This window comes from Primulina eburnea, chromosome 6, assembly GCF_022965805.1.
Source record: "Primulina eburnea isolate SZY01 chromosome 6, ASM2296580v1, whole genome shotgun sequence".
In the NCBI taxonomy this organism is placed as follows: domain Eukaryota; kingdom Viridiplantae; phylum Streptophyta; class Magnoliopsida; order Lamiales; family Gesneriaceae; genus Primulina; species Primulina eburnea.
In genome coordinates this window covers 11,946,858-12,091,036 of record NC_133106.1, presented here as the reverse complement: position 1 = coordinate 12,091,036, position 144,179 = coordinate 11,946,858, and positions in this window count along the sequence as shown.

Genomic DNA, 144,179 nt, shown 5'->3' with positions numbered 1-144,179 from the left:
ATTTCAGTAAAGATGTACGAGCCAAGAAAGCCAGCGATTTCCTTAATCTGAAGCAAGGAACCATCTCAATGGGGGAATACATACAACAATTCGAGGCTGGAGTCCAATATGTACCATATATTGCACAAAATGACACAAGTAAGGGCAAACACTTCATGAAGGGACTTCGCTCTGAAATTAAAAGAGTGTACGAATGTCGAAAGTTGCTACGTATGGGGAGATAGTGGAAAGAGCACTTATGGCTGAACAGGACGAAAGAGACATTGAGAGAGATAGGCAACAGCGAAGGCAGCAGTACTTTAAAAAGAGCAAAGGAACAGGACAAGGCAAAAAGACCGATAGCAAGGGTACTCGACCCGAGGAACCCTGTGGCAAGGGTACCCCTCCACGTAAAGAACAGGACAGGCCGTCTTGTCCTACTCCATGGCGGGGAGTGTATGCAGGGTTCTAATGTCTGTTATCGTTTCAAGAATCCAGGACATCTCGCCAAGAATTGTCCAGGAAGTTCTGAGAAAGTACAGGGACGCCTTTTCTCCATGACCAAAGAAGAAGTGGATGCGGATACATTGATGATCACCGGTATGTTCTTGATTTCTGGTATTACTGCTATTGTTTTACTAGATTCAGGAGCCACACATTCTTTTATTTCGGAATCGTTTGTAAGGAGTACTGGGCTTTACAACAAGTACAACAGAGACACAACTCGCTATAGCCTTACCTTCCGGGCAAGAATTACAGACAGATCAGATTGTGCGAGGATGTCAAATATATGTCCAAGGTCATCAGATGTATGTTGAATTGAATGTTTTAAAATGACCGATTTTGATGTGATATTGGGAATGGATTGGCTCTCGAAGTATAGAGTTACTATTGACTGTGGTCTAAAGATGATCAAGTTTGCACCAGTAGGAGCTGAACCATTCACAGTAGCAAGTGCAGGTATATCCTTACCTCTTCGGATAATCTCTTGTATGAAGGGTTGTAAATTATTACAGAAGGGGTGTCAAGGATATTTAGCATCTGTTTTAGTTATTGATCCACCAGTTCGTGAACTAAAAGATATAGATGTTGTGTGTGACTTTCCAGAAGTATTTCCTGATGATTTAACAGGCTTACCCCCAAATAGAGAGATCGAATTTGTAATTGATGTTGTGGCAGGAACTCATCCGATCTTAAAAGCTCCTTATCGATTAGCTTCTACAAAAATGAAAGAATTGAAAGAACAGTTACATGAGTTGCTTGATAAATGGTTTATTAGACCAAGCTTTTCACCGTGGGCTGCACCTGTTTTGTTTGTGAAAAAGAAAGACGATACTCTTCGTTTATGTATTGATTATCGGGAGTTGAACAAAGTGACAATTAAAAACAAATATCCACTCCCCAGAATTCATGATTTGTTTGATCAATTACAAGGAGCTGCTATCTTTTCGAAGATGATTACGATCAGGCTATCATCAATTAAAAGTTAAATCAGATGATATCTCAAAGACTGCCTTCTGAACCAGGTACGGGCATTATGAATTTCTTGTAATGCCATTTGGACTAACAAATGCACCAGCAGCTTTTATGGATTTAATGAATATAATTTTCAAGCCATTTCTAGAAAAGTTCGTGATTCTCTTTATAGATGATATTCTAATCTATTCACGAACTGTAGAGGAGCATCGAGAACATTTGCAATTAGTTTTGCAGACTTTGAAGGATAAACATTTATATATCCAAATGGAAGAAATGTGAATTTTGGCTTGAAAAAGTAGCATTCTTGGGTCATATCATTTCAAAAGAAGGCATATCAGTGGATCCAAGTAAGATTGAAGTTGGTAATAACTAGCTACGATCTACCACTATTACCGAGGTACGTAGTTTTCTTGGGCTAGCTGATTATTACCGTCGGTTTATAGCGGGATTTTCTAAGATAGCATTATCTTTGACTGCCTTAACACGAAAGAATGTGAAATTTTTATGGAACGAAGCATGTGATCAGTTTCCTAGAGTTAAAAACAAAATTGACATCAGCACCGGTCCTTGCGATTCCAGAAGGATCAGAAGATTTTGTGGTATACAGTGATGCTTCGAAACAAGGTTTAGGAGCAGTTTTGATGCAGCACGGGAAGTTGATTGCTTATGGCTCAAGACAGTTGAAGGAATATGAAAAGAATTATCCCACACATGATTTAGAACTGGCAGCAGTGGTATTTGCATTGAAAATATGGCGCCATTATCCGTATGGTGAACGATGTGAAATTTACACGGACCACAAGAGTCTGAAATATTTATTCACGCAAAAGGAACTGAATATGAGACAACGACGTTGGTTGGAATTGCTGAAGGATTACGATTTTGTTATTAACTATCATCCAGGTAAATCCAGTTCTATTGCTGCGATGCAAGTACAAGAACAAATCCTATGGGATTTGCAGAACTTGAAGCTTGATGTTATTCCAAAGGGAGCTGCAATTCAGTTATCATCTCTTATGGTTCGACCAACGCTTGCAGACAGAATCAAGGCTGAACAAAATACAGATACTGAATTACAACAACTGAGACAGCGAGATGAAGAAAAAGGAAATTTGAACTTTGAATTGAATGGGGAAGGAATATGGACATATCAAGGGAGATTGTGTGTGCCAATTCAAGGAACGATCAGAACCGACATTCTTATTGATGCTCATGCTACTCCTTATTCGATCCATCCAGGAGGCACAAAAATGTACAAGGATTTGAAACCATTATTTTTGTGGCCAGGTATGAAAGATGACATTGCTCAATTTGTTGCACAATGTCTAACTTGTCAACAGGTCAAGACTGAACATCAAAGACCAGCAGGGCTTCTGAAGCCATTACCCATTCCTGAGTGGAAATGGGAACATTTCACAATGGATTTCATCCTTGGTTTGCCAAGAACACAAAGAGGATTCAATGCTATATGGGTTATTGTGGATCGACTTACGAAATCAGCTCATTTTATTCTGGTGAAGACCACATACACGATGAATCAATATGCTGAAGAATACATCAAAGAGATAGTGAGGCTTCATGGCATCCCAATGTCCATTGTATTAGATAGAGATCCCAAATTTACATCTATATTTTGGAAAAGTTTTCATCATGCTATGGGAACTTGATTGTCATTCAGCACAGAATTCCACCCTCAAACTGATGGACAATCAGAACGAGTGAATCAGATCTTAGAAGATATGTTGAGGGCCTGTACTATCGACTTCCCAGGTAGTTGGGACACTAAACTACCATTGGCTGAGTTTACTGTTAGAGTAGGTGTCCGTCGAGCCAAGTGTTGGCCGAGTGTTCACAATGAAACTCTATGTATAAGCAATCTTTATTTTAGTAATGTTTGAAATTATTATTTTGGCACATCTTTATCTGTATACCCATGCTAGTTGCATAGATAAAGCCCTTGAATATAAAAATAGTAGAAAGAATATGAGATGCTCATGTGATTAGTATCATGAAACTCATATTTGTAATACTGTATATTCTAAACGGTTCCTAGTCGATTCAGCCGCCACTAAGAAAGATATAGGCTGCTCGAGTTAGAGACTAGTATCTGCGATGTGAGTACCATGTTTCATTGGTAGGGGACATTGTGATGTCCGAGCATGCAGATAGGTGCTCCTGGTAGAGTGCACTGAACAACCCTCCATTAAAGGACTTTCCAAGTGGTTCTCACTTATCGAGTGGAAACGTCCTAGTTTATGGTTGTACACCATTATTCCTTATGACCCGGGATAACATTGAGACTCAATGTGCTAGCATTTCACTTTAACTTGTTTACCGACTCTTATGGGGTCATCAGGTGGCAAGGTTGGGTGTCATGTCGAAACATGTAGGAGTCGATGCATTGTAGTCGGGGATTCACCGCTTACCTTCGGGTATGGATATCTTATGTGTTATCATGTGTATGTAGGTTGAAATCTCAGGCCAGAGTATGGTGGTAATTATGAAAGGGGTTTCATAAACTACACCATCGATGCAACTACGACATGACACATAGTATCGATTCATTGACAACTCTCGATAAACCAATGGTTGTCGAATCGGTCGGGATATATGAGTTGAAGGGACCGTACTGTACGCTAACCATAATTGAATGGTTCTTGCAGGCACTATCATTTGATACCTAGGGAATCATGTAAGCGATGTTGCTAGGCGTTTAACATGGTTGGTTGGGTACTATCAGACTTGAGTTCTGACGTTCTTGTTATCAAGGGGTTGATAAGTAAGAATGGAGCAATTGGGGTATGCTCATATAAGGACATGTTTAGTCCGAATCACATGGAGATGTGAACCCACGGCTAGTTGTATCAATGAACCATTGAGGGCCACACAAGTGCTGGCTTTCTAGATCCCGTTGAGAAGTAAAAATAGTTCAATGTGTTGAACGGCTTATAAAGGAGTTTATAAGCGTAAGGAAAATTAGAAGTATGACTTCTATAAAGGAGAAACTAGTTCAATGTGTTGAACGACTTATAAATGAGTTTATAAGTGTAAGGAAAAATAGAAGTATGACTTCTATGAGAGAAATGTAAATTTTAAATTATGGAAGTGTTCCTAAATTAAAAGTTGGCCAAGTGAATAATGTCTTTGAAAATTGTGATTTTCATAAACATTATTATAGACTAAATTAAATTAATTCAAGTGTTGAATTAATTAAACACTAGTGGACCTAGTAGAGTCCAAATAATTAAATTAATTCAAGTGTTGAATTAATTAAATCATATTGAGTCTTGTAGAGCTCAATTTAAATTAATTATTTAGTTAGTGGGACTTGGGTAAATTCAAGTAATGTTTAATTAGTCTCAAATATGTTTGAAATAATTAAATTTAGTCCATGGTTTTTAATTTGTTAAAAACCATATAATATATGCATGCATGGGAGGTGAAGGGTTGGAGACAACTTTTTCAAATATCAAGGCTTGGCATGCTACTTTTGTCTCTACTTTTTGCAAGACCAAGACAAGTCTTCCTTCCTCCCCATTCACTCCATGATGGCCGAAATATTGAGATCATTCTCTCCCAAGTTTTTCTTTCATTTTCTTCTTCAAGTGTTGAGGAAGAAATGCACTTCTCAAAGAAAAATGCTCTAATTTTTCTAGTGCAAAATTATAGTGGTTCTAGCTAGTTGGTGGTGGGCTTAATATTTGAGCAAGGTGGGCTCAAAGGAAGCTTGAAGATTGTCTTGCCATTGAAGAGCTAAGGTGTTTACACCTTAGTTGGAGCCACACATCAATCCTTGTGATTGATAGGTACATTTCTTAACACACTATGAATGTCATTATGTGTTTTTATTGTATTTGCTACACATTCTCAAGGTGGCCGAAAATTTGATGAAAACAATTTGATTTTTAAACTTCCGTTGCGCTTCCGGTCACCGTAACCGATCTCCTTTCAAGTGGTATCAGAGCTATGGTTACGATTTTGTGTAGCAACTACAAGATATTATGTTGAGATTGATTTCTAACCGCATGAGAACAAAATTTTGCAACGAATTCAAGGCCGGATTGGGGCGGGTTTTGGGCAGCAAGTTTCTGCCCATTTCGGCCAGCTGGGGCTGCCCGAGGGGCTGCCCGAAACGGGCAGCAAGGGCAGCCCGAGGGGCTGCCCAAACAGCCCCTATATTTAAATAAAAAAAATATAATTTTGTTGCCGGAATCCGACGACGGAGCTCCGGCGACGGCGATGACAACTATGGTTTTCAAAAGTGTTTTGGATAATCAAAGTGTCATGGGCCTTGAGTTGTTGGGCCATTGAATGGCCAACATATTTGTGAATTTTAAATGGGCCAAAATGTTTTTTGTGAAAAATGAATTTTTGGGCCCTTAAGTTTAAAATTACAAAAGTTGGACTTTAATTATTTATAGTAAATTGTGATTTACAAGAAATTCGATTATAAATAAATTAATTTGAAAGTAGACAAAGGTGTTTGTATACTTTGTTAATTTAATTTATAATTGTGGCGGTTAGTGATTGGATCAAGATATATAATATTGGATCAATTAATTATTGTGATAATTGATTGATGTTGTATGATATGTGATATTATGCATGAAGGATGATCAAAAGCCCAAGCCCAATTTGCTAGGTGTATGCTAGGATATTTGTGTTGTATGATTGTAATAATTATCAATTTAAAGTTGGCTTGGTTTATGGCCCGTTCCCACCCCATGAGATGTATCCCTATGTGCCATGGATATTTAATTGTAAATATTAGAATAGTGGAAGATCAAGATTGGAAGATGGTGGCCTTTCTGATTATGAAGATCGAAGACATGTAATATTGGATGCTAATGTAATAGTATAGTTGCATTGCATCCCGTGCATTTACCCTAGGATTGGACCTAGGCCCGTGTTTGGCTCACACGGGCCATTAGTTTTGGGGCAATTGATCATCCTTGTACTGTTTTCTATTTATAATATATGTATGATATGTTATAAATAATGAGTATGTGCGTTATTATTATTATAATAACAAAGTTGCATGAATCCAGCAAACATACGATCAAACATGGCGAGCTTTTAAAATAAAATTAATGATGAGACCTTTCAAAATTAAAAAACCCTCATTTTCAATAAGATTCAAAATTAATATCAAGTCCGAAAAGGGGAATTATAAATTTGTTTATAATTTCCTTGTCTTCCATCGACAATGGATGCATGATGAACGCTACCCGTACTCGGGGCTCGGCTCATATTATTGAGGGGGCCCTGGGTGCCGGAAAGCTGTGACATCCATTAACATAGTGATATGAACTACGTGGAACTCCCATGATTTCGGCTCATATTATTGAGGGAACTCATGGTGACCGTCCATTAAGGTTCAATATCGATGGGTTAGGCTTGACACGTGAAGATGAACGACGTCATATTATTGGGTCCTAATCAAACGTGAGACAAAAGTATAAGTAGAGGGTTGCATCGCGATGCAATTGGAAACTACCTTTTAGGAATTGTGATTGGCCGATATTATTCGGGATCACAATTCGCTAATTGGACCTTACGTACCTACTGAGGAAAGTGTTTCCCGTTTTCACTAGAGAGTAGTGAAAATGTCAAAACAGTGGGAGCGATAATTTATAAAGTAAAAGTCCAAACTTTATATCTTATTAAATATTTTAAAATAGTCATTAACATTTATCTGTTTTACTTTTCAGTACAAATCTTTGACAATGTCATCAATTCGCAACCCGTTTTCCGTTATTCTCGAAAAACACGTTCTAACCGGACCTAACTATATCACTTGGCTAAGAAATCTAAAGATTGTCTTAAACTCGGAGAAAATCGCATACACACTGACTGAGTCGCCCCCTGCTGAGGCTCCGACCAGCTGCACTCCTGAGGAATTGCAGACCTACAAGGATTGGTGCGACCATGACTTGAAGGCGAGGTGTTATATGCAGGCTTCGATGAACGATGAGCTGCAAAGGCGACTCGAGGATGCTAAGAATGCTGCTGACATTCATATGCACCTCAAGGAGCTCTTCGGTGAGCAAACTCGGCCTTTGAGGCATGCCACAGTAAAGGAGCTCATCACTTTACGCATGCGAGATGGGACTTCGGTCCATGAGCATGGCCTAAAGTTGATTGGGCTCGTGGACAAGCTTGTTGGCATGGATTTGATCTTGCCATCTGAGTTGACCACGGATGTGCTGCTGCTGTCGCTACCTAGCTCTTTCGATCCTTTTGTCGTGAACTTCAATATGAACAAGCTCGAGCCCAGCCTTGAAGAGTTGGTGAACATGCTTGTGACTTTTGAGTCCACCATCAAGAAGGAGAAGCCGGTTCTTTATGTGGGCTCTTCATCTGGCACGAAGACCGGTCCACCTGGGAAGGGAAATAAGCGTTCTTTCAAGCGCCCCAAGAAGAGCGAGCCCTTGAAGAGGCAGACTCCGAGTCCCGTAGTGGCAGCCGCGCCAGCCAAGGCTGAGAAGACAATTGACATCTGTCATCACTGCAAGAAGCCTGGACATTGGAGGCGTAACTGCAGGGAATATCTTGCGCAGAAGGGTTCTGGCAAGGGTATGTTCTATATTGAAGTAAATATCTCGATTAATTCTACTTCTTGGGTATTAGATACCGGCTGTGGCTCACATCTCTGTAATGATTTGCAGGTGATGGGAAGAAGTAGGAGGCTCCGAGAGGGTGAGACCTTCCTGAGGATGGGCAATGGAGCAAGGGTTGCTGCCAAAGCCGTAGGAGATGTTTATTTAATATTGAACAATGATTTTAAGCTTGTTTTGAGAGATGTTTTGTATGTACCAGACTTGGTTAAAAAAATTATTTCCATTTCTATGCTTGATATTGATGGATTTTCTTGTTTATTTGGCAAAGGTGTTTGCAATATTTACAAGAATGAATGTTTAGTTGGTACGGGTGAACTTGAAAACAATCTCTACACCTTAAAATTAAAAGATATTCCACTTAACAATGTCCAAACGATAACAACAACAAATAAGCGCAAACAAGATACTCTTAATTCGGCACAATTATGGCATGCTCGATTAGGTCATATTTCCCTAAGAAGGATGAACAAGCTAGTGGGAGTTGGCATGTTTGATATGTCCGATATTAATGCTCTGACGACTTGTGAATCCTGTCTAAAAGGAAAGATGACCAAAATTCCCTTTAAGGGCCATGCGGAGCGAGCCAAAGGGTTATTGGATTTGATCCATACCGACGTGTGCGGTCCACTTAGCATCACCACTAAGCATGGACATTCCTACTTCATCACCTTTACCGATGACTTTTCGAGGTATGGGTATGTGTATTTGATGAAATACAAGTCTGAAGCCTTTGAAAGGTTCAAAGAATTCAGAAGTGAAGTAGAGAAACAATTGGGACGAAGCATCAAGACACTTCGATCGGATCGAGGTGGTGAGTACTTGAGTGCCGAGTTCCAAGAGTATCTTAGAGAGAATGGGATTCTCTCGCAGTGGACTCCGCCCGCTACACTGCAGTTGAATGGTGTTTCGGAGCGTCGTAACCGGACTTTGATGGACATGGTTCGGTCTATGATGGGGTTCACGGAGTTGCCGCCATCCTTTTGGGGATATGCGCTTGAAACAGCGGCACTGTTGTTGAACAATGTCCATACAAAGGCAGTTGACAAGACTCCATATGAGATATGGATGGGTAAGCCTCCCAAATATTCTTATCTTAGAATATGAGGGTGTCCTGCTTATGTGAAGCAGACAGTGGGAGATAAATTGGATAGTCGATCCATTTTATGCTACTTTGTGGGATATCCAAGGAATTCCGTTGGATATTATTTCTATCATCCCCAAGAAACAAACTTGTTTGTTTCTAGGAACGCAACCTTTTTGGAAAAGGAATTTCTATTGGATAGAAAAGGCGAGATGATAGAACTCGAAGAGGTTCGAGAGACACCCACAGTTGTAGAACCCACACCCGAGAAGCCAAGTGAGGAGATACAAGCTCCTAGAAGATCCGAGAGGATCTCGAGACCACCTATGAGGTATGGTCTGCTTCTTGAAGAGGGCCATGATGAGCCTAATCTTGGATGTGATCCAAGGACCTTCAAGGAAGCATTATCGGATGCCGATTCATCCAAGTGGCTTGAAGCAATGGAATCTGAGATGAATTCCATGCATTCGAACCAAGTGTGGAATCTTGTGGATCCACCTGAGGGAACTGTTCCCATAGGGTGTAAATGGATTTACAAGAGGAAACTTGGGGCGGATGGGAAGGTATTGACCTTCAAGGCGCGATTGGTAGCAAAAGGGTATACTCAAAGGCAAGGTGTTGACTATGAGAAAACCTTTTCTCCAGTTGCGATGTTCAAGTCCATTAGGATATTGCTAGCCATAGCTGCATGGTATGACTATGAGATATGGCAGATGGATGTGAAGACAGCCTTCCTTAATGGGGATATTAAGGAAGAGATTTACATGTCTCAACCTGAAGGGTTTACATCTATCGGAAGTGAGCATATGGTATGCAAACTTCAAAGATCTATTTATGGTCTTAAGCAGGCATCGAGGAGCTGGAACCTCAGATTCGATAGTACAATCAAAGAATTTGGTTTTACTAAGAATCCTGAGGAACCCTGTGTATATAAGAAGGTCAGTGGGAGTGCTGTGACATTCCTTGTTCTTTATTTTGATGACATTCTACTCATTGGGAATGATGTAGGAATGTTGCAATCAACAAAGATATGGTTAGCAAGTAAGTTCTCAATGCAGGACTTGGGTGAAGCATCTTTTGTATTGGGAATACAGATCTATAGAGATAGATCAAGAAGATTGCTTGGTCTCACCCAGTCCATATACATTGATACCATCGTGAAGCGGTTCTCGATGGATGAATCCAAGAGAGGACATCTACCAATGTGTCATGGCGTGTCCCTATCCAAGTCTATGTCTCCCAAGACTGATGCAGAGATAGCGGCGATGACACGAATTCCGTATGCTTCGGCTATTGGTAGTATCATGTATGGGATGATATCTACACGTCCTGACGTGGCATTTGCACTAAGTGTAGTGAGTAGATATCAATCCAACCCTGGTCTTCCACACTGGAAAGCTGTGAAAGACATCCTCAAGTATTTGAGAAGGACCAATAAGTTATTTTTGGTCTATGGGGGTGGAGAACTGAAATTGGAAGGCTATACCGACTCTAGCTTCCAAAGCGATGTTGATGACGCGAAGTCAACCTCCGAATTCATATTCAAGCTCAATGGTGGTGCTGTCTCTTGGAAGAGTTCCAAGCAAGACAGTACTGTGGATTCCACCACTGAGGCAGAATACATTGCTGCATCGGCTGCAGCAAAGGAGGCTGTTTGGATTAGGAATTTCGTCCAAGAGTTGGGCGTCATTCCAAATGGAGTTGCTCCTATCCCGGTGATGTGCGACAACACGGGAGCCATAGCTCAGGCGAAGGAGCCAAGGTCTCATCAGAAGTCCAAACACGTATTGAGAAAGTACCACATCCTCAGAGAGATTGTGGAACGAGGAGAAGTGTCGATCGACAAAGTCGGCTCCGCAGATAATGTTGCTGATCCACTAACTAAGCCTTTACCAGGACCATCATTCGAGAAGCATCGCGAATCAATGGGTCTGAAGTATATGGGTAGTTGGCTCTAGTGCAAGTGGGAGATTGTTAGAGTAGGTGCACGTCGAGCCAAGTGTTGGCCGACTGTTCACGATGAAACTCTTTGTATAAACGATCTTTATTTTTAATAATATTTGAATTTATTAATTTGGCGCATCTTTATCTTTATACCCATGCGAGTTGCATAGATAAAGTCCTTGAATATACAAATAGTAGAAAGAATATGAGATGCTCATATGATGAGTATCATGAAACTCATATTTGTAATACTGTATATTCTAAACTGTTCTTAGTCGATTCAGCCGCCACTAAGCAGGATATAGGCCGCTCGAGTTAGAGACTAGTATCTGCGATGTGAGTACCATGTTTCATTGGTAGGGGACATTGTGATGTCCGAGCATGCAGATAGGTGCCCCTGGTAGAGTGCACTGAACAACCCTCTATAAAGGACTTTCCAAGTGGTTCTCACTTATCGAGTGGAAAAGTCCTAGTTTATGGTTGTACACCATTAGTCCTTATGACCCGGGACAACATTGAGACTCTATGTGCTAGCGTTTCACTTTGACTTGTTTACCGACTCTTATGTGGTCATCAGGTGGCAAGGTTGGGTGTTACGGCGAAACACATAGGAGTCGATGCATTGTAGCCGGGGATTCACAACTTACCTACGGGTATGGATATCCTATGTGTTTTTCATGTATGTGTGGGTTGAAATCTCTGATCAGAGTATGGTGGTAATTATGAAAGGGGTTTCATAGATTACACCATCGATGCAACCACAACATGACACATAGTATCGATTCATTGACAACTCTCGATAAACCAATAGTTGTCGAATCGGTCGGGATATATGAGTTGAAGGGACCGTACTGTACGCTAACCATAATTGAATGGTTCTTGCAGGCACTATCATGTGATACCTAGGGAATCACGTAAGCGATGCTGCTAGGCGTTTAACGTGATTGGATGGGTACTATCAGACTTGAGTTCTGACGTTCTTATTAACAAGGAGTTGATAAGTAAGAATGGAGCAATTGGGGTATGCTCGAATAAGGACATGTTTAGTCCGAATCACATGGAGATGTGAACCCACGGCTAGTTGTATCAATGAACCATTGAGGGCCACACAAGTACTAGCTTTGTAAATCCCGATGAGAAGTAAAATAGTTCAATGTGTTGAACGGCTTATAAATGTGTTTATAAGCGTAAAGAAAAATAGAAGTATGACTTCTATGAGAGAAATATAAATTTTAATTTATGGAAGTGTTCCTAAGATTAAAATTTAGCCAAGTAAATAATGTAGTTGAAAATTGTGATTTTCATAAACATTATTGGGGACTAAATTAAATTAATTCAAGTGTTGAATTAATTAAACACTAGTGGACCTAGTAGAGTCCAAATAATTAAAAATAATTCAAGTGTTGAATTAATAATATTGAGTCTTGTAGAGCTCAATTAAAATAATTATTTAACTAGTGGGACTTGAATAAATTCAAGTAGTATTTAATTAATCTCAAATGTGTTTGACTTAATTATAATTTAGTCTATGGTTTTTTAATGTGTTAAAAACCATATAATATATGTGAGACATGCTAGGGTTTGCATGATTGGGAGGTGAAGAGACTTTGAATACTTTTTAATAAAATAATGCATGGCATGGGGATCAACTTTTTCACTTTTCCCACACCTAAGTCTAGACTTCACTCCCTCATTCCATTCTCACCTTGGCCGAAACCTCTTTCAAAATTCTCTCCAATTTTTCTTCTCTCTTTTGTTCTTCAAGTGTTGGAGAATAAAAGTCCTCTCATTGAAAAATCTTCTTGCTTTTCTAGTGCAAAGCAAGAAGGGATTTACATAGCTTGTGGTGGGCTTGATTTTTTGAACAAGGAGTGTTCAAGGAGGTAGCTTGTAGATCAACTCATCCATACAAGAGCTAAAGTGTTTACACTTTAGTTGGTGCCATTCATCAATCTCTTGAGATTGATAGGTAAATTCTAAAACACCCTATGTATGTTTTATGGTGTTTTGAAATGTAAATATTGCACTTAAACATGGTGGCCAAAATTTCTAGTAGAAAATTAAAAATTTTTGACTTCCGTTGCGCTTCCGGCCACCGTAACCGGTCCGCTTTCACTAGAAACCTTATCTAGCTAGGACAGCACACACACAACACGTGCAGGTTTTGGGCCACGTTCAGAAGTGTTTTGGGCGGGCCAAGGTTGGTTTTTTGGGCTGGGCTTGCACAGTAAGGTCCCTAGGTGAGTTGGCTAGGTTTTGGTTCAAGGTGGCTCGGGTAAATTAGGAGATGGCTCGGTGTGTTCGGTTAAGGGGTCAAAAACGAGATTTTTAGAACTAAAAATAGATCCAAGGGTCCACGGGGGTGGCTCATGACTTGGAAGGGTAGAATAAATAATAAAAATGCTATGTTTAAAATTTGGGATCGAAATAACGAGTTTTGGATTTATTCGGGATTTAATCGCCGCACGAAACGCTAATTAACGAGTTACTTGAAAAACCTAGTTTTAAGCTTTATAAAATTATGAAAAATTATATTTAAACTTAAATAATTATTATAAGTCTAAGTTTTTAATTTGGGAATTTTATATTAAGGTTTGGTTTAATTCGGGATTAAAACGCATTAATACGTCACATTTAAAGATTAATTTAAAATTCATCGAATTAAGCTAAATAAAAATATGAGAAAATTCATGTAAGCTTAAATAATTATTGGGATATGTTAGAGTCAATGAAATTAAGAAAAAGTCAAAAACGGAAAAATTATACGTCCAGGGGTAAAACAGTCTTTTTACACCTAAAAATTATTACACGTCATGGCAGTTCCCTGAATGCTGTTTTATGTGTTAATATGATTACTTGAAATGTTTAAGAGTTTCATGATGTTGATTTTAAAAACGTTTATGTTTTTTTATGATTTTTATATGTTAAAACGTTTATGTTAAATGTTCATGGATTTGTATGGATTAATCTTTGACATTTAAAAGATATGTTGCATGCTTGATTTCAAAAATAAAACGATATGTACATACATGATTTTTATTAAGTGATGATAACATGTTGAAGGATGTGAAGAGATTGTGACTACTGAATATGTTGGAAATGTCGTGAGGGTTATGGTCCCAGTGGGAGCCCGACGATCGTGTTTCCTTGGATACGGATACGGATACGAATACGTGATACGAATACGAATATGTTAATACGTAGGCCAAGGCCCAGTTGACCGGTGAGAGTGTTGCTGGTGTCCCCGCCGCCCAGTACTGTGGTTTTCTAGATGGATCCATCGCCCAGTAAGATTAAGAATACGAGTCACAATCACGATCTGAATTCAACAAACACGAACATGAACATGAATACGAATATGGATATGCATATGGATATGAATACGAATATGAATATGAATATGTGAATTTTTTAAGAAAATGTTTTTATGCATCATGAAAATGTTTACGAAAATGTTATGTTTTAAGTTTATGCATCTTCATGAAAACGATATTTTTAAGTACAAGTATTTTTCACTGTTATATGTTAACTGTATTACGTATTACTCGTTATCAAGAATATGACGTGTTGAGTCTTTAGACTCACTAGGTGTGATTGATGCAGGTGATATTGATTATGAATATGATAATGGAGGTCTTGATGGTTGACTTGACTGGACTGAAGGTGCACATAACCCGAGGACCGACGCTAGTTTTCCGCACTAATTATTATTTATGATTTTAAGTAATGTTAAAGATATTTTTACGTCTTTTATTTATATTATGAGATATTTTTGAGAGGTTATAGTATGGACTATACTTTTCAAATAATGTTTTTAGGTTGATAAAATGTTTGACGATTTATGCTTTAAAATACTTTTCTTTAGATTTTTAAATGGCAGTTGGATGTTTATTTTTAAAATGATGTCAAAAATATTTTGTGGTTCGGCCGATGCTATGTGAGGTTTTAAAAAAAAATTTTGTAGCACTTTTAAGAAAACGAAAAAGGGCAGACGTTTCAGTTGGTATCAGAGCAATGGTTCTGTAAAGGGTTGTGCCACCATCAGCGCCGGGAAGATCAGTCGTCAAGCCTCAAACTTGTAAGTTTAAATGCTGTATATGTTTTTATGATGTTACCTGCATAATTATATGAATCATATGTTTACGTTACATGTTTAATAACCTAATGAGGATATGTGATTTATATGCTTTGGAATTTTTATACGTGTTACGATATGAAATGGAAAATTATTATTATTATTTTCTTTTAACGCATGTTGGCTTTGTGGTGGAATTGGACGATGTTGATTTTTGGGTTTTAGTATTGACGTTCTACTTTTTGGGCCATAAGTTAATCGTGAATATGATGAAATTTTTGGGAATTAGACGTAAGGAATAATGATCTGAAGACTGCAATGATATTTGGGATTTTAAGTTTTGACGAAAGGTGAGATTGGTTATAGAAATTTATTTTTGGGTAAATAAGTTTAAGTTTATTGAAAATATGTCATGGGAAAACTGTAGAAGAAAATTAAGAATACCGAGAATTTATGGGTTAACTATAGAATTTTTGAAATTTAGGACCAATTAAGATAAATTTTTGAGGAAATTAAGAATTTATTTTTCAAATATTAAAGAAATTGGGGACTAATTTAGCAATAAGCGATAATTTGATGGTTTAAATGATAAGAATTATGTGGATTTAGACTTTTAAGAATATTTGGAACCTTGAGATATCTTAAGTTATAACGTTATAAGGAAAGTTAATCAAGGGGTTTTTTTTAAGGATGAACCGATATTAGGCTTGAAAAATCTAAGCGTTAGTAGATGCGTTTGGGACTTTAAGATTGAAATTGTTAGGTTGATTAATATTTTGGGTATAATATAAGAGAAAAAATATAAGATAAGAATGGTCATCCATCTTTTTAATATTGGGAATCATAAGAAAAATTGAAATTTGGGGTTATAATAGTAACAACATTAAGTCATAATGGGTCGTTTTAAGTTGCGAAATTGCAAATAAGGATTTAGAAGGAAAATTTAATTGGGATACTAGAATTAAGTCTGAACTTTGGGTTATTAAGGATAAGCGAATTTCGAGGACGAAATTCAATTTAAAGGGGGAAGATTGTAACGCCCCGAAAATCTAAAGATCCACGCAAACCACATGCGCAAATTATTAAATTCCTTGTGCATTTCAATTAATGGTTTTAATTGCATGAATTAATTATGTTTTGCATATTTGCATGTTTAAAAATATATTTTCTACATGGTTGCATTAAAATGTAATTTTTAAAGGTTTTTCGAGTTGCGATTGAGGAACGGAGACCGAGGGCTGAAAAATAGAAAATATTTTTATTAAATAATTGTTTTTAATTATTTAAGTTAAGGGGGATGTTTTTTCCTTATTTTGAAAAATAAGAGGTTTTGAGGTGATTTTATACGCCGGGACGTAAATTTTATCGGTGTTGGTTTTTCAACAAAAATACAAACGTATTACCAACCCGGCTAATAAATTCACAAACTTTCCTAAACAAAATTATTTTTAAAATCTTAATTAAACACTAATGGGCTTAATTAGATTTATTAATGGGCCTAAGCTTTATTAGTGATTAATTAAGTATAAAATATGTTAACTCCTCCCCATTAATTGGTAAGACTCACGCCTCACACCCCTGTTAGCAAATCAAAACTCTTCCAACATCACACGGCACCCACTTCCACAATTTGAAAGGAAACTTCGAAAGTTTCAAAGAGAAATTGCAAGGGAAAAGTCTAGCCAAGGTCTTGCTCCGTTCTTCACAAATCGTCGACGTCTATTCGTGCGTAAATTACGCAAAGGACACGCCTATTCTTTCCATCAAAACATCATCACACCATAGTATTTTTTTATGCATGATTTTTTTTAGAAAAAACATAGCACCAAGTTAAATTTTCGTAACTACATGTTCATGTGTTCTAAATTGGTGTTTTTAATTTCCAAAATCATGTTTTATATGTGTTAAAGGGGCTGCCATGATCAGGACATGTTTAGACATTGTTTTACATGAGGTTAGAGTTCTAAAATAAGCCACAAACATGCACAAAATCGCAAGACACAAGCTGGTACAGCAACTTGCTGTCATGATAAACAAGGGATTCGGTTTTGGGTTCCTATGGCTTGGCTTGGTCATGGCTTCTGTCCAGGGCTAGCCAGGGTCGTAGAGGGGTCAAGGAAAGAGTCCTAGCTATGCTAGGACTCGAGCTAAGTGGGCTGGGAGGAGTCCTTGTTGACAAGGACTCCTGCCCGAGAGTGTATGTAAGAAACGCGCAGGTGCTGTCCATGTACAGCACCTTGCTGCTTGGTTCAGGGGCTCGGGCTGGGGGTGGCTCGGGTCTGGGACTGTTCTAGGGTCAGTTAGGGTCAAGGGTGGTCAAGTGGTTAGGGGCTTGATGAGTCCTAAGGCAACTAGAAACCTTATCTAGCTAGGACAGCACACACACAACACGTGCATGTTTTGGGCCACGTTCAGAAGTGTTTTGGGCGGGCCAATGCAGGGTTTTTCGGGCTGGGCTTGCACAGTAGGGTCCCTAGGTGAGTTGGCTAGGTTTTGGTTCAAGGTGGCTCGGGTAAATTAGGAGATGGCTCGGTGTGTTCAGTTAAGGGGTCAAAAACGAGATTTTTAGAACTAAAAATAGATCCAAGGGTCCACGGGGGTGGCTCATGACTTGAAAGGGTAGAATAAATAATAAAAATGCTATGTTTAAAATTTGGGATCGAAATAACGAGTTTTGGATTTATTCGGGATTTAATCGCCGCACGAAACGCTAATTAACGAGTTAATTGAAAAACCTAGTTTTATGCTTTATAAAATTATGAAAAATTATTTTTAAATTAAATAATTATTATAATTCTAAGTTTTTAATTTGGGAATTTTATATTAAGATTTGGTTTAATTCAGGGATTAAAACGCATTAATACGTCACATTTAAAGATTAATTTAAAAGTCATCGAATTAAGCTAAATAAAAATATGAGAAAATTCATGTAAGCTTAAATAATTATTTGGGACATGTTAGAGTCAATGAAATTAAGAAAAAGTCAAAAACGGAAAAATTATACGTCCAGGGGTAAAACAGTCTTTTTACACCTAAAAATTAGTTAACGTCATGGCAGTGCCCTGAATGTTGTTTTATGTGTTAATATGTTTACTTGAAATGTTAAAGAGTTTCATGATGTTGATTTTAAAAACGTTTATGTTTTTTATGATTTTTATATGTTAAAACGTTTATGTTAAATGTTCATGGATTTTTATGGATTAATCTTTGACATTTAAAAGATATGTTGCATGCTTGGTTTCAAAAATAAAACGATATGTACATACATGATTTTTATTAAGTGATGATAACATGTTGAAGGATGTGAAGAGATTGTGATTACTGAATATGTTGGAAATGTCGTGAGGGTTATTGTCCCAGTGGGAGCCCGACGATCGTGTTTCCTTGGATACGGATACGATTACGAATACGTGATACGAATACGAATATGTTAATACGTAGGCCAAGGCCCAGTTGACCGGTGAGAGTGTTGCTAGGTGTCCCCGCCGCCCAGTACTGTGGTTTTCTAGATGGATCCATCGCCCATTAAGATTAAGAATACGAGTCACAATCACGATCTGAATTCAACAAACACGAACATGAACATGGATACGAATATGGATATGCATATGAATATGAATACGAATATGAATATGAATATGTGAATGTTTTTACGAAAATGTTTTTATGCATCATGAAAATGTTTACGAAAATGTTATGTTTTAAGTTTATGCATCTTCATGAAAACGATATTTTTAAGTACTAGTATTTTTCACTGTTATATGTTAACTGTATTATGTATTACTCGTTATCAAGAATATGATGTGTTGAGTCTTTAGACTCACTAGGTGTGATTGATGCAGGTTATATTGATTATGAATATGATAATGGAGGTCTTGATGGTTGACTTGACTGGACTGAAGGTGCACATAACCCGAGGACCTTCGCTAGTTTTCCGCACTAGTTATTATTTACGATTTTAAGTAATGTTAAAGATATTTTTACGTCTTTTATTTATATTATGAGATATTTTTGAGAGGTTATAGTATGGGCTATACTTTTTAAATAATGTTTTTAGGTTGGTAAAATGTTTGACGATTTATGCTTTAAAATACTTTTATTTAGATTTTTAAATGGCAGTTGGATGTTTATTTTTAAAATGATGTCAAAAATATTTTGTGGTTCGGCCGATGCTATGTGAGGTTTAAAAAAAAAAAAAATCTAGCACGTTTTAAGAAAACGAAAAAGGGCAGACGTTTCAATTCCTTATGCATCTGCGATTGGTAGCATCATGTATGGGATGATATCTACACGTCCTGATGTGGCTTTCGCAGTAAGTGTAGTGAATAGATATCAATCGAACCCTGGTCTTCCACATTGGAAAGCTGTGAAAGACATCGTCAAGTAGTTGAGAAGGACCAATAAATTGTTCTTGGTCTACGGGGTGGAGAACTGAAATTGGAAGGCTATACCGACTCTAGCTTCCAAAACGGTATCGATGACTCGAAGTCAACCTCTGGGTTTGTATTCATGCTCAATGGTGCTGATGTCTCTTGGAAGAGTTCCAAGCAAGACAATACTGCGGATTCCAGCACAGAGGCCGAATACATTGCTGCATCGGATGCAGCAAGGGAGGCTGTTTGGATAAGAAATTTCGTCCAAGAGTTGGGTGTCATTCCTAATGGAGTTGCTCCTCTCCCGGTGTTGTGTGACAACACGGGAGCTTTAGCTCAAGCAAAGGAGCCAAGGTCTCATCAGAAGTCCAAACATGTATTGAGAAAGTACAACATCCTCGGAGAAATTGTGGAAAGAGGAAGAAGTGTCTTTTGACATAGTCGGCTCCGCATATAATGTTGTTGATCCACTAGCTAAGCCTTTACCTGGACCATTATTCGAGATGCATCGCGAATGAATGGGTTTGAGGCATGTGGGTAGTTGGCTCTAGTACAACTGGGAGATTGTTAGAGTAGATGCCCGTCGAGCCAAGTGTTAGCCGAGTGTTCACAATGAAACTCTATGTATAAGCAATCTTTATTTTAGTAATGTTTGAAATTATTATTTTGGCACATCTTTATCTGTATACCCATGCTAGTTGCGTAGATAAAGCCCTTGAATATACAAATAGTAGAAAGAATATAAGATGCACATATGATGAGTATCATGAAACTCATATTTGTAATACTGTATATTCTAAACGGTTCCTAGTCGATTCAGCCGCCACTAAGAAGGATATAGGCCGCTCGAGTTAGAGACTAGTATCTGCGCTGTGAGTACCATGTTTCATTGGTAGGGGACATTGTGATGTCCGAGCATGCAGATAGGTGCTCCTGGTAGAGTGCACTGAACAACCCTCCATTAAAGGACTTTCCAAGTGGTTCTCACTTATCGAGTGGAAACGTCCTAGTTTATGGTTGTACACCATTAGTCCTTATGCCCCGGGACAACATTGAGACTCTATGTGCTAGCATTTCACTTTAACTTGTTTACCGACTCTTATGGGGTCATCAGGTGGCAAGGTTGGGTGTCATGTCGAAACATATAGGAGTCGATGCATTGTAGTCGGGGATTCACCGCTTACCTTCGGGTATTGATATCCTATGTGTTATCATGTGTATGTAGATTGAAATCTCTGGCCAGTGTATTGTTGTAATAGCCGAGCCTGGTGAACGGTACGGTCTAAGTTTTCGTATGTTTATTGGGTTATGTGAATTAGATGTTAAGAGTTGTGTTTACGGGTTATAGTGTTGTTGGTTATTATTGTTTTGTGGCCTGGTTGATGTTTATTGATGGTGGTTGTGTTGTATCAGCGTTTCGGTTCGATTTTAGTTTCTTTAGATTTTGTTTTGGCCGAGACCAGACTGCACCCGCGGTCGTAATTTTTGGAAATTGGTGTTTTTCCCGTAGCTTCACCGCACCCGCGGTGTATTAGTACCGCACCCGCGGTGATGGCACCGCACCCGCAGTGGTGTTAGGACCGCACCCGCGGTCGTGATTTTTCAGGAACTGTTGGGAAGCCATGAGCTTAGCGGACCCGCGGTGCATGTTGGAGCGCACCCGCGGTCGCGCACAGCAGATTTGGATTTCGGATTTTAAGTGATAAATTGGATGAGTTGACTTCATTTCCCTCTCTTCTTTTCCTTCATTTTCGAAATATCTCTCCTTAGAGCCTAGGGTTTCCCTCATTTCTTTCATTTTCTACCTTTGATTCTTGCATCTTGGTGGTTATTTGTTGAGAGATCAAGGTTCTTGGTTGTTCAAAGAGCTAAGGTAAGTCTTTTGGTTTAGTTATTTCTTGGTTTTGGGGGAGAGATGTTATGAGTTTGTCGATTTGGTTGGATTTATGGGTTAATTGACATGGGTTTTTGGTTATTGAAATGTTGATGGTTCTTTATATGGATTATTGTTGTAGGATTTCAACCAAGAGATTAGTGAAGGTGTTCTAGTGGTTTGTAAGTGGAATTTCATCCCTTGTGCTCACATGATTATATATGTATTGTGTTTCAAAGGTTTTATTGTGTTATTCCCTTCATTTGATTCACTATTATGTATTGATACCTTTGTTGTATATTGTGGAGGCAATTGATGTCTCAACTATGAGAAGGGAATACAAAAGAGAAGATATATCAAAGTGTTTGATGAAATGTCCCAAAGAAAGAGTTTAAATATTTTATGGATTGATAGATACATAGTCAGAGATTGCATGCAATTAGTTGATCAACGACCATAGGCTTATATCCCTTAGAGTTGTCGATTTATATCGATGGAATAGGAGCACCACAGACAAAGTTACTATTGATATCAATCCACCATAGTAAAGAGAAATACCATCTCATTGTTATGCTATTACTATGATATTCATGTTTCTGAGTTGAAGATATTTAATGTTTTCAAAGCCATGTTTTACAGAGTATACTAAGTATCATTGCTATGTAAGAGTTCCACTTGCTGAGTTTTATACTCATTTCGGTTATTTCATGTGATGCAGATAAGAGCGACTGACCAGGACGTTGATTGTGGCCCGGAGTCATATGCATACGATGTTGGAAGGAAGATGTTATTTTGCAAGCATTTTTGGAACATGATCATAGGAATGATATTGTAATAACCGAGCCCGGTGTACGGTATGGTTTAAGATTTTGTACGATTATTGGCTATTTGGGTAAGTTTAAGTATAGTTTGGTTGTTAAGAGTTTCGAGTTATGATTTATAGTATGGTTGGTTATAGATGATGTGCAGTGTTATTGTAGCGGCGTTACGATTAAATTCATGATAAATGGTATATTGATCCAAATGAGGTGAGGCCAATTGGAGTGGTTAGATAAGAAATAAGGCTATAACTTCCTTATTTTGAGTTTTGTTCAGATCATTGTGGAAGGTAAGCCAAAAGTGTCCCGAAGAGTGTTGTGTGTTTCGACGTTCCTCCAGTGACACAGGTTGGGAGATTTAGCTTAACTTTTTACTCCGACCTCCAAATGATCTGAAATTTTGAGGGAGTCAAGATAGGACATAGAGCTACAACTTTGTAGTTTACCAATTTTTCTAATTCGGACGGGAAGAGGCGTTTCTGAGGCGATCTTTGAAGAAGCTGTGCGTAGAGTACGCTGTGGCAGGGCCGATGCAGGAGCGCACCCGCGGTCATGTAAGGACCGCACCCGCGGTCCCAGTGGTTCAGAAAATGATGTTTGGTCGAAGGCTTGGCGCACCCGCGGCGCTTGTGTGACCGCACCCGCGGTGGAGGTATGGCCGAGATATTTAGTGCTTTTTGGAGTGGTTGGCCATCACTTTACCCTTTTCTCTTCTTTTCATTTCGAAATTCTCTCCATTTCTTAGGGTTTTCATCCATTTCTTTCATTTCCTATCTTCAATCCAAGCTTCTTGTTGGCGATTCGAGTTGAGATCGACGTTCTCCTTGGTGCTAGGAAGCTTAGGTAAGTTTTTGGTGCGATTCTTTTAAGGTTTTGAGTTAAGAGTTGACTTGGGTTTGTTGTTCTTCTGGATTTATGGATTTATTGTCATGGATTCTTGATTATAGAGTTGATGTTGGTGTTATTTATGGATTATTGTTGTAGGTGGTGAACCAAGAGCTAAGTTTGAGGTGTTCTATTGGGTTGTAAGTGGAATTTCATCCCTTTTGCTCACATGATGTTATATGTATTGTATTTCAAAGGTTTCAAAGTGTTATTCCCTTCAATTGATCCATTGTTATGTATTGATTCCATTGATTATCTATTGGAGGCATTGTATGTCTCATTTATTGGAAAGGGAATACAAGAGAAAAGATATAGTTTCCAAAGTGATTGTTTAAATGCTATTGAGAATTCAAATGTTTTTATTGGATTGATTGAATCATAGTCAGAGCATTGCATGCAATTAGTTGATCAACAACCATAGGCTTTTATCCCTCACAGTTATCGATTTATATCGATGGGATATTTGCAACCACAGTCAGAGATACTATTGATATCAATCCAACCAGAGTAAAGAGAAATACCATCTCATTTCTATGCTATTGTTATGATATTCATTGATTCAGAGTTTACAGTTCAGAGTTGATGGTATTTATGATTTCAAAGTTATGTTTTACAGAGTATACTATGTATCATTGCTATGTAGAGTTCCACTTGCTGAGATTTATTCTCATTTCAGTTATTTCATGTGATGCAGATAAGAGCGATAGATCAGGACGTTGACTGTGGTCAGAGGTCATATGCATACGAAGATTGGAAGGATGATGTTTTTGTTATCATTTGGGACATGATCATAGGAATGATTGTTTTGCATTTTGTATATCATTTGAATGATCATGTATTTATTTTGTAAACATTTTATGAAATGTATTTTGAAACTCCTTCCATTTGAAAGAAAATTTTAAATTTCGCTGTATTTTTATTGTTACGGGTCAGAGGTGTCACATTTAGTGGTATCAGAGCCCCGTTCTTCGGACCAATGCATATGACTTCGTCTACTGTCAACTGTCCGTGTATGTTTGCTTGCATCTATCCATTGTTATATATTGATATGTCTTTTGTGAGCACATTGTAGAGTAGAGGATGCCACCTAAGAGGAAAGCAGTAGAGGGTGAGGATAGTTCTTCCTCGAGAGTTGTCGACGAGTTCGGCAAGTTACTGAGAGAGCAGGCCAAGGTTCATAGTGAGCAGATCCAGCAGTTGCTCCGATTGCAAGGAGCAGGTCAGTGAAAGGGGATCGGTTACGGTGGCCGGAAACGCAACGGAAGCACAAAAAATTTCGATTTTAGCATATATATTTCGGCCACCATAGATTTGTGTAGGAAATACAATAAAACACCAAACTGACATTCATAGTGTGTTTAGAAATAGTTACCTATCAACCTCTTGAGGTTGATGATGGCTCCAACTTAGTTGATATACAACTAAGCTCTTGATGGCAAGACAATCTACAAGCTTCACCTTGTTCTTGAATCTTTCCTTCAAAATTAGGCCCACCACTAGCAAACTAGAACCCCTCTTATTTTGCACTAGAAAAATAAAAGGATTTTTCAAGGAGAAGTATTTTTCTTCCTCAACACTTGAAGAGAAAAATTGAGAGAAAATTTTTGAGAGAATTATTCATCAATATTTCGGCCATTGTATGTCTTGAATGGGGGAAGGGAGACTTGTCTTGGACTTGCAAAAAGTAGAGACAAAAGTAACATGCCAAGCCTTGATAGTTGCAAAAGTTGTCTCCAACCCTTCACCTCCCATGCATGCATATTATATGATTTATTATCAAAATAAAAACCATGGACTAAATTTAATTATCTCAAACATATTTGAGACTAATTAAACATTACTTGAATTTACTCAAGTCCCACTAGTTAAATAATTAATTTAAATTGAGCTCTACAATACTCAATATAATTTAATTAATTCAACACTTGAATTAATTTAATTATTTGGACTCTACTAGGTCCACTAGTTTTAATTAATTCAACACTTGAATTAATTTAATTTAGTCCATAATAACGTTTATGAAAATCACAATTTTCAAATACATTATTCAATTGGCCAAATTTTAATTTAGGAACACTTGCATAAATTAAAAGTCACATTTCTCTCATAGAAGTCATACTTCTATTTTTCCATACACTTATAAACTCATTTATAAGTCGTTCAACACATTGAACTATTTTACTTCTCAACGGGATCTAGAAAGCTAGCACTTGTGTGGCCCTCAATGGTTCATTGATACAACTAGCCGTGGGTTCACATCTCCATGTGATTCGGACTAAACATGTCCTTATATGAGCATACCCCAATTGCTCCATTCTTACTTATCAACTCTTTGATAACAAGAACGTCAGAACTCAAGTCTGATAGCACCCAACGAATCATGTTAAACGCCTAGCAACATCGCTTACATGATTCCCTAGGTATCAAATGATAGTGCCTGCAAGAACCATTCAATTATGGTTAGCGTACAGTACGGTCCCTTCAACTCATATATCCCGACCGATTCGACAACCATTGGTTTATCGAGAGTTGTCAATGAATCGATACTATGTGTCATGTTGTAGTTGCATCGATGGTGTAATCTATGAAACCCCTTTCATAATTACCACCATACTCTGATCAGAGATTTCAATCTACATACACATGAGAACACATAGGATATCCATACCCGAAGGTAAGCGGTGAATCCCCGACTACAATGCATCGACTCCTATATGTTTCGACAGAACACCCAACCTTGCCACCTGATGACCCCATGAGAGTCGGTAAACAAGCCAAAGTGTAATTCTAGCACATAGAGTCTCAATGTTGTCCCGGGTCATAAGGACTAATGGTGTACAACCATAAATTAGGACTATTCTACTCGATAAATGAGAACCACTTGGAAAGTCCTTTTATGGAGGGTTGTTCAGTGCACTTTACAAGGAGCACCTATCTGCATGTTCGGACATCACAATGTCCCCTACCAATGAAACATTGTACTCACATCGCAGATACTAGTCTCTAACTCGAGCGGCCTATATCCTTCTTAGTGGCGGCTGAATCGACTAGGAACCGTTTAGAATATACAGTATTCCAAATATGAGTTTCATGACACTCATCATATGAGCTTCTCATATTCTTTCTACTATTTGTATATTCAAGGACTTTATCTATGCAACTAGCATGGGTATACAGATAAAGATGCGCAAATATAATAAATTCAAATATTATTAAAATAAAGATCGTTTATACATAGAGTTTCATCATGAACACTCGGCCAACACTTGGCTCGACGGGCACCTACTCTAACAATCTCCCATTTGCACTAGAGCCAACTACCCATGTACTTCAGACCCATTGATTCGCGATGCTTCTCGAATGATGGTCCTGGTAAAGGCTTAGTTAGTGGATCACCAACATTATCTGCGGAGCCGACTATGCCAAAAGACACTTCTCTACTTTCCACAATCTCTCCGAGGATGTGGTACTTTCTCAATACATGTTTGGACTTCTGATGAGACCTTGGCTCCTTTGCTTGAGCTAAAGCTCCCGTGTTGTCACACAACACCGGGACAGGAGCAACTCAATTAGGAATGACGTCCAACTCTTGGACAAAATTCCTTATCCAAACAGCCTCCCTTGCTGCATCTGATGCAGCAATGTATTCGGCCTCTGTGCTGGAATCCGTAGTATTGTCTTGCTTGGAACTCTTCCAAGAGACAGCAGCACCATTGAGCATGAATATGAATCCAGAGGTTGACTTTGAGTCATCAATATCGCTTTGGAAGCTAGAGTCGGTATAGCCTTCCAATTTTAGTTCTCCACCCCCATAGACCAAGAACAATTTATTGGTCCTCCTCAAGTACTTGAGTATGTCTTTCACAGCTTTCCAATGTGGAAGACCAGGGTTCGATTGATATCTACTCACTACACTTAGTGCGAAGGCCACGTCAGGACGTGTAGATATCATCCCATACATGATGCTACCAATTGCAGATGCATATGGAATGCGTGTCATCGCCACTATCTCTTCATCAGTCTTGGGAGACATGGACTTGGATAGGGACACGCCATGACACATTGGTAGATGTCCTCTCTTGGACTCATCCATCCAGAACCGCTTCAGGATGGTATCAATGTATGTGGACTGGGTGAGACCAAGCAATCTTTTTGATCTATCTCTATAGATCTGTATTCCCAATACAAAAGATGCTTCACCCAAGTCTTGCATTGAGAACTTGCTTGCTAACCATATCTTAGTTGATTGCAACATTCCTACATCATTCCCAATGAGTAGAATGTCATCAACATACAGCACCAGGAATGTCACAGCACTCCCACTGACCTTCTTATACACACAGGGTTCCTCAGGATTCTTAGTAAATCAAACTCTTTGATTGTACTATCGAATCTAAGGATCCAACTCCTAGATGCCTGTTTTAGACCACAAATAGATCTTTGAAGTTTGCATACCATATGCTCACTTCCGACAGATGTAAACCCTTCGGGTTGAGACATGTAAATTTCTTCCTTAATATCCCCATTAAGAAATGTTGTCTTAACATCCATCTGCCATATCTCATAGTCATACCATGCAGCTATGGCTAGCAAAATCCTTATGGACTTGAACATTGCGACTGGAGAAAAGGTTTCTTCAAAGTCAACTCCTTGTCTTTGAGTATATCCTTTTGCTACCAATCGCGCTTTGAAGGTCAATACCTTCCCATCCGCCCCAAGTTTCCTCTTGTAAATCCATTTGCACCCTATGGGAACAATTCCCTCAGGTGGATCCACGAGATTCCACACTTGGTTCGAATGCATGGAATTCATCTCAGATTCCATTGCTTCAAGCCACTTGGATGAATCGGCATCAGATAATGCTTCCTTGAAGGTCCTTGGATCACATCCTAGGTTAGACTCGTCATGGTCCTCTTCAAGAAGTAGACCATACCTCATAGGTGGTCTCGAGACTCTCTCGGATCTTCTAGGAGCTTGTATCTCCTCTCTTGGCTCTTCGGGTGTGGGTTCTATAATTGTGGGTGTCTCTCGAACTTCTTCGAGTTCTATCATCTCCCCTTTTCTATCCAATAGAAATTCCTTTTCCAAAAAGGTTGCATTCCTAGAAATAAACACTTTTGTTTCTTGGGGATTATAGAAGTATTATCCAACCGAATTCTTTGGATATCCCACAAAGTAACATAAAATGGATCGACTATCCAATTTATCTCCCACTACCTGCTTCACATAAGCAGGGCACCCCCATATTCTAAGATAAGAATATTTGGGTGGCTTTCCCATCCATATCTCATATGGAGTCTTGTCAACTGCTTTTGAATGGACATTGTTCAACAACAGTGCCGCTGTCTCAAGCGCATATCCCCAAAATGATGGCGGCAACTCCGTGAACCCCATCATAGACCGAACCATGTCCATCAAAGTCCGGTTACGACGCTCCGAAACACCATTCAACTGCGGTGTAGCGGGCGGAGTCCACTGCGAGAGAATCCCATTCTCCCTAAGATACTCTTGGAACTCGGCACTCAAGTACTCACCACCTCGATCCGATCGAAGTGTCTTGATGCTTCGTCCAATTGCTTCTCTACTTCTCTTCTGAATTCTTTGAACCTTTCAAAGGCTTCAGACTTGTATTTCATCAAATACACATACCCATACCTCGAAAAGTCATCGGTAAAGGTGATGAAGTAGGCATGTCCATGCTTAGTAGTGATGCTAAGCGGACCGCACACATCGGTATGGATCAAATCCAATAACCCTTTGGCTCGCTCCACATGGCCCTTAAAGGGAATCTTGGTCATCTTTCCTTTCAGACAGGATTCACAAGTCGTGAGAGCATTAATATCAGACATATTAAACATGCCCACTCCCACTAGCTTGTTCATCCTTCTTAGGGAAATATGTCCTAATCGAGCATGCCATAATTGTGCCGAATTTAGAGTATCTTGTTTGCGCTTGTTTGTTGTTGTTACAGCTTGGACATTGTTAAGTGGAATATCTTTCAATTTTAAGGTGTAGAGATCGTTTTCAAGTTCTCCGGTACCAATTAAACATTCGTTCTTGTAAATGTTGCAAACACCTTTGCTAAATAAACAAGAAAATCAATCTTTGTCCAACATAGAAATGGAAATAATGTTTTTCACCAAATCTGGTACAAACAAAACATCTCTCAAAACAAACTTAAAAGCATTGTTCAAATGCAAGTAAACATCTCCTACAGCCTTGGCAGCAACCCTTGCCCCATTGCCCATCCTTAAGAAGGTCTCACCTTCCCGGAGCCTCCTACTTCTTCCCATCACCTGCAAATCATTGCAGAGATGTTAGCCACAGCCGGTATCCAATACCCAAGAAGTAGAGTTAATGGAGATATTTACTTCAATATAGAACATACCTTTGCCAGAACCCTTCTGGGCAAGATATTCTTTGCAATTACGCCTCCAATGTCCAGGCTTCTTGCAGTAATGACAAATATCAACAGTCTTGTTAGCTTTATCTGGTGTAGCTACCACAACGGGACTCGGAGCTTGCCTCTTCAAGGGCACGTTCTTCTTGGGACGTTGGAAAGAACGCTTCTTCCTCTTCCCACGTGGATCGGTCTTCGTACCAGATGAAGAACCCACATAAAGAACCGACTTCTCTTTCTTGATGGTGGACTCAAAAGTTACAAGCATGTTCACCAACTCTTCAAGGGTCGGTTCTATCTTGTTCATATTGAAATTCACCACAAAAGGATCAAACGAGCTAGGCAGCGATAACAGCAACACGTCGGTGGTCAACTCCGAAGGCAACATCAAATCCATGCCAACAAGCTTGTCCACGAGTCCAATCAACTTTAGGCCATGCTCATGGACCGAGGCCCCATCTCGCATGCGCAAAGTGATTAGCTCCTTGACGGTAGCATGCCTAAGAGGCCGAGTCTGCTCACCAAAGAGCTCCTTGAGGTGCAAATGAATGTCAGCAGCACTCTTTGCACCCTCAAAACGCCTCTGCAGCTCATCATTCATAGAAGCCTGCATATAACACTTGGCCTTCAAGTCATGGTCACACCAATCCTTGTAGGTCTGCAATTCCTCATGAGTGCAGTCAGTCGGAGCCTTATCAGGGGGAGACTCAGTCAGTGTATATGCAATCTTTTCCGAGTTCAAGACGATTTTCAGATTTCTTAGCCAAGTGAGGTAGTTAGGTCCGGTTAACACATGTTTTTCGAGTATGGCAGAAAGCGGATTGCGAATTGAAGACATTGTCAAATAATACTGAAAAGTAAACAGATAAATGTTAATGACTATTTTAAAATATTTAGTAAGATATAAAGTATGGACTTTAACTTTATAAATGTTTACTCCCATTGTTTTGACATCTTTCACTACCCTCTAGTGAAAACGGGAAACTCCTTTCCTCAGTAGGTACGTAAGGTCCAATTAGCAAATCATGATCCCGAATAATATCAGCCAATCATAATTCCTAAAAGGTAGTTTCCAATTGCATCACAATGCAACCCTCTACGTAAACTTTTGTCTCACGTTTGATTAGGACCCAATAATATGACGTCGTTCATCTTTACGTGTCAAGCCTAACCCATCGATATTGAACCTTAATGGACGGTCGTCCATGAGTTCCCCCAATAATATGAGCCAAAATCATGGGAGTTCCACGTAGTTCACATCACCATGTCAATGGATGTCACAGCTTTCCGGCACCCAAAGCTCCCCCAATAATATGAGCCGAGCCCCGAGTACGGGTAGCGTTCATCATGCACCCATTGTCGATGGAAGACAAGGAAATTATAAACAAATTTATAATTCCTCTTTTCGTGCTTGATATTAATTTTGAATCTTATTCAAAATGAGGGTTTTTAATTTTGAAAGGTCTCATCATTAATTTTATTTTAAAAGCTCGCCATGTTTGATCGTATGTTTGCCGGATTCATGCAACTTTGTTATTATCATAATAATAACGCACATACTCATTATTTATAACATATCATGCATATATTATAAATAGTAAACAAAACAAGGATGATCAATCGCCCCAATACTAACGGACCGTGTGAGCTAAACACGGGCCTAGGTCCAATCCTAGGGAAATGCACGGGATGCAAATGCAACTATTACATAAGCTTCCAATATTTACATGTCTTCGATCTTCATAATCATCATGGCCACCATCTTCCAATCTTGATCATCCACTATACTAATATTTACAAATAAATATCCATGGCAAATAGGGATACATCTCATGGGGTGGGAACGGGCCATAAACCAAGCCCACTTTATAAATTTATAATTATTACAATCATTCAACACAAAATATCCTAGCATACACCTAGCAAATTAGGGCTTGGGCTTTTGATCATCCTTCATGCATAATATCACATATCATACACCATCAATTAATTATCACAATAATTAATTGATCCAATATTATATATCTTGATCCAATCACTAACCGCCACGATTATAAACTAAATTAACAAAGTATACAAACACCTTTGTCTACTTTCAAATTAATTTATTTATAACCGAATTTCTTGTAAATCACCATTTACTATAAATATTTAAAGTCCAACTTAAAATATTTATTTCATGAGAAAATATTTGCAACTTTTGTAATTTTAAACTTATGGGCCCTAAAAATTATTTTTCACCAAAAACGTTTTGGCCCATTTAAAATTCACAAATATGTTAGCCATCTAATGGTCCAACAACTCAAGGCCCATGACACTTTGATAATCCAAAACACTTTTGGAAAACCCTAGTCGTCATTGCCGTCGCCGGAGCTCCGTCGCCGGATTCCGGTAACAATCAAAATTTTTTTTTTTTTTTTAAAAGAGGGGCGTTCGGGCAGCCCCTCGGGCAGCCCGAGCTGCCCGACAAGGGCAGCAACATGCTGCCCGAAATGTCCCCAAAAAGGCCTTGGTATTTTGTTGCAAAAAATACACTCATGCGGTTAGAAATCGATCTCAACATAAAATCTTGTATTTGCTACACAAAAACGTAACCATAGCTCAGATACCACTAGAAAGGGGATTGGTTACGGTGGCCGGAAACGCAACGGAAGCACAAAAAATTTTGATTTTAGCATATATATTTCGGCCACCATAGATTTGTGTAGGAAATACAATAAAACACCAAACTGACATTCATAGTGTGTTTAGAAATAGTTACCTATCAACCTCTTGAGGTTGATGATGGCTCCAACTTAGTTGATATACAACTAAGCTCTTGATGGCAAGACAATCTACAAGCTTCACCTTGTTCTTGAATCTTTCCTTCAAAATTAGGCCCACCACTAGCAAACTAGAACCCCTCTTATTTTGCACTAGAAAAATAAAAGGATTTTTCAAGGAGAAGTATTTTTCTTCCTCAACACTTGAAGAGAAAAATTGAGAGAAAATTTTTGAGAGAATTATTCATCAATATTTCGGCCATTGTATGTCTTGAATGGGGGAAGGGAGACTTGTCTTGGACTTGCAAAAAGTAGAGACAAAAGTAGCATGCCAAGCCTTGATAGTTGCAAAAGTTGTCTCCAACCCTTCACCTCCCATGCATGCATATTATATGGTTTATTATCAAAATAAAAACCATGGACTAAATTTAATTATCTCAAACATATTTGAGACTAATTAAACATTACTTGAATTTACCCAAGTCCCACTAGTTAAATAATTAATTTAAATTGAGCTCTACAAGACTCAATATAATTTAATTAATTCAACACTTGAATTAATTTAATTATTTGGACTCTACTAGGTCCACTAGTGTTTAATTAATTCAACACTTGAATTAATTTAATTTAGTCCAAAATAACGTTTATGAAAATCACAATTTTCAAATACATTATTCAATTGGCCAAATTTTAATTTAAGAACACTTGCATAAATTAAAAGTCACATTTCTCTCATAGAAGTCATACTTCTATTTTTCCATACACTTATAAACTCATTTATAAGTCGTTCAACACATTGAACTATTTTACTTCTCAACGGGATCTAGAAAGCTAGCACTTGTGTGGCCCTCAATGGTTCATTGATACAACTAGCCGTGGGTTCACATCTCCATGTGATTCGGACTAAACATGTCCTTTTATGAGCATACCCCAATTGCTCCATTCTTACTTATCAACTCTTTGATAACAAGAACGTCAGAACTCAAGTCTGATAGCACCCAACGAATCATGTTAAACGCCTAGCAACATCGCTTACATGATTCCCTAGGTATCAAATGATAGTGCCTGCAAGAACCATTCAATTATGGTTAGCGTACAGTACGGTCCCTTCAACTCATATATCCCGACCGATTCGACAACCATTGGTTTATCGAGAGTTGTCAATGAATCGATACTATGTGTCATGTTGTAGTTGCATCGATGGTGTAATCTATGAAACCCCTTTCATAATTACCACCATACTCTGATCAGAGATTTCAATCTACATACACATGAGAACACATAGGATATCCATACCCGAAGGTAAGCGGTGAATCCCCGACTACAATGCATCGACTCCTATATGTTTCGACAGAACACCCAACCTTGCCACCTGATGACCCCATGAGAGTCGGTAAACAAGCCAAAGTGTAATTCTAGCACATAGAGTCTCAATGTTGTCCCGGGTCATAAGGACTAATGGTGTACAACCATAAACTAGGACTATTCTACTCGATAAATGAGAACCACTTGGAAAGTCCTTTTATGGAGGGTTGTTCAGTGCACTTTACAAGGAGCACCTATCTGCATGTTCGGACATCACAATGTCCCCTACCAATGAAACATGGTACTCACATCGCAGATACTAGTCTCTAACTCGAGCGGCCTATATCCTTCTTAGTGGCGGCTGAATCGACTAGGAACCGTTTAGAATATACAGTATTCCAAATATGAGTTTCATGACACTCATCATATGAGCATCTCATATTCTTTCTACTATTTGTATATTCAAGGACTTTATCTATGCAACTAGCATGGGTATACAGATAAAGATGCGCCAATATAATAAATTCAAATATTATTAAAATAAAGATCGTTTATACATAGAGTTTCATCGTGAACACTCGGCCAACACTTGGCTCGACGGGCACCTACTCTAACAGTTAGGGCAGAGATCAAGGTAGAGGGCAGGTTGCTCAGGTTGTTGGCACTGATGCCATATTTTCTGCTTTTAAGAGCATGGATCCACAGGAATTTTCAGGGAGCACCGATCCTTTAGTTGCGGTTGAGTGGGTCAAGGCTTTAGAGGCGATCTTCGATCATCTCCACTACGAGGACAGAGACCGTATCAGTTGTGCTGTTTTCATGTTGGTTAAAGCTGCTCGCATCTGGTGGAATGCGACCAGAGTTGGAGTTGATGTCTCGACACTGAAGTGGACAGAGTTTATAGAGTTGTTCTATGACAAGTATTTCCCCGACGCACTTCGAGCGAGGAAGGTGACAGAGTTCTTGGAGCTTCGACAGGGGAGCATGGATGTTGGCGAGTATATTTTGAAGTTTGAAGAGGGTTGCTTATTTGCTCCGTATATTGCTTCCAATGACAGAGATAAAGGCGCTCATTTCATTCGAGGCCTTAGAGCTGAGATTCGTCAAGATATCAATATGTCCAAGGCTGTGACTTTCAAGGAAATCGTGTCCAAGGCTTTGTTGGCCGAGCAGGACGAGAAAGACATTGCCCGGGAGAGGCAAGCGAGACGTCAGGCTATTGCTCAGAGGAGCCAGAGTTCGAGTCAGCAAGGTGGAGATCGATTCAAAGGGAAAAGCAAGATGGATTTGAGTTCTAGACCACCGACAGTCCCATCTGATCCTGAGAAGCCATTGTGTCCTAAGTGCGGCAGACATCATTGGGGAGAGTGCAGATATGGCACTCATACTTGTTATCGTTGTGGCACGGCAGGCCACGTTGCCAGAGATTGTCCTCAGGGAGCTAGTCAAGAGAGAGTGCAGAGTCGTATCATTTCGATGACCAAGGAAGATGATGGCGATAGGGGAGGTATGCTCGCCAGTGCAGGTACTTCGCTGGTCCTTCCTTTTACTTCTTGTTTTGAGGCTGAGAGATTGCTGTGTAGAGGTTGTGTTGGGTTTTTGGCTTTTATTGTTGATGTGGATAGTATGGTTAAGTTGAATATTGGTGATATTGATGTGGTGATAGAGTTTGTTGATGTGTTTGAGCTTGATGTGCCGGGTTTGCCTCCGGACAGAGATAGGGAGTTTGTGATTGCTTTGATGGTCCCTGGAATCATTGCTCGTTTATCAGCGTTGGTTATTAGGGCTACATTGACGGACAGGATCCGTACAGAGCAGACTGTCGTGGTTCAGTTGATAGAGATGAGAGCTAGAGCAGAGGAGAGAGTTAACTTAGAGTTTAGAGTGTATGGTGATGGTTTGGTGACCCTTAGAGGTTGTATTTGTGTTCCTTCAGAGTTTTGGAAGAGTTTGCATAGAGCTATGGGTTCGCGGTTAGCATTTAGTACAGCTTATCACCCTCAGAACGACGGTCAGTCAGAGAGAGTCATTCAGATTCTAGAGGATATGCTCAGAGCTTGTACTATCGATTATCCAGGTAGCTGGGATTCTATGTTGCCTTTGACAGAGTTCACAATGTGTTTCATGTTTCGATGCTCAGGAGAGTATATTGCGAATCTTTCCCATGTTCTTCGCCACGAGCCATTGGACTTGACGCCGAATTTGACATACCAAGAGATTCCTGATTCAGATTTTGGATCGCAGAGTTAGAGTTTTGAGCAACAAAGAGATCGGCATTGTTAAAGTCCTTTGGAGGAATCATTTGATAGAAGAGGCTACGTGGGAACCAGAGGTTGAGATGAGAGAGAGGTATCCTGAGTTGTTCGTGTAGTGACGTCAATTTCGCGGACGAAATTCCTCTAAGGATGGGAGATTGTAATAGCCGAGCCCGGTGTACGGTATGGTTTAAGATTTTGTATGATTATTGGCTATTTGGGTAAGTTTAAGTATAGTTTGGTTGTTAAGAGTTTCGAGTTATGATTTATAGTATGGTTGGTTATAGATGATGTGCAGTGTTATTGTAGCGGCGTTACGATTAAATTCATGATAAATGGTATATTGATCCAAATGAGGTGAGGCCAATTGGAGTGGTTAGATAAGACATAAGGCTATAACTTCCTTATTTTGAGTTTTGTTCAAATCATTGTGGAAGGTAAGCCAAAAGTGTCCCGAAGAGTGTTGTGTGTTTCGACGTTCCTCCAGTGACACAGGTTGGGAGATTTAGCATAACTTTTTACTCAGACCTCCAAATGATCTGAAATTTTGAGGGAGTCAAGATAAGACATAGAGCTACAACTTTGTAGTTTACCACTTTTTCTAATTCGGACGGGAAGAGGCGTTTCTGAGGCGATCTTTGAAGAAGCTGTGCGCAGAGTACGATGTGGCAGGGCCGATGCAGGAGCGCACCCGCGGTCATGTAAGGACCGCACCCGCGGTCCCAGTGGTTCAGAAAATGATGTTTGGTCGAAGGCTTGGCGCACCCGCGGCGCTTGTGTGACCGCACCCGCGGTGGAGGTATGGCCGAGATATTTAGTGCTTTTTGGAGTGGTTGGCCATCACTTTACCCTTTTCTCTTCTTTTCATTTCGAAATTCTCTCCATTTCTTAGGGTTTTCATCCATTTCTTTCATTTCCTATCTTCAATCCAAGCTTCTTGTTGGCGATTCGAGTTGAGATCGACGTTCTCCTTGGTGCTAGGAAGCTTAGGTAAGTTTTTGGTGCAATTCTTTTAAGGTTTTGAGTTAAGAGTTGACTTGGGTTTGTTGTTCTTCTGGATTTATGGATTTATTGTCATGGATTCTTGATTATAGAGTTGATGTTGGTGTTATTTATGGATTATTGCTGTAGGTGGTGAACCAAGAGCTAAGTTTGAGGTGTTCTATTGGGTTGTAAGTGGAATTTCATCCCTTTTGCTCACATGATGTTATATGTATTGTATTTCAAAGGTTTCAAAGTGTTATTCCCTTCAATTGATCCATTGTTATGTATTGATTCCATTGATTATCTATTGGAGGCATTGTATGTCTCATTTATTGGAAAGGGAATACAAGAGAAAAGATATAGTTTCCAAAGTGATTGTTTAAATGCTATTGAGATTTCAAATGTTTTTATTGGATTGATTGAATCATAGTTAGAGCATTGCATGCAATTAGTTGATCAACAACCATAGGCTTTTATCCCTCACAGTTATCGATTTATATCGATGGGATATTTGCAACCACAGTCAGAGATACTATTGATATCAATCCAACCAGAGTAAAGAGAAATACCATCTCATTTCTATGCTATTGTTATGATATTCATTGATTCAGAGTTTACAATTCAGAGTTGATGGTATTTATGATTTCAAAGTCATGTTTTACAGAGTATACTATGTATCATTGCTATGTAGAGTTCCACTTGCTGAGATTTATTCTCATTTCAGTTATTTCATGTGATGCAGATCAGAGTGGCGGCCCGGGACGTTGACTGTGGACTGGGGGTCATATGCATATACCGTTGGAAGGAAGATTTTTGCATGATCATAGGAATGATGTTTTGTATTTTGTTATGTCATTTTAAATGATCATGTATTACTATTTTGTAAAGATGTTTAAAGAAATGTATTTTGAAACTCCTTCCATATTTTAAAGAAAAATTTATTTCCGCTGCGTATTTTTATTGTTACGGGTCAGGGTGTCACAGATATTTTGTATTTTTGTTATATCATTGGAATGATCATGTATTTACTTTTAAACATTTTATGGTAATGTATTTTGAAACTCCTTCCATTTGAAAGAAAATTTTAAATTCCGCTGCTATTTTATTGTAAACGGGTCGAGGTGTCACAATGGTGGTAATTATGAAAGGGGTTTCATAAATTACACCATCGATGCAACTACGACATGACACATAGTATCGATTCATTGACAACTCTCGATAAACCAATGGTTGTCGAATCGGTCGGGATATATGAGTTGAAGGGACCGTACTGTACGCTAACCATAATTGAATGGTTCCTGCAGGCACTATCATTTGATACCTAGGGAATCATGTAAGCAATGTTGCTAGGCGTTTAACATGGTTGGTTGGGTACTATCAGACTTGAGTTCTGACGTTCTTGTTATCAAGGGGTTGATAAGTAAGAATGGAGCAATTGGGGTATGCTCATATAAGGACATGTTTAGTCCGAATCACATGGAGATGTGAACCCACGGCTAGTTGTATCAATGAACCATTGAAGGCCACACAAGTGCTGGCTTTCTAGATCCCGTTGAGAAGTAAAAATAGTTCAATGTGTTGAACGGCTTATAAAGGAGTTTATAAGCGTAAGGAAAATTAGAAGTATGACTTCTATAAAGGAGAAACTAGTTCAATGTGTTGAACGACTTATAAATGAGTTTATAAGTGTAAGGAAAAATAGATGTATGACTTCTATGAGAGAAATGTAAATTTTAATTTATGGAAGTGTTCCTAAATTAAAAGTTGGCCAAGTGAATAATGTCTTTGAAAATTGTGATTTTCATAAACATTATTATGGACTAAATTAAATTAATTAAAGTGTTGAATTAATTAAACACTAGTGGACCTAGTAGAGTCCAAATAATTAAATTAATTCAAGAGTTGAATTAATTAAATCATATTGAGTCTTGTAGAGCTCAATTTAAATTAATTATTTAGCTAGTGGGACTTGGGTAAATTCAAGTAATGTTTAATTAGTCTCAAATATGTTTGAGATAATTAAATTTAGTCAATGGTTTTTAATTTGTTAAAAACCATATAATATATGCATGCATGGGAGGTGAAGGGTTGGAGACAACTTTTTCAAATATCAAGGCTTGGCATGCTACTTTTGTCTCTACTTTTTGCAAGACCAAGACAAGTCTTCCTTCCTCCCCATTCACTCCATGATGGCCGAAATATTGAGATCATTCTCTCCCAAGTTTTTCTCCATTTTCTTCTTCAAGTGTTGAGGAAGAAATACACTTCTCAAAGAAAAATGCTCTAATTTTTCTAGTGCAAAATTAGAGTGGTTCTAGCTAGTTGGTGGTGGGCTTAATATTTGAGCAAGGTAGGGCTCAAAGGAAGCTTGAAGATTGTCTTGCCATTGAAGAGCTAAGGTGTTTACACCTTAGTTGGAGCCATACATCAATCCTTGTGATTGATAGGTACATTTCTTAACACACTATGAATGTCATTATGTGTTTTTATTGTATTTGCTACACATTCTCAAGGTGGCCGAAAATTTGATGAAAACAATTTGATTTTTAAACTACTGTTGCGCTTCCGGTCACCGTAACCGATCCCCTTTCATTTACATATAACAATAGCTATCAGTCAAGCATTGGAATGGCACCATATACTGCATTATATGGTAGAAAATGTCGCTCTCCAATACATTGGGATGAAGTAGGAGAACGAAAGTTATTAGGCTCTGAATTGGTACAACAGACAGCTGAATGGGTAACCAAGATCAGGGCACGAATGCACACTGCCCAGAGTCGACAGAAAAGTTATGCTGATCTGCGACGTCGTCGATTGGAATTTCTGGGTGGTGACCATGTGTTTATAAAAATATCACCATTGAAGGGCATTTTACGTTTTGTTAAGAAGGGAAAATTGAGTCCAAGATATATCGGTCCATTTGAAATCTTAGAAAGAATAGGAGACAGAGCATACCGAGTTGCTTTACCACCGAACTTGTCAAATGTTCATAATGTTTTTCACGTATCCTTGCTACGAAAGTATTTGGCCAATCCTTCTCACGTTCTTCATTATGAACCATTGGAGCTTGCATCGAATCTCTCATATGAAGAACGACCGGTCCAAATCCTTGATAGGAAATCAAAAGTGTTACGAGGCAAGGAAATACCTTTGGTGAAACTACTATGGCACAACGATGCAATTGAAGAAACAACTTGGGAGCGAGAAGACGAGATCCAACAGAGATATCCTGAACTATTTGGTACATCAAATTTCGAGGACGAAATTCTTTGAAGGAGGGGAGAATTGTAATGTCCGGTTACTCGTACAAATGATAGTAATACGTTTATGTCGTTTACTATGTAGTTATTTAGATGATTAGATTTCATGTGATGATTGAGGTATCAATATTGAGATTGAACATGACTTTTATATTGTTCATGGTGTATTGAGAATGAAAATTTGTTAAAATAGTGGTAGTAAGAGGTGTAGGTAGAAGTGGTGCAATGAAAGTTGGTAAAGGACGGCAGGAAATGAGACGAAATTGTGGTAGTTGTTACGGGTTTTAGCATAATGATTTGAATATTGATCCAATTTGTGTGAGGCCTTAACTATTTGAAAGCTAAGATATAATGCTACAACTTTTACGTTTTGGGTTTTGTCCAAATCATTGTGGAAGATGAGCCAAAAGTGCCCCGAAGTGTGTCGTGTATACCGTCATTTCCTCACTGACACATGTTAGGAGAATGGGCATAACTTTTTACTCAGACCTCCAAATGACCTGAAACCAGTGGCGGATTCAAGCCAAGACATAGGGCTACAACTTTGTATTTTACCATTTTTTCAATTTATGAACGGAAGAGACGTTTCCGGAGCAATCTTTGACGAAGTAGTGCGCAGAGGCAGAACAGGTGATGCCCGAGCGGTAAGATTTTACCGCCCGAGTGCCGGTGCTTTGCAAGTTTAGCAATTTTCCAGAGAGTTTGGCGCCCGAGCGGTAGAAAATGACCGCCCGAGCGCCGGTGCACCAAAATTTTATCTTTCAGGCAGAATGTTCTACGCCCGGGCGGTAAAATGTTACCACTCGAGCACCGCTGTGTATTTAAGGAGATAAGCTTCGACTTTTCTGCACATCTTCACAAATATATCAGTTTCTTCCACAGCAAGACTCGAGAGAAAAACCTAGAAAACACTTCCCATCAGCTTTTTCATCATTTCTTTCATCAAATTGAAGTAAGAACTTAGTTCTCCATCACAAGAACATCATATAGGTGTAAGTTTTCTTCTCTTTTAGTTGTTCTACATGTAGAGGAGTGATTTTCACCTAGTAGATACATAGTGATGGGTTTATTGATGTATTTTACAGTATAGGAACGAGAAACATTGTCTCAAACCAGTGTTCTTAAGTTTGGTGTGGGGACCCGGACGCTAATCACGATCTTAATCATCATTGGGACTAATTAATCAATTATAAAACAGGGTCTAAATTTTTTTTTAAAATACAAAGCGGAAACGTAATGTAATTAACTCAAATTACATATTAACATGAACATACACTTCTTGTGTTATCTACACAATTAAACTAGGTTCAACTATAAACCAAAGCTGAATCCTAAGTTGCTGCAAAGCCCGGATCTCCACGCTATCTATCTTCTCTCATCCTCTTCTTGACCCTGATCCAGCCCCACCTGTTGTCATGCACACATACAAAACAAGACAACAGCCGGATAACTCCGGTGAGATATAAATATCCCAGTATAAACAATGTATAAATGCAATCATATAAAAACATATACGAAAGCATATAAGAAATCTTCATAACATGTATCAAATCAGAAACATAAATCAATCTCAGGCATTCAATAATCATGAATGATATAACACTGTAACTCAACATGTCGTATCGGACTCAACTCATCCGACGCGTCGTCTCAGACTCGACTCCACTGACGCGTCGTCTCAGACTCGACTCAACTCTATCCTAGGGATCCCGATGTCTGAATAATGATAAATATATCGAATCTCCGTCGCTAGGAATGAATCAATCCCTAAACGGCATGTTATAATTCATATATCCAGTATCTGGGCGAATCAGCCGCAGATTGACGAATCAGTCAAGAATTAGGCGAATCAGCCAATTACCAGACGAATCAGTCTGTAATTAAGCGAATCAGCTTAAGTTTAGACGAATCAGTCCATAACTAGGCGAATCAGCCAGTGACTAGGCAAATCAGCCCATAACCAGACGAATCAGCCGGTGACTAGGCGAATCAGCCTATGACTCAACGACTCAGTAATCAATACATGCATTCAGTATCTAAGCAAATCAATCGATGACTAGCGAATCAGCAGTCATTACATGCAGTGGCTATAACTCAATAGACTACATATCTCAATCTTATCATATATCAGCTATAAATCAATAGACTACAATCATAAGTCTCATCAATTGCAAATATCAATGCAATAACTGAAAGTATGTGATTTAGGGAAACTCGAGTCAAACCTCACTCGAGTTGTGCAATCCCAACTCAACATTAATTTATACCTTTCTTTCTGTTATTCTGACTTTGTCGAAGTCTCGAACCCCAAGCCTGTCAATACTCAATCTGACAAGAACAATATCGAGGAGTATAATATCAATACACCACTCGAATCAAATCTGTTCTGCTCATACTTAACCTAATTCAATATCGATGGCATAACGTATAATATCAATATACCCAACAATACCATATCAATTGGATATTAATTCTAATATCTCCTACTCAATAACAACTCAATTCTGATATCAACTCGACTCCAAAAATCATAACAATTTCATATGGTATTTGTTCCTCAGTCAGGTTTCGATTATACGATGTCTAATATGCCAAGAACATCATATATGAACCATATCAGATTCTGACAATGCCATAATTTCAAATCATATCACAACGTAATAAAACTTACGTCCAGTTGTAGTCTACGTCAATAGGAACATAGTACCGTAGTCAGATTCAAAATCGGACGGACGGATTTCTCACAAAAGGCGTAAGGATTTTCAACACATATACAAGAACCTTTTCTCGATTCTTTTCTTTTCTTTTCCCTGAAGGAAGCAACGTATATATGTATATATATCCTAAGTTGCATGTTTCAGCAACGTGTCTTCTTTTCACCACTTTCAGGCGGCGCTCGGGCGGTAAGAAAGTACCGCTCGAGCGCGGCACTTTCTGCCCGGCTACTTGGCTTATCATGCATTGGCGCTCGAGTGGTAATATTCTACCGCTCGGGCGCCACATCTTCTGCCCGAGACACATTGCTGTTGAACATGGGCGCTCGGGCGGTTAGAAACTACCGCTCGGACGCCACTAGTTCTGTCCAATTTTGTATAATTCATCTACTTGGCCCCGTTCGATCTCGGCATAATGCGTCTATAATCATATCAGATTACGTTAATCATCTCAGATTACGTTAATCAAATTCTCGGGCATTACATTTCTCCCCCTCTTAGATCTGAATTCGTCCTCGAACTCGCAAGTAATCAATTCAGATATATCAGAAGAAATGTATATAGAGTTTAAATCAAAAACTCATCTCAAGAAATCTATTCTGATATTTCAATCTCATATCCAATTCTATTTCTACAAATAGCTCTAATAAAGTCAATCTCGTAATACTGGTTAAACAACATCCGTATATACCCAGCCACAGCTCATAACAACTCAACATCATCAGCTGTTATCGAATCTGTTTATCCCAATCAAGGATATATTCGATCTTCGATCTTAATTACCAACAGTCATCGTCCGATGTTGGGATATTCAGTCTGTTTAGTATGAGCTGTTTTCCTTTTCTTCTGAATTAGCTTCATCTTTTCAGTCATATCTCTGATCATGTCAGGTCCAATCTCAGGAACCTCAGAGATATCATTTCAATAAAGAGGGAATCTGTACTTCTTAACGTACAACATGTCTAATAGTGTCATTCCCATACTCATTTAATATCTGATGTGGTATAAAAACTCACAACATGGCAATAAATCCTGCCAATTAGTGTTAAATCAAACACTACAACCCTAAGCCTATGTTCTGGAATCTGGATACTCCACTCTGACTGTCCGTCAGATAGCGAATACTATTCCGTATTCAGATATAATCTAGTATCCAACTCCTCCTGTACATTCTGCCAAACGTGCAAAATCAACCAAAATTACGGTATAATATAATCAATTCTTCACACTCCGTGTAATCTAATTACTTTTCTGACCGAATCTCCGTAATATATCATATTTGTACATTTTCATATACGAGTTAGCACTTGCAGACTGCGTCAGTCTGTCATTCTTAACTCAATCAATACTCAATTCCAAGAGGAATGCAGTAATTTCATTACGATATCCTTGGAAATGTAATCTCATTTCCATTCAGGAATCGATAAATTACATAACCAATCTCTTGGTTTGTTTTCTTTCTATCTTTATATGTCTATAATTCAGACATTTCAGTCCAAATTCTGCCATATCTAATCTCATCTGTTTCTATCAAAACATTTTCTGCTATCAGGATGCCTACTGAATCAAGTATTGCACCCTTCTGACAATTCTGTCATTTCAAATTCGAAATATCAGGCACAAACAAATCAGTTATTAACATACAATACAGTATTACTTACCTGATATTCTGATCGACACTCAGTTCTGACTATCGATATTGAGTTCTAAACATTCTGTTAACATTTCAAAATCCGCTCTGGTTCGGACGGTACAATCTAATCTCCATTGTCTATAATCTGTCTCAAGCACGTATTCAGAATAACATCAATATTCAATCAGATTCCAAACATTCTAACTCATAAACCGCAACGATCTGACACTGATGCCAACCTCAGCTAACTAATCACGGTTTAATTCTGTGAAAATCATCGAATATATCATCTTCAGATATAACACCTCCTGAATGCAATCTGTCTCAATCAGGATTCACCATATCAACAGTTCCTGATCTCAACTCAAAGCTAAAATCAATCTCTCTGAATTCAGATCTAGAATCTTATCTGGGGAAGACATTAATAACTTTCTTATCATTGGTAAATCAGCCAATGATAGACTCAACTTCAGTAAATCAACTGAATACATAAGGAGTCATTCTGCTCCTTTCTGTAATAATCGAGTCATAGCTAGTACGAATGTCAAAGAAATTCTCAGTCTAGAATTCTTATCGTACTATATTCATCTCTTGATCATCTCAGGTCTGATTCTTACCATCTTCTGGAATCAATCTATGGTAGCTTCGTACTTGATCAGCATATCAATATCAGTAATGCAGTTCCAAAATCATAGAACACCAGTACCATATCATCTACCACACAATCTAACTCGATCTCATTCTCATCCTACTGTAGTATACAAGATCTAACAGAAATCACTGATACAGGATCTTTTCCCAAATGAAAGGAAACAAATACTACACTAAATAGGGACTCAACAGAAAGTGCATACATCAATGCAAATTTTTTTCAGAAATAAAATATGTGAAGCACCGGTATCCCTCAATACATATGCAGGATAATCAAACAAATCAGTTACCTGCAACATTATCATCTGGTGCTTCCTAAGCCTGCTCCTCGGTCAAAGCAAATACTCTGGCCTGCTATCTAGGAGGCTGGCCAACTGTCTGGCTTCCTCCTGGCCTCTGCTGTGATTGAGATGGTGCTGGCTGAAATGAATGAACAGCAGCTGATCGTCTACTCCACTGTGCTGCTGATCCAGATGATTCAGCTCCCTGGGATCTTTGGGAACCCCTCTGTGGACATATTCTGGCAAAATGTCCATGTTGCTTACAGAAGTGGCAACTACCGAGTACTCCTTGGCATTGCTCAGTGGAATGTCTACCTCCACAATTTCCGCAGTAAACGCCGGTATAACTCTGCTGAGAACCACTGGAGCTAGAAGAACTGCCGCCAGACTTCTTAAATTGCATTCCTCTAGCTTTCAGAAAATCTTTCGTTCCACCACTGCTACTACCACTCTCGAATCGGGGAAGTGGTTGCTGTGGTCTCGACACTGGAGGAACAAATTCAGCTCCTCTCTGCCTTATCAGGCCCGCTTCAGCGCCCTTTGCTCTATTCATGGCATCAGCAAAGTTATTGGGTCGCCCTGTGTTCACCAATGTAAAAATATCGGGATTCAAGCCATTGATGAACTGATCAGCAACGGCTTCGTCATTTTCAGACACATGAGGAGCAAACTTCAACAAGGTAGAGAACTTGGTCACATATTCTTCAATGTTCAGCTGACCCTGTCTCAAATTGGCAAACTCCGCCCCCTTGTCCTTTCTGTACGATATTGGGAAAAATCTCTGATAAAACTCAGTTTTAAATACATCCCAAGTAATAATCGTACCTCGCTGCTCCAAGGCCCTCTTCATTGTAACCCACCAGCTTTGTGCAACATCAAGCAACTGGTGCCCAATCAATTTAATCCGGCGCTCATCACTGTACTCCAGTGAATCAAACAACAACTCTATGCTACCTAACCAACTCTCACACTCGACTGATGTCTCAGTACCTTTCAGAGTGGGTGGTTTGAATGACTGAAACCTCTTCAGCAAGGTTCCCATTGGAGTCGGTGTTATATCCATTGGAAGATTCGATGTACTACCGTGTTCTGGGATTCGTCTAGGAGGAATATCTGAAACTCAAAAGGATTAATAACTCAATCCAACACATCTGTTTCAATTCAATCTCCCTCCCGATCATCTTACTGCTGATCGAGAATCAGTTCAGATTCGTTCCCAATAATACATATTACAAAATCAAATCAGATAAGCCAAGTAACATGTATTATATACAGCAGTAAAGAATGCTAGCAATCATAAGCAAGGAAAGAAACACATTCTACCCCGCTCACTAGCTTCTATCTCAATCTCAAGAATCTACAGTTCTAGTACCTACAGCTCTGATACCACCTGTTGTGGGGACCCGGACGCTAATCACGATCTTAATCATCATTGGGACTAATTAATCAATTATAAAACAGGGTCTAAATTTTTTTTTAAAATACAAAGCGGAAACGTAATGTAATTAACTCAAATTACATATTAACATGAACATACACTTCTTGTGTTATCTACACAATTAAACTAGGTTCAACTATAAATCAAAGCTGAATCCTAAGTTGCTGCAAAGCCCGGATCTCCACGCTATCTATCTTCTCTCATCCTCTTCTTGACCCTGATCCAGCCCCACCTGTTGTCATGCACACATACAAAACAAGACAACAGCCGGATAACTCCGGTGAGATATAAATATCCCAGTATAAACAATGTATAAATGCAATCATATAAAAACATATACGAAAGCATATAAGAAATCTTCATAACATGTATCAAATCAGAAACATAAATCAATCTCAGGCATTCAATAATCATGAATGATATAACACTGTAACTCAACATGTCGTATCGGACTCAACTCATCCGACGCGTCGTCTCAGACTCGACTCCACTGACGCGTCGTCTCAGACTCGACTCAACTCTATCCTAGGGATCCCGATGTCTGAATAATGATAAATATATCGAATCTCCGTCGCTAGGAATGAATCAATCCCTAAACGGCATGTTATAATTCATATATCCAGTATCTGGGCGAATCAGCCGCAGATTGACGAATCAGTCAAGAATTAGGCGAATCAGCCAATTACCAGACGAATCAGTCTGTAATTAAGCGAATCAGCTTAAGTTTAGACGAATCAGTCCATAACTAGGCGAATCAGCCAGTGACTAGGCAAATCAGCCCATAACCAGACGAATCAGCCGGTGACTAGGCGAATCAGCCTATTACTCAACGACTCAGTAATCAATACATGCATTCAGTATCTAAGCAAATCAATCGATGACTAGCGAATCAGCAGTCATTACATGCAGTGGCTATAACTCAATAGACTACATATCTCAATCTTATCATATATCAGCTATAAATCAATAGACTACAATCATAAGTCTCATCAATTGCAAATATCAATGCAATAACTGAAAGTATGTGATTTAGGGAAACTCGAGTCAAACCTCACTCGAGTTGTGCAATCCCAACTCAACATTAATTTATACCTTTCTTTCTGTTATTCTGACTTTGTCGAAGTCTCGAACCCCAAGCCTGTCAATACTCAATCTGACAAGAACAATATCGAGGAGTATAATATCAATACACCACTCGAATCAAATCTGTTCTGCTCATACTTAACCTAATTCAATATCGATGGCATAACGTATAATATCAATATACCCAACAATACCATATCAATTGGATATTAATTCTAATATCTCCTACTCAATAACAACTCAATTCTGATATCAACTCGACTCCAAAAATCATAACAATTTCATATGGTATTTGTTCCTCAGTCAGGTTTCGATTATACGATGTCTAATATGCCAAGAACATCATATATGAACCATATCAGATTCTGACAATGCCATAATTTCAAATCATATCACAACGTAATAAAACTTACGTCCAGTTGTAGTCTACGTCAATAGGAACATAGTACCGTAGTCAGATTCAAAATCGGACGGACGGATTTCTCACAAAAGGCGTAAGGATTTTCAACACATATACAAGAACCTTTTCTCGATTCTTTTCTTTTCTTTTCCCTGAAGGAAGCAACGTATATATGTATATATATCCTAAGTTGCATGTTTCAGCAACGTGTCTTCTTTTCACCACTTTCAGGCGGCGCTCGGGCGGTAAGAAAGTACCGCTCGAGCGCGGCACTTTCTGCCCGGCTACTTGGCTTATCATGCATTGGCGCTCGAGTGGTAATATTCTACCGCTCGGGCGCCACATCTTCTGCCCGAGACACATTGCTGTTGAACATGGGCGCTCGGGCGGTTAGAAACTACCGCTCGGACGCCACTAGTTCTGTCCAATTTTGTATAATTCATCTACTTGGCCCCGTTCGATCTCGGCATAATGCGTCTATAATCATATCAGATTACGTTAATCATCTCAGATTACGTTAATCAAATTCTCGGGCATTACATTTCTCCCCCTCTTAGATCTGAGTTCGTCCTCGAACTCGCAAGTAATCAATTCAGATATATCAGAAGAAATGTATATAGAGTTTAAATCAAAAACTCATCTCAAGAAATCTATTCTGATATTTCAATCTCATATCCAATTCTATTTCTACAAATAGCTCTAATAAAGTCAATCTCGTAATACTGGTTAAACAACATCCGTATATACCCAACCACAGCTCATAACAACTCAACATCATCAGCTGTTATCGAATCTGTTTATCCCAATCAAGGATATATTCGATCTTCGATCTTAATTACCAACAGTCATCGTCCGATGTTGGGATATTCAGTCTGTTTAGTATGAGCTGTTTTCCTTTTCTTCTGAATTAGCTTCATCTTTTCAGTCATATCTCTGATCATGTCAGGTCCAATCTCAGGAACCTCAGAGATATCATTTCAATAAAGAGGGAATCTGTACTTCTTAACGTACAACATGTCTAATAGTGTCATTCCCATACTCATTTAATATCTGATGTGGTATAAAAACTCACAACATGGCAATAAATCCTGCCAATTAGTGTTAAATCAAACACTACAACCCTAAGCCTATGTTCTGGAATCTGGATACTCCACTCTGACTGTCCGTCAGATAGCGAATACTATTCCGTATTCAGATATAATCTAGTATCCAACTCCTCCTGTACATTCTGCCAAACGTGCAAAATCAACCAAAATTACGGTATAATATAATCAATTCTTCACACTCCGTGTAATCTAATTACTTTTCTGACCGAATCTCCGTAATATATCATATTTGTACATTTTCATATACGAGTTAGCACTTGCAGACTGCGTCAGTCTGTCATTCTTAACTCAATCAATACTCAATTCCAAGAGGAATGCAGTAATTTCATTACGATATCCTTGGAAATGTAATCTCATTTCCATTCAGGAATCGATAAATTACATAACCAATCTCTTGGTTTGTTTTCTTTCTATCTTTATATGTCTATAATTCAGACATTTCAGTCCAAATTCTGCCATATCTAATCTCATCTGTTTCTATCAAAACATTTTCTGCTATCAGGATGCCTACTGAATCAAGTATTGCACCTTTCTGACAATTCTGTCATTTCAAATTCGAAATATCAGGCACAAACAAATCAGTTATTAACATACAATACAGTATTACTTACCTGATATTCTGATCGACACTCAGTTCTGACTATCGATATTGAGTTCTAAACATTCTGTTAACATTTCAAAATCCGCTCTGGTTCGGACGGTACAATCTAATCTCCATTGTCTATAATCTGTCTCAAGCACGTATTCAGAATAACATCAATATTCAATCAGATTCCAAACATTCTAACTCATAAACCGCAACGATCTGACACTGATGCCAACCTCAGCTAACTAATCACGGTTTAATTCTGTGAAAATCATCGAATATATCATCTTCAGATATAACACCTCCTGAATGCAATCTGTCTCAATCAGGATTCACCATATCAACAGTTCCTGATCTCAACTCAAAGCTAAAATCAATCTCTCTGAATTCAGATCTAGAATCTTATCTGGGGAAGACATTAATAACTTTCTTATCATTGGTAAATCAGCCAATGATAGACTCAACTTCAGTAAATCAACTGAATACATAAGGAGTCATTCTGCTCCTTTCTGTAATAATCGAGTCATAGCTAGTACGAATGTCAAAGAAATTCTCAGTCTAGAATTCTTATCGTACTATATTCATCTCTTGATCATCTCAGGTCTGATTCTTACCATCTTCTGGAATCAATCTATGGTAGCTTCGTACTTGATCAGCATATCAATATCAGTAATGCAGTTCCAAAATCATAGAACACCAGTACCATATCATCTACCACACAATCTAACTCGATCTCATTCTCATCCTACTGTAGTATACAAGATCTAACAGAAATCACTGATACAGGATCTTTTCCCAAATGAAAGGAAACAAATACTACACTAAATAGGGACTCAACAGAAAGTGCATACATCAATGCAAATTTTTTTCAGAAATAAAATATGTGAAGCACCGGTATCCCTCAATACATATGCAGGATAATCAAACAAATCAGTTACCTGCAACATTATCATCTGGTGCTTCCTAAGCCTGCTCCTCGGTCAAAGCAAATACTCTGGCCTGCTATCTAGGAGGCTGGCCAACTGTCTGGCTTCCTCCTGGCCTCTGCTGTGATTGAGATGGTGTTGGCTGAAATGAATGAACAGCAGCTGATCGTCTACTCCACTGTGCTGCTGATCCAGATGATTCAGCTCCCTGGGATCTTTGGGAACCCCTCTGTGGACATATTCTGGCAAAACGTCCATGTTGCTTACAGAAGTGGCAACTACCGAGTACTCCTTGGCATTGCTCAGTGGAATGTCTACCTCCACAATTTCCGCAGTAAACGCCGGTATAACTCTGCTGAGAACCACTGGAGCTAGAAGAACTGCCGCCAGACTTCTTAAATTGCATTCCTCTAGCTTTCAGAAAATCTTTCGTTCCACCACTGCTACTACCACTCTCGAATCGGGGAAGTGGTTGCTGTGGTCTCGACACTGGAGGAACAAATTCAGCTCCTCTCTGCCTTATCAGGCCCGCTTCAGCGCCCTTTGCTCTATTCATGGCATCAGCAAAGTTATTGGGTCGCCCTGTGTTCACCAATGTAAAAATATCGGGATTCAAGCCATTGATGAACTGATCAGCAACGGCTTCGTCATTTTCAGACACATGAGGAGCAAACTTCAACAAGGTAGAGAACTTGGTCACATATTCTTCAATGTTCAGCTGACCCTGTCTCAAATTGGCAAACTCCGCCACCTTGTCCTTTCTGTACGATATTGGGAAAAATCTCTGATAAAACTCAGTTTTAAATACATCCCAAGTAATAATCGTACCTCGCTGCTCCAAGGCCCTCTTCATTGTAACCCACCAGCTTTGTGCAACATCAAGCAACTGGTGCCCAATCAATTTAATCCGGCGCTCATCACTGTACTCCAGTGAATCAAACAACAACTCTATGCTACCTAACCAACTCTCACACTCGACTGATGTCTCAGTACCTTTCAGAGTGGGTGGTTTGAATGACTGAAACCTCTTCAGCAAGGTTCCCATTGGAGTCGGTGTTATATCCATTGGAAGATTCGATGTACTACCGTGTTCTGGGATTCGTCTAGGAGGAATATCTGAAACTCAAAAGGATTAATAACTCAATCCAACACATCTGTTTCAATTCAATCTCCCTCCCGATCATCTTACTGCTGATCGAGAATCAGTTCAGATTCGTTCCCAATAATACATATTACAAAATCAAATCAGATAAGCCAAGTAACATGTATTATATACAGCAGTAAAGAATGCTAGCAATCATAAGCAAGGAAAGAAACACATTCTACCCCGCTCACTAGCTTCTATCTCAATCTCAAGAATCTACAGTTCTAGTACCTACAGCTCTGATACCACCTGTTGTGGGGACCCGGACGCTAATCACGATCTTAATCATCATTGGGACTAATTAATCAATTATAAAACAGGGTCTAAATTTTTTTTTAAAATACAAAGCGGAAACGTAATGTAATTAACTCAAATTACATATTAACATGAACATACACTTCTTGTGTTATCTACACAATTAAACTAGGTTCAACTATAAATCAAAGCTGAATCCTAAGTTGCTGCAAAGCCCGGATCTCCACGCTATCTATCTTCTCTCATCCTCTTCTTGACCCTGATCCAGCCCCACCTGTTGTCATGCACACATACAAAACAAGACAACAGCCGGATAACTCCGGTGAGATATAAATATCCCAGTATAAACAATGTATAAATGCAATCATATAAAAACATATACGAAAGCATATAAGAAATCTTCATAACATGTATCAAATCAGAAACATAAATCAATCTCAGGCATTCAATAATCATGAATGATATAACACTGTAACTCAACATGTCGTATCGGACTCAACTCATCCGACGCGTCGTCTCAGACTCGACTCCACTGACGCGTCGTCTCAGACTCGACTCAACTCTATCCTAGGGATCCCGATGTCTGAATAATGATAAATATATCGAATCTCCGTCGCTAGGAATGAATCAATCCCTAAACGGCATGTTATAATTCATATATCCAGTATCTGGGCGAATCAGCCGCAGATTGACGAATCAGTCAAGAATTAGGCGAATCAGCCAATTACCAGACGAATCAGTCTGTAATTAAGCGAATCAGCTTAAGTTTAGACGAATCAGTCCATAACTAGGCGAATCAGCCAGTGACTAGGCAAATCAGCCCATAACCAGACGAATCAGCCGGTGACTAGGCGAATCAGCCTATTACTCAACGACTCAGTAATCAATACATGCATTCAGTATCTAAGCAAATCAATCGATGACTAGCGAATCATCAGTCATTACATGCAGTGGCTATAACTCAATAGACTACATATCTCAATCTTATCATATATCAGCTATAAATCAATAGACTACAATCATAAGTCTCATCAATTGCAAATATCAATGCAATAACTGAAAGTATGTGATTTAGGGAAACTCGAGTCAAACCTCACTCGAGTTGTGCAATCCCAACTCAACATTAATTTATACCTTTCTTTCTGTTATTCTGACTTTGTCGAAGTCTCGAACCCCAAGCCTGTCAATACTCAATCTGACAAGAACAATATCGAGGAGTATAATATCAATACACCACTCGAATCAAATCTGTTCTGCTCATACTTAACCTAATTCAATATCGATGGCATAACGTATAATATCAATATACCCAACAATACCATATCAATTGGATATTAATTCTAATATCTCCTACTCAATAACAACTCAATTCTGATATCAACTCGACTCCAAAAATCATAACAATTTCATATGGTATTTGTTCCTCAGTCAGGTTTCGATTATACGATGTCTAATATGCCAAGAACATCATATATGAACCATATCAGATTCTGACAATGCCATAATTTCAAATCATATCACAACGTAATAAAACTTACGTCCAGTTGTAGTCTACGTCAATAGGAACATAGTACCGTAGTCAGATTCAAAATCGGACGGACGGATTTCTCACAAAAGGCGTAAGGATTTTCAACACATATACAAGAACCTTTTCTCGATTCTTTTCTTTTCTTTTCCCTGAAGGAAGCAACGTATATATGTATATATATCCTAAGTTGCATGTTTCAGCAACGTGTCTTCTTTTCACCACTTTCAGGCGGCGCTCGGGCGGTAAGAAAGTACCGCTCGAGCGCGGCACTTTCTGCCCGGCTACTTGGCTTATCATGCATTGGCGCTCGAGCGGTAATATTCTACCGCTCGGGCGCCACATCTTCTGCCCGAGACACATTGCTGTTGAACATGGGCGCTCGGGCGGTTAGAAACTACCGCTCGGACGCCACTAGTTCTGTCCAATTTTGTATAATTCATCTACTTGGCCCCGTTCGGTCTCGGCATAATGCGTCTATAATCATATCAGATTACGTTAATCATCTCAGATTACGTTAATCAAATTCTCGGGCATTACATTTGGACTGTAAGTTGGCATGTTCTTGAAGTAATACATGAGTAATATTATGATTTCAAATACTTCACATTGATTATTGCTATATGTACATTGTTAGTATCTTATTGATGAAAACATAGCACCATATTCCATTGTTATGTATTAAATATGTAAGAAACTTATGAATATTGATGATGGGTGCTATGTTATGAACATGAACATGAACATGAAAGGAAAAGGACTGATTTTTACATGATATAGAGATTGTTGACATAATGGGTGGTTTTTAGTCCACCAAAGCTATTGGCCAATATATGTTCATGGGGCGTGGGGTTGCCAAAGGTTGCTCCCTGACGTCCAACACAGTAGTAGCTATATAATAAAGCAAGCACGGTAGTACAGGTCAACTAATGAGAATCAAGTACAAAAATGAACATGAATATATGCTATGATATGACATGGTTTAAAGTTTCATTGTTGTCACGACTTGATATGTATGTTCCTTCGACGCATATTGATACATACAAGTGCCAACTTATTGAGTTTTATAAACTCATGTAGCTCATGTATTACAGGATCAGGTAGTGAAGATGCGTAGGATGCTGGTTCACCAATGGATGCTTGTGACGTGCCTCACCTCGACAAGAACCGGGACTTATTATTGTATAGCTTCCACATATGTATTATAATGAGTGAAATGTTAGGGTTTGAAACAAGTATCATATTATGTTTATGATGATACATAATATGCATGTATATGAGAATATGGACAATATGGTGCATAGTTTTATATGAAAATATAGTTGATATTGTTGTATATATGGTATTGCTTGAGGTTTGGTTTAAACAAAATGTAGGGACATCATGCCAAAAATTTTATAAACCATCAAAGTGATGCCTCTTGTTTGATTTGCTTCATAATATAGTTATATCATTTAAACCTTATTTTAATTATAGTAATTATGCTAAGTATAGAGTAAGGGTGTGACATTTTTATGGTATCAGAGCCCACGGTTCTTCGACAGGGAAGACACTGAACTTCATCCACATGGAGAACTCGGCAAGTAAGTATCTCGTATTCCATAGTTTATGCTAAGTTATTTGTCTCTGTGATATATGTGTAGGATCAAACACGATGCCACCTAAATGTAAAGTACATGAAGGAGAGTCATCTAAGGGCAAGGCCCCAGCAGTCGAAGGTGAGGGCAGTGCGCCACGACTGATAGATGACTTCACTCAATTACTCCAACAACAAGCAAAAGTCCATGGTGAACAAATACAGCAGCTACAGGAGATGCAACGGACTACTCATGAACAGGCACAAGCACAAGCCATAGTAAACAGACATGTGCCTATTCAGACAGACGTATATGATCATTTTCGACGTTTGAATCCCCTCGAATTCATGGGAAGTACCGATCCGACAGTAGCAGAAGAATGGATTAAATCATTGGAGTCCATCTTCTCCTACCTTCATATGGATGATGCTGACCAAGTAACTTGTGCCATCTTTCTCTTAACAAAATATGCAAGCATATGGTGGGAAAGTGCAAGAGTTGCATTACCAGTTGGACCATTGACATGGGGAACTTTCAAAACCGTGTTTTACAACAAGTATTTCAGTAAAGATGTACGAGCCAAGAAAGCCAGTGATTTCCTTAATTTGAAGTAAGGAACCATGTCAATGGGGGAATACATACAACAATTCCAGGCCGGAGTCCAATATATACCATATATTGCAGAGGATGACACAAGTAAGGGCAAACACTTCATGAGGGGACTTCACTCTGAAATTAAAAGAGATGTACGAATGTCGAAAGTTGCTACGTATGGGGAGATAGTGGAAAGAGCACTTATGGCTGAACATGACGAACAAGACATTGAGAGAGATGGGCAACAGCGAAGACATCAGTACTTTCAAAAGAGCCAAGGAACAGGACAAGGCAAAAAGACCGATAGCAAGGGTACTCGATCAGAGGAACCCCGTGGCAAGGGAACCCCTCCACGTAAAGAACAGGACAGGCTGCCTTGTCCTACTCCATGGCAGGGGAGTGTATGCAGGGTTCTAATGTCTGTTATTGTTGCAAGAATCCAGGACATCTCGCCAAGAATTGTCCAGGAAGTTCTGAGAAAGTACAGGGACGCCTTTTCTCCATGACCAAAGAAGAAGTGGATGCGGATACATCAATGATCACCGGTATGTTCTTGATTTCTGGTATTACTGCTATTATTTTACTAGATTCAGGAGCCACACATTCTTTTATTTCGGAATCGTTTGTAAGGAGACTGGGCATTACAGCAAGTACAACAGAGATGCAACTCGCTATAGCCTTACCTACCGGACAAGAATTACAGACTTATCAGATTGTGCGAGGATGTCCAATATATGTCCAAGGTCATCAGATGTATGCTGAATTGATTGTTTTGAAAATGACCGATTTTGATGTGATATTGGGAATGGATTGGCTCTCGAAGTATAGAGTTACTATTGACTATGGTCAAAAGATGATCAAGTTTGTACCAGTAGGAGCTGAACCATTCACAGTAGCAAGTGCAGGTATATCCTTACCTCTTCGGATAATCTCTTGTATGAAGGCTTGTAAATTATTCCAGAAGGGGTGTCAAGGATATTTATCATCTGTTTTAGTTATTGATCCACCAGTTCGTGAACTAAAAGATACAGATGTTGTGTGTGAGTTTCCAGAAGTATTTCCTGATGAATGTAACAGGCTTACCCCCATATAGAGAGATCGAATTTGTAATTGATGTTGTGGCAGGAACTCATCCGATCTCAAAAGCTCCTTATCGATTAGCTCCTACAGAAATGAAAGAATTGAAATAACAGTTACAGGAGTTGCTTGATAAATGGTTTATTAGACCGAGCTTTTCACTGTGGGGTGCACCTGTTTTGTTTGTGAAAAAAGAAAGATGGTACTATTCGTTTATGTATTGATTATCGGGAGTTGAACAAAGTGACAATTAAAAACAAATATCCATTCCCCAGAATGGATGATTTGTTTGATCAATTACAAAGAGCTGCTATCTTTTCGAAAATTGATTTACGATCAGGGCTATCATCAATTAAAAGTTAAATCAGATGATATCTCAAAGACTGCCTTCCGAACCAGGTACGAGAATTATGAATTTCTTGTAATGCCATTTGGACTAACAAATGCACCAGCAGCTTTTATGGATTTAATGAACATAATTTTCAAGCCATTTCTAGACAAATTCGTGATTGTGTTTATAGATGATATTCTCATCTACTCACGAACTGTAGAGGAGCATCGAGAATATTTGCAATTAGTTTTGCAGACTTTGAAGGATAAACATTCATATGCCAAATGGAAGAAATGTGAATTTTGGCTTGAACAAGTAGCATTCTTGGGTCATATCATTTCAAAGAAGGCATATCAGTGGATCCAAGTAAGATTAAAGCTGTTAATAACTGGCTAACACCTACCACTATTACCGAGGTACGTAGTTTTCTTGGGCTAGCTGGTTATTACCGTCGGCTTATAGCGGGATTTTCTAAGATAGCATTACCTTTGACTTTGTTAATACGAAAGAATGTGAAATTTGTATGGAACGAAGCATGTGATCGCAGTTTCCTAGAGTTAAAAACAAAATTGACATCAGCACCGGTCCTTGCGATTCCAGAAGGATCAGGAGATTTTGTGGTATACAGTGATGCTCCGAAACAAGGTTAAGGAGCAGTTTTGATGCAGCATGGGAAGTTGATTGCTTATGCCTCAAGACAGTTGAAGGAATATGAAAAGAATTATCCCACACATGATTTAGAACTGGCAGCAGTGGTATTTGCATTGAAAATATGGCGACATTATCTTTATGGTGAACGGTGTGAAATTTACATGGACCACAAGAGTCTGAAATATTTATTCACGCAAAAGGAACTGAATACGAGACAATGACGTTGGTTGGAATTGGTAAAGGATTACGATTGTGTTATTAACTATCATCCAGGTAAAGCCAATGTTGTTGCAGATGCGTTACGTCAAAAGTCCAGTTCTATTGCTGCGATGCAAGTACAAGAACAAATCCTATGGGATTTGCAGAACTTGAAGCTTGATGTTATTCCAAAGGGAGCTGCAATTCAGTTATCATCTCTTATGGTTCGACCAACGCTTGCAGACAGAATCAAGGCTGAACAAAATACAGATACTGAATTACAACAACTGAGACAGCGAGATGAAGAAAAAGGAAATTTGAACTTTGAATTGAATGGGGAAGGAATATGGACATATCAAGGGAGATTGTGTGTGCCAATGCAAGGAACGATCAGAACCGACATTCTTATTGATGCTCATGCTACTCCTTATTCGATCCATCCAGGAGGCACAAAAATGTACAAGGATTTGAAACCATTATTTTTGTGGCAAGGTATGAAAAAGGACATTGCTCAATTTGTTGCACAATGTCTAACTTTTCAACAGGTCAAGACTGAACATCAAAGACAAGCAGGGCTTCTGAAACCATTACCCATTCCTGAGTGGAAATGGGAACATATCACAATGGATTTCATCCTTGGTTTGCCAAGAACACAAAGAGGATTCAAATCTATATGGGTTATTGTGGATCGACTTACGAAATCAGCTCATTTTCTTCCGGTGAAGACCACATAAACGATGAATCAATATGCTGAAGAATACATCAAAGAGATAGTGAGGCTTTATGGCATCCTAGTGTACATTGTATCAGATAGAGATCCCAAATTTACATCTACATTTTGGAAAAGTTTGCTATGGGAACTCGATTGTCATTCAGCACAGCATTCCACCCTCAAACCGATGGACAATCAGAACAAGTGAATTAGACCTTAGAAGATATTTTGATGGCCTTTACTATTGACTTCCCAGGTAGTTGGGACACAAAACTACCATTGGCTGAGTTTACATATAACAATAGCTATCAGTCAAGCATTGGAATGACACCATATACTGAATTATACGGTAGAAAATATCGCTCTCCAATACATTGGGATGAAGTAGGAGAACGAAAGTTATTAGGCCCTGAATTGGTACAACAGATAGCTGAATTGGTAACCAAGATCAGGGCACGAATGCACACTGCCCAGAGTCGACAGAAAATTTATGCTGATCTGCGACGTCGTCAATTGGAATTTCAGGGTGGTGACCATGTGTTTATAAAGATATCACCATTGAAGGGCATTTTACGTTTTGGCAAGAAAGGAAAATTGAGTCCAAGATATATCGGTACATTTGAAATCTTGGAAAGAATAGGAGACAGAGCCTACCGTGTTGCTTTACCACCGAACTTGTCAAATGTTCATAATGTTTTGCACGTTTCCTTGCTACGAAAGTATTTGGCCAATCCTTCTCACGTTCTTCATTATGAACCATTGGAGCTTGCATCGAATCTCTGATATGAAGAACGACCGGTCCAAATCCTTGATAGGAAATCAAAAGTGTTACGAGGCAATGAAATACCTTTGGTGAAACTACTATGGCGTAACCATGCAATTGAAGAAGCAATTTGTGAGGGAGAAGACGAGATCCAACAGAGATATCCTGAACTATTTGGTACGTCAAATTTCGTGGACGAAATTCTTTGAAGGAGGGGAGAATTGTAATGCCCAGTTACTCGTACAAATGATAGTAATACGTTTATGTCGTTTTCTATGTAGTTATTTAGATGATTAGATTTCATGTGATGATTGAGGTATCAATATTGAGATTGAACATGACTTTTATATTGTTCATGGTGTATTGAGAATGAATATGTGTTAAAATAGTGGTAGTAAGAGGTGTAGGTAGAAGTGGTGTAATGAAAGTTGGTATAAGACGGCAGGAAATGAGACGAAATTGTGGTAGTTGTTACGGGTTTTAGCATAATGATTTGAATATTTATCCAAATTTTGTGAGGCCTTAACTATTAGAAAGCTAAGATATAATGCTACAACTTTCACGTTTTGGGTTTTGTGCAAATCATTGTGGAAGACGAGCCAAAAGTGCCCGGAAGTGTGTCGTGTATACCGTCATTTCCTCACTGACACATGTTAGGAGAATGGGCATAACTTTTTACTCAGACCTCCAAATGACCTGAAACTAGTGGCAGATTCAAGGCAAGACATAGGGCTACAACAATTGAGTTTACCGTTTTTTTAAATTATGAACGGAAAAGATGTTTCCGGAGCGATCTTTGACGAAGTAGTGCGCAGAGGCAGAACAGGTGGCGCTCGAGCGGCAAGATTTTACCGCCCGAGCACCTGTGCTTTGCAAGTTCAGTATTTTTCCAGAGATTTTGGCGCCGGAGCGGTAGAAAATGACCGCCCGAGCGCCGGTGCACCAAAATTTTATCTTTCGGGCAGAATGTTCCGCTCCCGGATGGTAAAATGTTATCGCCCGAGCGCCGCTATGTATTTAAGGAGATAAGCTTCGACTTTTCTACACATCTTCACAAATATATCAGTTTCTTCCACAGCAAGACTCGAGAGAAAAACCTAGAAAACACTTCCCATCAGCTTTTTCATCCTTTCTTTCATCAAATTGAAGTAAGAACTTAGTTTTACATCACAAGAACATCATATAGGTGTAAGTTTTCTTCTCTTTTAGTTGTTCTACATGTAGAGGAGTGATTTTCACCTACTAGATACATTGTGATGGGTTTATTGATGTATTTTGCAGTATAGGAGCTAGAAACATCGTCTCAAACCAGTGTTCTTAAGCTTGGACTGTAAGTTGGCATATTGTTGAAGTAATACATGAGTAATATTATGATTTCAAATAATTCCCATTGATTATTGCTATATGTACATTGTTAGTATCTTATTGATGAAAACATAGCACAATATTCCATTGTTATGTACTAAATATGTAAGAAACTCATGAATATTGATGATGGGTGCTATCTTATGAACATGAACATGAAAGGAAAAGGACTGATTTTTACATGATATAGAGCTTGTTGACATCATGGGTGGTTTTAAGTCCACCAAAGCTATTAGCCAATATATGTTCATGGGGCGTGGGGTTGCCAAAGGTTGCTCCCCTGACGTCCAACACAGTAGTAGCTATATAATAAATCAAGCACGGTAGTACAGGTCAATTAATGAGGATCAAGTACAAAAATGAACATGAATATATGCTATGATATGACATGGTTTAAAGTTTCATTGTTGTCACGACTTGATATGTATGTTCCTTCGACGCATATTGATACGTACAAGTGCCAACTTATTGAGTTTTATAAACTCACGTAGCTCATGTATTACAGGATCAGGTAGTGAAGATACGTAGGATGCCGGTTCACCAATGGATGCTTGTGACGTGCCTCACCTCGACAAGAACCGGGACTTATTATTGTATAGCTTCCGCATATGTATTATAATGAGTGAAATGTTAGGGTTTGAAACAAGTATCATATTATGTTTATGATGATACATAATATGGATGTATATGAGAATATGCACAATATGGTGCATAGTTTTATATGAAAATATAGTTGATATTGTTGTATATATGATATTGCTTGAGGTTTGGTTTAAACAAAATGTAGGGACATCATGCCAAAAATTTTATAAACCATCAAAGTGATGCCTCTTGTTTGATTTGCTTCGTAATATAGTTATATCATTCAAACCTTATTTTAATTATGGTAATTATGCTAAGTATAGATTAAGGGTGTGACAATTAATATCAGACATATCAAACATGTCCACTCCCACTAACTTGTTCATCCTTCTTAGGGAAATATGTCCTAATCGAGCATGCCATAATTGTGCCGAATTTAGAGTATCTTGTTTTTGCTTGTTAGTTGTTGTTATTGCTTGGACATTGTTTAATGGAATATCTTTCAAGTTTAAGTTATAGAGATCGTTTTCAAGTTCTCCAGTACCAATTAAACATTCATTCTTGTAAATGTTGCAAACACATTTGCTAAATAAACAAGAATATCCATCTTTATCAAGCATAGAAATGGAAACAATGTTTTTCCCCAAATTTGGTACAAACAAAACATCTCTCAAAATCAACTTAAAACATTGTTCAAAGGCAAGTAAACATCTCATATGGCCTTGGCAGCAACTCTTGCTCCATTGCCCATTCTCAAGAAGGTCTCACCTTCCCTAAGCCTTCTACTTCTTCCCATCACCTGTAACTCATTACAGAGATGTGAACCACAACCGGTATCCAATATCCAAGAAGTAGAGTTAATTGAAATGTTAACTTATATATAGAACATACCGTTTTCAGAACTCTTCTGGGCAAGATATTCCCTGAAATTACGCCTCCAATGTCCAGGCTTCTTGCAGTGATGACATACATCAGCAGTCTTTTCATCCTTCACTGGTATGGCTGCCAGAGCGGGACTCGGAGTTAGCCTCTTCAAGGGAACATTCTTCTTGGGACGTTGGAAAGAACGCTTCTTTCCCTTCCCATGTGGACCAATCTTCGTACCAGATGAAGAAACCACATAAAGAACCGACTTCTCATCATTCATACAAGCCTGCATATAACACTTGGCTTTCAAGTCATGGTCACACCATTCCTTGTAAGTCTGCAATTCCTCAGGAATGCAGTCAGTCGGAGCCTCAACAGGGGCGACTCAGTAAGTGAATATGCTCTCTTTTCCGAATTCAAGACGATTTTCAGATTCTTAGCCAATTGAGGTAATTAGGTCCGGTTAATACGTGTTTGTCGAGTATTACAAATAGCAGATTGCGAATCGATGACATTGTCAAAAAGTATTGAAAAGTAAAACAGATAAATGTTAATGACTATTTTAAAATATTTAGTAAGATATAAAGTATGGACTTTTACTTTATAAATTTTCGCTCCCACTGTTTTGACATCTTTCACTACCCTCTAGTGAAAACGGGAAACTCTTTTCCTCAGTAGGTATGCAAGGTCCAATTAGCGAATTATGATCCCGAAAAATATCAGTCAATCACAATCCCTAAAAAGTTGTTTCCAATTGCATCACCATGCAACCCTTTACGTAAACCTTTGTCTCACGTTTGATTAGGACCCAATAATATGACATCGTTCATCTTCACGTGTAAAGCCTTACCCATCGATGTTGAACCTTAATGGATGGTCGCCATGAGTTCTAAAATAATATGAGCCGAAATCATGGGAGTTCCACGTAGTTCACATCACCATGTCAATGGATGTCACAGCTTTCCGGCACCCACGGCTCCCCCAATAATACGAGCCAAGCCCCGAGCACGGGTAGCGTTCATCATGCACCCATTGTCGATGGAAGACATGGAAATTATAAACAAAATTATAATTCCCCTTTTCGGGCTTGATATTAATTTCGAATCTAATTCAAAATGAGGGTTTTTAATTTTTAAAGGTCTCATCATTAAGTTTATTTAAAAGCTTGCCATGTTTGATCGTATGTTTGCCGGATTCATGCAACTTTGTTATTATCATAATAATAATGCACATACTCATTATTTATAACATATCATGCATATATTATAAACAGTAAACAAAACAGGGATGATCAATCGCCCCAAAACTAATGGCCCGTGTGAGCTAAACACGGGCGTAGGTCCAATCCTAGGGAAATGCATGGGATGCAAATGCAACTATTACATTAGCTTCCAATATTTACATGTCTTTGATCTTCGTAATCATCATGGCCACCAACTTCCAATATTGATCATCCACTATACTAATATTTACAAATAAATATCCATGGCAAATAGGGATACATCTCATGGGGGTGGGAACGGGCCATAAACCAAGCCCACTTTATAAATTGATAATTATTACAATCATTCAACACAAAATATCCTAGCATACACCTAGCGAATTGGGCTTGGGATTTTTATCATCCTTCATGCATAATATCACATATCATACACCATCAATTAATTATCACAATAATTATTTTATCCAATATTATATATCTTAATACAATCACTAACTGCCATGATTATAAACTAAATTAACAAAGTATACAAACACCTTCTTCTACTTTCTAATTAATTTATTTATAACCGAATTTATTTTAAATCACCATTTACTATAAATAATTAAAGTCCAACTTCAATAATTTATTTCATGAGAAAATATTTGCAACTTTTGTAAATTTAAACTTAAGAGCCCAAAAATCATTTTTCACCAAAAAACATTTTGGTCCATTTAAATTTCACAAATATGTTAGCTATCTAATGGCCCAACAATATCAAGGCCCATGACACTTTGATAATCCAAAAAACTTTTGGAAACCCTAGTCGTCATCGCCGGATTCCGGCCAACATGCTAAAAAATAAATAGTTTATTTTAAACGGGGGTGGGGGGGGGGGGGGGGGTTCGAGCAGCGCCTTGGGCTGCCCTAAGGGGCTGCCCTTGCTGTCCGAAATGGGCATCCCCACGAGCAGCCCGAGGTGCCCGAAATGGGCAGCAACTTGCTGCCCAAAGTCTTCGCCAAAACCGGCCACGATTTGATGCGAAAATTTGTCTCATTCGGTTAGAAATTGAGCTCAATATAATATTATGTATATGCTACACAAAATAGTATCCTTAGCTCATGATACCACTTGAAAGAGATCGATTTTAGGTGCCCGAATTCGCAACGGAAGCAACAAAATTTTCAAAAATCGTATTTTCTAGCATAAAATTTCGAGCTCCTCAATACTAGTGTGTAGCAAATATAAAAAAAAAAATTATGACATTAATAGGGTGTTGAGAAATCGTTACCTATCAATCTTAAAAGATTGATATTGGCTCCAACTAAGTTGTAAACAACTTAGCTCTTGATTGTAGACAATGTACAAGCTTCACCTTGCTTTTGGACTCCTTTCTTCAAAATTAGGTCCACCACTAACAAAGTAGATCCACTCTAATTTTACACTATAAAAATTAGAGTATTTTTATTTGATAAGTGCGTGCTTTCATCAACAATTGAAAAATAAAAAATGGAGGAGAATAGGGCATCAAATTTCGTCCAACATGAGGGGAGGAGAGAAGGAGGAGTGTTTTTCTTGGTTGTGTAAAAATTAGAATCAAAAAGTTGCATGTGCATGCCATGCAATTAACTCAAAAGTTGTCTCCAACCCTTCACCTTCCTAGCATGCTTTTAACTTGTGCTTGTAACAATTACAAGGCCCATGGAATTTTATTTAAATTGTCTCAAACACATTTGAGACCATTTAACCTTTACTTGATTTTACTCAAGCCCACTAGTTTAATAATTATTTCTAATTGGCTCTACAAGACCCAATATTGTTTAATTAATTCAGCAATTGAATTTAGTTAATTATTTAGACTTTACTAGGCCCACTAGTGTTTAATTAATTCAACACTTGAATTAATTTAATTTAGTCCATAATAATGTTTATGAAAATAAAAATTTTCAAACACATTATTTGTCTGGCCAACTTTTAATTTAATAACACTTCCTCAAATTAAAAGTTACATTCTCCTTATAGAAGTCATACTTCTATTTTTTTTTACACTTATAAGCTCCTTTATAAGCCGTTCAACACATTGAACTATTTTACTTCTCAACGGGATCTAAAAAGTTAGCACGTGTGACCCTCAATGGTTTATTGATACAACTAGCAGTGGGTTCACATCTCCATGTGATTTGGACTAAACATGTCCTTATACGAGCATACCCCAATTGCTCCATTCTTACTTATCAACTCCTTGATAACAAGAACGTCAGAACTCAATTCTGATAGTACCCAACCAATCATGTTAAACGCCTAGCACGTAATAGCCAAGCCTGGTGAACGGTGCGGTTTAAGATTTCGTATGATTATTGATTAATTGGTTAAGATTTAGTACAGTGTGATGTGAAGAGTTGTGATTATGGGTTATAGTATTGTTGGTTATAATTGTTTTTTGGTGTTGTTGTTATTACTTGTTGTGTAATTGTATTGTATTAGCGTTGCGATTTGATCTTTGTTGCGTAGAGTTGTTTGTGGAATTCAGAGGCGACCGCACCCGCGGTCATGTAGGTACCGCACCCGCGGTCTCGGGTTTCAGAAATTGTGATGTTTTTCCCGTAGCTTCACCGCACTTGCGGTCCTTAGTGGAGCGCAACCGTGGTTGTCGATTGTGGAATTTCGGAGGAGTTGCCGAGGGCACACCGCACCCGCGGTGCATGTACATTAGAAGCGTGTTTTCGGTTTTTAAGTGTTATAAGGCATGAGTTGGTTCACTTTTTCTCATTCTTTTCCCCTCATTCTCGATTCTTCTCTTCAAGGGAGAGCTAGGGTTCCATTTCCTTTCTTTCTTTTCCTTGATTCAAGCTTCTTGTAGGTTATTTGTGGTGAGATTAAGGTTATTTTGGAGTCAAGGAAGCTAAGGTAAGCTTTTGATTTAGTTTATTCTTAGTTTTGTTGTTGGGAGAAATCAAGGGTTTGTGGATTGTGTTGGTTTTATGGATAATTGATATGAGTTTATGATTATTGAGATTTTGATGGTGAAATACATGGTTTATTGTTGTAGGATTTCAACCAAGGGTATAGAATCAAGGGTTCTATTGGTTGTAAGTGGAATTTCATTCCTTGTGCTCACATGTTATTATATGTATGATGTTTCAATGCTTTTAAAGTGCTATTCCCTTCATTTGATTCATGATTATGTATGGATACACTTGTTATATATATTGGAGGCATTGTATGTCTCAATTGTGAAAAAGGGAATACAAAAGAAAGAGTATGCAAAGTGTTTGTTTAAATGTCAAAGTGAGAGTTCAAATGATTTATGGATTGATAGATACATAGTCAGAGATTGCATGCAATTAGTTGATCAACGACCATAGACTTATATCCCTCAGAGTTATCGATTTATATCGATGGGATACAGGTAGAGAGACAGAGATACTATATAGATATCAATCCAAAAGAGAAAAGAGAAATACCATCGTTATTGTTATTCATGCTATGATATTCACGTTTTAGAGTTGATGGTATTTAATGTTTTCAAAGCCATGTTTTCAGAGTATGCTATGTCTCATTGCTATGTAAGAGTTTTACTTGCTGAGTATTATACTCATTTCAGTTATTTCATGTGATGCAGATCAGAGCGACGGGCCGGGACGTTGATTGGAGCCGGGGTCATATGCATACCAAAGATGGAATGAAGAAGTTTATTTTTGATGGTATTTTGGGCATGATCACAAGAATGATATTTTGCATTTTGTTGTATCATTTGATTGATCATGTATATATACTTTTGATTATACATTGAAATGTATTTTGAATTCTTCTTCCATTTTAAAGAAAATTTTAAATTCCGCTGTTATTTTATTAAAACCGGTCAGAGGGTGTAACATTTAGTGGTATCAGAGTACCGTTCTTCGGACCAATGCATATGACTTCGTCTACTTTCAACGGTCCGGGTATGTCTTATTTTTCATCTATTCATTGTTATCTATTGATATGCATTGTGTGAGTACATTGTAGGAGTATGCCTCCTAAGAGAAAGACTTCAGAGGTTGAGGATAGTTCTTCATCTAGAGTTGTCGATGAGTTCGACAAGTTGTTGAAAGAGCAAGCTAAGGTCCATAGTGAGCAGATCCAACAGTTACTACGTTTGCAAGGTACGGGCCAAGGTAGAGGTCAAGGGAGAGGTCAAGTGGTTCAAGCAGTTGGAACCGATGGGATCTTTACCAGCTTTCAAGAGGATGTATCCGCCTGAATTTGCAGGAAGTACTGATCCGTTGGTGGCCGTAGAGTGGGTCAAAGCACTTGAGGCGATTTTCGATCATCTCAACTATGAAAACAAAGACAGAGTTGGATGTGCAGTGTTCATGCTAGTCAAAGCTGCACGCATTTGGTGGAATGCTACCAAGGTATGTGTTGATGTTCCGGCATTGAAGTGGCAAGATTTCACTGATCTGTTATATGAAAAGTACTTCCCAGATGCACTTCGAGCTCGGAAGGTGACTGAGTTTTTGGAGCTTCGACAGGGAGGTATGAATGTTGATGAGTACATTCTGAAGTTTGAGGAAGGCTGTCTGTTTGCCCCATATATTGCTTCCAATGACAATGATAAAGGTGCTCATTTCATTAGAGGCATTAGAGCAGAGATCCGAAGGGACATTAACATGTCAAAGGCTGTGACATTCAAAGAGATTGTGGCTAAGGCTTAGTTGGCCGACCAAGATGAGAAAGACATTGCTAGAGAAAGACAGGCGAGACAACAGGCCATTGCTCAGAGAGGCCAAGGTTCAAATCAAAGAGGAAAGGATCGTTTCAAAGGGAAGGGCAAGATAGAGTCGAGTCCGAAACCACTTGCAGTTCCATTTGATTCTGAGAAGCCATTGTGTCCCAAGTGCAGTAGGCATCATCGGGGAAAGTGCAGATTTGGTACTCACACTTGCTATCGATGTGGCACTGCAGGCCATATTGCCGAAGACTGTCCAAGAAGAGCGAGTAAAGAGAAGGTGCAGGGTCGCATCTTCACCATGACGAAGGAAGGTATAAACCATGATTCTTCTGTGATCTCTAGCACTATTTTAATTTCAGGCAGAGTAGCTACGACATTGATTGATACAGGTGCTACTCATTTTTTATGTCGGAACTATTTTTGAGATTTTTTGGGCATAGTTCCTTCTGTTATTCCCCTCCAGTTTAATGTTGTATTGCCTTCAGGGGATGTGTTGTGCCCGACATCTATTGTGTATGCGTGCTCCGTTCAAATTGATGAGCGAGTGGTTTATGCCGATTTGATTGTTATTCCAATGGTTGCATTTGATATTATACTTGGCATGGATTGGCTATCAACCTATCGTGCAGTGATTGATTGCGTTGCAAAGACGGTGAAATTTTCAAATGATGGCAATAAGGAAGGTATGCTCGCCAGTGCAGGTACTATGCTAGTCCTTCCTTTTATTTCGTGTCTTGAGGCTAAGAAGTTGTTGTGTAGAGGTTATGATGGGTTTTTGGCTTCGATTGTTGATGTGGATAGAATGGTTAAATTGAATATTGATGATATTGATGTTGTGAGAGAGTTACCTGATGTTTTTGAGGATGATGTGCCGGGTTTACCGCCGGACAGAGATGTGGAGTTTGTGATTGATCTAGTTCCGGGTACAGTTCCTATTTCTAAGGCCCCGTACAGAATGGCCCCTTCAGAGATGAAAGAGTTGAAGACGCAATTGCAGGATTTATTGGATAAAGGTTTTATTCGACCGAGTTCTTCGCCTTGGAGAGCTTCGGTTTTTTTGTCAAAAAGAAAGATGGGTCTTTGCGGCTTTGCATTGACTATAGAGAGTTCAACAAAGTGACTATCAAGAATAAATATCTGTTGCCGCGAATAGACGATCTTTTTGACCAACTGCAGGGGGCTACCGTGTTCTCGAAGATCGATCTCGGATCTGGCTATTATCAGTTGAAGGTTAGGGAGTCTGATATCCCTAAGACGGCGTTCCGGACCAGGTATGGCCATTATGAATTTCTTGTGATGTCTTTTGGTCTGACTAATGCTCCTTCAGTCTTCATGGATCTGATGAACCGAGTGTTCAAGCCGTATTTGGATAGCTTTGTCATTGTTTTTATCGACGACATTTTGATCTATTCTAAGACCAGAGAGCTTCATTCAGAGCACATCAGAGTTGTTCTTCAGCTGTTGAGAGAGAAGAGGCTGTATGCTAAGTTGAAGAAATGTGAGTTCTGGTTGGAGCAGATTTCTTTCTTAGGCCATGTTGTCTCGAAGGATGGTTTAGATGTTGATCCTGTGAAAATCGAGGAGGTTCAGAAGTGGCCTATCCCTACCACTGTATCAGAGGTACGTAGTTTTCTTGGTTTGACGGGTTATTATCGTCGTTTTATTTCAGATCTCTCCAAGATTGCCCTACCGTTAACCAATCTGACGAGGAAGACTGTGAAGTTTGAGTGGTCCAATGAATGTCTGAGTGGATTCCAAGAGTTGAAAGACATATTGACGACAGCTCTTGTACTTACATTGCCCAGTGGTTCAGAGGACTTTGTTGTTTATACCGATGCGTCGAAGAAGGGTCTTGGTTCAGTGCTGATGCAACGTGGAAAAGCCATAGCCTATGCTTTTCGCCAGTTAAAGGACTATGAGAAGAATTATCCTATGCACGATCTGGAGCTGGCAGCTGGGGTATTCGCTCTGAAAATCTGGAGACATTATTTGTATGGCGAAAAGTGTGAAATTTTCACAGACCACAAGATTTTGAAGTATTTGTTTTCTCATAAAGAACTCAACATGTGACAGAGATGGTGGTTAGAGCTTGTCACAGACTACGATGTGACGATCAGTTACCACCCAGGGAAGGCGAATGTTTTAGCGGATGCTTTGAGCTGTAAGTCGAGTTCTTCTTTGAGTTCAATGATTCAGAAACCGTTGTTGTTAGATTTGCAGCGAGAGAAGACAGCTTTGGTGGTTCCGGGAACCATTGCTCGTTTTTCAGCGTTAGTCATTCGGGCTACATTGACAGACAGGATCCGTAGAGAGCAAGTCATTGATTTGCAGTTGATAGAGTTGAGAGCCAGAGTAGAGGAGAGAGGTAATTTAGAGTTTGGATTGAATGGAGATGGATTGGTGACTTTCAGATGCCTATTTGTGTTCCTATTGGTGATGATATTCGACGAGACGTCTTGACAGAAGCACATACCACGCCATACTCGATACATCCAGGCAGCACAAAGATGTATCAGGATCTTCGTAGACTCTATTGGTGGCCAGGTATGGAGAAAGATATTGCCATGTTTATTGCTCAGTGCCTAACTTGTCAGCAGGTGAAGATCGAGCACCAGAGACCTGCTGGGACGTTGCATTCATTGCAGATTCCTCAATGGAAATGGGAGCACATTACGATGGACTTCGTGACTGGTCTACCCAGAACGCAGAAATGTTTTAACTCTATTTGGGTTATTGTTGATCGGTTGACCAAGTCAGCGCATTTTCTTCCAGTCAAAACGACATATTCCATGAACCAGTATGCCGAAGAGTACATAGCAGAGATTGTTAGAATTCATGGTGTTCCTGTGTCGATCGTGTCTGATCGTGACCCTAGATTTACTTAAGAGTTTTGGAAGAGTTTGCACAGAGCTATGGGTACACGGTTAGCATTTAGTACAACTTATCACCCCCAGAGCGATGGTCAATCAGAGAGAGTTATTCAGATTCTATAGGATATGCTCAGATCTTGTACTATCGATTATCCTGGTAGCTGGGATTCCAAATTGCCTCTTGTTGAGTTCACGTATAATAATAGCTACCAAGCGACGATTGGCATGGCACCGTATAAAGAATTTTATCTCAGAAAGTGTAGATCGCCCTTGTATTGGGACGAGATTGGTAAGAGGAAGATGTTGGGTCCAGAGTTGGTCCAACAGACAGCTGATGTTGCTGATGTCATTCGAGAGAGGATGAGGACAGCACAGTCGAGGCAGAAGAGTTATGCTGATGTGCGTCGTAGACCGTTGCAGTTTGAGGTTGACGACCATGTGTTATTGAAGATAGCACCTCTTAAGGGTGTGATGCGGTTTGGCAAAAAAGGAAAGTAGAGTCCGAGATTCATTGGCCCATTTGAGATTTTGGACAAAGTTGGTGATCGAGCATACAAGTTAGCCCTACCGCCAGATCTTGACAGAGTTCATAATGTTTTTCATGTCTCCATGCTCAGGAAGTATATTGCGAATCCTTCCGATGTTCTTCGCCACGAGCCATTGGATTTGACGCCGAATTTGACTTATCAGGAGATTCCAGTCAAGATTTTGGATCGGAAAGTTAAAGTGTTGAGAAACAAAGAGATCGGCATTGTTAAAGTCCTTCGGAGGAATCATTTGATTGAAGAAGCCACGTGGGAACAAGATGATGAGATGAAAGAGAAGTATCCTGAGTTGTTTGCGCAGTGACGTCAATTTCGAGGACGAAATTCCCTTAAGGAGAGGAGATTGTAATAGCCAAGCCTGGTGAATGGTACGGTTTAAAATTTCGTATGATTATTGATTAATTGGTTAAGAGTTAGTATAGTGTGATGTTAAGAGTTGTGATTATGGGTTATAATATTGTTGGTTATAATTGTTTTGTGGTGTTGTTGTTATTAGTTGTTGTGTAGTTGTATTGTATCAGCGTTGCGATTCGATCTTTGTTGCGTAGAGTTGTTTGTTGGATTCAGAGGCGACCGCACCCGCGGTCATGTAGGTACCGCACCCGCGGTCTCCGGTTTTAGAAATTGTGATGTTTTTCTCGTTGTGGGAACCCGGACGCTAATCAAGTTCTTAATCATCATTGGGACTAATTAATCAATTATAAAACAGGGTCTAAATTTATTTTTTTAAAATGCGGAACGTAGTGACATAAAACATACATATATACTTCTCAGTATATAAAAGTACAAATCCTGTACCACATACATTTATTCAACTAAGGTTTAAACAGCTAATGTCAAGTGTCCAACCCTATCTCTAATCCATGTCCGGAGCCTCCACTCTAATCACGATCTTGCCTCATCTCCTGGACCCTGATCCTGTCCCATCTGTTGTCATGTACACATACAGACAAGACAACACCCGGATAACTCCGGTGAGAATAAATCCCAGTATAAATCAACGAATCATGCAATCATATAAACAAATATAAAGCATGTAATCAGGTAACAGATATATGTATCAAAATCTGAAACATAAACGATCATAGACTGTCGACAATGCTCATAACACTATGATACTGACTAGACTCAATCCTAGTCTAGGGATCCCGGTTTCCACATGTGGTGTTCCTATATCGAATTCCGTAATAGAAGGAACTCTGATCCTATTACTCGATATAACCAAATATGGTGTTCCAATATCGAATTCTGTAATAGAAGAATTCCAATTCTATTTACTCGATATAACCAAACATCCGGTGTCCTGACCTAACCGTCATGGACTGTAGCTCTATCGCTAATATCCCATCTTGAGACATCGTGCAATGTGCCCGTGGCGATCCCGCCACTGTCAGGCACTTCCGTCCCAAGATGTCTACACTATCTTGTGGCATCGTGCAATGTGCCCGTGACGATCCCACCACTATCAGGCACCTCTGTCACAAGATTACTCATCTGATACCTGCTATCTATAATTCAAGAAAACAAGTACATCAGTCAAATCAATGCAATAAAGTAAAGTATGTGATTTAGGGAAACTCAAGTCTAAACCGACTCAAGTCGATCTCCCAATACCACATTGACTTATACCTTTCTTTCGTCGGTTTCTGGCTCAGTCGAAGTCCTGAATTCACAGTCTCTCTGGAAATGACAATATCAATAATCTCATGTCAATATACCTTTCAAATCAATAAAATCTGATCAGTCTGGATTTAATTTCAAAATCAACGGCATAACGGTACAATTTCAATATCCCCGTCAATACAATATCCTCAGATCACAGTTACAATCTACAACCCATATCCAATACAATCCGTAATCCAATCACAATTCAAATCTGTCTGGTATAAATAAATATACCCTAAAAATTCATAACAATTCCATAATCAGTCCGTTTCTCAATCTGACTTCGATTCTACGATGTCTAATATATCAAGAACATCATATATGAATCCTATTCAATTCTGACAATATCATAATTTCAAAACATGTCAAAACGTAGTAAAACCTACGTCCAGTTGTAGCCTACGTCGATAGGATTACAATACTGAAGTCGGATTCAAAATCTAACGGACGGATTTCTCGTTGAAGGCGTAAGGATTTTCAGCAAATTCCCTCAGACCTTTCTTGATTTTTGCTGAATAATTTCGAAGGAGTTATGTTCTATATATATCGGTGCATGCATGTTATGAGGTGTCACAATTTTCGCAAAACACGTATCACTGCGGGTGCGGTAGCTGCAAGACCGCGGGTGCGCTCATGCTTCGGCAGCACTTTCATTTTCTGAAATTCGACGACCGCCGGTGCGGTCTTGTTTGCACCGCGGGTGCGGTCCTGCACCGCGGGTGCGGTCGTGTTTCTTACCGCGGGTGCGGTGAGGCTACTGGAATTTGCCCCAACTTTCTGTCCATGCACCGCGGGTGCGGTGGCTCCTTGATCGCAGGTGCGGTGTTGCTTCGGCAACACATTCTGAAATTCAAAATAAATGGCTGCACATTATCATAAATCGTGTCTCCGTTAGCCCTTCAATAATCACGTTGATTTAAAATCAATAATCTAAGATTAATATAATCGAAATCCCCGATTAACAGAATCAAGATCTTGGCCCTTACATCCGTAGCTTCACCGCACCCGCGGTCCTTAGTGGAGCGCACCCACGGTCGTCGATTGTGGAATTTTGGAGGAGTTGCCGAGGGCACACCGCACCCGCGGTGCATGTTGGAGCGCACCCGCGGTGCATGTAAAGTAGAAGCGTGTTTTCGGTTTTTAAGTGTTATAAGGCATGAGTTGGTTCACTTTTCTCATTCTTTTCCCCCTCATTCTCGATTCTTCTCTTCAAGGGAGAGCTAGGGTTCCATTTCCTTTCTTTTTTTTCCTTGATTCAAGCTTCTTGTTGGTTATTTGTGGTGAGATTAAGGTTATTTTGGAGTCAAGGAAGCTAAGGTAAGCTTTTGGTTTTGTTTATTCTTAGTTTTGTTGTTGGGAGAAATCATGGGTTTGTGGATTGTGTTGGTTTTATGGATAATTGATATGAGTTTATGATTATTGAGATGCTGATGATGCAATACATGGTTTATTGTTGTAGGATTTCAACCAAGGGTATAGAATCAAAGGTTCTATTGGTTGTAAGTGGAATTTCATTCCTTGTGCTGACATGATAATATATGTATGATGTTTCAATGATTTTAAAGTGCTACTCCCTTCATTTGATTCATGATTATGTATTGATATACCTGTTATATATATTGGAGGTATTTTATGTCTCAATTGTGAAAAAGAGAATACAAAAGAAAGAGTATGCAAAGTGTTTGTTTAAATGCCAAAGTGAGAGTTCAAATGATTTATGGAATTGATAGATACATAGTCAGAGTTTGCATGCAATTAGTTGATCAACGGCCATAGACTTATATCCCTCAGAGTTATCGATTTATATCGATGGGATATAGGTACATAGACAGAGATACTATATAGATATCAATCCAACAGAGAAAAGAGAAATACCATCGTTATTGTTATTCATACTATGATATTCAGGTTTTAGAGTTAATGGTATTTAATGTTTTCAAAGCCATGTTTTCAGAGTATGCTATGTCTCATTGCTATGTAACAGTTCCACTTGCTGAGTTTTATACTCATTTCAGTTATTTCATGTGATGCAGATCAGAGCGACGGGCGGGGACGTTGATTGGAGCCGGGGTCATATGCATACAAAAGATGGAAGGAAGAAGTTTATTTTTGATGGTATTTTGGGCATGATCACAAGAATGATATTTTGCATTTTGTTTTATCATTTGATTGATCATGTATATATACTTTTGATTATACATTGAAATGTATTTTGAATCCTTCTTCCATTTTAAAGAAAATTTTAATTCCACTGTTATTTTATTAAAACCGGTGAGAGGGTGTTACAAAGCAGCATCGCTTACATGATTCCCTAGGTATCAAATGATAGTGCCTGCAAGAACCATTCAATTATGGTTAGCGTACAGTACTGTCCCTTCAACTCATATATCCCGACCGATTCGACAACCATTGGTATATCGAGAGTTGTCAATGAATCGATACTATGTGTCATATCGTAGTTGCATGGATCGTGTAATCTAAGAAACCCCTTTCTTAATTACCACCATACTCTGATCAGATATTTCAAACTACATACACATGAGATCACATAGGATATCCATACCCGAAGGTAAGCGGTGAATCCCCGACTACAATGCATCGACTCTTATATGTTTCGACAAAGCACCCAACCTTGCCAGCCGATGACCCCAAATGAGTCGATAAACAAGGCAAAGTACAATGCTAGCATATAGAATCTCAATGTTGTCCCGGGTCATTAGGACTAATGGTGTACAACCATAAACTATGACGTTTCCACTCGATAAGTGAGAACCACTTGGAAAGTCCTTTATGGAGGGTTGTTCAGTGCACTCTACAAGGAGCACCTATCTGCATGCTCGGACATCACAATGTCCCCTACCAATGAAACATGGTACTCACAATGCAGATACTAGTCTCGAACTCGAGCGGCCTATATTCTTCTTAGCGGCGGCTGAATCGACTAGGAACTGTTTAGAATATACAGTATTCCAAATATGAGTTTCATGACACTCATCATATGAGCATCAAATATTCTTTCTACTATTTATATATTCAAGGACTTTATCTATGCAACTAGCATGGGTATACAGATAAAGATGTACCAAAACAATAATTTCAAATATTATTAAAATAAAGATTGCTTATACATAGAGTTTCATTGTGAACACTCGGCCAACACTTGGCTCGACGTGAACCTACTCTAAAAATCTCCCACTTGCACTAGAGACAACTACCCATATGCTTCAAACCCATTGATTCGCGATGCATCTCGAATAATGGTCCAGGTAAAGCCTTAGCTAGTGGATCAGCAACATTATCTGCGTAGCTGACTATGTCAAAAGACACTTCTTCCTCTTCCCACAATCTCTCCGAGGATATGGTACTTTCTCAATACATGTTTGGACTTCTGATGAGACCTTGGCTCCTTTGCTTGGGCTAAAGCTCCCGTGTTGTCACACAACACCGGGATAGGAGCAACTCCATTAGGAATGACGTCCAACTCTTAGACGAAATTCCTTATCCAAACAGCCTCCCTTGCTGCATCTGATGCAGCAATGTATTCGGCCTCTGTGCTGGAATCCGAAGTATTGTCTTGCTTGGAACTCTTCAAGAGACAGCAGCACCATTGAGCATGAATACAAACCCAGAGGTTGACTTCGAGTCATCGATATCGCTTTGGAAGCTAGAGTCGGTATAGCCTTCCAATTTCAGTTCTCCACCCCATAGACCAAGAACAATTTATTGGTCCTTCTCAACTACTTGAGCATGTCTTTCACAGTTTTCCAGTGTGGAAGACCAGGGTTCGATTGATATCTACTCACTACACTTAGTGCGAAAGCCACGTCAGGACGTGTAGATATCATCTCATACATGATGCTACCAATCGCAGATGCATAAGGAATGCTTGTCATCGCCGCTATCTCTGCATCAGTCTTGGGAGACATAGACTTGGATAGGGACACGCCATGACACATTGGTATATGTCCTCTCTTGGACTCATCCATCGAGAACCGCTTCACGATGGTATCAATGTATGTGGACTGGGTGAGATCAAGCAATCTTCTTGATCTATCTCTATTGATCGGTATTCCCAATACAAAAGATGCTTCACCCAAGTCCTGTATCGAGAACTTACTTGCTAATCATATTTTAGTTGATTGCAACATTCCTACATCATTCCCAATGATTATAATGTCATCAACATACAACACCAGGAATGTCACAGCACTCCCACTGACCTTCTTATACACACAGGGTTCCTCAGGATTCTTAGTAAAACCAAACTCTTTGATTGTACAATCGAATCTGAGGTTCCAACTCCTAGATGCCTGCTTTAGACCATAAATAGATCTTTGAAGTTTGCATACCATATGCTCACTTCCGATAGATGTAAACCCTCCAGGTTTGAGACATGTAAATCTCTTCCTTAATATCCTCATTAAGAAAGGCTGTCTTGATATCCATCTGCCATATCTCATAGTCATACCATGCAGCTATGGCTAGCAAAATCCTTATGGACTTGAACATTGCAACTGGAGAAAAGGTTTTCTCAAAGTCAACTCCTTGTCTTTGAGTTATATCCTTTTGCCACCAATCGCTCCTAAAAGGTCAATACCTCCCCATCTGCCCCAAGTTTCTCTTGTAAATCCATTTACACCCTATGGGAACAATTCCATCAGGTGTATCCACGAGATTCCACACTTGGTTTGAATGCATGGAATTCATCTCAGATTCCATCGCTTCAAGCCACTTGGATGAATCGGCATCAGATAATGCTTCCTTGAAGGTCCTTGGATCTTATCCATGGTTAGGCTCATCATGGCCCTCTTCAAGAAGCAGACCATACCTCATAGGTGGTCTCGAGACTCTCTCGGATCTTCTAGGAGCTTGTATCTTCTCACTTGGCTCTTCGGGTGTGGGTTCTATAATTGTGGGTGTCTCTCGAACCTCTTCGAGTTCTATGATCTCGCCTTTTCTATCTAATATAAATTCCTTTTCCAAAAAGGTTGCATTCCAAGAAACAAACACCTGTGTTTCTTGGGGATGATAGAAATGATATCCAACTGAATTCGGTGGATATCCCACAAAGTACCATAAAATGGATCGACTATCCAATTTATCTCTCACTACCTGCTTCAAATAAGCAGGGCTCCCCATATTCTAAGATAAGAATATTTGGGAGACTTACACATCCATATCTCATATGGTGTCTGCCTTTAAATGGACATTTAGTGGAATATCTTTCAATTTTAAGTTATAGAGATCATTTTCAAGTTCTCCAGTACCAATCAAACATTCATTCTTGTAAATGTTGCAAACACCTTTGCTAAATAAACAAGAATATCCATCTTTATCAACATAGAAATGGAAACAATGTTTTTCACAAAATTAGGTACAAACAAAACATCTCATTAAATTAACTTAAAACTATTGTTCAACATTAAGTAAACATCTTCAACAGCCTTGGCAGCAACTCTTGCTCCATTGCCCATCCTCTAGAAGGTCACACCTTCCTTAAGCTTTCTACTTCTTCCCATCACCTGTAACTCATTACAGAGATGTGAGTCACAACCGGTATCTAATACCCAAGAAGTAGAGTTAATTGAAATGTTTACTTCAATTTAGAACATACCGTTTCCAGAATTCTTCTAGGCCAGATATTCCTTGCAATTTTTCTTCCAATGTCCAGGCATCTTGTAATGCCCGGAAATGTTAAAAATGTGAAGGGTACAATGTTGGAACAGATTCAGTGGCGCCCGAGCGGTAGAAAAGTCCCGCCCGAGCGCCATTGTTCAACAATGTTATGCTTTGGACAGAACCTTCCGCGCCCGAGCGGTACATTTTGACCGCCCGAGCGCCAAAGTGTCATTCGAAAAGTGTTGGACAGAGACTGTCGCGCCCGAGCGGTACATTCTTACCGCCCGAGCGCCGCCTGAAATGTGTAAAATTTTAAAGAAGACACGTATGAGATTACATGCAATATATATAATGTGTTGTCTTCACTTTCCTTCATTCAGACAACAAGAACCGAGAGCAAGCTTATTCCCTCAAGCTTTCCATGATAGAATTAGTATTGTGAATGATTTAATTATCCGAATTGTATTCCGAGTCCGGATTTGTGATCCTTGCAACAAGAACTAGCAAAGGATGTAAGTATTGTTCATTTGCAGCATGTTTCGAAATATATGTGTTGGAGAAATTATGATTTTGTTGAAAAGATGTGTTCTTGACATGTTGAGTTTGATATATTCGTTACCGGTTTGATTTTCGGATACCGTACGTGGTTATTTCGAAATTCCAGCATATATATTGAATTGGTTGGGAAGAATTGAGCATGTTACATTGGGTTTTGATGAGAGATTATTATTGTTTGAGTTAGCGGTATCGCGAGACTACGCCGTTATGCCGTCAAGTTATATCAAAACCGAGTATTGATTTGTATATGAGTTGCTTGAATTGTATATTGATAGAATGTATGTCTACATTGCCTTTCAGAGTTATTATTGTCAGACTCGACATTCCGATTTCAAGATCTCGACAGACATTGTGCGACGAAAGGTATAATTCATGTGGTCACGGGATTGCACAACTCGATTCAGATTTTATACGAGTTTCCTAAATCACATACTAGACTGTTATTATTACATTTGATTATGTAATGTCTTGTTTATTGATTTATATTCGAGTCCTGAGATAGGAGATATTGGCAGATCGGCCAAAACTAGACGTTTCGGTGTATCGTCGCATAATACTAGATTTGCTCTATGTGTAGACCCTCGATACAGAGTTGACCGAAGTCTAGGAATAAGACGTACCGTTACCCCGAGTGGCTGGGTAGGTGACAGACCGTCTTATTCACACCGGGATCCCTAGATTAGAAATGAATCAAGTCAAGAACTAGATGTGAATACAGATTTGTATTCCTTTGCATGTTTTAGATTTTAATTCATGTTATTCGATTTATGCTATGCTTTTGTACATGATTTATTACATTGCATGCATACATGTTTTATACTGGGATTTGTTCTCACCGGAGTTATCCGGCTGTTGTCTTGTCTGTATGTGTGCTTGACAACAGGTGGCGCAGGTACAGGGTCACGACAATGAAGAGAGTTTTTAGCGTGGAGATCTCGGGTGTAGAAGAAACTACTACTTCTTGTACTAGACTTGTACTTGGATTTGAACACTAGTTGTATGTTGGTACCAAATAGATCTTGTATGTACCTTATGTTTGTTAGAATAATACCGATCATGTTATGTTTAATTTACATTTGATTTAATGTAAAAGCGGAAAAAAAATTGACCCGTAATTTATTATAAAGATCCGATTAATCCCAGATAGATTCGAATTAAAACAGCAACACGTCGGTGGTCAACTCTGAAGGCAAGATCATATCCATGCCAACGAGCTTATCCACGAGCCCAATCAACTTCAGGGCATGCTCATGGACCGAGGCCCCATCTCGCAAGCGCATAGTGATCAGCTCCTTGACGGTAGCATGCCTAAGAGGCCGTGTTTGCTCACCAAAGAGCTCCTTGAGATGCAAAAGAATGTCAGCAGCACTCTTTGCATCCTCAAAACGCCTCTGCAGCTCATCATTCATAGAAGTCAGCATATAACACCTGGCTATCAAGTCATGGTCACACCATTCCTTGTAAGTCTGCAATTCCTCAGGAGTGCAGTCAGTCGGAGCCTCAACAAGGGGCGACTCAGTCAGTGTATATGCTACCCTTTCCGAATTCAAGACGATTTTTAGGTTTCTTAGCCAAGTGAGGTAATTAGGTCCAGTTAATATGTGTTGTCGAGTATTACGGATATCGGATTGCGAATCGAAGACATTGTCAATTTGTACTGAAAAGTAAAAACAGATAAATGCTGATGACTATTTTAAAATATTTAGTAAGATATGAAGTTTGGACTTTTACTTCATAAATATTTGCTCCCACTGTTTTGACATCTTTCACTACCCTCTAGTGAAACGGGAAACTCTTTTCCTCAGTAGGTACGTAAGGTCCAACTAGCGAATTATGATCCGAATAATATCAGCCAATCACAATTCCTAAAAGGTAGTTTCCAATTGCATCACAGTGCAATCCTCTACGTAAACTTTTGTATCAAGTTTGATTAGGACCCAATAATATGACGTCGTTCATCTTCACGTGTCAAGCCTTACCCATCGATGTTGAACCTTAATGGACGGTCGCCATGAGTTCCCCCGATAATATGAGCCGAAATCATGGGAGTTCCACGTAGTTCACATCACCATGTGAATGGATGTCACAGCTTTCCGGCACCCAAAGCTCCCCCAATAATATGAGCCGAGCCCCGAGTACGGGTAGCGTTCATCATGCACCCATTGTCGATGGAGGACATGGAAATTATAAACAAATTTATAATTCTCCTTTTCGGGCTTGATATTAATTTTGAATATTATTCAAAATGAGGGTTTTTAATTTTGAAAGGTCTCATCATTAATTTTTATTTTAAAAGCTCGCCATGTTTGATCGTATGTTTGACGGATTCATGCAACTTTGTTATTATCATAATAATAACGCACATACTCATTATTTATAACATGCAACTTAGTTATTATCATAATAATAACGCACATACTCATTATTTATAACATATCATGCATATATTATAAATAGTAAACAAAACAAGTCAAACGAAAGCCTAGGGAAATGCACGGGATGCAAATGCAACTATTACATAATCTTCCAATATTTACATGTCTTCGATCTTCATAATCATTATGGCCACCATCTTCCAATCTTGATCATCCACTATACTAATATTTACAAATAAATATCCATGGCAAATAGGGATAAATCTCATTGGGGGTGGGAATGGGCCATAAACCAAGCCCACTTTATAAATTGATAATTATTACAATAATTCAACACAAAATATCCTAGCATACACCTAGAAAATTGGGCTTGGACTTTTGATCATCCTTCATGCATAATATCACATATCATACACCATCAATTAATTATCACAATAATTAATTGATCCAATATTATATCTTGATCCAATCACTAACCGCCATGATTATAAACTAAATTAACAAAGTATACAAACACCTTTGTCTACTTTCAAATTAATTTATTTATAACTGAATTTCTTGTAAATCACCATTTACTATAAATATTTAATGTCCAACTTAAAATATTTATTTCATGAGAAAATATTTGCAACGTTTGTAATTTTAAACTTAAGGGCCCAAAAACTTATTTTTCACAAAAAATTTTGGCCCATTTCAAATTCACAAATATGTTAGCCATCCAATGGCCCAACAACTCAAGGCCCATGACACTTTGATAATCCAAAACACTTTTGGAAACCCTAGTCGTCATCGTCGTCGCCGGAGCTCCGTCGCCGGATTCCGGCCAACATGCAACTTTTTTTTTGTTCGAAGGGGGGCTATTCGGGCAGCCAAGGGGCTGCCCTTGCTGCCCGTTTCGGGCAGCCCCTCGGGCAGCCCAAGCTGCCCGAAATGGGCAGCAACTTGCTGCCCAAAACCCGCCCCAATCCGGCCTTGAATTCGTTGCAAAATTTTGTTCTCATGCGTTTAGATATCAATCTCAACATAATATCTTGTAGTTGCTACACAAAATCGTAACCATAGCTCGGATACCACTTGAAAGGGGATCGGTTACGGTGACCGGAAGCGCAACGAAAGTTAAAAAAAACGGATTTTTGACAAGAAATTTCGGCCACCAAGTGATATTGTGTAGCAAATACAATAAAACACAAAAATGACATTCATAGTGTGTTTAGAATTATACCTATCAATCACAAGGATTGATGTATGGCTCCAACTAAGGTGTAAACACCTTAGCTCTTCAAAGGAAGAAAAGATCTACAAGCGTCCTCCTTTCTCCAAAACTAGGCCCACCACCAACTAGCTAGAATCCTTCTTATTTTGCACTAGCAAAATAAGAAGATTTTTCAAAGAGAAGAGATGAATTCCTCAACAACTTGAAGAACAAAAGGAGAGAAAAATTTTTTGAAGGTGAGAAGATGCAAGATTTCGGCCATTTCCTTGTGTGAGTGAAGTGGGAAGACTTGTCTTGGTCTTGCAAAAAGTAGAGACAAAAGTAGCATGCCAAGCCTTGATATTTGAAAAAGTTGTCTCCAACCCTTCACTTCCCATGCATGCATATATTATATGGTTTTTAACAAATTAAAAACCAATGACTAAATTTAATTATCTCAAACATATTTGAGACTAATTAAATATTACTTGAATTTACTCAAGTCCACTAGTTGAATAATTTATTTAAATTTAGCTCTACAAGACTCAATATAATTTAATTAATTCAACACTTGAATTAATTTAATTATTTGGACTCTACTAGGTCCACTAGTGTTTAATTAATTCAACACTTGAATTAATTTAATTTAGTCCATAATAATGTTTATGAAAATCACAATTTTCAAATACATTATTCACTTGGCCAACTTTTAATTTAGGAACACTTCCATAAATTAAAATTTATATTTCTCTCATAAAAGTCATACTTCTATTTTTCTTTATACTTATAAACTCATTTATAAGCCGTTCAACACATTGAACTAATTTCTCCTTTATAGAAGTCATACTTCTAATTTTTCCTTACGCTTATAAACTCCTTTATAAGCCGTTCAACACATTGAACTATTTTTAACTTCTCTACGGGATCTAGAAAGCTAGTACTTATGTGGCCCTCAATGGTTCACTGATACAACTAGCCGTGGGTTCACATCTCCATGTGATTCGGACTAAACATGTCCTTATATGAGCATACCCCAATTGCTCCATTCTTACTTATCAACTCCTTGATAACAAGAACGTCAGAACTCAAGTCTGATAGTACCCAACCAATCATGTTAAACGCCTAGCAGCATCGCTTACATGATTCCCTAGGTATCAAATGATAGTGCCTGCAAGAACCATTCAATTATGGTTAGCGTACAGTACGGTCCCTTCAACTCATATATCCCGACCGATTCGACAACCATTGGTTTATCGAGAGTTGTCAATGAATCGATACTATGTGTCATATCGTAGTTGCATCGATGGTGTAATCTATGAAACCCTTTCATAATTGCCACCATACTCTGATCAGAGATTTCAATCTACATACACATGAGAACACATAGGATATCCATACCCGAAGGTAAGCGGTGAATCCCCGGCTACAATGCATCGACTCCTATATGTTTCGACAGAACACCCAACCTTGCCACCTGTTGACCCCATGAGAGTCGGTAAACAAGCCAAAGTGTAATTCTAGCACATAGATTCTCAATGTTGTCCCGGGTCATAAGGACTAATGGTGTACAACCATAAACTCGGACCTTTCCACTCGATAAGTGAGAACCACTTGGAAAGTCCTTTATGGAGGGTTGTTCAGTGCACTCTACCAGGAGCACCTATCTGCATGATCGGACATCACAATGTCCCCTACCAATGAAACATGGTACTCACATTGCAGATACTAGTCTCTAACTCGAGTGGCCTATATCCTTCTTAGCGGCGGCTGAATCGACTAGGAACTGTTTAGAATATACAGTATTCCAAATATGAGTTTCATGATACTCATCATATGAGCATTTCATATTCTTTCTACTATTTGTATATTCAAGGAATTTAGCTATGCAACTAGCATGGGTATATAGATAAAGAAGTGCCAAAATAATAATTTCAAATATTATCAAAACAAAGATCGTTTATACATAGAGTTTCATTGTGAACACTCGGCCAACACTTGGCTCGACGGGCACCTACTCTAACAATCTCCCACTTGCACTAGAGCCAACTACCCATATGCTTCAAACCCATCGATTCGCGATGCTTCTCGAACAATGGTCTAGGTAAAGGCTTAGTTAGCGGATCAGCAACATTATCTGCGGAGTTGACTTTGTCAATCATGACATCTCCTCTTTCCACGATCTCTCTGAGGATGTGGTACTTTCTCAATACGTGTTTGGACTTCTGATGAGACCTCGGCTCCTTTGCTTGAGCAATGGCTCCCGTATTGTCACAAAACACCGGGACAAGAGCAACTCCATTAGGAATGACGTCCAACTCTTGGACGAAATTCCTTATCCAAACAGCCTCCTTTGCTGCAGCTGATGCAGCAATGTATTCTGCCTCAGTGGTGGAATCCGCTGTACTGTCTTGCTTGGAACTCTTCCAAGAGACAGCAGCACCATTGAGCATGAATATGAATCTAGAGGTTGACTTTGAGTCATCAATATCGCTTTGGAAGCTAGAGTCGGTATAGCCTTCAAATTTTAGTTCTCCACCCCCATAGACCAAGAACAATTTATTGGTTCTCCTCAAGTACTTGAGGATGTCTTTCACAGCTTTCCAATGTGGAAGACCAGGGTTCGATTGATATCTACTCACTACACTTAGTGCGAAAGCCACGTCAGGACGTGTAGATATCATCCCATACATGATGCTACCAATTGCAGATGCATATGGAATGTGTGTCATCGCCGCTATCTCCGCATTAGTCTTGGGAGACATAGACTTGGATAGGGACACGCCATGACACATTGGTAGATGTCCTCTTTTGGACTCATCCATCCAGAACCGCTTCAGGATGGTATCAATGTATGTAGACTGGGTGAGACCAAGGAATCTTTTTGATCTATCTCTATAGATCTGTATACCTAATACAAAAGATGCTTCACCCAAGTCTTGCGTCGAGAACTTGCTTGCTAACCATATCTTAGTTGATTGCAACATTCCTACATCATTTCCAATGAGTAGAATGTCATCAACATACAGCACCAGGAATGTCACAGCACTCCCACTGACCTTCTTGTACACACAGGGTTCCTCAGGATTCTTAGTAAAATCAAACTCTTTGATTGTACTATCGAATCTAAGGTTCCAACTCCTAGATGCCTGCTTTAGACCATAAATAGATCTCTGAAGTTTGCATACCATATGCTCAATTCCGACAGATGTAAATCCTTCGGGTTGAGACATGTAAATCTCTTCCTTAATATACCCATTAAGAAAGGCTGTCTTAACATCCATCTGCCATATTTCATAGTCATACCATGCAGCTATGGCTAGTAAAATCCTTATGGACTTGAACATTGCAACTGGAGAAAAGGTTTCCTCAAAGTCAACTCCTTGTCTTTGAGTATATCCTTTTGCCACCAATCGCGCCTTGAAGGTCAATACCTTCCCATCCGCCCCAAGTTTCCTCTTGTAAATCCATTTACACCCTATGGGAACAATTCCCTCATGTGGATCCACGAGATTCCACACTTGGTTCGAATGCATGGAATTCATCTCAGATTCCATTGCTTCAAGCCACTTGGATGAATCGGCATCGGATAATGCTTCCTTGAAGGTCCTTGGATCACATCCAAGGTTAGGCTCATCATGGTCCTCTTCAAGAAGCAGACCATACCTCATAGGTGGTCTCGAGACTCTCTCGGATCTTCTAGGAGCTCGTATCTCCTCTCTTGGCTCTTCGGGTGTGGGTTCTATAATTGTGGGTGTCTCTCGAACCTCTTCGAGTTCTATCATCTCGCCTTCTCTATCCAATAGAAATTCCTTTTCCAAAAAGTTGCATTCCTAGAAACAAACACCTTTGTTTCTTGGGGATGATAGAAGTAATATCCAACAGAATTCTTTGGATATCCCACAAAGTAACATAAAATGGATCGACTATCCAATTTATCTCCCACTACCTGCTTCACATCAGCAGGGCACCCCCATATTCTAAGATAAGAATATTTGGGTGGCTTACCCATCCATATCTCATATGGAGTCTTGTCAACTGCCTTTGAATGGACATTGTTTAACAACAGTGCCGCTGTCTCAAGCGCATATCCCCAAAAGGATGGCGGCAACTCCGTGAACCCCATCATAGACCGAACCATGTCCATCAAAGTCCGGTTACGACGCTCCGAAACACCATTCAACTGTGGTGTAGCTGGCGGAGTCCACTGTGAGAGAATCCCATTCTCCCTAAGATACTCTTGGAACTCGGCACTCAAGTACTCACCATCTCGATCCGATCGAAGTGTCTTGATGCTTCGTCCCAATTGCTTCTCTACTTCACTTCTGAATTCTTTGAACCTTTCAAAGGCTTCAGACTTGTATTTCATCAAATACACATAACCATACCTCGAAAAGTCATCGGTAAAGGTGATGAAGTAGGCATGTCCATGCTTAGTGGTGATGCTAAGCGGACCGCACACATCGGTATGGATCAAGTCCAATAACCCTTTGGCTCGCTCCACATTGCCCTTAAAGGGAATTTTGGTCATCTTTCCTTTTAGATAGGATTCACAAGTCGTGAAAGCATTAATATCAGACATATTAAACATGCCCACTCCCACTAGCTTGTTCATCCTTCTTAGGGAAATATGTCCTAATCGAGCATGCCATAATTGTGCCGAATTTAGAGTATCTTGTTTGCGCTTGTTTGTTGTTGTTACAGCTTGGACATTGTTAAGTGGAATATCTTTCAATTTTAAGGTGTAGAGATTGTTTTCAAGTTCTCCGGTACCAATTAAACATTCGTTCTTGTAAATGTTGCAAACACCTTTGCTAAATAAACAAGAAAATCCATCTTTGTCCAACATAGAAATGGAAATAATGTTTTTCATCAAATCTCGTACAAAAAAAAAAAACTCTCAAAACAAACTAAAAATCATTGTTCAAATGCAAGTAAACATCTCCTACAGCCTTGGCAGCAACTCTTGCTCCATTGCCCATCCCCAAGAAGGTCTCACCTTCCCTGAGCCTCCTACTTCTTCCCATCACCTGCAAATCATTACAAAGATGTGAGCCACAGCCGGTATCCAATACCCAAGAAGTAGAGTTAATTGAAATGTTTACTTCAATATAGAACATACCCTTTCCAGAACCCTTCTGGGCAAGATATTCCTTGCAATTACGCCTCCAATGTCCAGGCTTCTTGCAGTGATGACAAATATCAACTGTCTTGTTAGCTTTATCTGGTGTAGCTACCACAACGGGACTCAGAGCTTGCCTCTTCAAGGGCACGTTCTTCTTGGGACGTTGGAAAGAACGCTTCTTCCTCTTCCCACGTGGATCGGTCTTCGTACCAGATGAAGAACCCACATAAAGAACCGACTTCTCTTTCTTGATGGTGGACTCAAAAGTCACATGCATGTTCACCAACTCCTCAAGGGTCGGATCCATCTTGTTCATATTGAAATTCACCACAAAAGGATCAAATGAGCTAGGCAGCGATAACAGCAACACGTCGGTGGTCAACTCCGAAGGCAACATCAAATCCATGCCAACAAGCTTGTCCACGAGCCCAATCAACTTTAGGCCATGCTCATGGACCGAGGCCCCATCTCGCATGCGCAAAGTGATTAGCTCCTTGACGGTAGCATGCCTAAGAAGCTGAGTCTGCTCACCAAAGAGCTCCTTGAGGTGCAAATGAATGTCAGCAGCACTCTTTGCACCCTCAAAACGCCTCTACAGCTCATCATTCATAGAAGCCTGCATATAACACTTGGCCTTCAAGTCATGGTCACACCAATCCTTGTAGGTCTGCAATTCCTCAGGAGTGCAGTCAGTCGGAGCCTTATCAGGGGCGACTAAGTCAGTGTATATGCAATCTTTTCGGAGTTCAAGACGATTTTCAGGTTTCTTAGCCAAGTGAGGTAGTTAGGTCCGGTTAACACATGTTTTTCGAGTATGGCAGAAAGCAGATTGCGAACTGAAGACATTGTCAAATAGTACTGAAAAGTAAACAGATAAATGTTAATGACCATTTTAAAATATTTAGTAAGATATAAAGTATGGACTTTAACTTTATAAATGTTTACTACCACTGTTTTGACATCTTTCACTACCCTCTAGTGAAAACGGGAAACTTCTTTCCTGAGTAGGTACGTAAGGTCCAATTAGCGAATCATGATCCCGAATAATATCAGCCAATCACAATTCCTAAAAGGTAGTTTCCAATTGCATCACAATGCAACCCTCTACGTAAACTTTTGTCTCACGTTTGATTAGGACCCAATAATATGACGTCGTTCATCTTCACGTGTCAAGCCTTACCCATCGATGTTGAACCTTAATGGACGGTTGCCATTAGTTCCCCCAATAATATGATACGAAATCATGGGAGTTCCACGTAGTTCACATCACCATGTCAATGGATGTCACAGCTTTCTGGCACCCAATGCTCCCCCAATAATATGAGCCGAGCCCCGAGTACGGGTTGTTAGAGTAGGTGCCCGTCGAGCCAAGTGTTGGCCGAGTGTTCACGATGAAACTCTATGTATAAACGATCTTTATTTTAATAATATTTGAATTTATTATATTGGCGCATCTTTATCTGTATACCCATGCTAGTTGCATAGATAAAGTCTTTGAATATACAAATAGTAGAAAGAATATGAGATGCTCATATGATGAGTTTTATGAAACTCATATTTGGAATACTGTATATTCTAAACGGTTCCTAGTCGATTCAGCCGCCACTAAGAAGGATAAAGGCCGCTCGAGTTAGAGACTAGTATCTGCGATGTGAGTACCATGTTTCATTGGTAGGGGACATTGTGATGTCCGAACATGCAGATAGGTGCTCCTTGTAGAGTGCACTGAACAACCCTCCATAAAAGGACTTTCCAAGTGGTTCTCACTTATCGAGTGGAATAGACCTAGTTTATGGTTGTACACCATTAGTCCTTATGACCCGGGACAACATTGAGACTCTATGTGCTAGAAATACACTTTGGCTTGTTTACCGACTCTCATGGGGTCATCAGGTGGCAAGGTTGGGTGTTCTGTCGAAACATATAGGAGTCGATGCATTGTAGTCGGGGATTCACCGCTTACCTTCGGGTATGGATATCCTATGTGTTCTCATGTGTATGTAGATTGAAATCTCTGATCAGAGTATGGTGGTAATTATGAAAGGGGTTTCATAGATTAAACCATCGATGCAACTACAACATGACACATAGTATCGATTCATTGACAACTCTCGATAAACCAATGGTTGTCGAATCGGTCGGGATATATGAGTTGAAGGGACCGTACTGTACGCTAACCATAATTGAATGGTTCTTGCAGGCACTATCATTTGATACCTAGGGAACCATGTAAGCGATGTTGCTAGGCGTTTAACATGATTCGTTGGGTGCTATCAGACTTGAGTTCTGACGTTCTTGTTATCAAAGAGTTGATAAGTAAGAATGGAGCAATTTGGGTATGCTCATATAAGGACATGTTTAGTCCGAATCACATGGAGATGTGAACCCACCGCTAGTTGTATCAATGAACCATTGAGGGCCACACAAGTGCTAGCTTTCTAGATCCCGTTGAGAATGTAAAATTAGTTCAATGTGTTGAACGACTTATAAATGAGTTTATAAGTGTATGGAAAAATAGAAGTATGACTTCTATGAGAGAAATGTAAATTTTAATTTATGGAAGTGTTCCTAAATTAAAATTTGGCCAATTGAATAATGTATTTGAAAATTGTGATTTTCATAAACGTTATTATGGACTAAATTAAATTAATTCAAGTGTTGAATTAATTAAACACTAGTGGACCTAGTAGAGTCCAAATAATTAAATTAATTCAAGTGTTGAATTAATTAAATATATTGAGTCTTGTAGAGCTCAATTTAAATTAATTATTTAACTAGTGGGACTTGGGTAAATTCAAGTAATGTTTAATTAGTCTCAAATGTGTTTGAGATAATTAAATTTAGTCCATGGTTTTTATTTTGATAATAAACCATATAATATGCATGCATGGGAGGTGAAGGGTTGGAGACAACTTTTGCAACTATCAAGGCTTGGCATGCTACTTTTGTCTCTACTTTTTGCAAGTCCAAGACAAGTCTCCATTCCCCCCATTCTAGCACACAATGGCCGAAATTCTCATGATAATTCTCCCAAGTTTTCTCTCAATTTTTCTCTTCAAGTGTTGAGGAAGAAAAATACTTCTCCTTGAAAAATCCTTTTATTTTTCTAGTGCAAAATAAAAGGGGTTCTAGTTTGCTAGTGGTGGGCCTAATTTTGAAGGAAAGATTCAAGAACAAGGTGAAGCTTGTAGATTGTCTTGCCATCAAGAGCTTAGTTGTATATCAACTAAGTTGGAGCCATCATCAATCTTTTAAGATTGATAGGTACATTTCTAAACACACTATGAATGTCATTTTTGTGTTTTATTGTATTTCCTACACAAATCTTGAGGTGGCCGAAATTTATATGCTAAAATCGAAAATTTTTGTGCTTCCGTTGCGTTTCCGGCCACCGTAACCGATCCCCTTTCACGGATAGCGTTCATCATGCACCCATTGTCGATGGAAGACAAGGAAATTATAAACAAATTTATAATTCCCCTTTTCGGGCTTGATATTAATTTTGAATCTTATTCAAAATGAGGGTTTTCAATTTTGAAAGGTCTCATCATTAATTTTATTTTAAAAGCTCGCCATGTTTGATCGTATGTTTGCCGGATTCATGCAACTTTGTTATTATCATAATAATAACACACATACTCATTATTTATAACATATCATGCATATATTATAAATAGTAAACAAAACAAGGATGATCAATCGTCCCAATACTAACGGACCGTGTGAGCTAAACATGGGCCTAGGTCCAATCCTAGGGAAATGCATGGGATGCAAATGCAACTATTACATTAGCTTCCAATATTTACATGTCTTCGATCTTCATAATCATCATGGCCACCATCTTCCAATCTTGATCGTCCACTATACTAATATTTACAAATAAATATCCATGGCAAATAGGGATACTTCTCATGGGGTGGGAACGGGCCATAAACCAAGCCCACTTTAAATTTGATAATTATTACAATCATTCAACACAAAATATCCTAGCATACACCTAGCAAATTGGGCTTGGGCTTTTGATCATCCTTCATGCATAATATCACATATCATACACCATCAATTAATTATCACAATAATTAATTGATCCAATATTATATATCTTGATCCAATCACTAACCGCCACGATTATAAACTAAATTAACAAAGTATACAAACACCTTTGTCTACTATCAAATTAATTTATTTATAACCGAATTTCTTGTAAATCACCATTTACTATAAATATTTAAAGTCCAACTTAAAATATTTATTTTATGAGAAAATGTTTGCAACTTTTGTAATTTTAAACTTAAGGGCCCAAAAACTTATTTTTTTCACCAAAAACATTTTGGCCCATTTAAAATTCACAATTATGTTAGCCATCCAATGGCCCAACAACTCAAGGCCCATGACACTTTGATAATCCAAAACACTTTTAGAAACCCTAGTCGTCATCGCCGTCGCCGAAGCTCCGTCGCCGGATTCCGGCAACAAATTTTTTTTTTTATTTTTAAAAGAGGGGCGAGGGGCTGCCCTTGCTGCCCGAAACGGGCAGCTGCCCGACACGGGCAGCAACATGCTGCCCGAAGTACCCCTTTTCGGCCTTGATTTTTGGTTGCAAAAATTACACTCATGCGGTCAGTAATCGATCTCAATATAGTATCTTGTAGTTGCTACACAAAAACGTAACCATAGCTCTGATACCACTTGAAAGGGGATCGGTTACGGTGACCGGAAGCGCAACGGAAGTTTAAAAAATCGAATTTTACAAGAATATTTTCGGCCACCTAGATTTAATGTGTAGCAAATACAATAAAACACAAAAATGACATTCATAGTGTGTTTAGAATTTTTACCTATCAATCTTAAAAGATTGATGATGGCTCCAACTAAGGTGTAAACACCTTAGCTCTTTAATGGCAAGACAATCTTCAAGCTTCCCTTTGAGTCCACCTTGCTCAAATATTAAGCCCACCACCAACTAGCTAGAACCACTCTAATTTTGCACTAGAAAAATTAGAGCATTTTTCAAAGAGAAGTATTTTTCATTCCTCAACACTTGAAGAAGAAAATTGAGAGAAAACTTGGAGAAAGAGAAGATGAATTTCGGCCATAGCATTGAGAATGAGGGGGAGGGAGACTTTTCTTGGTCTTGCAAAAAGTAGAGACAAAAGTAGCATGCCAAGCCTTGATAGTTGCAAAAGTTGTCTCCAACTCTTCACCTCCCATGCATGCATATATTATATGGTTTTTAACAAATTAAAAACCATGGACTAAATTTAATTATCTCAAATATATTTGAGACTAATAAAGCATTACTTGAATTTACCCAAGTCCCACTAGTTAAATAATTAATTTAAATTGAGCTCTACAAGACTCAATATGATTTAATTAATTCAACACTTGAATTAATTTAATTATTTGGACTCTACTAGGTCCACTAGTGTTTAATTAATTCAACACTTGAATTAATTTAATTTAGTCCATAATAATGTATATGAAAATCACAATTTTCAAATACATTATTCACTTGGCCAACTTTTAATTTAGGAACACTTCCATAAATTAAAATTTACATTTCTCTCATAGAAGTCATACTTCTATTTTTCTTTACGCTTATAAACTCATTTATAAGTCGTTCAACACATTGAACTATTTTCTCCTTTATAGAAGTCATACTTCTAATTTTCCTTACGCTTATAAACTCCTTTATAAGCCGTTCAACACATTGAACTATTTTACTTCTCAACGGGATCTAGAAAGCCAGCACTTGTGTGGCCCTCAATGGCTTATTGATACAACTAACCGTGGGTTCACATCTCCATGTGATTCGGACTAAACATGTCCTTATATGAGCATAGCCCCAATTGCTCCATTCTTACTTATCAACCCCTTGATAACAAGAACGTCAGAACTCAAGTCTGATAGTACCCAACCAACCATGTTAAACGCCTAGCAACATCGCTTACATGATTCCCTAGGTATCAAATGATAGTGCCTGTAAGAACCATTCAATTATGGTTAGCGTACAGTACGGTCCCTTCAACTCATATATCCCGACCGATTCGACAACCATTGGTTTATCGAGAGTTGTCAATGAATCGATACTATGCGTCATGTCGTAGTTGCATCGATGGTGTAATCTATGAAACCCTTTCATAATTACCACCATACTCTGATCAGAGATTTCAATCTGCATACACATGAGAACACATAGGATATCCATACCCGAAGGTAAGCTGTGAATCCTCGACTACAATGTATCGACTCCTATATGTTTCGACAGAACACCCAACCTTGCCACATGTTGACCCCATGAGAGTCGGTAAACAAGCCAAAGTGTAATTCTAGCACATAGAGTCTCAATGTTGTCCCGGGTCATAAGGACTAATGGTGTACAACCATAAACTAGGACCTTTCCACTCGATAAGTGAGAACCACTTGGAAAGTCCTTTATAGAGGGTTGTTCAGTGCACTCTACCAGGAGCACCTATCTGCATGATCGGACATCACAATGTCCCCTACCAATGAAACATGGTATTCATTGCAGATACTAGTCTCTAACTCGAGCGGCCTATATCCTTCTTAGCGGCGGCTAAATCGACTAGGAACTGTTTAGAATATACAGTATTCCAAATATGAGTTTCATGATACTCATCATATGAGCATTTCATATTCTTTCAACTATTTGTATATTCAAGGACTTTATCTATGCAACTAGCATGGGTATACAGATAAAGAAGTGCCAAAATAATAATTTCAAATATTATCAAAACAAAGATCGTTTATACATAGAGTTTCATTGTGAACACTCTGCCAACACTTGGCTCGACGGGCACCTACTCTTACATTATCTTCAATATGTTTCGAAATTCAGATATGAGAGGAATTATGATTTGAGTTCTAGAATATGTTCTTGAGATTATAAATGTTGTAGAATCATAAACGGATTGATAATCGGACATTGTATGCTATTGTTATGAAATTCAGATTATGGGTTTATGAGATTATGACGATTTTCAGAATTGGACATGGTTAGGAGATTGATTATGAGTTGAGGTTGATGAATTGATCATAGTAGGTTGAGATTTGAATTGATTGGTACTGCGAGATCACGCCGTTATACCGTCAAGATTGATTTTAGATTGTGAATGTGTTGAATTGAATAAAGATTGATATTGAACATTCAACATTGCCATTTCAGATTTGTATTGGCAAATTTGATAGCGAGACTTCGACATCGACAGAGATTGCACGACGAAAGGTATAATTCATGTGATTATAGGGAAGACACGACTCGAATCAGATTTGATTAGAGTTTCCCAACAAAATCACATACTAGATTTATTATTGTATCTTTTGATATGTTTTGGATTTGTTTATAGATTTATATTCAAATCTTCTGATATGATAGTGCTGTGTCTATAGATTTATATTCACGCATTGAGACTAGGAGAGTCATTGACAGATTTGTCAAAACTAGACGTTCGGGTTATCGACGCATAGGAGCAGACATCCTCCGATTGTAGACATTCTATACAGACACGACCTGAAGTCTAGGAGTAAGACGTACAGTTACCCCGATTGGGAGGGTAGGTAACAGACAGTGACGTCTTATTCACTCCGGGATCCCTAGAGTAGAGTCGAGTTGAGTCAAGACATGATTTGATTTGTATTGCATGCTATTATGGATTGGTTTCATAGACTATGGAACCCTTTTATTATTGTTTTCATGCATGATTCATGATTTTACGTTAGCATGTATACATGTTTTATACTGGGATTGTTCTCACCGGAGTTTCCGGCTGTTGTTATGTCTGTATGTGTGCATAACAACAGGTGGGGCAGGATCTGGGTCAAGACAGAGATGAGTACGAGATAGCGTGGTGACTACGGGCGCAGATGATGACTAGTGGTTCTTACTAGACTGGTAGTATTTGTATTTATAGTTTGTATTAAACTATACACTAGTTGGATTGCTGTATTAAGACGAGATACGTTTATCATGTTTGTACATTATATATGATGTAAATTAATAAAGTAAGATTAAGCTTAATAATGACATTTGATTTAATGTTAAAAAGCGAAAATTTGACCCACATTTTCTCACAGATCCATTTAATCCCAGATAGAATTGAGTTAGAGCCCGGGTCCCCACAACAGGTGGCATCAGAGCCGTATGTTCTGTAGACTGAGATAGAGTAGAATGAGCGGGGTAGATCAAGTCATCTTCCTTGCTCTTGATGTGCTAGCATGATTTATTGCTTTCTATATTATGTGTTGTTGTATTATCTCATTTGATTTACAGCATACAATTGTCAATCCTGGATCAGAACTGATTCTTGATCAGAGGTATATCATCAGAGGAGGGATGAGACATATGGTATAGACTGTTTACTAATCTGTTTGATATTCAGATATGCCGCCTAGAAGAGTACCACCGCCAGCTGCCGGACAAGTTCCAGAACAGGGGAGTACGTCAGGCACTCAGATGGACGTGACCGCTACACCAATGGAGACTCTGTTGAAGCGGTTTCAGTCGTTTCGACCCCCAACGTTGAAAGGCACTGAGAATGAGCTGATTGCGAAAGTTGGCTGGATGACATAGAAATGCTTGTTCGAATCACTTGCCTGTTAAGACGAACGGAGAGTAAAGCTGATTGGTCATCAATTGCAAGAGGTGGCCAAGAGTTGGTGGCTAACGGCGAAACGAGCCCTAGAACATCGAGGTATTGATATTACTTGGAAAGTGTTTAAAGATGAATTTTATCAATGTTTCTTTCCAGTATCATACCGAAAAGACAAAGGGGCGGAGTTCGCTAATTTAAGACAGGGGCAATGGAACATCGAGGAGTATGTCGCCAAATTCTCTTCCTTGCTTCGATTTGCACCACATGTAGTAGGGAATGACGAGGCAGTTGCTGATCAGTTCATAAACGGCTTGAATCCGGACATCTTTACTCTAGTGAATACGGGGCGACCTAATACCTTTTCTGAGGCGCTGAACCGAGCAAATGGATCAGAAGCTGGTTTGATCAGACAGCGGGGAGCTCCCTATATTGTTTCGGGTCAGAGTACCGACGCCACCAGCCGCCGTACAGTTTCCACCACCTCCTCCTCGATATGATAGTGGAAGCGGTAGTGGTAAGAAAGAGTTTTTGAAGGCTAAGGGGAAGCATTTTAAGAGAGCTGGGAGCAGTTCGTCGAGCTCCAGTGGATCCCGACAGAGAGGTCAGGGTCAGAGTTCTGAGTACAGTGGTGTTTATTACGGTTCGTGTGGTGGTAGGCATGCCACTGAGCAGTGCCAGGGAGTGAATGGGCAGATGTAACTATTGCAGACAGCCGGGACACTTCGCTAGAGTTTGTCCCCAAAAATGTGCCCAGAAATTTCAGAGTGCAGGGTCATCAGCTTCAGTAGCTCAGCCTGAGAGGCAAGCTTCGTCTGTCCATTCCTTCCAGCCATGCCTACACAGTCCCAGCCTACAGCCAGAGGTGGCCAGACGGTGAGCCAACCTCCCCGACAACAGGCTCAGGTGTTTGCATTGACAGAGGAGCAGGCACAAGATGCGCCAGATGACGTGATTGCAGGTAACTGTTTTCTTTGCGGTTATCCTGCATATGTGTTGATAGATACAGGTGCATCACATACATTCATATCAGAACGTTTTGCATTGTTGCATTCCTTGCCTGTCGAGTCAATGTCTACTGTAGTATCTATCTCTTCTCCGTTGGGAAGTGGCTTGATATCTGTAACTACGGTTAGACATTGCATTTTACAGTTTGAGGGGCATGAGATCGATTTAGATTGTGTTGTACTTGGTTTATCTGATTTTGATTGCATTTTCGGGATTGACATGTTGACTAAGTACAGAGCTACCGTAGATTGTTTCCACAAGATTGTCAGATTCAGACCCGAAATGACAGAAGAGTGGAAATTCTATGATAAGGGTTCCAGATCTCGGATTCCCTTAGTATCTGCTCTGACTATGAGTAGATTGTTGCAGAAAGGAGCAGAAGGGTTCCTTGTTTATGCGGTAGATCTACAGAAATCGAGCCCGGCATTGGCAGATTTGTTAGTAGTACGAGAATTTGCTGATGTATTTCCTGACGAGATTCCAGGGTTACCTCCAGCTCGAGAGGTAGATTTTAGCATTGATTTGATTTCAGGTACCGTCCCTATTTTGAGAGCTCTTTATCGAATGGCACCAATAGAGTTGAAAGAGTTGAAAGCACAGTTATAAGATCTTTTGGCCAAGGGATACATTAGACCGAGTGTGTCCCCTTGGGGTGTTCCGGTGCTATTTGTGCGGAAGTAAGACGGCTATATGAGATTGTGTATAGATTACAGGCAACTGAACAAGGCAACGATAAAGAACAAATATCATTTGCCTAGAATCGACGATATATTTGATCAGTTGCAGGGATCATCTATTTATTCCAAGATTGACTTGCGATCGGGATATCATCAACTCAGAGTTCGAGATGTTGATATACCGAAGACAGCATTCCAGACCAGGTATGGACACTATGAGTTTGTTGTCATGCCTTTTGGTTTAACGAATGCTCCCGTGGTATTTATGAGTTTGATGAATCACATCTTTCAGAGGTATTTGGATGAGTTTGTGATTGTTTTCATTGATGATATTTTGGTATATTCAAAGAATTTGAATGAGCATGCCAATCATTTAGAATTGTGTTGAAAACACTGAGAAATGAAAGATTATATGCTAAACTGTCCAAGTGTGAGTTTTGGTTGAGACAGGTTGTCTTCTTGGGTCATATTATATCTGGAGATGGTATTTCTGTTTATCGGAGTAAAGTTGAGGCTGTGATCAGTTGGCCTAGACCGACTTCTGTGCCAGAGATACGCAGTTTCATCGGTCTAGCAGGGTACTATAGAAGATTTATCAAAGATTTCTCCAGTATTGCTAAGCCGATTACCCAGTTGACACAAAATAATACGCCATTTGTGTGGTCTGAAGATTGCGAGTCTAGCTTTCTAGAGTTGAAGAAGAGGCTGACCAGTGCACCTGTCTTGATGATTCCTTCAGATACAGGTGAGTTCGTTGTATATTGCGATGCATCTCACAGAGGGCTGGGATGTATTCTTATGCAGCGAGGACACGTGATAGCATATGCCTCTAGACAGCTGAAACCACACGAGACTCGATACCCAATTCATGATCTTGAATTGGCAGCTATCGTATTTGCATTGAAGATTTGGCGTCATTATCTATATGGCGAGAAATTTGAAATTTACTCCGATCACAAGAGCTTGAAATACCTGTTCTCTCAATCAGAATTGAACATGAGACAGCGTAGATGGCTTGATTTGCTGAAAGACTTTGATTGTGAAATCAAATACTATCCAGGAAAGTCAAATGCAGCAGCAGACGCCTTGAGTCAAAAGGTTTGTGCTCTATCCTTATCGACAATAGGTGTTTCGAATTTAGTTGAAAATTGCTGTTTGTCTGGATTAGCATTCGATACAAGTAGTAGACCATTGTTACTTTCTTTGATTCAAGTTGAGCCAGACTTGATTATGAGAATCAAAGAAGCACAGAAAATTGATCCAAATGTGCAGAAATCGATTGATATGGTCAGATCAGGGCATATATCCGAATATCGGGTACATGATTTTCTACTGTATGTGAATAACCGTTTTGTAGTGCCAGATGTTTCAGAGTTGAAACAACAGATTATGTCAGAAGCGCACTGTAGTTGGTACAGCATTCACCCTGGGGGCAGAAAGATGTACAACGACTTGAAGACACAGTTCTGGTGGAAACAGATGAAGTCAGATATCGCCGAATTTGTGTCAAAGTGCTTAAACTACCAATAGGTGAAGGCTGAGAGAAAGAAGCCCGGAGGTTTACTTCAGAGTTTATCTATTCCAGAATGGAAATGGGATCACATTTCCATGGATTTCGTGACGAAGTTACCTCGTTCTTCCCGTGGCTGTGATGCGATTTGGGTCGTCATTGATCGACTGACCAAATCAGCATGATTTATTCCATACAGAATGACCTACCGACATGATCAGATGGCCGATTTGTATGTCAGAGAGGTAGTAAGATTGCATGGTGTGCAGAAGTCTATCGTATCAGATCGTGATTCACGATTCACTTCGCACTTTTGGCACAGTTTGCAGCAGGCTCTAGGTACGACCTTACACTTGAGTACTGCTTATCATCCTCAGACAGACGGACAGTCAGAGTGGACTATCAAGACATTAGAGGATATGTTGAGAGCCGTAGTGCTAGATTTTGGCACTATTTGGCAAGATTCCCTACCTCTTTGCGAATTCTCATACAATAACAGCTATCAAACGAGTATCGAGATGGCACCGTTTGAAGCTTTGTATAGCAAGAAGTGCAGATCTCCGTTGTACTGGGATGATGTATCTGAGATACCAGAACTTGGGCCTGATATGATACGTGAAATGATTGAGAAGGTTAAGATCATTCAGAAAAGAATGAAGACGGCACAAGATAGGCAAGCGAAATACGCCAATATCAGACGTAGACCGTTGGTATTTGAAGCAGGAGACAGAGTATTCCTGAAGATCTCCCCTTTTAGAGGTGTTGTCAAATTTGGCAAGCGTGGAAAGTTGTCTCCGAGATACATCGGTTCTTACGAGATTCTTGAGAAGATTGGCGATCGATCATATCGACTTGCTCTTCCTCCTTCGTTATCCGGGATATATGACGTGTTTCATGTATCTATGTTGCGTAGATATATGCCAGATGTTTCTCATGTCATTCACCCTGACGAAGCTGAGCTTGATCAGACGTTGAGTTACGTTGAACAACCGATACAGATTCTTGATCGGAAAAAAAAGAAGCTCAGAACGAAGCCTATACCGTTAGTGAAAGTCCAATGGAGTCGACATGGCATCGAAGAAGCGACTTGGGAGACAGAAGTAGAGATGAGACAGAAACATCCCGAGTTATTTACATAATGTAAGTAAATTTTCAGTCATGATTATATTACTTTTCATGTATGCTTTGATAGATTGCCTGCGATTTCGAGGACGAAATAATTTCTTAGAGGGGGAGAAATGTAAGGCTCGAGATTAATAGTATTCACTGACAAAATACTCGGAAAATATGAGTATGCATGATAAAGGGCTTGAGATTTTATTTATTAATCTTTATTGATGTGAGACTCGGAATATATGAGAATGCATGACATGAAATGAGAGTTTTGAATAAGGTGAGGACGAAACCACACCGCTCCCGCGGTAAGGGAAGACACCGCACCCACGGTAGCATGGACAGAAAGTTGCACATTTTTACGAAGCAAGACCGCACCCGCAGTAAGAACAGGACCGTACCCACGGTCGATGTCCAGTAGGGTGCCTAATTTTGACATTGCGATACCGCACCCGCGGTAAGAACAAGACCGCACATGCGGTGTCAAGACCGCACCCGCGGTGCCGATGAGACCGCACCCGCGGTCGATGATTTTAGAAAATAAAAACCATGCCGAAGCATGAGCGCACCCGCGGTGCTAGAGTGACCGCACCCGCGGTGCTGCATGGAGAAATCCACCTTTGCTTCTCAAGTTGACACATGGCATGGGTATATATAGAAGTGAGCTGAATCACTCTTTCTTTAGAATTGCAGGAGAGAACCGAGAGCTATTCCAAGAGAAAAGGAAGGACTTTTGCAATTTGAAGCTAGATTGTGCAAGATTTAGCCATCCGAATTTTATTCCGAGTTAAGATTCGTGTTCTCTCATCACCGGCTTCAAAAGGATGTAAGTATGATTTATCTTCAATATGTTTCGAAATTCAGATATGAGAGGAATTATGATTTGAGTTCTAGAATATGTTCTTGAGATTATAAATGTTGTAGAATCATAAACGGATTGATAATCGGACGTTGTATGCTATTGTTATGAAATTCAGATTATGGGGTTATGAGAATATGCCGATTTTCAGAATTGGACATGGTTAGGAGATTGATTATGAGTTGAGGTTGATGAATTGATCATAATAGGTTGAGATTTGAATTGATTGGTACTGCGAGATCACGCTGTTATACCGTCAAGATTGATTTTAGATTGTGAATGTGTTGAATTGAATAAAGATTGATATTGAACATTCAACATTGCCATTTCAGATTTGTATTGGCAACTTTGATAGCGAGACTTCGACATCGACAGAGATTGCACGACGAAAGGTATAACTCATGTGATTATAGGGAAGACACGACTCGAATCAGATTTGATTAGAGTTTCCCAACAAAATCACATACTAGATTTATTATTGTATCTTTTGATATGTTTTGGATTTGTTTATAGATTTATATTCAAATCTTCTGATATGATAATGCTGTGTCTATAGATTTATATTCACGCATTGAGATAGGAGAGTAATTGACAGATTTGTCAAAACTAGACGTTCGGGGTATCGACGCATAGGAGCAGACATCCTCTGATTGTAGACATTCGATACAGACATTACCGAAGTCTAGGAGTAAGACGTACAGTTTCCCCGATTGGGAGGGTAGGTAACAGACAGTGACGTCTTATTCACCCCGGGATCCCTAGAGTAGAGTCGAGTTGAGTCAAGACATGATTTGATTTGTATTGCATGCTATTATGGATTGGTTTCATAGACTATGGAACCCTTTTATTATTGCTTTCATGCATGATTCATGATTTTACGTTAGCATGTATACATGTTTTATACTGGGATTGTTCTCACCGGAGTTTCCGGCTGTTGTTATGTCTGTATGTGTGCATAACAACAGGTGGGGCAGGATCTGGGTTAAGAAAGAGATGAGTATGAGATAGCGTGGTGACTACGGGCGCAGATGATGACTAGTGGTTCTTACTAGACTGGTAGTATTTGTATTTATAGTTTGTATTAAACTATACACTAGTTGGATTGGTGTATTAAGACGAGATACGTTTATCATGTTTTTACATTATATATGATGTAAATTAATAAAGAAAGATTAAGCTTAATAATGACATTTGATTTAATGTTAAAAAGCGAAAATTTGACCCACATTTTCTCACTGATCCATTTAATCCCAGATAGAATTGAGTTAGAGCTCGGGTCCCCACAAAATATCTGCAGATACTCGGGACACTTTGCTAGAGTTTGTCCACAGAGGAGTTCTCAACAATCCCATGGAGCTGAATCATCTAGATCAGTGGCACAGTCGGATAGACAATCATCTGTTGTTCATTCTTTCCAGCCAGGACATGCTCAGTCACAGCCTAGGCCAGGAGGAAGGCAGACTTTTAGCCAGCCTCCGAGTCAGCAGGCTAGGTTATTTGCTTTGACTGAAGAACAGGCCCATCAAGCACCTGATGATGTTGTTGCAGGTAATTGTTCTCTTTGTGGCTATCCTGCTTATGTATTGATTGATACGGGTGAATCCCATACATTTATATCTGAGAGATTTGCATTGATACATGCTTTGCCTGTTGAGTCATTATTTGCTGTAGTATCTTTCCCTTCTCCTTTGGGGACAGGTTTGATATCAGTGAATGTTATAAAACATTTTATGCTACAGTATGACGAGCATGAGATTGAGTTAGATTGTATTGTACTTGGGTTGTCTGAATTTTATTGCATTTTTGGTATCGATATTTTGACCAAGTATAGAGCTACCGTAGATTGTTTGCATAAGATTTTGAGATTCAGACCTGATATGGCTGATGAATGGAAATTTTACGATAAGTTTCTAGATCCAGAATTCCTTTGATATATGTTATGTCTATGACTCGATTATTACAGAAAGGAGCAGAGGATTCATTGTGTATTCAGTAGATGTACTGAAATCGAGCCCATCATTGGCAGATCTGCTAGTGGTATTCGAGTTTGCTGATGTCTTCCCAGATGAGATTCCGGATTTGCCTCCAGTCCGAGAGATAGACTTCAGCATTGAATTGGTATCAGGTACAGTTCCTATTTCTAGAGCTCCATACAGAATGACACCAAATGAATTGAAAGAATTGAAAGATCAGTTGGAAGATTTACTGGCCAAGGGGTACATCAGACCAAGTGTTTCTCCTTGGGTTGCTCCAGTCCTGTTTGTGAGAAAGAAAGACGGTTCAATGAGACTCTGCAATGATTATCGGCAACTGAACAAGGCTACAGTAAAGAATAAATATCCTTTGCCTCGTATCGTTGATTTATTTGATCAGTTGCAGGGTTTTCTGTGTATTCCAAGATCGATCTGAGTTCTGGATATCATCAGCTGAGAGTCAAAGATTCTGATATACCGAAGACAGCTTTCAGAACCAGGTATGGCCTTTATGAGTTTATAGTCATGCCGTTTGGTTTGAAGAACGGTCCAGCTGTATTTATGGGTTTGATGAACCGTGTATTTCAGAAGTATCTTGATGATTTTGTGATTATTTTCAATGATGATATTCTGATATATTCATAGAATATGACTAATCATGCTGAACACTTTAGAATTGTATTGAGAACTCTGAGGGCTGAGAAACTGTAAGCCAAGCTTTCGAAATATGAATTCTGGATGAAACAAGTTGTATTTCTGGGTCACATTATATCTGGAGATGAGATTCTGTTTGTAAGGCTTGAGATTTATTAGTCTTCATCGATTTGATATTCGAAGATATGAGAATGCATGAAATATAATGAGAGGCACTAGATTTATTAGTCTTCATTGATGTGATATTCGAAGATATGAGTATACATGACATGTAATGAGAAACACTAAGTGAGATGGGAGTATGAAGACATGGAAAAGGCATGAAAGATTAGAGTTTTGAATGCAAGGAAGACCGCACCCACGCCTAGAGAAGGACTGCACCCGCGGTCATTAACTCTGAAATTTTTGAATAGGGTGCCGAAGCAACACCGCACCCGCGGTCTAAGAAGAAACGCACCCACGGTTGATGGCCAGTAGGTTAGGGAATTTTGTACGAACCAAGACAACACCCGCGGTCCAAAAGATACCGCACCCGCGGTCGTCGAATTTTGAAATTTAGAAAGGGATGCCGTGAGCTCGGCACATCCGCGGTAAGAAGTGGGCGCATCTGCGGTGTGACGTGTGGAGTGAAGAATATGATACATGCCTTTGTCATGAATATATTATGTGTTGTCCTTCAATTGTCATTCTTCAGCAGCAACGAAACTCAGAACATTTCCTTAAGAGGTGCAAGGTTCCTCCCATCTGAGAATTGAGCTTGTGCAACATCTAACCATCCAAACCTCAATCCAAGCATAGATTATTGCTATTCTCATCAAGATCTATCTAAGGATGTAAGTTGTTCAGTTTCAGCATGGTTTGAATTTTAGATGCTGAAAGAATTATGATATGATGGTTATTATGTGTTCTTGATATGTTGAGCATAGTATATTCGCAACCGGATCGATTATCGGATGTCGTATGTGTAAGGCTCGAGATTCATTAGTCTTTATTGACGTGAGACTCGGAAGATATGAGAATGCATGTCATAAGATGAAAGTAGAAACTATTGCATGAATTATGGAATTTTGAGCGAGCATGGGCGAAGCTACACCGTACCCGCGGTGCGTTGACAGAAAGTTGGTGGATTTGTGCGAAGCAAGACCGCACCCGCGGTGCGAACAAGACCGCACCGCGGTGGTGTGACCGCACCCGCGGTCCTGCAATGATCGCACCCGCGGTCGGAGAATTCCAGAAAAATGCAAGGCATGCCATGGGCACAGCGCACCCGCGCTCCTGAGCCACCGCACCCGCAGTCATGTGTGGCTTTTGAAGAATGAGCCATGTGTTTTAAACCATGCAATATAGATTATGTGTCTTCATCTCCTTCATTTCAGAGTGCTGAGGCCGAGAGAACTTCAAGGAGAGAGCTTCCATTTCTTTTGATCTTGGAGTTGTGATTGTGCGAGATTTAGCCATCCGATTTGTGTTAAGATTTGTGTTCCTTGCATCGACGGCTATAAGGTGATGTAAGTTTTATGTAATTCCAACATGTTTCGAATTATAGATGTTGGGGAAATTGTAATATGATGGTTATATTGCGTTCTTGACGTATCGAACATGATATATTTGCAATTGGATCAAGAAACGGATGTTATATGCTATGGTGGATAGTTTACAGCATGTATAGATTGAAGTGATACAGATTTTGAGTATTGTCCTATGCTTATGATGCTGTTTATGAGTTGAGGACTGTATATTGTTGATACATGTTGAGATTGGATTGACTGGTATCAAGGAATTACGTCGTTATGCCGTCGAATTGTACCAAGATCACGTATAGAAGTAGATATGTGTTGATTGGATTAACGATTGATAGAATGTCTCAACATTGACATTTCAGATTGACATCGGTAAGATTCGTCTTCTAGACTGCGACTACGACACAGATTGTGCGACGAAAGGTATAATTCATGTGGTCACGGGATTGCACAACTCGGTTCAGATTTGATACGAGTTTCCTTAAATCACATACTAGATTGTTATTACATTTGATTATGTAATGTTTTGTTTATTGATTTATATTGAGTCCTGAGATAGGAGATATTGGCAGATCGGCCAAAACTAGACGTTTCGGTGTATCGACGCATAGTAGCAGATTTTCTCTATGTGTAGACCCTCGATACAGAGTTGACCAAAGTCTAGGAATAAGACGTACCGTCACCCCGAGTGGTTAGGTAGGTGACAGACCGTCTTATTCACAGCGGGATCCCTAGATTAGAAACGAATTGAGTCAAGAATTAGATGTTGAATACAGATTTGTATTCCTTTACATGTTTAGATTTTAATTCATGTTACCTGATATATGCTATGCCTTTGTACATGATTATTACATTGCGTGCATACATGTTTTATACTGGGATATGTTCTCACCGGAGTTATCCGGCTGTTGTCGTGTCTGTATGTGTGCATGGCAACAGGTGGGGCAGGATCTGGGTCTCGAGCTAGATGAGAGATTGACGATAGCGTGGAGATCTCGGGCGTTGAAGATTTCTAGTGTTTCCTATTTGACTGTTACTACTTATGTTTGTAGTTGGGATTTGAACACTAGTGTATGATTGTACTAAACAGACATGTTTGTACATGATGTTGTTTAATTATTATAAAGACATGTGATGCTTTGATTATATATTTGAATTAATGTTAAAAGCAAAATTTTGACCCACATTTTCGAGCAAAGATCCAATAAATCCCAAAAGAATTGAGTTAGAGCCCGGGTCCCCACAACAGGTGGTATCAGAGCAGTAGGTTCTGTAGACTGAGATAGAATAGAATGAGCGGGGTAGATCGAGTCATCTTCCTTGCTTATATCATGCTAGCACATATTATGATTTATTGCTTTCCCTATTATATGTTGTTGCATTATCTGAGTTGATTTACAGCATATACTTGTCAAGCCTGAATCAGAACCGATTCTCGATCAGAGGTTTATGATCAGAGGAGGGCTGAGACAGATGATATTGATTTTGTACTAATCAGTTTGATAATCAGATTTATGCCGCCTAGACGTATACCACAGCCAGAGCAGGGTAGCACATCAGGTGCACAGATGGATGTTACCGCTACGCCGATGGAGACCTTATTGAAGAGATTTCAGTCTTTCCATCCGCCTACCCTGAAGGGCACAGAGAGTGCAGTAGAGTGCGAGAGCTGGCTTGATGATATCGAGATGTTGTTTGAGTCTTTGGCATATACTGATGAGCGACGTGTGAAATTGGTAGGGCATCAGCTGCAAGAGGTTGCAAAGAGCTGGTGGTTGACTGCGAAGAGAGCCTTGGAGCACCGAGGCATTGACATTACGTGGAAAGTCTTTAAGGATGAATTCTATCAGCGCTTCTTCCCCGTCTCCTACCGAAAAGATAAAGGAGCTGAATTTGCGAATCTGAGGCAGGGACAGTGGAACATCGAGGAGTATGTTGCTAAATTTTCTGCATTGCTTCGATTTGCACCGCATGTGGCAGGGAACGACGAGGCAGTGGCCGATCAGTTCATCAATGGGTTGAATCCAGATGTCCTTACTTTGGTGAACACGGGACGGCCTAATACTTTTTCAGAGGCACTGAACCGAGCAAAGGGAGCAGAGGCTGGCCTGATCAGGCAGCGAGGCGCTTCTTACAGTGCTCAAGGGCAGAGACAACCACAACCTACCGTCGTTCAGTTTCCACCACCTCCTCCTCGCTTCGATAGTGGATCTAGTAGTAGTGGTAAGAAGGAATTTCTGAAGGCTAAGGGCAAGCAGTTTAAGCGATCTGGGAGCAGTTCATCGAGTTCGAGTGGATCTCGATAGAGAGGTCAGGGTTCAGATTATAGTGGCGTGTATTGCAGTTCGTGCGGAGGGCGACATGCCACGGAGCAGTGTCAAGGAGTTATGGGACGCTGCAACTTTTGTAGGCAACATGGACACTTTGCCAGAGTTTGTCCCCAAAGAGGTGCACAACGATTCCAGAGTACAGGGTCATCAGCACCAGTGCCACAGATGGAGAGACATGCATCCTCTGTACACTCTTTCCAGCCACCATCTACACAGACCCAGCAGAGACCAGGAGGTAGTCAGACAGTGAGTCAACCTCCCAGACAGCAGGCTAGGGTATTTGCGCTGACAGAAGAGCAGGCGCAGGAGGCACCAGACGATGTCATTGCAGGTAACTGTTTTCTTTGCGGTTATCCTGCATATGTGTTGATAGACACAGGTGCATCCCATACATTCATATCTGAACATTTTGCATTGAGATATTCATTGCCTGTCGAGTTGATGTCTACTGTAGTGTCTATTACATCTCCGTTGGGAAGTTGTTTGATATCTGTGACTACTGTTAGACATTGTATGCTTCAGTTTGAGGGGCATGAGATTGATCTAGATTGTACAGTACTTGATTTAGCTGATTTTGACTGTATAGTTGGTATAGACATGTTGACCAAGTACAGGGCCACTGTAGATTGTTTCCACAAAATTGTCAGATTCAGACCCGAAATGACAGATGAGTGGAAATTCTATGGAAAGGGTTCCAGATCTCGGATTCCCTTAGTATCTGCTCTGACTATGAGTAGATTGCTTCAGAGAGGAGCAGAGGGCTTTCTTGTATATTCAGTAGATTTACTGAAGTCGGGCCCAACATTGGCAGATCTGCCAGTAGTTTGCGAGTTTGCAGATGTTTTTCCAGATGAGATTCCGGGATTGCCTCCAGTTCGAGAGGTAGATTTTAGCATAGATCTTGTGCCAGGCAGTGTTCCTATTTCGAGAGCTCCGTATAGGATGGCGCCTATTGAACTGAAAGAATTGAAAGCACAGTTGGAAGATCTTCTGTCCAAGGGATATATCAGACCCAGTGTATCTCTTTGGGGTGCTCCGGTGCTTTTCGTTAGAAAGAAAGATGGTTCGATGCGGTTATGTATTGATTACAGACAGTTGAACAAGGCAACAGTAAAGAACAAGTATCCTTTGTCTCGCATCGACGATTTATTTGATCAGTTGTAGGGATCTTCTGTATACTCGAAGATTGATCTGAGATCAGGGTATCATCAGCTCAGAGTAAGAGACGTTGATATACCGAAGACTGCATTCCGAACCAGGTATGGACATTACTAGTTTATTGTTATGCCTTTCGGTTTGACGAATGCACCAGCGGTATTTATGAGTTTGATGAACCGCATCTTTCAGAGATATTTAGATGATTTTGTGATTGTGTTCATTGATGATATTTTGGTTTATTCGAAGAGTCTGACTGAGCATACAGATCATCTGAGGATTGTATTGCAGACGTTGAGAAAAGAGCAGTTATACGCCAAATTGTCCAAGTGCGAATTCTGGCTGAAACAGGTTATCTTTTTGGGGCACATTATATCTGGAGATGGTATTGCGGTAGATCCGAGTAAAGTTGAGGCTGTGATAAGTTGGCCGAGACCGACTTCTGTGCCGGAGATACGCAGTTTCATGGGTCTAGCCAGGTATTATCGTCGTTTTATTCGAGATTTCTTCAGTATAGCGAAGCCTATCACCCAGTTGACACAGAAGAATATGCCATTTGTATGGTCCGAAGATTGTGAAGCCAGTTTTGTAGAGTTGAAGAAGAGGCTGACTAGTGCGCTTGTCTTGACGATTCCTTCAGGTACAGGTGAGTTTGTTGTATATTGTGACGCATCTCACAGAGGGCTATGATGTGTTCTTATGCAGCGAGGGCACGTCATAGCATAAGCCTCTAGACAGCTGAAGCCGCACGAGACTCGTTACCCTGATTCATGATCTTGAATTGGCGGCGATTGTATTTTCCTTGAAGATCTGGCGTCATTATTTGTATGGCGAGAAATTTGAGATCTATTCCGATCATAAGAGCTTGAAGTACCTTTTTCTCAGTCAGAGTTGAACATGAGGCAGCGACGATGGCTTGATCTGCTGAAAGATTTTGATTGCGAGATCAAGTACTATCCAGGGAAGTCGAATGCAGCGGCAGACGCTTTGAGTCGAAAGGTATGTGCTCTTTCCTTGTCGACAGTAGGTGTATCGAATTTAGTAGAGGATTGTTGCTTGTCTGGGTTGACATTTGATACAGAGAGTAGACCGTTGCGACTTGCTATGATTCAGATTAAGCCAGATTTGATTTTGAGGGTCAAAGAGGCGCAGAGAACTGATCCGAGCGTTCAGAAATCGATTGATATGGTCAGAGCTGGTCATATATCCGAGTATCAGGTTAGAGATTCTGTTTTGTATGTGAATAACCGTCTAGTAGTGCCAGATGTTCCCGATTTGAGACGACAGATCATGGCAGAAGCACACTGTAGTCGGTTCAGCATTCATCCTGGTGGCAGGAAGATGTATAATGATCTGAAAACACAATTCTGGTGGAAACAGATGAAGACCGACATTGCAGACTTTGTGTCTAAATGCCTGAATTGCCAGCAGGTGAACGCAGAAAGAAAGAAGCCCGGAGGTTTACTTCAGAGTTTATCTATTCATGAATGGAAATGGGATCACATTTCCATGGATTTCGTGACGAAGTTACCTCGATCTTCGCGGGGCTGTGACGCGATTTGGGTTGTGATTGACAGACTGACCAAATCAGCGTGCTTTATTCCGTACAGAATGACCTATCGACACGATCAGATGGCAGAGTTGTATGTCAGAGAGGTCGTTAGATTGCACGGTGTGCCGAAGTCGATCGGAAGTCGATCGTATCAGATCGTGATCCACGATTCACTTCTCACTTCTGGCACAGTTTGCAGCAGGCTCAAGGTACGACTTTACACGTGAGCACTGCTTATCATCCTCAGACAGACGGACAGTCAGAGCGGACTATCCAGACTTTAGAAGACATGCTGAGAGCTGTAGTACTAGATTTTGGTACTAGTTGGCAAGATTCATTGCCGTTGTGTGAATTTTCATACAACAACAGCTATCAGACTAGCATTGAGATGGCACCGTTCGAAGCTTTATATGGAAAGAAGTGCAGATCTCCGTTGTACTGGGATGATATCTCTGAGGTACCAGAGTTGGGGCCTGATATGATTCGTGAGATGAACGAGAAAGTAAAGATCATTCAGAAGCGAATGAAGACAGCACAGGATAGGCAAGCGAAATACGCCAATATCAGACGCAGAGCGTTAATATTTGAACAGGGAGACAGAGTATTTTTGAAGATTTCACCTTTCAGAGGCGTTGTCAGATTTGGCAAGCGTGGGAAGTTGTCTCCTAGATACGTCGGTCTGTATGAGATTCTTGAAAAGATTGGCGATCGAGCTTACAGACTTGCTCTTCCTCCTTCTTTGTCGGGAATACATGACGTATTCCATGTATCGATGTTGCGCAAATATATGCCAGATGATTCTCATGTCATTCAACTTGACGAAGCCGAGTTAGATCAGACTCTGAGCTATGTTGAAAGACCGATACAAATTCTTGATCGGAAAGAAAAGAAGCTCAGAACGAAGACTATTCCGCTAGTAAAAGTCCAATGGAGTCGTCATGGCATCGAAGAAGCAACTTGGAAGACAGAATCAGAGATGAGACAGAAACATCCCGAGTTATTCATATGATGTAAGTAAATATTCAGTTTTGATTATATTGCTTATGTTCGTGCTTTGATAGATTGCCTGCGATTTCGAGGACGAAATCATTTCTTAGAGGGGGAGAAATGTAAGGCTCGAGATTCATTAGTCTTTATTGACGTGAGACTCGGAAGATATGAGAATGCATGTCATAAGATGAAAGTAGAAACTATTGCATGAATTATGGAATTTTGAGCGAGCATGGCCGAAGCTACACCGCACCCGCGGTGCATTGACAGAAAGTTGGTGGATTTGTGCGAAGCAAGACCGCACCCGCGGTGCGAGCAAGACCGCACCTGCGGTGGTGTGACCGCACCCGCGGTCCTGCAATGATCGCACCCGCGGTCGGAGAATTCCAGAAATATGCAAGGCATGCCGTGGGCACAGCGCACCCGCGCTCCTAAGCCACCGCACCCGCAGTCATGTGTGGCTTTTGAAGAATGAGCCATGTGTTTTAAACCATGCAATATAGATTATGTGTCTTCATCTCCTTCATTTCAGAGTTCTGAGGCCGAGAGAACTTCAAGGAGAGAGCTTCCATTTCTTTTGATCTTGGAGTTGTGATTGTGAGAGATTTAGCCATCCGATTTGTGTTCCGAGTTAAGATTTGTGTTCCTTGCATCGACGGCTACAAGGTGATGTAAGTTTTATGTAATTCCAACATGTTTCGAATTATAGATGTTGGGGAAATTGTAATATGATGGTTATATTGTGTTCTTGACGTATCGAACATGATATATTTGCAATTGGATCAAGAAACGGATGTTATATGCTATGGTGGATAGTTTACAGCATGTATAGATTGATGTGATACAGATTTTGAGTATTGTCCTATGCTTATGATGCTGTTTATGAGTTGAGGACTGTATATTGTTGATACATGTTGAGATTGGATTGACTGGTATCAAGGAATTACGTCGTTATGCCGTTGAATTGTACCAAGATCACGTATAGAAGTAGATATGTGTTGATTGGATTAACGATTGATAGAATGTCTCAACATTGCCATTTCAGATTGACATCGGTAAGATTCGTCTTCTAGACTGCAACTACGACACAGATTGTGCGACGAAAGGTATAATTCACGTGGTCACGGGATTGCACAACTCGGTTCAGATTTGATACGAGTTTCCCTAAATCACATACTAGATTGTTATTACATTGATTATGTAATGTTTTGTTTATTGATTTATATTGAGTCCTGAGATAGGAGATATTGGCAGATCGGCCAAAACTAGACGTTTCGGTGTATCGACGCATAGTAGCAGATTTTCTCTATGTGTAGACCCTCGATACAGAGTTGACCGAAGTCTAGGAATAAGACGTACCGTCACCCCGAGTGGTTGGGTAGGTGACAGACCGTCTTATTCACACCGGGATCCCTAGATTAGAAACGAATTGAGTCAAGAATTTGATGTTGAATACAGATTTGTATTCCTTTACATGTTTAGATTTTAATTCATGTTACCTGATATATGCTATGCCTTTGTACATGATTATTACATTGCATGCATACATGTTTTATACTGGGATATGTTCTCACCGGAGTTATCCGGCTGTTTTCTTGTCTGTATGTGTGCATGGCAACAGGTGGAGCAGGATCTGGGTCTCGAGCTAGATGAGAGATTGACGATAGCGTGGAGATCTCGGGCGTTGAAGATTTCTAGTGTTTCCTATTAGACTGTTACTACTTATGTTTGTAGTTGGGATTTGAACACTAGTGTATGATTGTACTAAACAGACATGTATGTACATGATGTTGTTTAATTATTATAAAGACATGTGATGCTTTGATTATATATTTGAATTAATGTTAAAAGCAAAATTTTGACCCACATTTTCGAGCAAAGATCCAATAAATCCCAAAAGAATTGAGTTAGAGCCCGGGTCCCCACAGTATGCAATTGTTATGAAATTGCAGTACATATGTGTATAAGGGTATACCGATTTTGAGATAAGGGTGTTTATATTGCGATGGTTATGAGTTGATGGTTATAGACTAATATTGGTTGAGTTACCGGTATCGAGAAATTACGCTGTTATGTCGTCAATTTATACCGAGATTAAATATGATTTGTGTAAGACTTTCTTTGAATTGTATTTTGATATGGTACCTCTCGACATTTCCATTTCAGAATTGAATTGATAGATTTGATATTCGAATTCAAGATCTCGGTTGATTCCAACGGCAAGAAAGGTATAATTCATGTGAATTCGGGAGATATGACTCGAATCAGACTTGGTTTGAGTTTCCCAAAATCACATACTAGATTGTTGTTTATATTTGATTTCGACTATGTCTTGTTTATATATTTATATTCAAGCATTGAGATAGGATTCATTGGCAGACTTGCCAAATTAGACGTTCGGTGGTATCGACGCATAGGAGCAGATTGAATCCGATTGTAGATATTCAATACAGACAGGGCCGAAGTCTAGGAATAAGACGTACCGTTACCCCGATTGGGAGGGTAGGTAACAGACAGTGACGTCTTATTCACACCGGGATCCCTAGAGTTAGAGTTCGAGTCGAGTCAAGATACGAATTGATTTGAGTTGCATGCTTATATTGCTTTGGTTTCATAGATTATGGAACCCATTGCTATTTCTTTTATTCATGTTAGTGTGCTTTATGATTTATATTGCGCATATGCATGTGTAACATGTTTTATACTGGGATTCGTTCTCACCGGAGTTTCCGGCTGTTGTTGTGTCTGTATGTGTGCATGGCAACAGGTGGGACAGGATCTGGGTCTCGACGGGGATGAGAGATTGATAGAGTGGTGATCACGGGCATCGAAGATTACTAGTGGTTCTTACTAGATATGTACTATATATGAATTGTGGTTGGTAGTGAACACTAGTTTGTATTATGAAAATAGAACAAGACTTGTATCTATTTATGTTTGAATAAAATAACGTTGTTGCTTATGAATGATTTATTACATTTGAGTTAATGTTAAAAAGCAAAAATTTTGACCCGCAATTTTTAGGAAAGATCCAATAAATCTCAAACATGATTGAGTTAGAGCCCGGGTCCCCACAACATGTGGTATCAGAGCTGTAGGTTCTGTAGACTGAGATAGAATAGAATGAGCGGGGTAGATCGAGTCATCTTCCTTGCTTTTGTTGTGCTAGCATGATTTATTGCTTTCCCTATTACATGTTGTATTGTTATCTGAGTTGATTGCATCATGTATTTGTAAAGACTGAATCAGAACCGATTCCGGATCAGAGGTATATGATCAGAGGAGGGCTGAGACAGCTTGTATAGATTGTGTACTAATCTTGTTGAACATCAGATATGCCGCCTAGAAGAATACAACAACCAGCTGCTGGTCAAGTGCCAGAACAGGGTAGTACGTCAGGTACTCAGATGGATGTGATCGCTAAACCTATGGAGACGTTATTGAAGAGGTTTCAATCATCCCATCCCCGACTTTGAAGGGCACGGAGACTGCAGTGGATTGTGAGAGCAGGCTAGACGATATAGAGATGCTATTTGAATCTTTTACTTATACAGATGAACGAAGAGTGAAACATATTGGGCATCAGTTGCAGGAAGTAGCAAAGAGTTGGTGGCTTACCACGAAAAGAGCATTGGAGCATCGAGAGATCGATATGACTTGGAAGGTATTCAAAGATGAATTTTATCAGCGTTTCTTTCCAGTCTCCTATCGAAAAGACAAAGGGGCAGAATTTGCAAACTTCAGACAGGGGCAGTTGAACATAGAAGAATATGTTGCCAAGTTTTCTTCCTTGCTCCGATTTGCGCCACACGTCGCAGGAAATGACGAATCGGTCGCGGACCAGTTCATCAATAGTTTAAACCTTGATATTTTTACTTTGGTGAACACGGGACGACCAAATACCTTCTCTGATGCACTGAATAGAGCGAAAGGAGCCGAGGCTATCTTGATTACACTAGCGAGGAGCTTCCTATAGTGTTCAGAGTCAGAGACAGCCACAGGCCGCCGCCCAGTTTTTACCACGTCCTCCTCGATTTGATAGTGGAAGCAGTAGTAGTGGTAAGAAAGATTCTTTGAATGCTAGAGGCAAAAAGTTCAAGAGATCAGGGAGCAGTTCGTCGAGCTCCAGTGGGTCACGACAGAGAGGTTCTGGCCAGAGTTCAGAGTATATATGTGTTTACTATAGTTCTTGTGGAGGCAGGAATGTCACTGAGCAATGTCAGGGATTGATGGGCCGATGCAATATTTGTAGACAGCAGAGACACTTTGCCAGAGTCTGTCCACAGAGAGGTGCACAGCAAGCTCAGAGTATTGGGGCATCAGGTTCAGTATCTCAGTCGGAGCGGCAAGCATCATCTATTCATTCCTTCCAGCCGCCATCTACACAGACCCAGTCCCGAGCCAGAGGTAGCCAGACAGTGAGCCAACCTCCCAGACAGCAGGCTCGAGTGTTCGCATTGACAGAGGAGCAGGCCCAGGATGCGCCATACGATGTGATTGCAGGTAACTGTTTTCTTTGCGGTATCCTGCATATGTGTTGATAGACACAGGTGCATCCCATACATTCATTTCTGAGCATTTTGCATTGACACATGCATTGCCTGTCAAGTCATTGTCTACTGTAGTGTCTATTCTTCTCCGTTGGGAAGTGGTCTGATATCTGTGACTTCAGTTAGACATTGTATACTACAGTTTGAGGGGTATGAGATTGATTTAGACTATGTTGTACTTGGCTTATCTGATTTTGATTGTATTGTCGGGATTGACATGTTAACTAAGTACATAGCCACCGTAGACTGTTTTCACAAGATTGTCAGTTTCAGACCTGAAATGACAGAAGAATGGAAATTCTACGGTAAGGGTTCCAGATCTCGGATTCCCTTCGTATCTGCTTTGACTATTAGTAGATTGTTGCAGAAAGGAGCAAGGGATTCCTTGTCTATTCTGTAGATCTACAGAAATCGAGCTCGGCATTGGCAGATTCGCCAGTAGTACGGGAGTTTGCAGATGTATTTCCTGACTAAATTCCAGGGTTACCCCCAGCATCGAGAGATAGATTTCAGCATAGATCTTGTGCAGCTACTATTCCTATATCTCGAGCTCGGTATAGGATGGCGCCGATAGAACTGAAAGAATTGAAAGCACGATTAGAAGATCTTCTAGCCAAGGGGTATATCAGACCTAGCGTATCTCCTTGGGGCGCTCCAGTACTTTTTGTAAGAAAGAAAGACGGTTCGATGAGATTGTGTATTGACTACCGGCAACTGAACAAGGCAACGATAAAGAACAATTATCCTTTGCCTCGTATCGACGACTTATTTGATCAGTTGCATGGATCTTCTATCTATTCCAAGATTGATTTACGATCAGGATATCACCAGCTTTGTGGGGACCCGGACGCTAATTCATTCCTTAATCGTCTTTAGGAATTATTTAATCATTTATAATAAACAGTGTCTAATTTTTTTTTTAAAATACACAGCGGAAACATAATGTAATTAAAATTCAAATTACATATTAAACCTAACATACAATTATTGTAGGATCTACAATAATTCAACTAGGTTCAACTACATATCAGTACTGAATCCTAAGTTGCTTCTGAAGCCCGGATCTCCACGCTATCTAGTCCAGCCTCGTTCTCGTCCTGACCCCGCTTTTATCCCACCTGTTGCCATGCACACATACAAACAAGACAACAGCCGGATAACTCCGGTGAGATATAAATATCCCAGTATAAATCATGTATACATGCAATCATATAGACAATATAAAAGCATATAACAGAAAATCATATCATATATCAAAATCATGATATGAATCAATAACAAGAATAAGTCATATTCTAAGCATGTACCAATATCAGGAACATAAGTAGACATGAACCAAATTCAGGAACATAAATTAACATCCATCAATATAAATCGATATAGCTCTCACTCAACTCGTGACTCTACATTTTAGACTAGACTCAATCCTAGCCTAGGGATCCCGGTTTCCAGATGTGGTGATCCTATACCGAATTCAGTAATAGAAGGAACTCTGATCCTATTACTCGATATAACCAAATATGGTGTTCCTATATCGAATTACGATATAACCAAATATGGTGTTCCTATATCGAATTCCGTAATAGAAGAAATTCCAATTCTATTTACTCGATATAACCAAACATCCGGTGTCCTGACCTAACCGTCATGGACTGTAGCTCCATCACTAACATCCTATCTCTAGACATCGTGCAATGTGCCCGTGGCGATACCACCACTATCAGGCACTTCTGTCACAAGATTACTCGTCTAACACATGTCATCTATAATTCAAGAGAACAAGTATATCAATCAACTCAATGCAAATATCAATGCAATAAGTAAAGTATGTGATTTAGGGAAACTCGAGTCAAACCTCACTCGAGTTGTGCAATCTCAACTCAACATTAATTTATACCTTTATCTTCTCGCTCAGAAGAAGAAGCAGTCCCGACTCTATCTGGATCCATTCTCAATCTGGTAATAACAATATCGAACAGATATAGTATCAATAAACAACTCAATTCAATACTTGTTCTGATCAATATTCAAATCACAATAAAATCTTATCAACGTCAATTGAGATACGATCTAATTCATATCGACGATATCACGATATAATCGAAATCACTACCGAATCTAGTCAATATCAATCAACTGATGTTTCGACGGCATAACAATACAGTCTCGATAACCCCGTCAATCCAAACATCCCAGATATAATACCAGAATTCGAAAACATCATCAGTACAACTCATAATAACAATAACAACACAAATCTGATATGAATTCTCAGTCAAATCAATTCCAAAAATCATAACAATCACATAAACAGTCCGTTATTTGATCTGACTTCGATTCTATGACGTCTAACCTGACAAGAACATCATATATGAATCCTATTCAATTCTGACAATATCATAATTTCAGAACATGTCTAAACGTAACAAAACTTACGTCCAATTGTAGCCTACGTCAATAGGAACTCAGTACTGAAGTCAGATTTGAAATCAGACGGACGGATTTCTCGCAAAAAGGCGTAAGGATTTTCAACACATATACAGAAGCTTTTCTTAATTTCTTCGGAATGAATTTATCAATGTTTGTACATATATATATATCTATATACATACACGTTTGCATGTAAGTGACCAAGTGGCAATTTCTCCTTTTGCATGACTGGCGCTCGGGCGGTTAAAATGTACCGCTCGAGCGCGGAGCCTTCTGTGCGGAACTACGCTTATAATCCATTGGCGCTCGGGCGGTAATTATTTACCGCTCGGGCACCACATGTTCTTTCCCAATTTTCCACTTGTGGGACACTGGCGCTCGGGCGGTAACTTTTTACCGCTCGGGCGCCAGACTTTCTGTCCAACTTTCCCATTTATGATGCCTTGGCGCTCGGGCGGTCTCTTTCTACCGCTCGGGCGCCAACAATTCTGTCTTAATATCTTGGTGTAAAATGCACCGACGCCCGGCTTCTTCATTTGAGTTCATATACCCTTCATCTGTTTTGGCCAATCTGGTCTCGTAATAGCCCGTATATAATTATATCAATTCATAATCAATAATCATCTCAGATTACGATAATTAATTTCTCGAGCATTACATTTCTCCCCCTCTAAGATATGATTTCGTCCCCGAAATCATAAGCAATCTACTCGTGTAATACAGATAATCCTATCATATCTCAAATCAGATATAAGAAAGAGACATATCGAAACGACAATAATCTCATATCAACGAAATCACTCGTGATAAAATTAATTACAGAACAATGGCTATACCACATCCGTATATACCAATCAACATCTCATAATAATCAATATCCCAGTCAGAGATATACTCAATCTTCGGTTTCAAATACCAACAGTCATCGTCCGACATTGGCTTAGTAGTCTATGTATTTTGAGCTATCCTCATTTCTTCTGAATCAGTTCCATTTTTCTTATCAGATTTTTGTTCCTATTAATTCCAATCTCAAGCATCACTACATTATCATTCCTATAAGAAGGAAAATAGCAGTTTTCACTGTACAATACTTCAGCTCAAGCTATTTCGATATTCATTTAGTAGCTATTATCGTACAATATTTCACAAGTGACAATGAATCATGTCAACTAGTGCTATAATCCAGCACTACATTTCCTGGATATCCTCCAGTATCAGAATAGTTCACTCCGACTATCCGTCAATCTATAAATCATAGATGAAAAATCATGTTATACATTCAGTCAAAAGTATAAAATCAAACGAAAATCACAGTCTGATAAAATCAACTTTGGCATTTAATACAATCTGACTCCCGTTTCTGACATAAATCCCCATCATCTGGTCATGTTTGTACCTCTTCCTGTATAATATAACATATACAGATCTGAACAATCGTTCAATCACCATCACTATCTTGGCAAGATTGCAGTAGTGTCATCACACAATCCATAGAAATGTACTCCCATTTCTATTTAGAAATCAATAATCAAGATCATTAATCTAAAAGTTTCTATCTTTCTGTCTTCATCTGTCAGCGATTTAGACATTTAAAGACAAATTCTGACATAACTGATTTTCATCTGTTTACTTCAAAACTGTCTATTCGAATTATCACACATTTCCTGTTACCAGAATAGTACTAAATCTACTATTGTGTGCATCCGACAATACCTGTCATTTCCAATTCGAACATCTGACACAAACAAATCAGTTAATAATATAAATTAAAGAAAAATACCTACCTGGTATTCGGTTCTGACTATCAAAATCAAGTTCTGAACAGTCTGATCAAACTTCTGAACTGCTTTAATCTTCAAAATCATTTCTGACTCGACTGAACTGTATGTAAGCTCAACGGTTCATAACAATCGGTATCAACTACGGACTCAGAATGATAATAATATCGGATCAGATTCAAAATATCAATACGCAATACTGATCTAATAACTGCATAGAACGCAATTTCTGACATTTCTGCTACTTCTGAACTTCTGCCATATTCAATGTCGTTTTCAGCCACTGATCACGGTCTCACTAGGCTATACTCAATCAGTATACTATCCTCAGATATCACAGACTCTGAATACAATCCTTTACAGTCAAAATTCATATCCGAACAATTCTGTATACAACATTCTCAGTACCCAGAATATTCAATACAACTGTCAACTGTCCGATTCAATCAATCATACGCTGCGAATATATCAAAAGATCATAGATAAAACGAGCATAAAATTATCAGAACACTTCTGAACAGAGGATTTATCAACCCATACACAGAATTGAAGGATTTTCCAAAGAAACACATAATCAGATGTAACTCTATCTTTCAGGCAGTAATTCTTTCAATTGATATCTGTATTCTCTCAATTCCATCTGTATCAGTCTATAAGAAATTATAAAATGAAACCAATACCTGGTATCAAATCAAGACTGAAATAACTCTCCCTGATATAGGACAAACCTGAAATCTCATCTGAAAGACTATAGCAAACTTTCTGCTACTAGTAAATCAATCCCTGATATGCTCAGCTTCAGTCATCAACTGAATACATAAGGAATTACTCCATTCCTTTCGATAATCATCGAATCATAAACAATACAGATATCAAGGAATTCAAAATCGAGAATCCTTACCGTATATCATTCATTTCTTGGCCATTTCATGTCCGAATCTTACCATCTCCTGGTAAGACTCTATAATAGCTCTGTACTTGTTTGATATATCAATATCTATCATGCAGTCATCATCCGACAACACAAGTACAACACAATCTAATTCAATCTCATTCTCATCTTACTGCAGTATCCACTATATCATAGCATATCACTGATATCAAATTCTTTCCCAAAAGGTAAGGAATCAATACTACAATAAATACAGATCCAACAGGTAAAACATGTATCAATGCAACTCAGTAAAGGATAATCGTAAGGAAATGCATCAGTATATATCAATACGTATGCAACATAATAATAAAAGATCAATACCTGTCACTGTATCATCAAGTGTATCCTGGGTCTGTTCCTCGATCCCTCCCACCAGAGGATTCTGCTCCCTGAAATCTTCGGGGGCCTCTCTGTGGACAAGCTTTAGCAAAATGTCCTTGCTGTTTACAGATATTGCACCTACCAGTTACTCCCCGGCATTGCTCCGTGGAATGTCTTCCACCGCAATTCCTGCAATAAACTCCAGTATAACTCGGGCTAGAACCACTGGAGCTAGAGGAACCACTCGGTCCGCTCCCTAATTTCTTAAACTGTTTCGTTCGAGTCTTCAGCAAATCATGCTTTCCACTCGTGCTGCCTCGATCAACTCTGAGAGGGGATCGCTGTGTCTGGGGTGGCATTGCACACAACCTTCCTAATTGTCTAATCAGACTCGTCTCCGCTCTCTTTGTTCAACTCAAGACATCAGCAAAATGGTACGGCCGCTGCATATTCATCAATGCAACTATCTCCGAGTTCAATCCTCTGATGAACTGAGCCGTTACAGCTTCATCATTCCCAGCTACCTGAGGAGCAAAACGCAGTAGAGTAGAGAATTTAGCAACATATTCTTCCATATTCATTTGACCTTGTCTCAAATTCTCAAACTCTGTTTCCTTGTCCTCTCGGTACGATCCTGAGAAGAATCTTCGATAAAATTCAGCTTTAAAGACTTCCCATGTGATCACAGAACCACGTAGTTCTAATATTCCTTTGGTTGTAATCCACCAACTCCTGGCAGCCTCTCGTAACTGATGGAATACCAGTTTAACTCTCTGTTCATCTGTACAATCAAGTAAATCGAACAGTATTTCTAGGTCATCAAACCAGTTTTCATAACCTTCAGACGTCTCGATACCACTCAGGATCGGCGGTTTCAGTAACTGGAACTCTCCCATCTTTATTTCCATCTGAGTTTCTGATACATCTATCTGATCAGACGAAGTACTACCCCTTTCTGGAATTCTTCAGGGAGGTATATCTGATAATCACAGATGTTAGTAGTAACAGGAGACAAATCCGTCTCAATCCCAATCCTGATCAACTTACCTCCGATCAAGAATTGGTTATGATCCAGTTTCAAATAATACATATTACCAAATCAACTCAGATATTCAGGTAACATGTAGCTTAATATACAGTAAAAACATACTGAAATCTTAGCATATACAATGTAATTTCAACATTATATTCAATCATATGCCATATAAATCCGGGCAGTAAAGCATAATATCATGCTAGCTTACACAATGTAATTCCACATTATAATCAATCACATGCTAGCAATCACATGCAAGGAAAGAAAATTCAATCTACCCCGCTCACTCTTCTCTGTCTTAGTGCTAAGGAACCTATAGTTCAAGGACCTACAGCTCTGAAACCTAATGCTCTGATACCACCTGTTGTGGGGACCCGGACGCTAATTCATTCCTTAATCGTCTTTAGGAATTATTTAATCATTTATAATAAACAGGGTCTAATTTTTTTTAAAAAATACACAGCGGAAACATAATGTAATTAAAATTCAAATTACATATTAAAACTAACATACAATTATTGTAGGATCTACAATAATTCAACTAGGTTCAACTACATATCAGTACTGAATCCTAAGTTGCTTCTGAAGCCCGGATCTCCACGCTATCTAGTCCAGCCTCGTTCTCGTCCTGACCCCGCTTTTATCCCACCTGTTGCCATGCACACATACAAACAAGACAGCAGCCGCATTGTAATGCCCGAGAATTAATCACTGTTAATCAAGGATTATTGACATATAATTTAACGTGATTACGAAAGGGTCAACTGAGACACGATTTAAGACAATGTGCGGCCATTTATTTTGAATTTCAGAATGTGTTGCCGAAGCAACACTGCACCCGCGCCCTTGCATGTACTGCACCCGCGCCCTTGCATGTACTGCACCCGCGGTGTGTTAGAGTAGGTGCACGTCGAGCCAAGTGTTGGCCGACTGTTCACGATGAAACTCTTTGTATTAAACGATCTTTATTTTAATAATATTTGAATTTATTAATTTAGCGCGTCTTTATCTTTATACCCATGCGAGTTGCATAGATAAAGTCCTTGAATATACAAATAGTAGAAAGAATATGAGATGCTCATATGATGAGTATCATGAAACTCATATTTGTAATACTGTATATTCTAAACGGTTCCTAGTCGATTCAGCCGCCACTAAGAAGGATATAGGCCGCTCGAGTTAGAGACTAGTATCTGCAATGTGAGTACCATGTTTCATTGGTAGGGGACATTGTGATGTCCGAGCATGCAGATAGGTGCTCCTTGTAGAGTGCACTGAACAACCCTCTATAAAGGACTTTCCAAGTGGTTCTCACTTATCGAGTGGAAACGTCCTAGTTTATGGTTGTACACCATTAGTCCTTATGACCCAGGACAACATTGAGACTCTATGTGCTAGCGTTTCACTTTGACTTGTTTACCGACTCTTGTGGAGTCGTCAGGTGGCAAGATACCCGTATGTGTTTTTCATGTATGTGTGGGTTGAAATCTCTGATCAGAGTATGGTGGTAATTATGAAAGGGGTTTCATAGATTACACCATCGATGCAACCACAACATGACACATAGTATCGATTCATTGACAACTCTCGATAAACCAATAGTTGTCGAATAGGTCGGGATATATGAGTTGAAGGGACCGTACTGTACGCTAACCATAATTGAATGGTTCTTGCAGGCACTATCATGTGATACCTAGGGAATCACGTAAGCGATGCTGCTAGGCGTTTAACGTGATTGGTTGGGTACTATCAGACTTGAGTTCTGACGTTCTTACTATCAAGGAGTTGATAAGTAAGAATGGAGCACTTGGGGTATGCTCGAATAAGGACATGTTTAGTCCGAATCACATAGAGATGTGAACCCACGGCTAGTTGTATCAATGAACCATTGAGGGCCACACAAGTACTAGCTTTGTAAATCCCGATGAGAAGTAAAATAGTTCAATGTGTTGAACGGCTTATAAATGTGTTTATGAGTGTAAAGTATAATAGAAGTATGACTTCTATGAGAGAAATATAAATTTTAATTTATGGAAATGTTCCTAGATTAAAATTTGGCCAAGTGACTAATGTTTTTGAAAAATTGTGATTTTCATAAACATTATTATGGACTAAATTAAATTAATTCAAGTGTTGAATTAATTAATCACTAGTGGGCCTAGTAGAGTCCAAATAATTAAATTAATTCAAGTGTTGGATTAATTAAATAACATTGGGCCTTGTAGAGCCCAATTGGAATTAATTATTTAACTAGTGGGCTTGAGTAAAATCAAGTAAAGTTTAATTGGGCCCAAAATTGTTTGAGACAATTAAAAGTCCATGGGCCTTGTAAAAGTTACAAGCCCACATGCAAAATATACTAGGGTTTGCATGCTTGGGAGACCAAGGGGTGGAGAATAAAACCTTCTCATTGAAAAATCCTCTTGATTTTCTAGTGCAAATCAAGAGGGGTTTTACCTTGCTTAGTGGTGGGCCTAATTCTTGAAGGAAATGAGGTGTGCTTGTAGATTGTCATCAATTTCAAGAGCTTAGTTGCTAGTCAACTAAGTTGGTGCCATCATCAACCTTGTGAGGTTGATAGGTAAATTCTAAAACATCCTATGTATGTTTTATTTTGTAAATATTACACTAAACCTAGGGTGGCCGAAAATTTCATGCTAAATTTTAAAATTTTTGACTTCCGTTGCGCTTCCGGCCACTGTAACCGGTCCGCTTTCAAGTGGTATCCGAGCTATGGTTACGGTTTTTGTGTAATATTTGCATAATATTATGTTGAGATTGATTTCTAACCGCTTGAGAATTTTTGTGCATAAAAAACACAAGGGCCGAAAATTTGAAACACAAAAAAAAAATTAATTTTTCGGGGCTGCCCGAGGGCTGCCCGAGGGGCTGCCCGAGAATTTGGGGCAGCAAGGGGCAGCCCGAGGGGCTGTTCGAAAGTTCCTGTTTTTAAAAATAAAAAAAAAATATTTTTTTGTTGCCGGAATCCGGCGACGGAGCTCCGGCGACGGCGATGACGACTAGGGTTTCCAAAAGTGTTTTGGTAAATCTTAGTGTCATGGGCCTTGAGATGTTGGGCCATTGGATGGACAACATAATTTGTGAAATTTAAATGGGCCAAAATATTTTTGGTGAAAAATGGTTTTTGGGCCTTTAAGTTTAAATTACAATGGTTGCACATATTTTCTCATAAAATAAATAATTGATGTAGGACTTTAATTATTTATAGTAAATTGTGATTTTCAAGAAATTCGATTATAAATAAATTAATTTGAAAGTAGACAAAGTAGTTTGTATACTTTGTTAATTTAATTTATAATTGTGGCGGTTAGTGATTGGATCAAGATATATAATATTGGATCAATTAATTATAGTGATAATTAATTGATGGTATATGATATGTGATATTATGCATGAAAGATGATCAAAAGCCCAAGCCCAATTTGCTAGGTGTATGCTAGGATATTTGTGTTGAATGATTGTAATAATTATCAATTTAAAGTGGGCTTGGTTTATGGCCCGTTCCCACCCCATGAGATGTCTCCCTATGTGCCATGGATATTTAATTGTAAATATTAGAATAGTGGAAGATCAAGATTGGAAGATGGTGGCCTTGGTGATTATGAAGATCGAAGACATGTAATATTGGATGCTAATGTAATAATGTAGTTGCATTTGCATCCCTTGCATTTACCCTAGGATTGGACCTAGGCCCGTGTTTAGCTCACACGGGCCATTAGTATTGAGGCAATTGATCATCCTTGTATTGTTTTCTATTTATAATATATGCATGATATGTTATAAATAATGAGTATGTGCGTTATTATTATGATAATAACAAAGTTGCATGAATCCGGCAAACATACGATCAAACATGGCGAGTTTTTAAAATAAAATTAATGATGAGACCTTTCAAAATTAAAAAAAAAACCCTCATTTTGAATAAGATTCAAAATTAATATCAAGTCCGAAAAGGGGAATTATAAATTTGTTTATAATTTCCTTGTCTTCCATCGACAATGGATGCATGATGAACGCTACCCGTACTCGGGGCTCGGCTCATATTATTGAGGGGGCCCTGGGTGCCGGAAATCTGTGACATCCATTGACATAGTGATGTGAACTACGTGGAACTCCCATGATTTCGGCTCATATTATTGAGGGAACTCATGGCGACCGTCCATTAAGGTTCAATATCGATGGGTTAGGCTTGACACGTGAAGATGAACGACGTCATATTATTGGGTCCTAATCAAACGTGAGACAAAAGTATACGTAGAGGGTTGCATGGCGATGCAATTGGAAACTACCTTTTAGGAATTGTGATGGCCGATATTATTCGGGATCACAATTCGCTAATTGGACCTTACGTACCTACTGAGGAAAGTGTTTCCCGTTTTCACTAGAGGGTAGTGAAAATGTCAAAACAGTGGGAGCGATAATTTATAAAGTAAAAGTCCAAACTTTATATCTTATTAAATATTTTAAGATAGTCATTAACATTTATCTGTTTTACTTTTCAGTACAAATCTTTGGCAATGTCATCAATTCGCAACCCGTTTTCCGTTATTCTCGAAAAACACGTTCTAACCGGACCTAACTATATCACTTGGCTAAGAAATCTAAAGATTGTCCTTAACTCGGAGAAAATTGCATACACACTGACTGAGTCGCCCCCTGCTGAGGCTCCGACCAGCTGCACTCCTGAGGAATTGCAGACCTACAAGGATTGGTGCGACCATGACTTGAAGGCGAGGTGTTATATGCAGGCTTCGATGAACGATGAGCTGCAAAGGCGATTCGAGGATGCTAAGAATGCTGCTGACATTCATATGCACCTCAAGGAGCTCTTCGGTGAGCAAACTCGGCCTTTGAGGCATGCCACAGTAAAGGAGCTCATCACTTTACGAATGCGAGATGGGACTTCGGTCCATGAGCATGGCCTAAAGTTGATTGGGCTCGTGGACAAGCTTGTTGGCATGGATTTGATCTTGCCATCGGAGTTGACCACGGATGTGCTGCTGCTGTCGCTGCCTAGCTCTTTCGATCCTTTTGTCGTGAACTTCAATATGAACAAGCTCGAGCCCAGCCTTGAAGAGTTGGTGAACATGCTTGTGACCTTTGAGTCCACCATAAAAAAGGAGAAGTCAGTTCTTTATGTGGGCTCTTCATCTGGCACGAAGACCGGTCCACCTGGGAAGGGAAAGAAGCGTTCTTTCAAGCGCCCCAAGAAGAGCGAGCCCTTGAAGAGGTAGACTCCGAGTCCCGTAGTGGCAGCCGCGACAGCCAAGGCTGAGAAGACAGTTGACATCTGTCATCACTGCAAGAAGCCTGGACATTGGAGGCGTAACTGCAGGGAATATCTTGCGCAGAAGGGTTCTGGCAAAGGTATGTTCTATATTGAAGTAAATATCTCGATTAACTCTACTTCTTGGGTATTGGATACCGGCTGTGGCTCACATCTCTGTAATGATTTGCAGGTGATGGGAAGAAGTAGGAGGCTCCGAGAGGGTGAGACCTTCCTGAGGATGGGCAATGGAGCAAGGGTTGCTGCCAAAGCCGTAGGAGATGTTTATTTAATATTGAACAATGATTTTAAGCTTGTTTTGAGAGATGTTTTGTATGTACCAGATTTGGTTAAAAACATTATTTCCATTTCTATGCTTGATATTGATGGATTTTCTTGTTTATTTGGCAAAGGTGTTTGCAATATTTACAAGAATGAATGTTTAGTTGGTACGGGTGAACTTGAAAACAATCTCTACACCTTAAAATTAAAAGATATTCCACTTAATAATGTCCAAACGATAACAACAACAAATAAGCGCAAACAAGATACTCTTAATTCGGCACAATTATGGCATGCTCGATTAGGTCATATTTCCCTAAGAAGGATGAACAAGCTAGTGGGAGTTGGCATGTTTGATATGTCCGATATTAATGCTCTCACGACTTGTGAATCCTGTCTAAAAGGAAAGATGACCAAAATTCCCTTTAAGGACCATGCGGAGCGAGCCAAGGGGTTATTGGATTTGATCCACACCGATGTGTGCGGTCCGCTTAGCATCACCACTAAGCATGGACATTCCTACTTCATCTCCTTTACCGATGACTTTTCGAGGTATGGGTATGTGTATTTGATGAAATACAAGTCTGAAGCCTTTGAAAGGTTCAAAGAATTCAGAAGTGAAGTAGAGAAACAATTGGGACGAAGCATCAAGACACTTCGATCGGATCGAGGTGGTGAGTACTTGAGTGCCAAGTTCCAAGAGTATCTTAGAGAGAATGAGATTCTCTCGCAGTGGACTCCGCCCGCTACACCTCAGTTGAATGGTGTTTCGGAGCGTCGTAACCGGACTTTGATGGACATGGTTCGGTCTATGATGGGGTTCACGGAGTTGCCGCCATCCTTTTGGGGATATGCGCTTGACACAGCGGCACTGTTGTTGAACAATGTCCATACAAAGGAAGTTGACAAGACTCCATATGAGATATGGATGGGTAAGCCTCCCAAATATTCTTATCTTAAAATATGGGGGTGTCCTGCTTATGTGAAGCAGACAGTGGGAGATAAATTGGATAGTCGATCCATTTTATGCTACTTTGTGGGATATCCAAGGAATTCCGTTGGATATTATTTCTATCATCCCCAAGAAACAAAGGTGTTTGTTTCTAGGAACACAACCTTTTTGGAAAAGGAATTTCTATTGGATAGAAAAGGCGAGATGATAGAACTCGAAGAGGTTCGAGAGACACCCACAGTTGTAGAACCCACACCCGAGAAGCCAAGTGAGGAGATACAAGCTCCTAGAAGATCCGAGAGGATCTCGAGACCACCTATGAGGTATGGTCTGCTTCTTGAAGAGGGCCATGATGAGCCTAATCTTGGAAGTGATCCAAGGACCTTCAAGGAAGCATTATCGGATGCCGATTCATCCAAGTGGCTTGAAGCAATGGAATCTGAGATGAGTTCCATGCATTCGAACCAAGTGTGGAATCTTGTGGATCCACCTGAGGGAACTGTTCCCATAGGGTGTAAATGGATGTACAAGAGGAAACTTGGGGCGGATGGGAAGGTATTGACCTTCAAGGCGCGATTGGTAGCAAAAGGGTATACTCAAAGGCAAGGTGTTGACTATGAGGAAACCTTTTCTCCAGTTGCGATGTTCAAGTCCATTAGGATATTGCTAGCCATAGCTGCATGGTATGACTATGAGATATGGCAGATGGATGTAAAGACGGCTTTCCTTAATGGGGATATTGAGGAAGAAATTTACATGTCTCAACCTGAGGGGTTTACATCTATCGGAAGTGAGCATATGGTATGCAAACTTCAAAGATCTATTTATGGTCTTAAGCAGGCATCGAGGAGTTGGAACCTCAGATTCGATAGTACAATCAAAGAGTTTGGTTTTACTAAGAATCCTGAGGAACCCTGTGTGTATAAGAAGGTCAGTGGGAGTGCTGTGACATTCCTTGTTTTTTATGTTGATGACATTCTACTCATTGGAAATGATGTAGGAATGTTGCAATCAACAAAGATATGGTTATCAAGTAAGTTCTCAATGCAGGACTTGGGTGAAGCATCTTTTGTATTGGGAATACAGATCTATAGAGATAGATCAAGAAGATTGCTTGGTCTCACCAAGTCCACATACATTGATACCATCGTGAAGCGGTTCTCGATGGATGAGTCCAAGAGAGGACATCTACCAATGTGTCATGGCGTGTCCCTATCCAAGTCTATGTCTCCCAAGACTGATGTAGAGATAGCGGCGATGACACGAATTCTGTATGCTTCGGCTATTGGTAGTGTCATGTATGGGATGATATCTACACGTCCTGACGTGGCATTTGCACTAAGTGTAGTGAGTAGATATCAATCCAACCCTGGTCTTCCACACTGGAAAGCTGTGAAAGACATCCTCAAGTATTTGAGAAGGACCAATAAATTGTTCTTGGTCTATGGGGGTAGAGAACTGAAATTGGAAGGCTATACCGACTCTAGCTTCCAAAGCGATGTTGATGACTCGAAGTCAACCTCCGGATTCATATTCATGCTCAATGGTGGTGCTGTCTCTTGGAAGAGTTCCAAGCAAGACAGTACTGCGGATTCCACCACTGAGGCAGAATACATTGCTGCATCGGCTGCAGCAAAGGAGGCTGTTTGGATTAGGAATTTCGTCCAAGAGTTGGGCGTCATTCCAAATGGAGTTGCTCCTATCCCGGTGATGTGCGACAACACGGGAGCCATAGCTCAGGCGAAGGAGCCAAGGTCTCATCAGAAGTCCAAACACGTATTGAGAAAGTACCACATCCTCAGAGAGATCGTGGAACGAGGAGAAGTGTCGATCGACAAAGTCGGCTCCGCAGATAATGTTGCTGATCCACTAACTAAGCCTTTACTAGGACCATCATTCGAGAAGCATCACGAATCAATGGGTCTTAAGTATATGGGTAGTTGGCTCTAGTGCAAGTGGGAGATTGTTAGAGTAGGTGCACTTCGAGCCAAGTGTTGGCCTACTGTTCACGATGAAACTCTTTGTATTAAACGATCTTTATTTTAATAATATTTGAATTTATTAATTTGGCGCATCTTTATCTTTATACCCATGCGAGTTGCATAGATAAAGTCCTTGAATATACAAATAGTAGAAAGAATATGAGTGCTCATATGATGAGTATCATGAAACTCATATTTGTAATACTGTATATTCTAAACGGTTCCTAGTCGATTCAGCCGCCACTAAGAAGGATATAGGCCGCTCGAGTTAGAGACTAGTATCTGCAATGTGAGTACCATGTTTCATTGGTAGGGGACATTGTGATGTCCGAGCATGCAGATAGGTGCTCCTTGTAGAGTGCACTGAACAACCCTCTATAAAGGACTTTCCAAGTGGTTCTCACTTATCGAGTGGAAACGTCCTAGTTTATGGTTGTACACCATTAGTCCTTATGACCCAGGACAACATTGAGACTCTATGTGCTGGCTTATCACTTTGACTTGTTTACCGACTCTTGTGGAGTCGTCAGGTGGCAAGGTTGGGTGTTACGGCGAAACATATAGGAGTCGATGCATTGTAGCCGGGGATTCACCGCTTACCTACGGGTATGGATATCCTATGTGTTTTTCATGTATGTGTGGGTTGAAATCTCTGATCAGAGTATGGTGGTAATTATGAAAGGGGTTTCATAGATTACACCATCGATGCAACCACAACATGACACATAGTATCGATTCATTGACAACTCTCGATAAACCAATAGTTGTCGAATCGGTCGGGATATATGAGTTGAAGGGACCGTACTGTACGCTAACCATAATTGAATGGTTCTTGCAGGCACTATCATGTGATACCTAGGGAATCACGTAAGCGATGCTGCTAGGCGTTTAACGTGATTGGTTGGGTACTATCAGACTTGAGTTCTGACGTTCTTACTATCAAGGAATTGATAAGTAAGAATGGAGCACTTGGGGTATGCTCGAATAAGGACATGTTTAGTCCGAATCACATAGAGATGTGAACCCACGGCTAGTTGTATCAATGAACCATTGAGGGCCACACAAGTACTAGCTTTGTAAATCCCGATGAGAAGTAAAATAGTTCAATGTGTTGAACGGCTTAAAAATGTGTTTATAAGTGTAAAGTATAATAGAAGTATGACTTCTATGAGAGAAATATAAATTTTAATTTATGGAAATGTTCCTAGATTAAAATTTGGCCAAGTGACTAATGTTTTTGAAAAATTGTGATTTTCATAAACATTATTATGGACTAAATTAAATTAATTCAAGTGTTGAATTAATTAATCACTAGTGGGCCTAGTAGAGTCCAAATAATTAAATTAATTCAAGTGTTTGATTAATTAAATAACATTGGGCCTTGTAGAGCCCAATTGGAATTAATTATTTAACTAGTGGGCTTGAATAAAATCAAGTAAAGTTTAATTGGGCCCAAAATTGTTTGAGACAATTAAAAGTCCATGGGCCTTGTAAAAGTTACAAGCCCACATGCAAAATATACTAGGGTTTGCATGCTTGGGAGACCAAGGGGTGGAGAATACTTTTGAATAAAATATTGCATGGCATGCAAGACAACTTTTCACAAAACCAAGAATGGAGGTGTGCTTGTAGATTGTCATCCATTTCAAGGGCTTAGTTGCTAGTCAACTAAGTTGGTGCCATCATCAACCTTGTGAGGTTGATAGGTAAATTCTAAAACATCCTATGTATGTTTTATTTTGTAAATATTACACTAAACCTAGGGTGGCAGAAAATTTCATGCTAAATTTTAAAATTTTTGACTTCCGTTGCGCTTCCGGCCACCGTAACCGGTCCGCTTTCACGGTGCATGGACAGAAACTTGGTCAGTTTGATCGAAGGGTGACCACACCCGCGGTGACATGATCGCACCCGCGGTCTCGACATGTACCGCACCCGCGGTCGTGCAATTTCAGAATGGATAAGAATGCCGAAGCATGAGCGCACCCGCGGTGCAAGATAGAGCGCAACCGCGGTGTGACGTACAGCATGGAAAATGAGACACGTTTCTTGCATGCAATTTTGATATATATATATGTAAGTATTGCTCGAAATCAGAATCAGAACGAGGAGGAAATCGAGAAGAAGGCTTCCGAGAAAGAAAGAAAAATCCTTACGCCTTTTGCGAGAAATCCGTCCGTCTGATTTTGAATCCAACTTCGGTATATAGTTCCTAGCAACGCATGATACTACAGGACGTAAGTTTTATTACGTTTTGAAATGTCTTGAAATTATGATGTTGTTAGAATTGAATACACGTCATATATATTGTTCTTGACATGTTAGACAGCGTAGAATCGAAGTCAGATTAAGAAACGGACTGAATATGAACTTGTTATGATTTTCAGAATGAGATTGAATAAGAATTGATATCCAGATTGAGTGATCATCGATTATGAGATGTTAGAATTGATATCTGACTGATATGGTAGTGCTGGATATATTGAAATTATGATGTTATATGTTGTTGAAACAGAATTTGATTGAATTCTGATTATATCCAGTATTAATTGCGTGGTGTATTGATACCGTACCCTCAATATCGTTATTGTCAGATTGAGTTATTGACAAGCCTTGAGTTCTAGACTTCGACAGAGCCAGAGTAACAGAGTGAAAGGTATAAATTAATGTTGAGTTGGGATTGCACAACTCGAGTGAGGTTCGACTCGAGTCCCCCTAAATCAAATACTTTCATTTATTGCATTGACATTTGCAATTGATGAGATTCATGATTGTAGTCTATTGATTTATAGCCACTGCATGTAATGACTGCTGATTCGCTAGTCATCGATTGATTTGCTTAGATACTGAATGCATGTATTGATTACTGAGTCGTTGAGTCATAGGCTGATTCGCCTAGTCACCGGCTGATTCGTCTGGTTATTGCCTGACTCGTCTAAACTTAAGCTGATTCGCTTAATTACCGGCTGATTCGTCTGGTTATTGACTGATTCGTCTAAACTTAAGCTGATTCGCTTAATTACAGGCTAATTCGTCTGGTTATTGGCTGATTCGCCTAATTCTTGACTGATTCGTCAATTCTGCGGCTGATTCGCCCAGATACTGAATATATGAATTATATCGATGCCGTTTAGGGATTGATTCATTCCTAGCGACTGAGATTCGGTATATTTATCATTATTCAGACATCGGGATCCCTAGGATAGAGTTGAGTCGAGTCTGAGACGACGCGTCAGTAGAGTCGAGTCTGAGACGACGCGTCGGTTGAGTTGAGTCTGATACGACATGTTGATTTACATTGTTTATGTCATTCAAGTTTATTGAATGCTTGAGTCTGATACGACATGTTGATTTACATTGTTTATGTCATTCATGTTTATTGAATGCTTGATATTGATTTATGTTTCTGATTTGATACATGTTATGAATATTTCTTATTTGCTTTCGTATATGCTTCTATATGATTGCATGTATACATTGTTTATACTGGGATATTCATATCTCACCGGAGTTATCCGGCTGTTGTCTTGTTTGTATGTGTGCATGGCAACAGGTGGGCTAGGATCAGGGTCAAGAAGAGAACGAGGCTGGACTAGATAGCGTGGAGATCCGGGCTTTGAAGCAACTTAGGATTCAGCACTGACTTGTAGTTGAATCTAGTTGGATTATTGTAGATCATACACTAATTGTATGTTATGTTTAATATGTAATTTGAATTTAATTACATTACGTTTTCGCTATGTAATTTAGAAAAAAATTTAGACCCTGTTTTATAATTGATTAATTAGTCCCAATGATGATTAAGATCATGATTAGCGTCCGGGTCCCCACAACAGGTGGTATCAGAGCCATAGGTACTAGAACTGTAGATTCTTGAGATTGAGTTAGAAGCTAGTGAGCGGGGTAGAATGTGTTTCTTTCCTTGCTTATGATTGCTAGCATTCTTTACTGCTTTATATAATACATGTTACTTGACTTATCTGATTTGATTTTGTAATATGTATTATTGGGAACGAATCTGAACTGATTCTCGATCAGCAGTAAGATGATCGGAGGAGAGACTGAATTGAAACAGGTTTGTTGGATTGAGTTACTAATCCTTGTGATATTCAGATATGCCTCCCAGAAGAATACCAGAACAGGGTAGTACATCGAATTCTCCAATGGATGTAACACCGACTCCAATGGAAACCTTGCTGAAGAGGTTTCAGTCATTCAAACCACCCACTCTGACGGGTACAGAGACATCAGTCGAGTGTGAGAGTTGGTTAGGTAGCATTGAGTTGATGTTTGATTCACTGGAGTACAGTGATGAGCACCGGATTAAATTGATTGGGCACCAGTTGCTGGATGTTGCACAAAGCTGGTGGATTACGATGAAGAGGGCCTTGGAGCAACGAGGTACTATTATTACTTGGGATGTATTTAAAACTGAGTTTTATCAGAGATTCTTCCCAATATCGTACAGAAAGAACAAGGGGGCGGAGTTTGCCAATTTGAGACAGGGTCAACTGAACATTGAAGAATATGTGACCAAGTTCTCTACTTTGTTGAAGTTTGCTCCACGTGTGTCTGAAAATGACGAAGCCGTTGCTGATCAGTTCATCAATGGCTTGAATCTCGATATTTTTACATTAATGAACACAGGGCGACCGAATAATTTTGCTGATGCCATGAATAGAGCAAAGGGCGCTGAAGCGGGCCTGATAAGGCAGAGAGGAGCTGAATTTGTTCCTCCAGTGTCGAGACCACAACAACCACCTCCCAGATTTGAAAGTGGCAGTAGCAGTGGTGGAACGAAAGATTTTCTGAAAGCTAGAGGAAGGCAGTTTAAGAAGTTTGGCGGCAGTTCTTCTAGCTCCAGTGGTTCTCAGCAGAGTTATACTGGCGTGTACTGCGGAAATGGTGGAGGGAGACATTCCACTGAGCAATGCCAAGGAGTACTTGGTAGTTGTCACTTCTGCAAACAACAGGGACATTTTCCAGAGTATGTCCACAGAGGGGTTCCCAAAGATCCCAGGGAGTTGAACCATCTGGACCAGCGGCACAGTGGAGTAGACGATCAGCTGCCGTTCCTTCATTTCAGCCAGCACCATCTCAGTCACAACAGAGGCCAGGAGGAAGCCAGACAGTTGGCCAGCCTCCTAGACAGCAGGCCAGAGTATTTGCGTTGACCGAGGAGCAGGATCAGGAAGCACCAGATGATGATGTTGCAGGTAACTGATTTGTTTGATTATCCTGCATATGTACTGAGGGGTACCGGTGCTTCATATACTTTTATTTCTGAAAGATTTGCATTGATGTATGCATTATCTGTCGAGCCCCTATTTACTGTAGTATTTGTTTCCTTTCCTTTGGGAAAAGATCTTGTATCAGTGATTTCTGTTAGATCTTGTATACTACAATAGGATGAGAATGAGATCGAGTTAGATTGTGTGGTAGAGGGTATTGTACTGGTGTTCTATGATTTTGGAACTGCATTACTGATATTGATATGCTGATCCAGTACAGAACTACCCTAGATTAATTCCAGAAGATGGTGAGAATCAGACCTGAGATGACCAAGAAATGAATATTGTACGATAAGAATTCTAGACTGAGAATTCCTTTGATATTCATACTAACTATGACTCGATTATTACAGAAAGGAACAGAATGACTCCTTATATATTCAGTTGATTTACTGAAGTTGAGTCAATCATTGGCTGATTTACCAATGATAAGAAAGTTATTGATGTTTTCTCTGATAAGACTTCAAATCTGATTCCAATAAGAGATTGATTTTAGCCTTGAACTGATATTAGAAACTGTTGATATGATGAATCCTGATTGAGACAGATTGCATTCAGGATGTGTTATATCTGAAGATGATATATTCGTTGATTTTCAAAGAATTAAACCGTGATTAGTCAGCTGAGGTTGGCATCAGTCTCAGACAGTTGCGGTTTATGAGTTTAGCATGTTTTGAATCTGATTGAATATTGATGTCATTCTGAATACATGTTGAGACAGATTGTAGACAATGGATGTGACACCCTGACCCGTAACATTAAAATAATACAGCGGAAATAAAATTTTCTTTAAAATATGGAAGGAGTTTCAAAATACATTTCATAAAAATGTTTACAAAATAAATACATGATCATTCAAATGATATACAAAATACAAAATAATCATTCTTATGATCATGTCCCAAAATGATACAAAATAATCTTCCTTCCAACGGTGTATGCATATGACCCCCATCCACGATCACTGTCCTGGTCGGTCACTCTTATCTGCACCACATGAAAATAACTGAAATGAGAATAAATCTCAACAAGTGGAACTCTAACATAGCAATGATACAATATACTCTGTAAAACATGACTTTGAAATCATAAATACCATCAACTCTGAAACATGAATACTGTAGCAATAACTGTAGCAATAACATATCAATAAGATAGCATTAAGATGATATTCTCTTTTCTCTGGTTGGATTGATATCAATAGTATCTCTGTCTGTGGTTGCAAATATCCCATCGATATAAATCGATAACTGTGAGGGATAAAAGCCTATGGTCGTTGATCAACTAATTGCATGCAATGCTCTGACTATGATAAATCAATCCAATAAAACATTTGAACTCTGAATAGCATTTAAAGCCGTCGTTTCACAATCTCATATTTTCTCTTGTATTTTCTTTTTTAACAATAGTGAGACATCAATGCCTCCAATAGATAATCAATGGGATCAATACATAACAATGAATCAATTGAAGGGAATATCACTTTAAAATCTTTAAAACACAATACATATAACATAATGTGAGCAAAGGGATGAAATTCCACTTACAACCAATAGAACACCTCCAAACTATACTCTTGGTACACCACCTACAACAATAACCCATAAATAACACCAAAATCAACTCTATATCCAAAAATACAAGTCAAACAATCCATTAAACCAACAATAACATCACCCTATAACATCTCATATCCAAAACCATGATAGAACTCAACCAAAAACTTACCTAAGCTTCCTTATACCACGTAGAACGTCGATCTCAAGTCGAAAATCCAAACAAATCCAAGAATCAAAGGTAGGAAGCAAAAGAAATGGATGAAAACCCTTGCAAATGGAGAGAAAACGAGTTGGAAGGGAAAAGATAAGGGAAAGTATGGCCAACCACTCCCAAAAAGCAACTAAATATCTCGCCCATACTTACACCGCGGGTGCGCTGCCACAAGCACCGCGGGTGCGCTAAGCTCACGGCACAACAAAATAAATTCCATGCACGATGACCGCGGGTGCGGTGCTGCAATTACCGCGGGTGCGGTCTCACCGCGGGTGCGGTCCTTGCACTGCCGCGGGTGCGGTGATGCCACGGCCTTCCAAATCCAAAATGATGAATAGTACACCACGGGGGCACTCCTCTAAGAGCGCGGGTGCACTCAAGCCACGGCAATGAACAGTACTAAAACAACTAAAATCGATCCGAAACACTGAAACAAACAATCAACACCAGCTAACACCTCAATAAAACAATAACCAATAATACTATGGCCCAAAACACAACTCTAAACATCTAATCACATAACCCAAATAACATACGAAACTTAAATCGTACCGTACACCGGGCTCGGCTATTACAATCTCCCCTCCTTAGAGGAATTTCGTCCGCGAAATTGACGTCACTGCACGAACAACTCAGGATACTTCTCTCTCATCTCATCCTCTGGTTCCCACGTAGCCTCCTCGATCAAATGGTTCCTCCAAAGGACTTTAACGATGCCGATCTCTTTGTTCCTCAATACTCTAACTGTGCGATCCAAAATCTGAATCGGAATCTCTTGGTACGTCAAACTCGGCGTCAAGTCCAATGGCTCGTGGTGAAGAACATGGGAAGGATCTGCAATATACTTCCTGAGCATCGATACGTGAAACACATTGTGAACTCTGTCAAGATCAGGCGGTAGGGCTAATCTGTAGGCTCTGTCACCAACTCTGTCCAAGATCTCAAAAGGGCCAATAAATCTCGGACTCAACTTACCCTTCTTGCTAAATCGCATCACACCCTTGAGAGGTGCAATCTTCAGAAATACATGATCGCCAACCTCGAACTGCAAAGGTCTACGACGAACATCTGCATAGCTCTTCTGTCTCGACTGAGCAGTCTTCATCCTCTCTCTGATCACAGTAACAACATCGGCCGTCTGCTAGACCAACTCGGGACCCAACATCTTCCTCTCGCCAACCTCATCCCAAAACAAAGGCGATCTGCACTTCCTGCCATAAAGTGCCTCATACGGTGCCATCCCAATCGACGCCTGGTAGCTATTGTTGTACGTGAACTCCACAAGTGGCAATTTAGAATCCCAGCTACCAGAATAATCAATAGTACAAGCTCTGAGCATATCCTCAAGAATCTGAATTACTCTCTCTGACTGACCGTCGCTCTGAGGATGATAAGCTGTACTTAACGCTAACCGCGAACCCATAGCTCTGTGCAAACTCTTCCAGAACTCGGAGGTAAATCTGGGATCACGATCAGACACAATCGACACAGGCACACCATGAAGTCTAACAATCTCTGCAATATAATCCTCGGCATACTGGTTCATGGAGTACGTCGTCTTGACTGGGAGAAAGTGCGCTGACTTGGTCAATCGATCAACAATGACCCAAATGGAATTATAACCTTTCTGCACTCTGGGAAGACCTGTCACGAAATCCATCGTAATGTGCTCCCACTTCCACTGAGGAATCGGCAAAGATAGCAATGTCCCAGCAGGTCTCTGGTGCTCAATCTTCACCTGCTGACAAGTAAGGCACTGAGAAATGAACAAAGCAATGTCTTTCTTCATACCTGGCCACCAGTAGAGTCGACGAAGATCCTGATACATCTTCGTACTACTTGGATGAATCGAATATGGCGCGGTATGAGCTTCTGTCAGAATGTCTTGTCGAATATCGTCGCCAACAGGAACACAAATACGGCCTCTGAAAGTCACCAAACCATCACCACTCGAACCAAACTCTGAGTTGCCTCTCTCCTCTGCTCTAGCTTTCAACTCTGTCAACTGAATCAGTCGACTGCTCTCTACGGATCCTGTCCGTCAAAGTAGTCCGAATGACCAACGCTGAAAGGCGAGCAATGGTTCCCGGAACTACCAAAGAAATCTCCTCTCGATGCAAGTCCATCAACAATGGCCTCTGAATCAAAGAACTCAAGGAAGCACTCGATTTGCGACTCAACGCATCTGCCACAACGTTCGCCTTCCCTGGGTGGTAACTGATAGTCACATCATAATCTTTGACAAGCTCTAACCACCTCCTCTGCCGCATATTGAGCTCTTTCTGAGAAAACAGATACTTCAAACTCTTGTGGTCTGTGAAGATCTCACACTTTTCGCCATACAGATAATGTCTCCAAATCTTCAGGGCGAAAACCACAGCTGCTAGCTCCAAATCGTGCGTCGGATAATTCCTCTCGTAATCCTTCAACTGGCGAGAAGCATAGGCAATGACCTTACCTCGCTGCATCAGAACTGCACCAAGGCCTCCTTCGACGCATCGGTATAGACAACAAAATCCTCAGAACCACTGGGCAATGAAAGAACAGGAGCTGTCGTCAATCTATCCTTCAACTCCTGAAATGCACTCTGGCAATCAAAAGACCACTCGAACTTCACAGTCTTCCTCGTCAGATTGGACAATGGCAGGGCAATCCTGGAAAAATCTGAAATGAAACGCCGATAATAACCTGCCAAACCAAGGAAACTGCGTACCTCTGAAACATAAGTAGGAATAGGCCAATTCTGAATCGCCTCTATCTTCAATGGATCAACAGCAATGCCATCCCTCGAAACAACATGGCCTAGGAAAGAAATCTGATCCAGCCAAAACTCACACTTCTTCAGCTTGGCAAACAACCTCTTCTCTCGCAACAACTGAAGAACCACTCTGAGATGCTCTGCATGAAGCTCTCTGGTCTTGGAATAGATCAGAATATCGTCGATAAAGACAATGACGAAGCTATCCAGATAAGGCTTGAACACACGGTTCATCAGATCCATAAATACTGAAGGGGCATTGGTCAGACCGAAAGACATCACGAGAAACTCATAGTGACCGTACCTAGTCCGGAACGCTGTCTTAGGGATATCAGACTCCCTAACCTTCAACTGATAGTAGCCAGACCGAAGATCAATCTTCGAAAATACAGTGGCACCATGGAGCTGGTCAAATAAATCATCTATCCGTGGCAACGGATACTTGTTCTTGACAGTCACTTTGTTGAGCTCCCTGTAGTAGATACACAGACGCAAAGAACCATCCTTCTTCTTAACAAAAAGAACCGGAGCTCCCCAAGGCGAAGAACTCGGTCGAATGAAACCCTTGTCCACTAGATCCTGCAATTGCGCCTTCAACTCCTTCATCTCGGTAGGGGCCATCCTGTACGGAGCCTTAGAAATAGGTACCGTACCTGGAGCTAAATCGATCGAAAACTCAACATCCCTATCCGGCGGCAAACCCGGAACATCATCCTCAAACACATCAGCAAACTCCCTCACAACATCGATATCATCTAAATTCAACTTAATCAGTCTATCCACATCCACAATAGAAGCCAGAAACACATCACAACCTCTACACATCAACTTCTCAGCCTCAAGGCAAGAAATAAAAGGAAGGACCAGCGAAGTACCTGAGCTGGCGAGAACTCCTCCCTGGCCATCATCTGCAAAAGTCACCTTCTTAGCAACACAGTCGATAACTGCACGGTAAGTCGAAAGCCAATCCATGCCAAGAATAACATCAAAGGCAACCATCGGGATGACAATCAAATTAGCAAAAACCTCCCTATCGACAATACGAACGGGGCAAGCAAACACAATCGATGTCGGGCACAAGACATCTCCCGAAGGCAAAACAACACTAAGCTGGAGGGGAAGATTAGAAGGAACTATACCCAAAGATCTCAAAAACAATTCAGACATAAAAGAATGAGTAGCACCAGTATCAATCAAAGTCGTAGCTACTCTGCCTGAAATCAAAATAGTACTAGAGATCAATGAAGAATCATGATTAATACCTTCCTTGGTCATCGTAAAGATACGACCCTGCACCTTCCCTTGGCTAGCTCCTCGTGGACAATCTCTGGCAACATGGCCTGCCGTGCCACAACGATAACAGGTATGAGTGCCATATCTGCACTCTCCTCGATGATGCTTGCCACACTTAGGGCAAAGTGGCTTCTCGGGATCAACTGGAACCGACGGTGGTCTAGGACTCGACTCCATCTTTCCCTTGCCCTTGAAACGATCCCTGCCCCTCTGATTCGAACTCTGGCCTCTCTGAGCAACAGCTTGGTGCCTCTCCTGCGTCTCTCTAGTGATGTCCTTCTCATCTTGCTCGGCCAATAATGCTTTGGACACGATCTCCTTGAAAGTAACGGCCTTGGACATGTTGATGTCACGACGAATCTCAGCTCTAAGGCCTCGAATGAAATGAGCGCCTTTATCTTTGTCATTGGAAGAAATGTAAGGAGCAAACAAACAACCCTCCTCAAACTTGAGAATATACTGACCGACATCCAAGCTCCCCTGACGAAGCTCCAAGAACTCCGTAACCTTCCTCGCTCGAAGTGCATCGGGAAAATACTTGTCGTAGAACAAGTCTGTGAACTCTGACCACTTCAATGTCGCAACAGTCACACCAACCTTGGTCGCATTCCACCAAATGCGGGCAGCCTTAACCAACATGAAAACGGCACAACTGATCCTGTCTTTGTCCTCGTACTGGAGATGATCGAAGATCGCCTCTAAAGCCTTGACCCACTCGACATCAACTAAAGGATCGGTGCTACCTGCAAATTCTGGCGGATCCATCCTCTTGAAAGCAGAAAAGACGGCATCAGTGTCAACAGCCTGAGCAACCTGACCTCTCACTTGGCCTCTACCCTGTCCAGTTCCTTGCATACGAATGAGCTGCTGAATTTGCTCGCTATGCACCTTGGCCTGCTCCTTAAACAACTTGCCGAACTCATCGACAACTGTAGAGGAAGAACTATCATCACCCTCTACTGCTTTCCTCTTAGGTGGCATACTCTACAATAGGCTCACAAGACACCAATCAATATATAACAATGAATAGATAGATGCAAGAAAACATACCCGGACAGTTTACAGTAGACGAAGTCATATGTATTGGTCCGAAGAACACCGCTCTGATACCACTAAATGTGACACCCTGACCCGTAACATTAAAA